Source organism: Haemorhous mexicanus, chromosome 1, assembly GCF_027477595.1.
Source record: "Haemorhous mexicanus isolate bHaeMex1 chromosome 1, bHaeMex1.pri, whole genome shotgun sequence".
Classification (NCBI taxonomy): Eukaryota; Metazoa; Chordata; class Aves; order Passeriformes; family Fringillidae; genus Haemorhous; species Haemorhous mexicanus.
Window position 1 is genome coordinate 61,101,261 of NC_082341.1, and position 144,179 is coordinate 61,245,439.

Consider the following 144,179-nt stretch of genomic DNA (forward strand, 5'->3'; position numbering starts at 1 on the left):
GGTCTCTGGTAGTATGGGCTAAGAAACCATGTTACAGATGTAAACTTCAGAAATTTGGCAAGGCCAAAGGCTTTCTAGGAAACTAAAGATCAGTAAAAATTGTTCAGGATTTTCAGATTTCCTGCTCTAGCCAGGAACACCAAGAGAGGAACAGGTGCTCTCTGTACAAGCATGCAGGTCTTTGAAAGCCTTGGGACCATTTCTGATAGAGTGAAGTCTGGGATATTGTAAGCAGGGAGTGCCACAGGAGGAGATAAACTAAAGCAATATGAGTAACTGCTTGCCCACCAGTTTGTTGCTTATACAAAGTTTAATGGAGAAACAGAGATAATTTGCTCATCTTGAAACAGAAAAATGACCATTTTTTTCAATTCTGGGACAGTATGCTTACAGTGCATTCCAAATTTTTTTTATTCTTGTACATAAGATTTATAAAAAAATAGAGGGATTCAATAGTTTTTCAAGAAGTCATTGGAAGAACTGAATCATGTTTCAAAGAACAAGACCCTGATTTATGCTGTAAAACCCAGGATTATACCTTTCATGGAGGCGACTTCCATAGCAGATGGAACAGAATTTTGATGAACTTCCCTGCTGTCCTCGTTCTGGCCAGGACAGGTTTGATTTCTGCAGTGGCCAGGAGAGGGCTTGGCTAGGACCTGGTTATTCTATACCACCTCACCTCATTTTCTGTATGGGGGAAGCATGGAGCAGTTGGGTCAGATTTGTGGTGAGCATTTTGCATTTGAATCACTCTGTGTCCCACTTGTACACTTTTGTTATTAATATTGTTGCTGTTAACTGTTCGTTTGCTTCTCTCATTGCTGTTTCCAGTAAATTGTTCTCAAGTCAAGCCAAGATCTTTGCATTTTGGGTCTCCAGTTCTCCACTCCAGTCAGCACAGGGGGAATTGTAGGGGGAATGGGAAGTGAGAGATGGGCACAAGTAGAGCATGGTTGCACTGAGAGCACTAAATTCCTAAACCACAACAACTGTAAACACAGATAGTCATGGAAGGCCTTTGTGGAACTTCTGAAGCTAGAAAAAAGAATTTTAATTTCCAGTATTTTGGTGTAATTTTCTCACAGAAGGAAGACCATCTATTTTTCATTTGAAAGGCAATGTCCTTTCAAAGCCATGAAATTTAACTTAAAAATAAACCTGTCAGTAATGCAAAGCACAGAATTGCCATGCTTTTCTGAATACCCCTTTTTGTCAAGGTTAATAGGTAGAAGCAACATTACAAAACAAACAGCTCTGGGAAAACAACGTGTAATACAGATTATTCAGACAAAAGAGACTGCAATGGTCATCTCATATGACCTCCTCCTACTGTTATATTTGGAGTTATTTGGAGAATATTTTTATGAGAATGCCCACCGAATCCTCATAACAACATAATTTCCTAGGGTTAAGAAATGATCTCATGTGTTTTCTGAATAAATTTAAATATTAGAAACAAATGGTGAAAGTAGCAACTTATAAATTGGCAGGGACACTAGCAGAGACATTTGTAAGTAACTTGCATCTGTTCTTTTATGCATTTACTAATTATCTAGAGTGGAGAATAAAGACTATATCAATTGAAGTCACTTATATATTAAATTGAGGGAAATTACTAATACAAAGAAGACATGAAAAGAATAGGATCGAACTCACCCAGACAAAAAATACAGGGAGAAAGTGAGAAAATGAGATACTATTTGTGGATTAAAACACAATCAAAATGAAAAGTTATTCTAAATCACATGGGGATAGAAAAATCTAAGATGTGCTATCAAAAAACCTGCAAAGAAATAACATGGAAAGAATCTTAGGGGGCTGTACTTTCAATGCAGGATAACAAGGTAAAATAGCCAGAGAAATATAAAATGAGACTGGAATATATAGATGAAATCTTTTCACAGGCACACCTGGAATAGCCTGTTCACTTCTTTATGAGATGAAGAAGATCTGATGAAAGAGAGAAAATTCCGATCAGCACAGCAAATGGATTCATCAAGGTCCAAAATTTGATTTATGAGAAAAAATGAAAAGACTTCAAAACATTTTAGATGATTAGTTAGATTAAGAGAAAAGTACAGCCTAGGAACAAAGCAGCAGTCTTGAAATGCATAAAACCTATAAATAATGTTGATAAAGAGACTTCACCAGCTAATCCAAGGCAAACATAAATGAATAGGTGAAACGAGGTAAAGAGGAGGCGAACAGCCCCTTTCCTAACAGCACACCATTAACTTGCACAGTAATCTTGCAGGAGACATAATGAAGGAAACTCCACTCAGCCCATTGAAAACCTGAGAAAAAATGTGCAAGAGAGGACAGCTAGGAGTGGGCAGCTTCAGCTGCCCAGCTGGAAGTGGCTGGTGTCCCCCTGGCCTTCCTCTGCCCTTCATTTCTCACCAGAGGGACGTCACAAGGCAGTAGGGAGCCAGTTGTATGTGTAGACCCTGGTTGGTGGCATCCCTATGCCCCTGTCCTGTCCATGGCTGGATAATTGTTTCTCACTCCCTGTGAGGTTCTTTTGGGCATGAATTAGTTCCCATACCATTGGAAGTCAGTCTTTCCCTTCCTTTGTTCAAGTCTTTCCTGGACATGCAATGAATCTGCATCAGAAGAATGGTGCTGCTTGTTTCACAACTCCAGCTTTGCCAGTTCCAGGCTGTCCAGGAGATGCCCATGGGAATTCTCTTGCCTGGCAAGTACAAGAGCATCAGTGGGAAAGGGTGTCAGCTGGGAGTGGGAAGCCCTAATGGGGCAGCTGCAAAGCTGGAACCTCTCCTTGGGAAGAAGTGCAGTTTTGTGTCATGTTTCACAGAGCAGAAGAGAGCAGCAGGTAAGATTTGAATGGGCAGATTTGGGGCGCAAGGAGTAACACCTGGCAGCCTGGCAGTGCAGAAAAAGTCTTGTTAAATTCCTTGGCATTAATGTCCTGCTGAGATGTTAAGCCATACAGCATCAAAGAGCTAGTTGTTGGGAGATAATGCCTGCTCTGTCCACCTCTCTAATCCAGGGGATATTTCCCTCAAACTGTTTTTTCTCCAGGTCAACATTTCCACACCAGCCCTGATTAGCATGGACATCCCTATGTCATGTACAACACTCCCCAGCACACAGTCCCTGTTTCCCCAGACCAACTCTTCTGTGGCTGCTGGTAAGGATATCATGTTATTCATTAAACCTTTTATTAGCATGCTGCTGTCTAACATTTCATTGTCTAACAGCACCCACTGCGTTAATGGTCACAGAGTGTAATGTTGAATGAGCACGGTGGGAAATAACACACATAACACAGGCAGGAGGGCAATTGATTGGACAGTTTAATCTCCTGGTTTATTCCCCTGCTGCCACTGGGAAGTCAATAACATTGAGTGAATATGCCAAAGCAGTATCTTGTGAGAAAAACCTGTCTTTGGTGGGATTTAAAGAAGTGATAAGAAGTAAAGAGAACATTAAAAGTAAAACAATACTTATATAAAACTCTGTCAGACCTGAATTAGTCCCACCAGGTTTGCAAGTAGGTCTTGGTTTCAGGCAGCACATTCCTACAGTGGCACCAAGCACCTTCAAGCTTCGTTTGCTGGATGAATTAAAACGCAGTGACCTTTCAATGTTTTCTCTAGATAAGCCTGAATCAGGATCCCAAACCCAAACACCCCCAAACACTTGGGACATTTGAATCTTACAGACAGACTATCAAGGTAGTTGGGGATAAGTTTAGATGTTTGTGGAGGAGGGAAATTTTCCAGTGCATTACAGCCTGCACGATTTTAACATCTGCATGGAATAAGTGTGCGTGTAAGGAGGGGAGCATGACTAACTGAGACAGAAGAGGAGAAATTATAGATGAATATGAGCAAGGGATAAAGTTTTCCAGGCACTGGGAAGAGGAGTTTTTGTGGGGCAATGCGTGTGCCCAACAGCATCACTTCTGCAGTCCCGTTTTCTCTTTTGGCTTTGTGCTACCAGGGAGAACATGGAAAGCTGGAAGCAAAATCCAAAAGGCTCATGATTAAAGGTGCATCTGCTACAAAAGCCTGAGAGATAAGAGCACAAAAGATTGAAGTGTTTGTGACAATCTTGGCATCTGAGGAGTACAGGCAGCAAGGTTAGTGAAAGCTGGCAAAGCTGACCCCTAAGGACTGTTGCTCAGGTATTGGAAAGAAAAGCTTCCTGGGTATCTGTTTGCTGGATATTACTCCAGCAAAACATTACTCTAAGGAAAAGGCTAATGTTGCTAGTGTGGATATAACTAAACATCAAGAACTTCATTACAAGACAATTCCAAGCGGGAGAAGTGGGAAAATCCATTGTGTGCCTTATAGCAACTATGTTTGTATGAACATTCCTACAATGATCATGGCCTTTATGTGCTAAAGGACATGAATTCTACCTGCAAGTGCACATCTGCAGTTTTGTATGGAAAAGCAGGAGGACAGGTGGGTTTTTTGCCTTGTGGCACTTGCAGACAGCAGTGTAGGCAGGGGGCATGCAGCCCAAGGCAGATGCTGACAGCTGAGGAGCAGCTGATATTCCAAGGGAGTGTCCTGCATCACTGGGCGATGGGAGTTGACTTGTCTCCATTCCTTCTACCTCTATTTATTTGGAAATAGGATACCAGGTCGCGGCAGGCACAAAATCTGGTGGCTTTCAGAGGACTGAATCGTATGTTGGGCAGCACCACTCCCTGTCACCAAAACAATAGGAAGGACAAGGACCAACACTCCTTTTAGTTCTGTTGTTTCTTGGCACTGAAGTGGGAAGAAGTAACACAGTTTTATCCCTTTTCCTTTTCTACTCTGAGAGGGCATGATGGGATGTGCTGCCACACATGAATATGAGAGCCAGGTGCTCTCCAAAGGTGCGGCAAGGACATCCTGGGTCTGCTGAAATTAGTGGGATGGCAGCCTTGGCCTTGTTGGGAATGCAAAAGTTCCATGCACTATGTGTAAGTTGTGACAGGTAGTACAAGCCTGCGTGGCTCGTGCTAGGATCCTATCCAGTGCTGGGCAGCTCCATCTTTGAGGTAACCACTGCCCAAATATCCTAGAGAAACCCCTTCCCACAGCAGGAAGGGCACACACTGAGCACCTCTGCCAACCCCTGCAGTCAGCTGAGAGGAGCTGAAATGGCACAGGGAGCTCAGAGCTGCTCAGGAGGATGGTCTGCAGCCATGATACTCAGTTGAGATTTTCATAATTATTCTAATTTATAATTGAAAACCTTTTCATTTTCTAACAAGCAGTGAAGATGTGTGGTGAAAACCAAGAGAAGATGTTTTGCAAAGAAAAAGAAAGGTCTGCAGTGAACCATGAAGCATGTTTTGGGGATCCCTGGTGAGTGTATGCTGCTTCAGGGACCTGACCAGACACCCACAGGCTCTACTGCAGCATCCACAGGGCACTCCCCATTCCACACCCACATCTGTGAGACACAGAATCAAAACCCAGTCAGAATCCATGGCAGGACACAAGGTTTGCTATGCTGGGTACAGCAGCAGCACAGCTAAATGCCTGGAAAGGCCCTTGTGGTGTTAGAATCAAGTGTGCCGCAGAGCATTCCTGAAGGAGGGTCCATGTGGGGACAGCTGGGCAGGCGGGTCCCCACGTGTCACAGCAGTGACAGATGCTATGCCAGACAACAAAACCTTTCCTACTGCACGAAGTGACCCCTGCAGTGATGATGGAGAAGTGAGTCTGTTCATGGCTCCTCTGGCACCTGAAGCCCTTGCAAAGAGGGGCAAAAGGAAGGGGCATGAAGCCCAGCAGGAATGCAGGAACGCCTCCCCAGTGGAGGGATGCATGGAGCGTGGGTGAAGGTACCCACTGAGCAAGGAGGGGCTCCCACTCATGAAGGCTTTTCCTGTAGGAGACTCAAGTCCATGCCTGGGCTCACAGGTGTTGTGATTCTTAGTGAAGAAAGTGGCTAGAGAAAATGGAATAAAATTCAAATCAATTATGCTGTTCAAAGTCAGTCTCTAAATTAATCCAATTATGCAGCAGCAATCTTTGTTTAATGCCCAGAAGCTAGAAATGATGGTTAGAGCAGTCGTTGGGGAAATCAGTTGATAATGACAATAACCAACAATGGAAGATGCTATTCTGAAAGTAAAGTGGTGTGTGGGGGAGGGAGAGGGCAGAGAAAATACTCTATTATTCAACCTCCACTCAAAGTATATTGCTTAGCTATTACAGGATAATGCACCAGAGCTAACCAAGCACAGTGCTGCCTCCAGGTCTCAGCAAGGAAGAAGCTGAAACCTGCTTATCGTTCTTTGCTAAGGAAAGCTCCCAGCACTGTTATTATGGAAGTACAGCTCATAATAACCATTGCACAGCCGTGTTCTGGAACAGTTTGCCCACACAATGTCTCTGCCTCTGTCAGGCAGGCTGCTAAAAGCCTATTTTTATATTTTCAAAATTTTTTCTTCAAATCAACTTGGTGCAGAAGCTCAGCTTCAGGGCCTTGATGTTTTTCATAGAATGATAGAATAGTCTGAGTTGGAAGGGACCTTGAAAGCCCATCCAGTCTAATACTGCATTAAGCAGGGATGTCTTCAGCTAGACCAGGTTGCTCAGAGCCCTGCTCAACCTGGCCTTGAATGTCTCCCAGGATGCAACATCCACAGCTTCTCTGGGCAACCTGTTCCAGTGTTTCACCTCTCTCTCCATACAAAATTTTTTCCTTATATCTAGTCTGAATTTACGCCTTCTAGTTTACAACCTCTACCCTTTGTTCTATCCCAGCAGGCCCTGCTAAAAATCTGTTCTCACCTCTTTTATAAGCCCCCTTTAAGTACTGAAAGGCTACTATGAGGTCTCCCTGAAGCCGTCCCTTCTCCTGGCTGAACAATCCCAGCTCTCTGAGTCTGTCTTCACAGGAGAGATGCTCCATATTTGTGGTGCTCCTCTGGACTTGCTCCAACAGCTGCTGAGGACCCCAGAGGTGCATGCATCACTCCAGGTAGGCTCTCAGCAGAGCAGAGCAGAAGGGCCGAATCCCCTTCCTTGCGCTGCTGTCCATGCTGCTTCTGATGCAGCCCAGGACAGGATTTGTTTTCTAGATGGCAAATGCACATTGCTGCTCTCCATCTCCGTCCCCCAGCCTGCGTTGGTACAGGGGTTTGCCCTCAGGCAGGCACAGCACCTCACACAAGTTTTAACGTGGGTTAAAAACATGGCCACTTTCGGCTTCTAGCTTAAAGCATGAAAAGACAAAGGAGGAGCAGATGCAAACAAGAAGGTAGTCTTGTTCTAATCAGTCAGTCTGTGTGCATGCAGGCAGCCAGCTGAACCTGGGCCTCTTGAAAGCACCAATGAAGAGCTTTGTGTTGATAGTTTCAAGATGGGACATTCGAAATATTTTAAAACATTTGGACCAAAATGCCAAGATAATTGGAAGGAAATAGCAAGTGGAAACTCTACTGATTGCCCTAGATGGTTTTCACTCAGTGCCTGCATCTCAGGTAGTCTTTATGGGGGCAAAAAATGTCTGAAACAAAGGTTACTCATGAGTTTTGTGAGGGACTCGTATTCATGCCACTGCATTGAAGTCACTGGTGTGTGGCTTGATTTGCATCCCTCTCACCCCAAATATTCTGAATCTTGGTCTAGCTTTCTTGTTTTGTAAGATACTTCATGACAAGATTTCATCTTTGAGCTGTAGCTCCTGTCTTCAAACTGCATCATTCAGAACCTCTCTGCTGGAAAACAGATGCACCCTCCCGTGTCCAATCTCACACATCAGAACATAAAGAATATATTTATAAGATATTCAACTCTGAAAATGCTTGCATGTAATTTCTGAGGCAGTATCCTTGTTAACATTGGAAGAATCTGTTCCCAATATTGCAGCCCACATGCTCCTCAGAAAACATTTCTTTGAGCTGTGTCAAAATTTCACAAAAGATTTAAAGGAGTCTCATTTCAGCTCAGTGGGAAAATCTTGTATTGTTTACCTCATTACACCTTGTTGCCTCAAGTCTACTATTATTATTCATAGCCCCTCACCTCACATTTAAAATTGCAAGTAAACCCCCATGAAGCTGTGAGCTTAGCTTAAAAATCACCAGGTATACTGGTGGCTGAGCTGCTGAGCTTTTTCACAGGGCAGCCAGGACAGGATTTCAAAGTTTGCTTCACAACCTGAAGGAGTAGAGAAGAATATTCACATTTTTCTAAAGTGCAAATTGAAATTTCTGTAGTTCACAGACTCCACCGTTTTAAGTGGAAAGAGAGTTGGTAGCAGCCAGTCGCAGAAGTGTGGCACAAAAGTGCTGCAGCAATATCCACAGATACAAAGGTATTAAATGATAATGATTAGCTAAACATCTCCCAAGAAAGCCAAGTGAAAATCATAGCATGAGAGCTACAAGCAGTGAGCCTTCAGTGCCGTGTTAGGAAACCCTGCACAATGAAGGCAGTTTTTCCTTTGTGCTTTCTCAGTTTCCAAATACTTCCACTATGACCCAGAAGAAGATCCTGAATTAGTGTTAAAGTCTTACTTCTGGCCTGAAAAGTGGTCCATCATAGCTTCCAGAGATGCCAGCACCTCCTCAGCACTTGTGAGCTTCTTGGAGGGCTCCAGGATTTCCATCAAGGGAGACACAGCAGTCTCCACCAGGTAGGAGCTGCCTGTCTTGGCCCTCCATGGTGTCCCACAGCCCTTTGCAGCACAAAGACACCAAGCAATGGGGGGAATCTAAGAAAAGCAACACATTCTGTGCCCCTAATACCATGACCTGGATTCCAGATGAGGCTGCCGGGGGGAATGGAGCTCATGCTGACTGTGAGGACCTGCTTCACCCAAACCCAGGCAGAGACCTGCCCACAGGGGCTGTCTCAAGGAATTATAGAATAGTTTAGGTTGGAAGAGACCTCTTAGCTCATGGAACCTGCTAACCCAGCACTGCCAAGCCCACCACTGAACAATGTTTCCTGGTGCCTTTTGAACACTTCTCTCTGGACAACTGGTTCCAATGCCTGACCATCCTTTTTGTAAAGAATTTTTTTGTAAGATCCAAGTAAACCTCCTCTGGCAAAACTTGGAGTACATTCCTCTTGTCGAATCCCTCGCCGCTTGGGAAAAGAAACCATCCCCCACCCTATCTACACCCTCCTTTCAGGCAGCTGTAGGGAGTGATAAGGTCTCCCCTGACCCTCCTTTTCTCCAGACTAAATAATCCCAGCTCCCTCAGCCACTCCTCACTGGATTTGTCCTCTGGACCCTTGCCCAGATTCACTGCCCTTCTCTGGGCACACTCCAGCACCTCACTGGCTGTGCTGTAGTGAGGGGCCCGAAATGTCCTGCTCCGGGCTGCTCCAGGGCAGCGGAGTTACAATCTGTCCCTCTCCAGCACGGACAGCGTTTCTGTTATTCGCTCTCTGAAAGCAGCAGCTGTTTCTGTGCTGCCACTCGTGCCCCAGCCTGTGCTGCACCACAGCGAAGCACCGAGCCAGGGCTGCTCTGTGCAGGCCGTGCACTTCGGGGCAGCAGCGGCTGCAGCCCCGCCGCAGGGCGCTCGGGCTCCCCTCACGCCAACTCGGCGGGCCGGGGGAGGCCGCGCTGGGTCTGCCTGGAGAGCTCGGCTGCGACAGGGACAAGCGAAATCCATTAACCCTGGGGAGGCAGGGAGCAGCTGAAGGCTGCAGGCAGTCCCGTAATGAGGTAAACGATACAAGCTGGGGATCAAACGGGAATTACTCACGGAGTTGTTCCTCAGCACTTCCACTGCGGCTCTTAGTGCCTCTGCCTCACAGATGTCAAATGCTGGCAATTTAAAGTTACGTAAAGCCACAGCTGAAATTAACTCCTGCTGTGCCCCCGTCTGCACCTACGGGCACCCTCCTGTAAAGGAGCAGACCAGGGGCTCTGCTCGGGGCCTGTGCGCGGGCTGCGGGTCAAGGAGAGCAGTGTTGGGCTGATACAGGCCTGGGCACATTCTGTAGAGGAGAATTTCTAACCTAATGAACCTCTGTTTTCCCCACTTCTTTCCCCTTATAGACTGAGGAGCCTCTCATGTAGGGAAGCAGCGTCCAGCCTTTGTTCACCTTTCCTTGCCTGATGGGTATGTTCAGAGGGATGCACACCGAGCATAGCCTCTGTAGTGAGAGATGAATTCTTCCGGTAATGCACTACTTTCAGACTCTTGAGCTTCTTTCTTTCCCATCCCACAGCCCACCAGGGGCCTGCTTTTACCTCCTTAGCTGTCTTAGGAATGTTAAAAAAGAAGAGAGATTTAAAGTGCCAAAACCCAAATCACTGAAAACTGTCTTGGGTTGCTGACAGGAGGAGCCAGCTGCAGGGCAAGATGTGCTCTGTGCCAGCAAGCTGAAAGCCTTTTCCACCAGCAAGGAAAAAGTGATGGTCAGTGAAGTAGATGGGTGCTGGAGGATGCACAGTTGCCATTCTGAGGCAGGCTCAGAGGTGACACGGCTTCCACAGGCAGCCCCTGGAGGGAGCAGACCCAAGGAGGATGCAGCTGATGGCTGTGTCCTGTGGGCTCGGCACAGGGCTGCTGTGCATATGGGTCCTGGGGTGGGGCTCCCCCCTTGCTCTGACAGGATTGCTGAGAGCTTGGATCCAAGGACAGAAAGCAAAAAGCAAAGGAATCAGGTGGAGGGTTCTTAATTTGGTATTCAGTATCAAGGAAAAGAAAGCTTTTCTGTGGGTTGCAGCTATAAGATTATGAGAGACTAAGCTGAATTATTAAAACATTATTCACCCAAGGACATGTTGAGCTCTCTGAGGACCATGCTCATCCACTTAATTAAAACAGAGAATCTCCCAAGCTCCATTTGTATTGGAACTAAGTGACTTATTTATTACTCATGTCCTGAAAGGGGCATACATATCCATAGTGGTAGATGTGAAAAGATAAGAAGCTTTTCTGACTTCTTGCTGTGCTTCCTGCCAGAAAAGCACCAGCATCTGGTCTGAAGGCAGCATGAGGGGGAGGAGGAAGAGGAAGAGGCTGTTGCCTATGGGCTTTGACCCTTACAATTGATCAATAGCAATGGTAGTTTGTGCTTCAAAAAGAACAGCTTGACTGTTGTGAAGGAGCAACAACATCCAAAATCTGACAGAAAAACAGTCTTGGAGACTTAGAGATGCTGGTCTCCTGAAGGGAAGGGAAAGGAAGGAGGACCCAGCTCTTCTGACAGTCCTTGGTCAAGGTTTCCCCCTCAGGATTACTGTCAGTAGGGGCCTGCCACTGAGACTCACTTTTTCAAGGCTTCCCCTGGCAGGTGTAGAAGGGACAGAGAACTGCACCGCTCCAAGAGCAGACTTGGAGAAGGATGAGTGTTTTGTCATTGCCTATTAAACCCATATGGCTCTGCAATAGAGTTACTATCTGCCAGCTCTGGTGAGAGTTTGGCTCAGGAGGATGGCAGTGGTGCCTCAGGAGGAAGGTCTGTCCCTATTCTGCCTCCCAGTCTCCTGGCACAGTGCGCTGACTCATGGAGGACTGCTCAGTGGAAGAGGACAGCACATGGAAGTAACCCATGGACACAGCTGTCCATCCCACAGACAGGGCAACAAAATGTACTTTTACCTCTGTTGTTTCAGGTTAGCATCTGCTCTACCTTTAAAGTGCTTCTAAACCCACCTAATGACTAAGTCAGTCCAGCTTAATCTTGGGATGGAGATCTTTAGAAGTGGCATACACTTACATCTACCAGATATGGCTCCTTGTCTTTTCAGGGAGTAGAGTTAGGATGGAGTGTGGAAAGAAAAGAGAATTAATCATCCTCTGCCAAGGGAGCTCTGACTCATGGGGTGGCAGCACAGGCTCTGTGGGCATGAGACCTGCAGGGATGAGAACTCCAGGAGGTTTAAAAGGGCCCCTGGAAGTCAGCAATGTCAAGTACTGAAAACACATCAAACCTACCCTCTGCTCAGTGCACACGACAGAGTCTGAGTCAAAATCAGCCCCCATCTCACCAAGTAAATGATCTGAGTGCTCTGGGGTTGGGGTCTATGCCAACCCCACCCTTCCCTGGGATCAGGTCACGGGGCATTTCTGCTACTCTCCAGCAAAAAGAGAAAGTCACGAAGAATGAGAGGAGTGAAAGGAATAATTTGCTGTACCAGAAATAGAGTTTGCGCAAAGAGGGCTTGGCTTATAGTTCATGTCTGTTTCTCCACAGTTCTAGCAATTCTCTGTTCCAGGTGCCTGACATTCTCCTCAAATCTTATTCCCAAATAAACTCTCAAGTGGCTCAAAAACCCATCACATTTTTATTAAAATACTCACACTCTCATTAACACGTGGTAGGGGATTCTCCATTACAGTGTCTGGTTCTGGACTTGAAAGAAAACAAGCTTCTGGCAATCATGCATCCTGATGTTTCAGCTCCTTGAGAAACTCAGGGGTGAGGGCCACACCTCCTTTATGCCTCCTCTGTCTTAGCCAGCAATCATGCTCCTTGTGCTCACTTTTTCCCTTTCCACTTCCCCCCCACAAAAAAAAGTAAAAAAAAAAAGAAGTATCTTTTTACTGTGAGGCGACTGAGCAAAGGCTGTGGACTTTCCATCCTTGTATACATCCAGACACTGATATGGACATGGACATGAAAAGGTGACCCTCCCTGCTTGAGTAGGGAAGATTAGATCAGATGACCTCCAGAGGTCCACTCCCACCTCAGCCATTCTGTCATGCATATATTGGTCACAACAGACTTACTCTTTCCTTGGAGGAGAAAGATAACAAGATTCATGTGGGCCCTGAGGAGATCCAGGAAAGCAGCTGGCCTAGTTCTTGGGGACTATGACTTAACAGCTGCTGGGAATGGCTGAGATGATCTTCATGGGAGGCCAAACCAGAAGCAAATTTCCATTTATGGTTATGAACTGCATGACACCGAGGAATAAATTCCTAGAAGAAAGATGTTCTTTTTTCCACACAGAAGCACTCACACCCAGCCTAGAAAAAGGCAGTATTTTCACTTCTCTGTACTATTTGTTACTGCTGTTACTACAGGTCATCTCTCTTTCTCTCTCTCTCTCTCAAAGCCAGCTCAGCAGAAGGAGCACAGGATATGCAGCTGCAGCCTATCAGTACAAGCATGCACGCCTGCTGTAGGTGATGCTGCCTGGGGGATTGGGTACTGCTGCTCCCATTCCTGGGGGAGGGAAGGGGGAGGAGGCTGGGCCAGGTGCTGGGCTCCAAACACTTTTGAAATGGCAGCAGAAGGTGGGATTGGATAGGAGAAACAAATGTATAAAAGCTTGCCTGCGGGTAGTGAGAATTGGGAGTCTTCTCATGCTGAATTTTCAGCTACATGATGAGATCCTCTTCCTTAACAAGACCACTATGTATTTATTCTTCAACTTGTCACCTACTGCAATGTTCACTGTAGTAAAATTAGGCAGAGCTGAGAAACCTTTAGGTACAGCTCCAGGTTTGTGTATGCCTATTTTCACACTTGTAAGACAGTCACCTATTCCGCAAGCAGTAGCGCCAAGAAGGAAAATTGAGACTTCCCACCCCTCACAGAGGATGTTACTATCCAACGCTGAGAAAACTTGAGGCCTACTTCACATACCCACAAAACCCAACAGGAAAAGTATCTGCACGCTTGGAGCTTTCCATATCTCAGTGCTAAGCAATGGCTCCTTCTTCTTCCCCTGTCCCTAGCACAGGCACAAGGAGAACAGCTTGGCCACTATGCAATGCTTTTTGCCTTTATCACTGGTCCCACTACACCCCCATCCCTGGAAACATTTGAGGCCAGGTTGGACCAAGCTCTGAGCAACCTGGTCTAGTTAAAGATGTCCCTGCTCATTCTAGGGAGAATAGACAACGTGACCTTTAAAGGTCCCTTCCAAACCAAAGTATTCGATGATCCTCATCAGAGCTGTGATGTCTTCTCATTAAGAACTGGTGAGGGAAAGTCAAGGAGAAAGAAAAACTATTGGTCTTTAAATCAAAATAATGGCTCTTCCCAGTTCTTAAATAACCATGAGCCCTTAGGAGCCATCTTTCCTAGCCAGCAGTGATAGTACACGCTTAGAAAGCTTGACAAAGCGGGGTTCCCTTTCTGTGCTCGTTTCCACACCCAGTACCCTTTCAGAAACCAGTTCTGCCCTGTGAGTTCAACAGCCTCATTGGGAATCCGGCCTCCTCTTCAGCTGTCAGAGTGCCCTCACTGGCAGCAGGTCCTTGCTAGCTACCAAATGTACAGAAGTAGGGCAAAAAGGCAGGATAAAACACCCAGTCAAAATATCTAGGTCACTTAATGAAGTTAAACTCCTTTCACAAAGCACATTTGTTGCTTTTCCTAGGATGCTCCTGCACCTTCAAAAAAGTGTAAGCTAGTGGGAGTGAGTGACAACTTCATACATTCAGACTTCTTGCTGCCAGGTTAGAATGGGCATTTAACTTATCATCTATTAAATCTTCAGTTTCCACTTCTCTCTCCCACCTGGTGACCAGTGCCCTCAGCACAGCCACCTAGCTGAGCAGGAGGCTACTTTTCAGCAGAAAGCAGGCTTGGTGCCTTCTGTGCTGCTCTGGCAGTGAGCAAGGAATTGCTCAACCTTCCCAGTGTAGGTCCCCCTACAACAAGGACTGGAAGGCAGGGATTGTTAAGAGATACTGGAGTGCTGATGGCTTTTAGAACTCCTGCCAAGACCGCCCCCTCCCACCTGTTAAACAATCATCCATAAAATAACACTGGGAGACAGATACAGCCTTTCTCACCAGACAGCTTGTCCGCAGAGGATTCCCCCAGGAGCACTGTGAGTGCCAGGGACGCAGCACCCAGCAAAGCCTGGCTTTGCCCGCTGCCTGTGTTTACATTCAGAGCTTAAATGCTGCCCCAGAGTTGCATGACTAGCAAAGACCATCAGCCAGAACAAGTCTCTGCTGAAACTTGTGCTGTCAAGTCATCTGCAGCATCACAGTGACCCAGAAAGCTGATGTTATTTCACATTATTTCAAGTGGGGTTTTAAGAAAACACAAAACATGCCCCACAACCCCTGGCATTTTAGTATTTAATTAAGGAGTCATCCTCTGGTAGCTGGGGATGCTGTATTCAGGTTGCTGGAAAAAAAGAAAATATTTTGACTTCCCATTTTACAAGCATTAGTCTTTTTCTTATGTTATACAATGAAAAGTCACTTGGAGACATCCTGCTTGTATTCATGGAGAGCTACAGCAGGCAGGGCACTGTAGCATTCAGCTGTGTGGTACCTGTGTAAATGTCCAGGAAACTGAGCAGTCTCCCACAAAATCCACTATTTTTGCCTGTGGATGCTGACTTTGCATTTTTAAGTGGAAAAACAGTATTAATCTGAAATGGCTCTTGTGTTTTCTCAGTCTTTCTTTTATTGTCATTATGATGCTTTAAAATTAGAGTGCTATTTGTAAAGCAGCTGAGATTCTACTGAAATGTTCTGTTTTACTGCTAAGTGGAAAAATGAAGTATTTCTGCACCAGTATTCCTTTTAACCATGACATACAAACTAACAAGTCTTCTTTTCCAAACATATTGTTAAAAGGATTCGATCTCCAGTTGCTAACAACTGAGAATAAACCATGGTCCTAGCCACAGAAATTCAATACCAGAGCAACAACTCTTATGGTAATTTCAGAGGCCATGAATCTTCTGAGTCAATGTTCCTCTTCTGTCCTTCAGCTACCCGCCTGAATCTACAAATTTGCACCCATTTTCAATATTTTTCATTATTTTCACGCAGAATAAAGGAAAAGATAATACAGAAAAGCGCCTTATGTTTGATGGAAGGAAATGAACAGGAAAGAGAAACAAAGCATACAAAATGAACCTTTATTAAATGAAAGAAAATCTGTTTTGTGGGTCAAATATGAAATAGAATATACAAAAACTTTACATCAGATCTCTTGTCAAAGAAATTAAATTCTATCTAGACTGAAGTAGCACTTTTTCTTTCCAAGACAACACGAATGTGTGAATATGCATTTTGTGGCAGTACAGGACCACACAGACTGCTGTGCTAAATTTCTGGTTACAAAGAAGAAAAGTTAAAAATCTAAATGGTGTCTCTAAAGAACTCAACTATTCAACAAAGTAACCTAAAAATGTTGAATGTTGACCACTATGTATTCTCTTACAAGCAAATGACAGGTGGGTCAAGTGCAGAGTTCACAAAGCTTGCATATCACGTTGTCTGTTTCTATACAAATATAAATAGTTCTTTTTTATTTCAAAAATCCTTTTATATTTGATAGCTTTATTTGTGGAAAAGGATGACCAGCTCATCAGGTTCCTGCTATACTACCCAGACAATTCCACCTCCTTTATCTCCTTTTTTTTTGAAGATTGTAACCCATAAACCACAGCCTGCAATATTTTTAGAAACTTGGTGTATGTTTAATCACAAGTCTTTGTACCACTGTCCCATACATGAACGCTCTGCAGAGCTCCTAACATGTCTTTGGCATAGCACACCATGTCCCACTTAATACTTTTTTTTTTTTGCTTAAAAAAGTATATTTTGTTTAGTAAAACAACTTAAAAACATCTATTTCTGATTTTGTAAAATAACGTATCACCTCTTGAGATGCTTTGCAAAATATACACACACATTTTGGAAAAACATTGAGTACTGACATGAGGGACTCATCTGAAGTCCGATCTGTTTATGAGAAGTAAATATAATTACAAATTCTGTCTTCTGCATGAATCTCACATGAAGTCGTTCAGTTCAGCTTCAAGTGCTGCGGCCATTTCATCCGCTTCAGAACTGCTTCCTTCCTCATCTTCATTGCTGGATTCTTTACTGGATTCACTGGCAGCATCATCTTCATCCAGTTTGCGCTTGTGACCCCTGGAAGGACAGACAGAGACAAGGCCCGTGAATGGAGGTGTCTCAGCACTTACTGAGAGACTCATATTCCCCATGAGAAAAAGTGAGGCTAAAGGACTCATCTTTTTCAGGCCTAGACAAAAAGTACGGCCTTTGCTTTTACATGAACTAATAGTAGCCAGTTCACACAAGTCATTTTTTAATTGCTGTTATGTACTGTCAGCGGTAGGTGCAAAGAACAAAGTAGTGTTAATTTGTTTCTTCCATTCTTCTGAAGAAAGTATGAGACTGTCTGAAAATAATGAGTAGATTTATATTCCTCTTGCATCCCAAAAGAAAGAAGAAAGCCATTGTGTGAAAGAGATATTACCAAAATACAAATGTTGTTGTATGATTTTGAAATATTCAAGTTTCTGCTTTTTTTATCAAAATAAAACCATAACTGACAAACATAATCTCACTGCACCAGCATGTACACTTTCATGCTTCCAAACTTTGGGGTCTCATCCTTCCCTTTTGTGTCTCTTTGGATTAGTCCTGCCAGGCTGAACAACACATTTCTTCACATCTCTGGAGAATGAACCAGTTTAAACAGGAAACTGATGTGCACCATACCCTGCTGAAAGAATCATGTTCCTGGTTCTGAAAGATCTCCAAGGAAAATCTTAACGCTTCAACTGGGACATAGCCATAAGCAAAAGAATTTGGATTTGTGGAATCATAAAATATCTTTTCCTTGCCAAAGGGAATTCTATATCAGACGTGTACTTCTAAGACAAAAATAAAGTTGAGATTTTTGCATTGCACAGAATTCATAATGAGATGTAGAAGCACCTTCAAAATCCTTCTGGATAATTTGTTCAAATTTCAAGCAGAAAAATACATGCAGAGGGGCAGGCACCTCTCAAATAACTTTCCCTGCTGGGTGGGGCTTCATTAAGAAGAGAATGCATCCACTTGCAGTCATGAAAAACTCATAAAATGATCTATCTATTTTAGCTAATAGCAGTGATTTAACAATAATCCTGTTACTTCTGAGAGCACAGAGAAATAGCATAAAGCAAGAAAGAAAGACATTTGATAAATACTGACATGAATTATACATATCCAAAAAAATGAAGGCAAAGATCAAGAGTCAAACTTGTGAGTTTGTAAGCAATGCTGAAATACAAAGCAATTTTTATTTACACAGACACTTTGCTGTTTTCCAAGAAAGAGGAAAGCTCATTAGCCCAAACTCCTTGGTTTGTGGGCTGGTTGACTGACACTTGACCTGCCCTTTCACTTTTCAGGGACATGGACAAGGCATGGTGAGAAGTCAGAAGGGAAGTCCAAATCAAAATGGGAAGTGAGGAGTACTATGCTCTATCTTCCCTTTCTGCTGCAGCTGTGGGACAAAAAGAGACACCGCTGGCTGCTTTACAGAGCACTTCCTCCCACTGATGTCAGGTGGGTTTTCCTGTTGAGCACAGAGTGGTAGAAGTAATATTCCTGGGAGGCAAGGCTGAAACTCTGGGATACACTCTGGGCTCTAAATCCCTAACAAGGAAAAATGGGATGAAGTAAACCTGAATGGGATGAAGTTACCTGAATACTTTGCTACTGAAACTCAAATGTGGTGTGCTGAAGCAATTCCAGGGTACTAAATGCAGCCCAATTCACAATAAAAGCAGTTTCTCAGGCATAACAGTGATTATTTCCACACAGCCTCTATCAGCATGCAGTTTGGAAAAGGAAGCTCTCATGCTTAAAATGCCCGATTGGAAGAAATCTCAGCACATTTTCATTAAAAGCTATACAAATGTGTGGAGCCTTAGCAACACTTGCTTAGTGATGATTTCAGCCTTCAGAACTACAGTGCTATTTCAGGCATTAATGATACTATTAGCAAAGAAAAGCTAATTGGGAATTAAAGAGACCTGAAAGAGTCTTACTCAGCAAAAGAAGAAATGAGTCGTGCATCTTTAACAAGTAGAGGATAAGAAGTACACAAGCAGTGCTGAGAAATAAATATAGAGTCATGAAGGGAATCTATACCACAATGCTCACAGCTGAAAACATTTGTATTCATCTGTTTGTAAGACTGCATCCATGGAATCTGATGGTATTTGTCCACTGAAAAATGAAATTAGCAATCTGACAGCTGTCATTTACACATATGAAACACACACACAACTGCAGATACTGTATTAAAGGATGTGTCAGGACAAGCAGGCTTTTAGAGACCAAATACTGTAATTTACTGGGACATGAATCAATAGCACAGATCTCATAGAAAAGAAACAAAAGGGTCTGTGAAGAAATACAAGAAATAACAGCTCACTGAAATAATACCTCACTGCCAGTTCATTATTTCTTGAAAGTGCAGAACAGTTAATTTACTAAATAATAACAGCAAAGACTACCAAAATTATTACTTCATGCAAGAAAATAACTTAAAATTTCTATGTACTTCACAGCAACTAGATTTCGGTGAGGACAATCAACTAAATACAGAGATCTGAAATACTCAGTGTGACTAATTAATTAAAGAATGGAGCTCCAGCCCACAAAAAGACTTTCCAGAAACCTTAATGGATGCCTCTCCCATATTTCATCCCTCATTCAGTTGTATTAAACAGTATCTTTGGAAATCCAAAAGCCTAACCATTATCTGTTTTGTCAGTTCTTGTTATATCAGCAAGGCTAGAATGACAGCTCTGTTCAATCTCAATATGTAATTATGTCACTTATGGGGAGGAAAAAGCCATGAAAAAAAAAAAAACAAAAAAGAAAACACAGGTAAGTATGAGTTCTCCAAAGAAAAAACAAACAAACAAATCTCCTGAATGTTAGCATTTTTTTATTATTATATACATATTCTTTCCGTATTTGTGTATTGTACACTGCAGCTTCAGAGGCATTCAAAAAACATTTAAATTAGTATTATGATATCAAATAAAAAGCTAACCCTCAGAGAAATATAGAGAAAGGACATCAGGAAGACAGAGCTGCATTTTTTCTCTGCAAATTCAGAAAAGAGAGATAACACTCTGTTCATAATTTCTATCTTCAGAGAAAAAGCAGTATATCCCCACTGTGGGGTATCTATTAACATAACAAATGATTTAAAATTTTCCTCACCATTTTGTACCCATTCTTTATCATTTCCAGTTTCAGAGCCATAGTGCGTAGCACTTTTGAGTGGAAAAGTTAAGCTCACATAGAATTCCTTCTTACTATTTAGAGAAAATGATTCAGCAGCGTTGCAGACTTTCATTAGCCCGATTTGCATTTTTGTAACGAATTTTGCTTGACTGTTATTAAAAGCCAAACACATCGATAATAGCTGAGTATCTTTAACCTCACATATGAACAAATGCCAAAACACTGAATGCAGAACTTTAAGTATCTGACAACTCTGTGAAAAAACTTCTACAATCCAGATTTCCTTTTCCTTTGCATTAAGTATTTTTCCTTTGTAATACCCTGTACTAGGAGGCCCAGTTCACATGCTGGAAAAATCCTTTCAAAAGAGAACTACATTTCATAAAATCTCATGTATTTAAATGAATTGTCAAGAGATTTAAATAAACTACAAGTGTAATTCACAATGACATTAAAAATAAAAAGAGAAAACTATTTGTAATTATATACATATAAATGTAGTTTTTAGGAAAATTTCATCCACAGAATGCTAATAAGAAATAGTGATATTCCAAATGAAGAGACAGGTTTACAGACTTGCAATAGCTCAAGGTGTATACCTATAAAAATAGCACAGAAAAATTTACTGAAAATGAAAATTTATTTAGCTCTTGATCCGTTAAAAGGAGCACTAAAATCTGATTACAATGTACAGGTCAAATAAAAACTCCATTCTCATTCAATTCACTTTAAATTTAGTTCACTAAGAGAGCCATAGGGAACAAAGTGAAAGAAGTCCAATATTTCTTGCTTCTATTATCTTAAGGTTTTAATTTATAATTGTCTGAAAATAATGTTGGAAAAAACATTCTTCTTAACTGAAAAGCAGATTGTCTCTGGGTTTTTTGCATCCCAATGGTACCCCTTTAAGAAATACAGTGCTACATTAAAATAGAAACATCTAATTAGCAAAGGAACTCAAAGGGCAACATAACCCTTGCTTTAAACAAAGCAAACTTAAATCTTAAATTCCAAACCTTATTTTAGACTTGTAAATGAAAACTACAGAAAGTATTTAAATACATGTTCACATATCCTTTAAACTCCAAGTATCCACAATCCCCATCACTATTCTGATAATGAGTAAACCCTTTATTTTTTGCAAGTTGACCTGACTTTTTTCAATACCTCCTAAAATCACTACAATAACAAAGCACAGTCTGCAGACTAAATGTGTTTAGTCTTTTACAAGCAATCAGCTTACAGCACTGACATTATAAATTAGGACTTCAATTTGCTACCAAATACAGCCAAGTTTCTCTCTAATGAGAACACTCACACAGCAGCCATAAGGAGTTTGGAAAGGGTATTTGGAACTGCCTGCTGCCTTCTAACATCATCACAGCCCTGCAACGCAACCTACACGGCCCCTGGCATGCCTCCAAAGCTCCATGTGGAAGGTCTGTCCTGGATTCCATACCTAGACCACAGCTTTCTGTAAACTTCTTCCACAATGGAAAGAAGGTGATGTGACATTTGGTAATGCAACTAGAATGTGACTTCCTTCCACAGGAATTTGACTGTGGGAACAATGTATTCAGACAAACTAGTTCTCTGGCAATATTCTTCAGTTATGAAGAATTAGGGCTGGTTATCCAGTAAAACTCTTCTTCAACCCATTCTGAAGATGCCAGTCCAGTATTTGGATAACAAGTTTCAATGCCTTGAGCTCTGAGAAAACACAAACTGAAAATCAATGTTGTGAGCATTAATATGTTACATGGGACAGACAGACAAGATGGTTAAATTTTCAGAGAGATGTTCCAAGTCTGGAGGTTATGTTTTTTTAACATGGGATACAGGGCAATATCTTTAAGGTCCCTCCCAAGCCAAACCACTCTGATTCTATGCCCTTTCAGGTACACTTGATACAAGAGTGAGCAATTGTCCACAGCCTGCCTGTAACTCAGGTGTCTACCCTCTGGCAATTTCCCTGGAACATCTGTGCAGGGACACTGGATTTCCTGTCCCCATGCTCCTCTGGCACTAGCACAGTGCAGTGCCAGGCACACAGCCGTGGCAGCACGAACAGCAGCACCCCAGCACTACTGGCAAGAGCTGCAGTGTGTGCTTTCACTTTCTGCTCCGGCTGGGACAAACAGGATACCATGCAGCGCCACAGGAACCAACGCCAGACACCTCATACATTTCCTCAAGAACTCATGCAACGCTGTCTGCAGGATTACAGGGTGACCCAGAAATCTAATATGTAGAAAAATTATGCACTTATTAATGTTCCTTGCAGAGAGAGCCCCTGCAGTTGGAGGAACAGTGTGCTTTCAACGCTCCTCACAAAAACCTCTTCCAGGCACCCACCAATTCCAACTGACATCTCCAAAGAGTATTTTAACTAACACAACAGTAAAGTGATAGCTAATTAAATTCTGTACAGCTTCAGTGCCTTTCTGCCTTCACATTTAGCATACCTGTGCACAATTCCAATGGTGAGAAACTATTCTGGAAACTGAAAACATTCTACAACAGCTTTATAGGTAGTTCTCTGAACTAAACATTCAATGTACATCTAAATTTAGAGTATTTTAAGTCAGGAAGTCACAGAAAATTTAAAATAACACACTGTAGTAATTTCTGGTTTTAACAAGGATAGTTGGTACATTTTGCTAAAATTGTCCCATTCATGAGCCTGTCTCTTCTTAATATTCAGATCAAGGGGAAAGTTGAATAACAAGAAAATCAGTACAACAGTGGTTTCTTAAAAATATTAATGTTTTCCTGAAGAAAGTGGTGATTTCTTAATAGTTAAACATTGGGATAGTCCAAAACCAAACAGTGTAGCAATAAAACTTTAAAATTAAACGCTGTGTAATTTTCTCTGCAGTTAACTAATTAAGATACAGATAACAATTAAATCAGATAATGGAAAACTGAGAAGTTGAACCTACAATTTTGCTTCTGTAATTAAATCCCAGAAATAGAAACTGTGTCCCTAAAATATTACTTGTTATTAACTTCAAGTTGTTTAAAAATAATCCGTGTACTTATAAGACATATACAACATGCAATATAATTATTTCTTCAAAAGGTGAAGGTGACGGTGGCAGTTTTGTATCAGACAACAAATAATCTTGTCATTGACATACAGAAGACAGCAGTAAATTAAATATACTTTTCACAATGTGGAATGCCAGACTGTTACCTGACACTTTCATAAGGGAAAATGCACAGAAGCACTCTAGCATATCACTTCTTAATCCCACTTGAAAGCTAAACCAGGCCTTGGTTGTTTGCATCAATTCTCTTTCCAGCTTCTTCTAGTTTACAAATATTACCTATTCTGACAATAAAAGTTAGACAGTAGTTCTGTAGCTCTGTAGAGATTCTGAGTAACCTTGGGAGGCTGTAATACCAAGGCTCAGAAGCGAGTTGCTGTACAATGCCCTCCCAGCACCTGGGTGGGCATTGTACAGCAACTCTACCAGGATTTGGTTTGAAAAAAGTCTTTTGAAAATGGACTAATTCCTCAAACTAATTTCTGTATAGGATGGCAACAGTCTCAGATAGTGATGAAGAATAATGCCCTCCTTAGGGCTCTAAATATGAGTCATTTTTTTAAAGAATGGTTGTATGTAATAAAAAATTAAGATGAAAAGTAGGAAAAAAAACTAGGATGTATGGGCAATTTAGAAAATTCAACACCATACACCAAAACAAGATGTTGGAAAAGAAACATCATCTGATTTATCTGAGAAAAGTAAAACTGCCTTAATTTTTCTCCCAGAAGCACAATGTGTATGTGGAGGTACCCCCATGCCAATATAAGGGAGAACCGGCTCCAGTTTGAAGACCCCCAACACTGCAAAGTAACACTTGAAATCCTGATTGGATTTGCCAGCATCACTTACAAGCACTGAGAATACTCTTCAAAATGCATTATTTGGCTTCTTATATTGTCAAGATGGAATTTAGCTGACAAAACACTGTGCTAATCAAGGAGGTTGGAAGTAGGATTTGGTATAGGGTGGCTTTTAAAATAAGATAGCCATAGATTATCTTAATCTGTAGGTTATGGACTACACCAAGTTATAGAGAAAGAAGATTTTTCATTTTTAGTCAAAGCCTTCAACTCTGATTTTTATTAACTCATCTCTTACTTTGTCCTTGTTTTCAATAAATAATTGAGATTAAATTCCAAATAACTAAACCAAAGAACCTTCTAGGATGTTCAGTCACTGCTTTGCTCACAAGAATATTAACTAAGAACATCTCTGCTTCATCACAAAATATTGAAAATAAGACAAAACACATCACTGACTCTATATGGATACTGCTAGTACTGTCATTGCCACTGAGGCACAAAAAACAGACTTCAAATTCCTTTAAAATGTTGTGTTCTATGGACCAAAATACATACTCTCTTTCCACACAGGTATATCCTTTCTTGAAATTCACTAGGTCACTCCTGCCAAAAACGGTCAGAGCTTCATCCTCCTCACACTGCCATGTGATTTAACTGGATAATCCCCCAGTTTATTGACTCTGCTCCCCACCTCACAGTCTGGTAAACCAGTAATCCACCATCTCTGTAGTCAGCTGCCAATGAGTATTTGCTGCAAAACAGTTGGGGAATAGGAGCTGCTGTGAGGCTGTGGGTTACACCATAGTACCGGGGACTGAGATTGGTGCAAGATTTCTTTGTATCATACAGCATCTTCCTGCAATAATACATTTCTCTACTACTTATTTCTTTATCCCAATGGCAAGATATGTCCTCTTGGCCCTCCTCACTTCTTCCTTCCTCAAATTCCTAGCCCTGACAACTTATATTTTTCTTTCTTTATTTATTGAAACTGTACACAATAAATATTTTTTCATGCATTAAAACAGGTTTTGGAAGACTGTTTTGGAGACATAACTGCATTATAATACAAAGCTACAAAGAACCTAGAAAATAATTTATCAGCATTTAAAGGACAACACTTGTTTTCAGACAGTCCATTTTGCTACAGGATGTTTTAGAAAAGCTAGTAAGTTACAAAATGAAAAGACATCAAGGCAGGAAGTCACTTCTTAGGAAAATAAATTGTTAAAAATTTGTTAGACATTTGCTAGGCTTCCATTAGAAACAGAGCAAAGTAGTGTCAAGGCTTGGTTTATAAACAAAAAAAATCTGAATTGAGGTTGTAAAAATATCTGCCAAACCACTTGACTTTTACATCAGTTTTATAAGGTTAGCATAAATGATATATACAGCATAAAAATACATGCAATACATTTGAAACAGAATGCCATCCATCTTTTTTTATTGTGCAATTCCAACAAACTCCCTAAAAAGTGGGTCTGCATTCATTAAATTTGGATCTCTACAATACTGGGTCAGTGAGCATCATCAATTCAATCTGGATCAAAAGGCATGTGCCAGCCCCCAGCCTCTGTGCCAAATGGAATGACACCCCTGAGAATTCCCCGTACCTGTTGTTTTCACACCAGCTATGATGTGACAAACGACCCAGCGCAGCAGATCGCAGCTCTCCTGGCTCACAGTCTTGGGCCCCTCTACAGTCTGCGCTACAATTTTTTCTGTCGATATTTCCGGAATAAATCTGAACTAGCAAAGGCAGTTTATACTTGATCTGTACTTTCTGGTGCAAAGCTGCAATTTTTTATGATGGTGCTGTCCAAAACCTAGATTCAAGGTATTATTCAGCTGTAGTCTCCCCCATACCACTAATGAAGAAGGCATCTGAAGGAGAACCAACTCATTATCTTTTATCAGTCCAGAGTAAAAGGCAGCTACTGAGCCTGTGTCATGGAGAGGTAATTTTCTTTCCACGAGCCAGAACAGTGTGATGTTTTGAATTCAGTGTGAGACTGATGTTGATAGCACACCAATGGCTCAGCTGTTCAGCAGGGCTTAGCCTGAGCCAGGGGCTTTTCAGGTTCCTGTGCTCTGCCAGTGAGGAGCTGCACAAGGACCTGGGAGGGAGCGTGGCCAGAACAGCTGACCCAAACTGACCAAATGGATATTCCAGAGCACAGAATGTCATGCCCTGCACACAAACTGGGGGTCATTGGACAGGAGGGGCTGATTGCTGAGGGAGAAGCAGCAAGATGGTGAGCACTTGTATTGCACATCACTTGTTTCCCATAGAGAAATTAAACTAACCTCCTCATTACAATTATTATGATGCTATTCTAATATTTTATTTTGTTTCAGTTATTAAACTGTTCTTATTTCAAGCCATAGGTTTACTTTTTTCCTGGTTCTCCGCCACACAGGGCAGGGGGAAGTGAGCGAGTGGCTGTGTGGTTCTTAGTATCTGGAGTTAAACCGCACAGCCCGGTTCTATCCATGTAATGGTACTGGCCACAGGCTCTGATAAAGTACAGTTATCAATTTACCTGGATATATGGGTGTGCACAAGAGGGAAATGTGAAAAGCTGTTTCTCCAGGTCCCAAATGACAACACAGGCACAGCACTTCACACATGTAACAACAATTGAGATCACAACAAGTTGTTCTCCTTCTAATGGCTGAAAATGAGATAGCTACAGGGATGCAGGGACAGGAGCAAGGTCTGAAATGTCTGGCAGAGGATGAGATGCTTCTCTGTTTGACTTTAGGAATAAAAGCACTGGACAGGCCCTCTCCCAGAGTGCTGGAACACATTCCACAGCTGACCTCACTCAGATATCCCTATCTCCTCCTCAGCCTGCACAGGTGACCCTCAGGGGTGAGGGTAGTGCCTGTGCGCGGCCCTGGCACAGAGGAGAAGCCTGGCCACACACCAGGATCTTGCAGGCAGTTCTGGCCCCACTGCTCAGATGCTGTTTATCCACCCTTGCTAACACCTGGGACACTAAAAACTTGCTGGTAGTACCATTCAGCGGTCTGAAGCAAACAGCAACACCAGCTGAGAAACGCCTTTTTTTGTGTTAATCTGCAAGCTTTACAGGTTCTCTACCTAGCAGGAACATACTTCACAAGAACATTTAACCTGATGTGGTTTGTCTGATGAGTTATTTCACTGCAACTGGCAAAACATATACTGTCATGTATTCAATTGTGTTCTCCAGCACATGTTCACTGGGATAGCTAAAGGCACACTCAAGCCACAGTGGTAGTCTGAGAGACAGCAAAAGGAGGCTCTGAAGAGGAGACTTTTCCCTCAGCAAACAGGGACCTCTTCTATGCAATGCAGTGGCAATATGCTTGGGTCACACAGTATAGGACATGCTTGCTGGTTTGACATCTACAGTGGTGTGGGGAGTCAAAACATCCCTTTTCTGCTTTTCACATGCGTGGCTGACAACAACACAGGGACAGATCTCCACGACTGGCTTGATACAGATACAACAGTCTTCTGAAGCAAGTCCAAAGTTTCTAAAATATCTGACTTTGTTCTTCCCAATGGAAGAACCTATTAGGAGTGATTAATAAACTACTTGGAAATGGGAATATCTATCCATTTTGATTCCTAGATTTCCTCCCCTTCCTTTAAAAAGCAGTACTGCTTCTCTTCTACAAACATTTTTAGCACACACTTCAAGCTGGCATTTTAATTGAAGAAACACACTGCTGTTTAGCAGCCATTAAAGACTTGCAGCGATCAAGATTAATGCACATTAGTTATTATGTGGAATTTAAAGCACTTTTAGAATTCATTAGGGAAACTAGAGCTATTTTTCTTGGTCGGAACAGTGTTACCTTACAGTTGCCTGCTAATGTCCTAGGTCTCAACACAATGAAGGATTGAAAACCTTCACTGCCACATCTTAATGCACTTCTTAGTTTCCTTATTCTCAAGAGATTTTTAGATATCCACATATCTTACTATGGAAAAACATAAATTGTTTAATATCTCATAAATTGCAGAGAAGAGTTTGGCCTGACTAAAGGAAAAAATGCTGCCTAAATTACCTGAGGGGCCACCCCCTGCTATTCTTCAGTTCGCAGTGCAGCTCTTTCACCAACACACAAACTAAAGCAGTACATTACGGACTTGCCTCACCCTGAACTTCTGCTTTACATCTTTCTTATCCCACACCATTAGCCACAGATGCAGAACAACATTAATATCTACAGACTGCTGGAATGGGCTAGTGGTGCTGGGGGAACTGTTATGTGAATGGAAGCAGGATACTGGAACCTGCTGTAATTAATTACTCCTGTGCAGGAACAGAAATACATCCAAAACAATCTGATGCTCCAGTTTCTTACTGGAACTCAGATTTCATAAGAGAAAGGAACTGTCCCTCTGTGTGTCACAAGCGCTCTGAAGTTGAAGACAGAACAAAGTGGTTTTCCTACTCCTCCCTTTGTGAGTGAACACTAGGAGCTCAGATTTTTAAACTCACTCAGGGTACTACTTCTCACCCTCTTGCCCTGGCAATCACATGAACCAAGCTGGGGCTGCTCATTCTTCAAGGTAGAAGACCATTAAGCAGGTCAAGTCAGTAACTTCCAAATTCTTTTCCCATTATCCTAGTTTCTTGCAGCCTTCATTTATTCCAGCATAAATTGTGCTTTTGGCATTTTTTGGATTTAGGAATACCTAAATGAAATGTTTCACACAATAGCATCTCTCCTAGCTGGGCTAGAGGAACCAGCATCAGGTTACTGCCTGTTACCTGGCAGTTAGTAAACATCTGTGAATTGTTCTGAAAACTCTTCACTTCCACAACCTAGAAGCTCAAGGGGTAGCATTATATTATCAAGAGTTCTCCTTGTCTGGAAACTTCTCATATGGGGTCAGACAGCTCCCAGTACCCCTGGTTAGGGTCAGACCAGAATCTCATCAACACAAGCTCTCTTCCTTCTTCACCACAAGCACCTAACTCTGCTGTTGGCTCCCAGGACTTGCTCAGGGCTATTCTGACTCCCAGGTAGTTAATCCACACACTTCTTTCAACTTTGATCTCAGCAATGTGGATTTTACAGATCTCTTAACTGTGATATACTAATTAATGCAACACTCATTCTTGATCCTGAGACGAACTCATTGCTACTGCACAAGCACAAGAAAAACAGAGCTAGATGAAAAGACAAACATGTTGACCTATTTTCTTCTCACTAGTCTTGATCACTGCTTAAGCCTAAGTTTGGGGTCCTGGAAGGGTGCCAGGGTTCTCCCTGCAACATATGGCCTCTTCTCCAAGCTAAAGTGTTGTTTTTCATTGCTTTGTACTTTCTTCTTCAGCAGGCCTCACAGTTAAACAAGAATTCTCTGCTAGAAAGCATGTCTCTTTTTTCTGTTCTTTCTCTCTGATTATGTGAATGCCTCTCATCATTTTTCAGCCCTCACTCTTCCCAAAATGATTGTAACAAATGATTTCTGAAGTCTGCTTCTACAAAAATCCAGCTCTTGTAGACTGGTGCTTCTTGCAGATATATGATAGAAAATTATTTTCCCTCAGGCTCTAGTCACTCCATTGTCCCAGGATGGAAGCTATTAGTTAATGGCTCTGCAGTGATAAAAGGCAATGACTGCAGAAAGACTTCCACTTCAAATACATTGAGGCATTACTGAGAAATCAATCTCATTATTCACTCAGAACTCTTAACTTATAGACAGAGTCACTGAATCATTATAGACAGCAAAAGTTAGAACAAAGAAATGTAAGAATAACAGCAATTCCTGTACATTAGCATTTATTAACACATTTAAGGAGACAAGGAGAACAAGGAAAATACTCTCCTGCTTGATCACCTATATTATGATTCCTAATTTCTGTCCCTCTAGAAAAAATGGTAACTTAGATTCCCCAGTTCATTTTACAGATACCAGCACATGTTTATTGAAAAGCACAAGTGAAACCTATTTAGTCCTAAAGTGAATTGAGAAAAATAAGGATATATTTTAATAGCATTTTCCTAAGTCTTCTCACATACTAGTAACACAGAGACTTTTAATTGCTTGTGTAACCTTCCCCTGAAGTACCAGAACTGTTAGAACTTAGCATCATGTAGACTTGCACAGTTAATCTACATACTATTGAAATAGGAAAACCCAAGTCCAAAAATGGTATTGATGACTTAGTCTACAGAAAGTTTGATAAAAAACATACTAATACAGACTAGCTTTCAAATCCAACACTGAAAGCAGTAAAAGAGAGCTTTAAGCCATTTTTCACTTTTCCAAAGACACTTCTTTTCCTTATCTCAGTTGCATAATTGCTATATTAACTAACAGGTATAACCATAGCATCAGTGTAAGCCAAGTAATAACTGCAGACACAGACACAGATGAACTGAATAATATTGTATTATTGCACCTGAACAACTTATAGGTATTTTCAGTTATACAGTAAAAGAGGCTAAAGGCAGATGCTCACTCTAACCACGCTGTACTTCACAGCATTTTCAAGATTCCCATCTGATATGGTCTAACACAAGCACAAGCGTTATAACCCATCACTTTATGAGAAAAGTAGTCTTGTTCAGTTTGTATGTCTTTTGGCAATTTACATATTGTGGAGGGAAACAAAGATACCACAGAATTATGTTAAAGTATCTTGCACAAGTTCAAAGAACCAGTGTTCAGCTTTTTGGTGAACAATGAAAAAAAATCTTCTTAGAATTATTGTAACAACTTACATTATTCTTAACATAAAACTTAATAAATTTAGGTAACAGTTTAAGCGGTGAACACCTCACTCATACCACGAAATGGTGAAGAAACTTGCCAGAAGAAGCAACATATATCCATACAGAAAGGTTTTGGAAAAAATCTCTTACAAAAAGGAAAGAAAGTTAACAAATTCAACTGCTGTTTATATTTGATAGGCTTGATGTGAAAAAAATCTTATGTTCTGTGGATATAAATGTTACTGAGAAACAATTTATTCAAGTTGTTTAGGAACACTGCACAAGAAAAATAGCTCAGATATTCTTTCCAAAAAAGACTTATCCTAGGAGAAATTAGCAAAAGTCATTCAATCCTACTGAACTTCAGCTATGGTACCTGCTTTGTAAGACTTTTGAAAAAAACCCAGGTATTTGTGCTAATATTGTGATAATTATCAAGGACAAGATCAGCACCACCTGACCAGGCAACAAGTCAGCAGCACACTGGATGTGTTCCATTCTGCTGCTGCAGCTGTGAGCAGAGCCAGCTCTCTTAGGACAGCTGACACAGAGATAATAGGCATACCTACAACACTAGTCATTTTAGGACTGTGGGAAAGACCCAGCTATACCTTAAAGAGACACCTTGGGATCAACCCAGGCTCTCACAGTGATTCTGAGCCAAGATTTGCTTGGTTGAACCTGAGAAATTTTAGACTGTGCAGTTTACTTTCTAAAAGCTTTTAGGAGAATAAGAATCTGCATTTTAAAAAAAGGAAAAAACCCCTGCAATGGAAATTTAGCAGCTTGACACTTCGAGCAAACATGCACAAGCTGTGCATTTGCTCCTTGTAGGAAATATAGAGAAATACAAGACCAAGACTGAAGTCTCATGATCGAAATGTGAACCAGCACTTTGGTTAATTTTAGCTGCAGTTAATAGTCTAGATGTGTGAAAGTTCACACTCTCAGTTCTCTCCTGTGATTTTTTTTTTCCTTATCCAGTTAATGATCTGAGGCTTTCCAAAATGCCTGTTCCTCTTTAACAGATATTACATGAGACCTTCGCAGTAACCCCAAGTATTTCTGAACGTGTCAGAAGCAGCAATGAAGTGAACAATATCCTTCTGTGATTTTTCCTAAAGCAATTTCTTATAGCTTTAATTTCCCTCATAGAATCATAAAATTTCTAAAGAAACCTAAGGCTACAGGCTGTCAACATTGTTGTTTAATTGCATAAATTGTCACCATCAAGAATGAGAATAAAGAAAACTAAAGCAGTGCAAGCTACCCAAGTGGAGCTGCAAGCATAAAGCTTGCTGAATCACACAGCCTACCTTTCTTACATCTCCTGATTTTAATAATATTCATAATATTTTCCTAAGGCATTAGATAAGTGCACAAAAAATATACAACACTATATTCCAGAGAAGCAAATAAAATATTTTTTAATAAGAATACACAGTCATTTTCCTACAAGATTCATTGAGGAGTCTTCAGGGCAAAACTGCCCAGGCTGAACTGCAGAGATCTTTCCATTGCACACAGGCTTATCCCTCAGAACTGATGCCAAGGTTTTGGGGAGAATGGTGCATTTCCATCCCCTTTTTAATTTTTATAAGTAACTGTGTAAGATAAAAAGAAGCTATGAATATTTATCTCATTAAAAGCTGATCTCTTTAGATCAATATATGTAAGTTCCAGTATGAAAACTATTGCTTTTAAAATGCTTTATCTTCAAAACATGTATGAGACAGCAACCACTTAAAATTTCTTCTTATAGAGATTGTAATTTGAATTTTTTTGCTTGTGGAACACAGCATTCTGTCCCTGCTGCCCAAGAAACGATGAGTTTCAGTGTCTGTCTTATGGTATTTTATGATCCCCAGACAGGAAGGACAGTCGATACATACGTAAACATGCACATGTGCCGTAAGAACTTTGATTTTGAAGAGGAAGCCATCTGAAGGGCATAATAGATGTGACAGTCTCCTTTTAAAATCAAGATAGGTTTTTATCAATTGTCCTTTCAGAAATCTTAAGACTATTTAAAAGCTTTTATGTAATGGAAACCGATGACAACTTTCTGAAGCCTAAGGAAAAAAAGAAGACAGATGATGTGGAAGAGAGTGACGAGAGAAGAGAGATGATATTGAATAAGCATTCAAGGGACTATAAAAGCCTCAGCCAGCCCATGGGAATTACAAATTCACATTTTCATTTATAGAAAGACACTATGGCATATTCATTTAGAAGAGTGGCTTCAGATAATGAGAAGTCTAACCAATTACAAAGCTGTAAAACACTACCAGCAGGAGTAACTGACAGAATATCTACAACAGACACTGCTGTACCTAAACTCTTAAGACATTCAAATAGTGTGATTCAGAAAATTCTCTTCCTCCAGACTGGGAGCCACTGAAAGACATACCTGAAAGAAAATGCAATCATTCCATTACCTCTGAAAGGGTTGTACTGTTCACAGAAAGGGTGCACCACAGCAGCAAGAAACTCCAGTGATGACTCTGCCATGCAAGGTATATGGTGCTTTACACCCAAAGCACCTAATTTTGATTTACAAGAGCATATTTTCCTCTCTACTGTCTTTAGGATTTGATTTAGCTGGGTTGTCTTTGCTCTGGTCCCCCAGAATTATCCAGTTCCTTATGTCAAGGTATCATCCCTGACATTTAACACCCTTTCTATTAGTTTTCCTAAAATTTCTACGTTCCTTAATTCAAATTCTCCCTCATACTCACAAGAAAAACCTGCCTTTTTCCTAAGACATCCAGCCATGTAAAAATTGAAAAGTGATGAAATAGAGAAGGGTTATTTAACTCAAAAGAATTGCAAAGTGTTTTGCTGGAAAAAAGACATTCCCTGGATAAGCAATATAAATGTCATAGCTATTACATTCTAATATTCATCTTACACTTGTGTTCTAAGCTCCTGCTATAAAGCATCACCTTAAAGCTCATATATTTTCCTTTATGAACACTGAAAGAGGTTAAATCCATGAAAAGCTGAAAGGAGAACTTCACAAACACAGGCAATAGAAGAATTTGAAGGGTTATTTTAAATGTAAAAAGATTTAGCAATGCTAAAACTCTGCAGGAGATGACACCAATTATCAAAGCTGTTTTAATTGGTACAGTGAAGGAGAACTTTCAAGACTTGTTAGAGTTTATGTCACTATTGTTGAGTTCTTTTGGAAGATGAGCCTTTCCACTGAGAACATGGTATTTCTCCTTCCTTCTTCCATACTTTGATACAATGTGTCAATAGTATCTAGAGAAAGCTATTTTTAGTGAGAACAGCTTTTAATAGCTAGCTTTGTATCAAATATTTTTACAGAAAACTATTCTTAAAAAAATGCTCCTTAGTTTTCACTCCTGTACAAAACAGGGGCAACAAGGCTTTGTGGGGAGGATCATTTCCCTCCCTTTCTTCCCAGCAAGATGTACAAAGATCAGGGCACTATCACATGATAAACTGGGTTATTCCTGACAACAGAAAACTCAGGTTATTTGAGTATTATCAGGTGCAACATGAGCACATTGCAGGAGACTGCAAGCAAAATTTAGACCCACTGATAGAAGCTAGGGCACTGCAAGACCCAGATTTATGTACTGCAACTCCACATAATGTTCCCATATGGGTGCAAAAGCAGTGGAATAATGGAAAATACACTCAAAACAAGCCCTTTAGAAATAGCACACTGGAAGCATCCCATCCTTAGCTCTGGAGGGTTTATAAGCTATTCAAAAGAAGCTGCTGGTCTGGAAGTTGTGCTGCTTGGAGGTGCTGAACCTGAATTTGTACAAGCTCAACTCCAGCATTTCCGTGTCCATGAGTACATATCCAGCTCTTAGTTACATTGCTCAGCTATTTCCACTCCTTCAGTATGTCCTCAGCCTTTCTGTCACAGCCCTGCACAGTGCTGATCCCAAGCAACAGAGAAGCCAGGGAGGACTGTTCTGCTGGATCTCAGGCATAAATGAGGCAGAGGCTTGGGGCTGGGAAGGCTGAAGGCAGCCTTAGCTGCAATGACCCTGAGATGCTGATGTTGTCAAAGACAACAGGAAGGTCTTGTACCATAAGTATGAAATGGAAAAATGTGGAAATGGGAAAATATGAGCCTGCTGCTGAATGGGGCAGGGGAGCCAGTGTCACAGACACGGAAAAGGCTGAGGTAACAGTGTCTCTTTTGCCTCAGTCTTTCTTCACTAGCAAGATAAACCTTCAGGGGCCAGAGAAGATGGCGAAGGACCCCAGCGAGGAAGAGGAACAGCACAGGGAAGGACTCTTAAGCACACCTGTCCACATTGTCAGGTGTGACAAATGGGTCACACCTGACTCCATGGCCCCTGATGGGATGCACCCACGAGTGCCAAGAGAGGTGGATGATGTCATTGTGAGGCCACTCTCAGTCTTTAAGAGATTAGGGTGGTTGAGAAATGTGCCTGATGCCTGGAGGAATGCAAATATCACTCCTACCTTGAACAGGAGCTGGACTGAAGGAAGGTCAGCCTCACCTCAGTCCTTGGGAAGGTGAAAGAGCAGCAGATCCAAGAAGCCATTTCTAGTCACATGCGAGACAAAGTGATCAGCAGTGCTGAACACAGGCTCATCAAGGGGAAACTGACTGACCAACCTGATACACTTCTACAATTAAATGACTGGCTTGATAAATGAGGGAAAAGCAGAGGGTACCTCACTAAGGCCTTTGGTTACGTGTCTCAGGATCCTCAGAGACTCTTGATGTAGGAGTGGAGCGTAGATCTAATGAACATGTACAAAATCCTGACTGGATAATGTAAAGAAAACGGAGCCAGGTTCTTCTCAGTGGTGTCCAGTGACAGGACAAGAGGCAACAGGCACAAACTGAAATATATAAGTTCCCTCTAAACATCAGGGAATAGTTTCTCACTGTGATGGTGATTAAGCACTGGCACAGCTTATCCAGAGAGGTTGTTGAGGCTTCATCCTTGGAGATACGAAAACCTGAAGCACTATTGCCCTGCCTCTCTAGCTCTTTTAAGAACTCCTGTCTTTCTCAAGTAGCATATGCTTCTCCAACACCAGAGAAGTCATCAAACACCGGAAACTCTGTGATCACATGAAGAACCTGATGCAGAACAAATGCTAGATTAGGTTTGCAGTGATATGAAATTATTCATCTTCTCTGTTATGGCAGCTGCTTCCAGTGCTGAACACCTAGGCATCCATCTGAGGGCCAGAAGAACTTGAGGAGACACATCTGGTACTCCATTAATCTTGCCTGTTCTCCCCATCTTTCACCCAAATATATTCCAAAACTTTTAGAAAAAAACCCAGCAGCACGCTGGTCCTGCCTCCACCACAGCACTAGAACACAGAGATGGGCAGACCTGCTATAATGAGATCTACCTTCCCATCGTTTTCATTCTCCATTGCCTCAAACCCAATCCATTGCTTCCCAGGTGTTTTACTCCAGTGTTTTACTTACTGACACATTAGGTCCCACGGAAAAAAGGGCCATATCCAAACAAACCCAGGCTATACATTATAAAGACAAGACATTAAGTGATCTATCTCTGCAAATCTGCTCAAAATTTGAATTCCTTCTCCCTGGCCTACTCATGATACCAGAAAACAGTGGAAAAAACAGAAAATGGGAACAGATTTCTGTGGCTGGAAGTTTCCAGAGTGTCATCTGTCTCATTATGAATTTGGGAAGAGGGTTCCTTGCAAAATTCTGCAAAAGCAATAACTTCTCAGGGGCTACTCAAGGTTTCTGGAAAAAAACTACAGAATTCCAGACGCTTGCTTTCTACAACTTCCTTCAGTTCACCTGAATGTATCTGGTTTTGTGCCTACCTTCCTGTACGTGGATAAAACACAATTTCAAGCAAGAACACACCTCATGACCATCGAAAACATCGAGATTATGGTAATTCATGAGTAAGACTCTACTAAGAACAGAGTGAATACATGAATCACATACAATTTTCCGATTTTCTCAATGCAGCAGCAGCTCATAAATCTAAAGCTGAAGATGGTACCATGTGCCTATTAGGCTCTTCCCTGAGTATGTAAGAAATTGCTTGTACACATTACAGATATTAAGCTGTTGGACTGCTTACTTTCCTAGGTAAGTCTTTCTAAGCAGAAGAAAGGACTTGTCACTTCTTAGTCTTGCAGGCTGCAAATGCAATTTATATATGTAGCCAAGAAAACACTTTCCAGTATAAATTGTAATTTTTCAGTGTAACTGGATGACAGAGTGTTACAGACAACATTACAGGATTAAAGCTAACTGAAAAATTGCAGAGAAGACTTCTCTGGAAAAAAAAAAAAAAACCAGGACGCAAACTTTCCCCCTACATACTGAATATTCAGATTCCTTTTCTCAAGTATTTTTCTTAGTTTTCTTGACAACTGGATGCACTCTGTTTACCAACAAGACTAATCAGCAGCTGGAAACACAAATGTAATTTAGTCTGCAACTTAACTGAAGCTGTAGTAGGTATATTTTCAGTAACAGTTTGAAACTTCAGGCCATTAAAATCATTAACAAGCTTGAAGATATGAATGACTCATCTACTTAAGTGGTTTCATAAAGAAACTGAGCCATGCATTCATTTGCTTATACAGCTGTTTTTACCATTTATCAGTGTCACGCTTATAATTTAAGTAATTTAACCACTTGAAATTTTAAAATAGCGTGTTGCAATGTCCCAACATTTAAATGATCAAGAAATAACTGCAAAATTGTGTTCACTGTCTAGATATATGAATATCAAAAGAGGTAAAAAAAGGAATCCAACTCTGTAAGCATATAAAAGTTTAAACAGAGTAATTCCAGTGACTTTTTAACTTTTGTTCTGTTTACCCTGTATGCACTGAGACAATTCATTTGGCATTCATGCACGTGGGCCTTACAGCTGATTGAGGCACAAACAAGGTTTTACTCTGGACAACCTCTCAGCTCATTCTCTGGACTGAAGGTGCATTAGTGGCTGGCTCACAGCAAGCTCTTGGAGTGAAACCCCAGATTACACTGACCTAAAGGAAATGGTGAACCCTGAGATCCCTTTGGGAGCCACACCAAAGCACTGCTTCAAAGGCACACTCTACCTGGGCTAAAACACTGCAGGAGATACAACCTCCAAGTACCAAAGGCACCCTCACTGCTACCATTTGCTTCTTGGCTGAGTACTGCTTACTTTGTACACAGAAACTCCATGTCACAACGGCTTTCAAACATTTGCTACTAAATATCCTATAGTTTCCTCTCTGATTAACCTCTGAGGAAATCTGAAATAAATAATATATCCATTCATTTTATGCTTTTGCTAATTGTTTCCTGAACAGCCAGAGTAGTTCTAACTATACTATATGATTTATAAGCTTTTAGACTTGTCCATATGAATTTTTCTATATGAGATAATACAGCCTAATTCATTTCAACGAAGAATAAAATAAAAAGCTCCTCTACTACAGCAACAGAAGAAAACTAAACACAAAATCTAAAAGTAAAGGACACACAGACCAGATGTGGAAGTTTTAAGACATAAATGAAAAAAAAATTCTCATCAAAAACCAAACAAATTTATATAGATTTTATCTCAAAACCCCCCATGGGAACAGTCGACTTTATCAGATAGCACAGAATATCAAATGAAGAAGAAAAACATTTTACACCAACTCAGAGGGTTTTTTTACTTGTGTTTGAGAATTCCATTCAATTTTTCGAAAAAGTAGTGCCAACCTCCCTTTCTAACAGCGCTCCCTCTTGTGACAGATCTCCCATATACCCTTTTATTTGTAGAAATCAATTATTTTTTCTTTGTTTTAAAACAGAAATGTAATATTCCCCTAAACTATCCATTTAGTTAAGGGTGTCAGACATTTTTGTCCTCTCTACTATCAAATAAAATAGTGTCTTGAAATTAGCACCACACATTTATCTTCCTTAGAGCACACCTACCTGCCAGTAACTTCCAGCATCTTTCTACCCTACTGTGCATTTACCAGGGTGTAGAACATCGCTCTACATCTTCACCTTCTCCTGACACCAATGCCACAAAACCATGAAATAACTCTCATACATGCATTTTTCAATCCAGTTATTCCCATATGATTTAAAGTTTGTCTTCCAGGCTTAACGTGCCATAGATACACCTTATACTTTTGGAGAAGGAGGAAAAAACACAAGCCCTTATTCTACAGCACATTCATGATAGCAGAATGCATATTTAATTAAACTTAATATTGAGGAAAAAAACTTGAAAAAAATCACATTTTTAGCATAGAAAAATCTACAGAGACCTTTCCATTAGTAAAGACTTCCTAAGAAGCAGAGCAAATTTTGTATAATCTTTTCATGGCAATGGAATTTTGAATCCTTTGTGAAAAGCTATTTAAGAAGCATCCAACAACATGCATCTGAGCAAACTCCTGCAATGCATCCAACAAAGACATATTATCCAGTTCAGACACAGTAAACGAGTAGAATGTTACTGCCATTTTGCAAATGCCATTATTTCAAATGTTGTGTATATAAGAGTTGGATGATTCAATCTTAAATTCAAAAAGATTCCTTGAAAGGTTAAGGAAAGTCAATCAGCAGCTCTGAAACAGAATGGAAAATATTTTAAACCTGAAATGACCTGAAATATAGACCTAAAGAGAGAATCCCTTGTGACTTTGACCAAAGCTGCGTGTTCCTTGTACTCCTTTCTGCTCACAGAAGAAAAAACCTCCAGAACAACAGCAGACTTTAAACAGAAGTGAACAATACTCTATAAATAGCTGAAGGCTGAATACTGTCTGACCAGCTGGAAGGCACCTAAGGAGTTAGGGATCCTTCACGGTGTTAACCCTGTTCAGTGAGTCTGGCAAACCTCACTGGAGAGCAAATGTTAAGATGCAGATAAACTGTTTCATAGCTGTTTTAGAAGGCAGGGATCTCCCCAGTGGAGAAACACTGGCACATTAAGCTGAAAAAGAAAGAATTCTGCATTCCCCCTCCACAGGATGCACTCCTTTCCCCTCAATTGACAAAGTGACTTGCCCACAATTCTGCCCTTGAATATAAAATGGCTGGTAACTTCTCATGTGAGGAGACCCCGAAGACCAGCAAGTGGCCAGCATAGTAACTTGCTTTTTGAGCCACAAGTAACAAACAGGCCTCACAGTTCTTCTGCTTGCTGCAGATATAAAAAGTAGTTTTCCTCTTAAAAAATTATTTCACATGGTGGAAAAAACTTGACTCTTTGCCCTGCCCTTCAGTCTGAGAAAACACACAGACATGCACTGCCTGCAGCTGACAGCTTCCTCAGTGCAGAAGTCATGCTGGATCCCTCATCTTGCTCTAATAAGAAGAAAAAAAGCAAGCAGTTTCTCTTATCAGAGAGCTTTAAAACTATATTCTGTAATAGTTTTAAATTAATTACAGAGTAACTCAGCATTTTATAAGAAAACCCAATGATGCTTAACCTCATTAGTGAGAAGAAAAATCTCTGTCTTCTAGCGACACTGTTACAGGACTTGCTCTATCACAGCCATCTGAATGCTTGTGTTCTCTATTGTAAAAGCCTTCAAATACTCCTTCAAAAGAAAGGCTGTCCTAGCAATCTATGTTACTTCACTTGCAAATTAAGCACTACTCATAATATATAATATTTGTGAGGCCATAGTATAAGAATGATGATTTTTAAAAGTGTGTTTACAGCCAAGTGATATGATTGGCATCTTTAAAAAAAAAAGGGATCTAAAGATAATAACTGGGGCGATAAACAAAAACATGTTGGCACGCAGTTTGAATAGTAACATTTCCAGTTCCCAATTCCTCCTACTGCATTTTTAAATTTTCCACTGGTAATTATAAGATGTAACCAATATGATATTGGAACAGTTGAATTTGTCAGTGACTTCTCTAGATATCTGCAATTACATTCTAATACTGTTGAACTTTTCTGATTTAAAAAACCCTTAATTTTCAGGTTTCAGCTAAAGCTCCACAGATCAATGAGTAAAGACACACTCAGAATAACTCCCCAGTATTTACTGAAGGTTTATGAAAAAGATTGCTATAGGGAAGGAACCATTTAAGAACTTGGACACCACTTCAATCAAATTTACTTTTCATGAAGAAAAGCAACTGAGATGAAACAAAGCATGGTCTGTAACTACGCTTTTCAAGCACAAACATCCTGGGCACAGCTTGCTCTTAAAACCATCTTTTGTGCTTTGTAACAAAGGTAAGAACCAAAGGATGGGATTTAACTTAACAGACGCAGAAAGTTCAAGTCAGCAAAACAACCTATCTCCAAACTACTTCTTCTCCGAGAACAGGAGGGGATAGAATGACTGGATCATAAATACAAATTAGGAAAGGTCAATTTTACCACAAATATGTGAGACAGACAAAATCCACTGAGAATCAACCTAAACAGAACACGGAAAACAAAAGTACCAACTGTCAAAAAACCAATGTCTTAATAACCCAAAGAATGTGGCTTAAAGGGGATGGGAAGCACCTCAGTTGCCTAAAGCAGCCCTAATGAAGCTTTGGAGGTGGCCACTAATCAGATCTTAACCCTATCAGACAAAGATTACAGCTGAAGGACTCCTGGTTTTCAGGACATGTGGACAATTTTCAAGAGGGCCTGAAAAAGGCACACCCTTGATACAACAATCTCAACTGAGATTCAGCACTTGCTTTCATTTATTCAATCCTCCAGAACCTGGACCTACAAGTTTCTAGCTGGCAAACTGAAAGCACGTTGATTTAATGTAGCAGAAGGTAGAGTACTTAGGACTACACACACTTGAAAAAAACCCCCTACCTTTGGAGGAAAAAAAAAAAGTTAATTAAAATAGCTTCAAAAAGCTGTTATTACTTCAGTATTATTTTTCTCATGTGGAAATTTTGGGCAACAAGAGATTTTTCAAATAAAAACAATCCTATATGAAAACTTATTTTTAGTATATAAGTACAGAAGCAAATTATGCTTTGCATGCCCAGAATCCTCTTCCATTTTAGAGTCTTCTTCAAAATCACTTCCAAACAGGAATGACATTAAAATTTTGTAGAACAGCTGGCTCATGTGAAAACAGCAAGATGTGCTGCCAACAGAAGCACTTCTCTTTAGAAGCTGATCCTGGATTACTCCGGAGTGTTTCACCATTGCTTCTTGGAAAAAAAACCTCACTGAAACTGCAGTAATTTTTTAATTGCTTATGTGGACTGCATCAAAGAGTCTGTTTACTTCCAAACTGTTAGAAACATAAGGGAATTCAGTCATTTAAACATACTCTCAGCTTGCAGTAACTATGAGAACAATTGTTATGCCAAGGGAAAAAAGTGTACCAAAAGGAATCAAGAAAAATTTCTACTTTGGAGGTTGAATGCAAACAATAGTTTTGGGAAAAATGAAGTTGGTGAAAGTTTCAGCTCCTAACGCCTCAAAACATCCCTCTGAAAAGCCATTTATTTACAAGAGTACTGTACAGACTTGGAACATGCTGGCCAATCCAGGTGCTGCATTACCCATATAAGTTAAGTTTTAAACCCAAGAAAAAAGTACCTGTAACAACCTTGCAAAAATCAGTCAGAATTTGGTGATGTATAAAAATATTCATCACATTGTCTTATTACCTGACGGATGCTTTCTTCTCCTAGATGTTTAATTTTAGAATGCTGAACTTACAGGAAATTATTTGTGGGAGACAAATTCTGGCTGTTTTCTGTGAAATACTCAAACAAAATTTGAAACTTTCTAAGAATAATAATCTATAAAATTGGAGCCATCACATAATCTATGCTGAATGTGAAAAAGGCCAATCACTTGCTTTTAAAATTTTAAAAGTTTAATAGTAATAAAATAGTTATAAAAATAGTAATACAATTAGAGTAATAATAATTTGGACAATTTGGATTAGGACAATATGAGACAATAGAAACAAAGAGTTATGGACGTCCGGGTACCTTTTTCTGGGCAGCACAAGCCTGAAAAAGGACCTTCGTTACCAAAGGATTAACCCTTAAAACAAAAACCTGTTGCATATTCATACACCTCATACATGATGCATGAATTGCATTCCAACACAGGATTCTGTCTGGTCATAGCTTCTTCTTCTGAATCCTAACAGTGCCTTTGAGGCACAGGAAGAAGTTTGTTTCTTCTGATAAGGGAGCAATAAATTCTCTTTCTCTGAAAGATTTAGGTGTCCTGTGGCTACTATCTCACTGCAAGTTCTTTCTTAGAAAAAGTATCTTACATAGCATAGTTTCTATTTTAACATTTTGTTATAACCTAAAACTATATTTAACACACTACTTAAGAAAATTAATCCAGCATTACTTTCTAACACAACACATATAATATTCGTTTTAATATTTGCAAAAAGCCAATCATAAAATATGCATTTTTCACATTGAACTTCCTTAACTTGCTTCACCTTAAGAGAAGCATTTCCAGGGAAGCACCTTCCAATTGAAAAATGCCACCTATCACTGCAAATTCTTAAAGCAAATCAGTCTTTCCCACAACTGGGAGAGGAGGTGGTTGCCTGTCAAGGATCTCTTTGCAGAGTTTAGGGCTGGCTTTTTTCCCCTACCTAATGATTATACATTCTCTTTAAAGGCTGAGTGGCTTTCCTGCTTTATTAAGGAGACATGGATCTCTCTAAAATCTAGTGAGATGCTCGTTAAAATGCATGGAATACACTCAAGTAGGAAAACTCCATTTATTTACCAAATTACATCAAGGAACAACAATGAGCTGCTGCTCCTATCAAACATACTTTGATTGATTTGGGATTCATTTATCTCATTCCCTAAATCAATAAACGGGCCGTATTTGCTTTCTGTAGTCTTCCAGCAATCTTAATTCTATGCAGAGATCTTAATCCCCCTGAACAAGCTCCAAGATTCAACCTCATTCACCAACACTTAACTGAAGTGCTGCCTCTGCAACACAAAGATAGAAAGAATAAGCTTCGAGGGAACAGTCTTTAAAATGAGACATGTTCCTTCGTAATCCCATGGCCACTGACACGACAGGCCCACAGCCAAAACCACAGTGCAGTTTTAGAACTGAACTGATCCTCTAGTTCTGGCCAATTCCAATAATGAACTCTGGTTCTTACTGAGGGAGTCTGAACAAGAGATTTTTCAGAAGGACCTCACTATTATGCATGGAAAACTCTAATGGCTCCAAAAATGTAAGTAGTTTAGAATACTGACACGCCACAGAATTCAGATTACAAGTGTGAAACCATTATGTGGGAGAAGCTCTACCAGTAAGAGCAAAATGAATGTGAATTTTCTTCAGACAAACAACACTTTCCAATTACCTACAAACATAAGCAATTGTTTACTTTAGGATTTGCTCATTCCAGATTTAAGGTTAAATGTTTTCTTGAACATCCAAGCACTGACCACATACAGAAATTTTGATCCCCTTTCCTTTTGCAGTTAGATATCACTGAGTGTCCCCTTAAATAAAATCTATTCTAAGAGAAAGGAGATAATGAAAGATTTAGTTCTTAAAATTATCTTCACAACATGTATTTTTTTCTAGGGTGACCTTACACAGAAGCTCTTTAACAGATTGTCTGATGATTAAGTGAGCTATGCTAATGCAACAAATGATCCAGGAGGCAGGAAATGATGACTTCAAATCACCAATAAATTCAGACCTTACCGTTTTTCTATACTGTAAAAATCAACAGCACACTCCCATCATGTAGAAAGGAGTTTTGGAAGACTGTTCAGTGTAATAACATTACAACTTTACTAGTGAAACAATGCAATTAACTGCCTGGGTAACAAAACGGAGGAACCATCATTCTTCGGCAAAATGGTTGAATTTCTACAATCATTTTATCAGCCATATTTAAGATGTGCTGCTGGCTATTAAGGGTACTTTCAAGAACACTTTGACCACATACCAGATAGTTCCTTAATATGTTTTGAATGGTTTGCCACTGAAATTGTTTATGAAAAATATCCCAGACTATAACAAATCTGAGTCTGACAGCTTGGGAAGCACTGAGCTGTAAAAAAACTTAGGTCCCAAGATTCTCAAAGCAGAATGTCTCAAGTCTGGGAACTGGAATAAAGTTACAGTGACAATGAATATATTCATTCAACTGGGATAAAAGATGCCACCAAAAAAATTTTGCACAGGAGTTTGCAGCAGTCTTTTCTGTCAGTAAGAAAGAAAGGAAAACTATAATTTCTGTCTTCTAGAAGAGTGGCTGTTGTAAGGAAGTACTATTATATTTGAAAGAAAACACTTAGGAATCAAAATATGAGTGTTCCTTTTAAAATTCTAGTAAATGGGCACAGAAAAGAGAGTTGTGAGATTTCTGAGGCTCTGAGCTCAGTTTTCCTTGATTATGAATTAGCAAGGGATCCAGGAGAAAGGCTGCATTTCCCCTCCAGTAGGAGCTATCAGTTTTCTCAAAGATTATTTTTTTTCCTCCATGCTTGAGAATTTCAGAAGTGGGACCAATCAGAGAATGATCATGGTACTCTGTAAGTTTCAAGACTGAAGACTAACATTAAATGTAAATGCTAGCTTTTTTTAAGTGCTATGGCTCCAGTGTCAGTAACTACTGGAAAAGTGTAGAGGAGCAGCAAAACCTATAGTCTCTGTAGGCCTCATCTTTAATAGGAATGAGCTGAGCCAGATCATAGGAGTACTGGATCATATGGGGACTGTTTCTTGTTCATCTTCTGTTTTTCAGAGACTGTTCTTGCATTTCCCCTCTTATACAGTACCTTTTTAGCACATAAAACACTTACTGAACATGAAAACATCAATATAAAGCTTCAAACTTAAAATGTAATTGGAATGACGGGCTCCTTTCTTATCAAGCAGAATTTCCTGCCTAGTAGACACTGGGTCAGCATCTGAACCAGCACTTTGTGAGTATGTTTTCCAGCATGCCTATCAAGCTCAATACTGAATACAATTTAGCAAACTGACAAGAAAACTCTTAAGAGGTGGAGAGAATAGAAAAGTTACTTAAGAAGCTGCTCAAAGACTTTATCCCAGCAAGAACACTACAATGTCTATATAGTTTCTGAGTGAAGAAGTATTGCCAAGCTTTTTTAAAAACCTCTCTGTATATGGAATGAAACTTAATTACAAATGCACCTGCTCTATCTTTTTACACCATACTTGGGGAAGAGTTATTTAGCAATATTCCTTAATGTGACTCTTTCTTCCTTTTTGGTTTCCAAAAACTGGTACATCTTCCACACAAGGACACATCACAGGATTAGGATGACTTAACAGTGACATGCCTTGCTGCTTCAAACTGTGTTCTAAAACATTCATCATTTGCTTGTCTTTCCTCTTTCAAACTTCATTTGGGAGAAAATTTTTCTTCTATCCATTCAAATTCTCATAATTTGCAGACTTTTTTCTAAAGAAGTTCAATGATTAGAAATACCCATGAAAAACTAAAAGGCCACGCAAGCTTCTCCTGTAGCTCTTTCTACAATAAAGCCAACATACAGCAACATTACTACCCCAATCAAAATCTATCCATCAACATTTATATATACATTTATATACATTCTGTGGCAGTTTTTGCAGTTTCTCTCATACCTTCCTTGTGTGCTACAACAAAGCTAAGAAAAGTTAAAATAATGTAAGTCAGTTGCTTAAGACCTACTACTTCTATTATCCTCATTAAGGAAAAAGTGTTAGAGCTTAAAGTCTTATGGCTAGGAATTGAGTTTGGTTAGAGAGCAGAAAGGAACTACAACAAACATCTGAGTCATGTTTTCACTTTCAGCACCCTATAGTACAAGGCGATAACCCCTGCAATTCTAAATTAAAATCTTATATTGCTTGCTTTTAATTGTTAAGCTTAAAAAAGTATTAACAGGCTGCAAATTGAGAACCATTCATTAACGTATTTAACATAAGCACTTAATTTATTAAGTTCTAGTATACTAGCAACTTGGTTGATAGTCATTATCCAACAGTCACTGCTAGGACACTAATATCAATTTTGAAGAAGAGACTAGCAAGTTTAAATTTCTAAGTAGAAAAGCATCCTAACAACCTCATTGTTATCAATGACCAACATAAAATTATCTCAAAAAGTCAGGACAAAAAAAGCATAGCTTTACAAACCATGCTTTATTTTACTTAAAGTAACACTGCAGAGGACACGGGCCTATATCTGACACAGGACTGAGACAACTTAAAAAGAAGTGCAGTTCAGTTGCCTTCAGTTCTTTCTGAACAGGTGATACCCTGGTTCTCAGTAAGACATTTACTAAGACCACTTCCTTAAATAAATCCCAAAACATTGCAGAGACAAGCATGACAACTTCACAGACTTACAAGAAAAAGTTTACCATCAGATGGCAAATACCGGATTGGAAGAAGCATGCTGAATAGCACAAAACACAATGAAACATCATGAACACTTCTTACATTTGAAAAATTCATACCTGGGCACACTGCCTGTTAAACTTCTTTCACTTGATGATGATGATGATGATCCAGGTCTCTGATCTGCTTTCCTTCCTAGAGTCTCTGTTGCACTAGTCTGAGGTTTTTCACCTTCCTCTTCTGGCTTTTTTTTTTCAGTATCACTTTCATCACTGCCTTCTCCTAAGATGTCATCCACCTGCCAAAGAGTGGAGGAGTCAGTTTATCTTCCAGCAGACTACTCTGTATTAATCTTTTATAATAATTGCATCATTCTTAAGCCATCATTAAGAATATGCTTCAAGTTTCCTTGGCCTTCTCTGTCAAAATTTAAATTAAACCCCAATGTCTTGAACACAGTTTCTGTAACAACTCCAGCAACATTTTATTCCAATAAAGTGTATTTATTCTATGCTTAGCTTAAGGTAGATATACATATACTCACATACATGATAGTCACACAAGAAACTATTATAAAAAGAGTGCTGTCTTCTGAAATTAAAGGGATAGATGATTTATGCTATCGTAGCAAACTGATGCATACTTTCTACTAGATATAGTTCATATTATTATAACATATGGAATCACTTGGGCAAGGCATATTAAAATCTTTAGTAAGAATTCTTATATTTACAGGTATCCCTTGACACATCTATAATGGTAAAGAAGTAAATTTCTAAATAATACAGTATGAATGAAACAGAATGTACAAACCCCATTTTAACCCAACTGCCCGATTGTGCTAATTAATGAGGACAAATCTATCAAAAGGCTTACATATTTTGTTAAATAATTGACTTTTACTTTTGAAAAGTTACCATAGAATCTGATAATCTGCTAAAAACATATGAATTTGCTGTGACAGGTCTGGATCTGCTTAAACCATCACTAAAAGCAAATCATACTCATGAGCCACCCTGAAGAGCTTCAAAAGATTAGAATCCCTTTGAGTTAGCATTCAACCTTCAGAAAGAGATGAAAACATAAAAAAATATAGGTGAGGATTTCCCCAGTCTCTCAATTTTTGTGACTGGCAGAAGACATGGAAATAAGCCATGTGTGAGCATTTCTCTACTGATATTTAAGAATTTTTCCTAGAAGTATCTTATCTCAACATAAATTATGCTTCACTACTACTCTTTGTTCTCACTAATCCACACCAGCTTTATCAAGAAGAAAAATATCTGCATATGAAAATGGACAAAAAATTTTCACGCTGTTTATTTGCTGCTTTTAATCCCAAAAGTTAAAAGAAAGCTGTAAGAAAGTAATTTATATTTGGTCATTCATAAATGGACCTTTAATTTCTTTGTTTAGTTCATTAAAAGCAACTGCAAACCAGTTCAGCACATCTAAATCCAGATGGCAGTTTCAGGTATAACCTGTAGGAATTGCTGGGTCAAATCCAATAGTATTAGTCCAAAACTATTTTTCCTGTGACCAGAAGTTGTCGTATGAATGGCAAATAAGAATCATGGAATGCAATTAAAGGTCATGGAGACTGAAAGCACTGCTAGAGGTAAGGGAATGGTGAACCAAGGAGAAGAATGTGAAGTACATAGAATGGGGATTTTTCTGTATGTACAGAACACAGTGAAAGTCTCAAGTGTTTCCAGTGTTACAGCTTGGCATGGGATGTCAGGAAGAGCCTGCCTGTACAGATTTGGTAGAAGACACTCCACGTAGCTGACATGGCCAGTAATTGACAGCACATATCCACAGCTCTAACAACTCCTTTCCTGCAAGCCTTTAACATTTAAAATTACAGTCCTTCATTCCAAAAGCAATACTTTTCCAGAAAGTCTCATGTTTAAAACTATGTTCTCACTACAAAATATGTTAAGGTTTTCAAAGGATAAAGTTAGGCTAATAGATATTCAGTATTACAGATGCCTCTCTCAAACTGAAGTTTGATAGTATTTTAAAATACACTTTGTGTGAACAGTTTTGACAGACTAGCAGTCTGGTTATTGCCATATCTGTTTTTCTTTCATCCTCTACAATGATAACATTATTTGTTTGAAGTCTGAAATGCCATTTAATATTAGAATTACTAGATTTAGTTGTACACAAATATATGCCATTTCTCTGAAAGGCCACATAAAATGCATGTATAAATCACAGAAATACATCAAATTTAAAAAAATCATTGCATATGAAAATGATGTGGGATAGTCCCTACAAGAATCTAACTAGAAAGGCACCCAAACCATGAATTCCTGCTTAATTATTGGCTAAATTGCAAGTGTGCTGAAAAATATAAGTGCTACATCACTATCTTCCACAATTCTCAAAAGAAATGGAAACCAAACAATATTTTCATTGAGGCAGTGAGATTTCAGGCCATGACACTTGAACAAGATAATACGCAAAAAAACTTCATTAGTATCTAAACACCAACTATCTATCTATACCTGAATATATATATATATATATATATACACACACACACACCTGAATTTTGAATAAATAAGAAAGTTCAAGGAACAGAGGAAACTTTTAATCTGATTCAGAACATGACAGACACAGATGTATGAAGAACCAACTACAGCTTCAGCTTATGTGATTGGATTTTATACGATTAATATAAATGGAACATATAACACTTCAGAAGAAAATGCCAGCTAATTCCAAATCTTACTGGTAAGATACAGTGAAGGGATGGTTACTGCTTTAGTACCCATAGCAGCTACCTTTGAAATAGACTTTTATAACCCAGCAACAATGATTAACATTGAAAAAGAAAAATTATTCATCCCTTGAAAATGATGAAGTTGTTTAATTCAGCAAGAGAATCAAAAGCCTGGCAACTCTTAAACACTCAATTATAAAAGCCAGTAAAAGTCCTCATGGGACAAAGCTATTTTATTTGTCATTTAGGAGGAGCAGAGCATACACTCATGCAAAGTATTAAGACCAAAGAGCAATGAGATTTTTAGTCTCATTCTCCAATTAAGAGCTGAAAAGTACATGAAGCTTTGCTAAAAGGGAAGTCAAAGCCTTCTGTAGTACTAACCAGCCAGATCAGCTGAAAATGTTTTTACTCCAGAAGTTGAGTTTACACATTCAAAATGAATTAAGACTGCAAGAAAAACACCAAAAAAATAAACTGCGATGAGCAACTTCAATTTTTCCTAAAGTTAAGGAAATGTTTTGATACAGCTTTATGGATATGACAGAGAACTATCACAATACATTTTTTGGAAGTAACAACTACATACACAGTAATGCAAGCTACATATTTAAAAACAAAAAGGAGCTGTGAATAAACTTTAATTCTTGTTTTTCAACTAGCAAGTGCTTTGGGATTTAAGTTTTAATAGAACTGAGAAGCCACCTTAGACAGCCAACAGGACAACACTTGCAACTGCTTAAAAGACCTCTTAAAAGAGGTACAATTGTCTGAAACAACTCTTTACTGGTATGAAAAAAAAAATCTACAAAAAGAATAGGTTTGATAAAAAGCAGTAAATTTTGTGCTCCAGTACTGCACAGAGGATACATGCATTTCTATACCTCCCCGCCAGTCTTTCCAAAAAGATTTTTGCTCCAACTGATTGTGTAAGTTAAGGGAGAAATAGAAAAAAAAAAAACCTACCAAGCATTTACAAGAAGTTCTTTAGGTCTATTTCTACTGCCACAAAAACATCTGTTCATTGCAAGCAATGCAAGCAATTAGTATTGACAGTAAGTACAGCTAAAACCCAACTCCATTTCAGCATAAAACCCGTGTGTCCTGAGCATTTATTTGAGATTGTGTTGAATGTATTTTATTTTAGGACTGGCAAAAAATAATATAGTCTGCCATTTGAATGTGTGAAAAGGTTTCAGTATGTACCTTCTATTCCCCCCGTGGTATATAAAGTCAAAAAATAACTCTAAAATGATCCTATAATCTTTATCCCTGGCTCCCTTCCAACATTCCCTTCTGCTTTGTCCCGAACTATTGCTTTTTAGTACAGAAACCAGCTGAATATTTTAGAAACTTTAAAAGAGCAGCAAAATGAGAAGACAGAGGGAGGAAAGGGACACTGAAAATTATGAACCAAGCAGCACTTCTGAGCATGTGAAATTAACAGTGAATGGCGGTATTAGATTGTAAATCAAACTAGAGAGAGTGGTGGCTCCATGTTTCTGGAGCTGTGCTCTGAACTTGCAAACCTTCCAGCACAGAGTTGTGAAAACAAAACTGCTCTGTCTGCAGCAAAACAAATGTAAATAATACTGCAGAAGTTTATTACCTCCACACTGTAAAGTAATTTGCAAGAATGAATACAGCACTGATAACCCTAAAGCAGGTGCAGTTATATTCTCATAACCCAGCTTGCAAGAGGTCACCCAACAGATCTCTCTAGACAGCGCACATGATCATTTGACAAATCATTCTTGTGGCACAATCGCAAATGCTTGTCCTCTCTTTCCTCAAGCTCCTCAGAGCGTACACCAGGCATTTGGTAAAGCAAGGAAAGGTTTATCTAGAGAGGGACAGAAGAACTGATATTTGTGCAATTGACTTGGAAAGTTTAGCTGCTTGACACAAAAGAAGCACAATAGGGCAATGAGGAGTGAAAGGCCAGGACAGGACTGGCAGAGCCCCTGCACGAGCAGGAGGCAGAACGTGAAGTGCTGGTTCACTTAACTTTCACAGGCAGTCTCATAATTTCAAATCCCACTGGGTTCTGTGCTAAACAGCATAATACAGATGTTAGCCACATGTGGAACTTAAGCAAGATCAGGTGCTAATTATGCAACTTTACAGGTCAGAGTAAAGTTTCTGTGAGAGCTGCCTATTTGAACATGGCATTAATCTAGTTTTTATGTATATGTGTTCCATTGTACCCTTGATAAAAATGGCTGAGTTCAGCAATGTATCTATAAAATATTCCTTATTTCTAGTGAAGCCAAACAGCAAAAAAGCAAAACCAAAGTGTAAAGAATTATAGTAGTACTTAGAGTTAAACTGAAATTCCAAAACAGAACAAACTTTTCCTAGAATAAGAAAAAATATCTGAAGTCAAATGAATTTGTATTAATGATCACAGATCAGCAGTTATTTACTCTGTGAATAAATTGAACTAAGAATCTGGTTTTAATGGTGTAAAATGGTTTTATGATAAGTTTTCAGAATATCCAAATAGTTTCAAAATAAGGGATTTTTCAAAATAAGTGTTTTTCTTTGTAATTTTTATCACTTACTGTAATTATTTCAATAATTATTTTTTGTAGCTACCTTTCAACAAAAAGACATCCCCAATGATATTTACCAGCAGCTTCATTTGCAATTAAAGAAATACTACAACATTTTACTGTCTTTTTGTAACAGAAAAGTATAATTAAAGACATTACTGCTTTGTTCCTCAGCAGCTGGAGCTCCAGAATAAGAGATCTTCATGCTCAAAAAGTATCATTTAAAATACATTTTGCTTTTCTAAATACTTTATGGTATATTTTTGAGTGGGAGGTGATTGCCTTTTTTCTCTATGAAAGGGAACTAACCATGGGTAGCTTTTTTTAGTTTAGGCAGTAAACAGATTTCTCATTTATATTCAAAGTCAGGCCTTTAGAATGAGAGCAAAACCAAACCTGTAACTTGTGCTTCCTGGCACTTGTGGTCTGGAATTATTTTCACCTACTGTTATCAAACTGCACATAGACATATTAGCAGCTCCTGGTAATAACCTTCCAGTTTCAGGATGAAAAGCAATTATGTGAGAAGAAAAAGCCTTGGCTCAATGCTGAGTAGAGTTGCTATGCTCAAACTTGAAAACCAGCAATTTAAAAACACCATGTGGAATTTACTTACAAGAAGCCCCACTGCAATCCCTGGAGGCTGCACAGGGACCCTGATGGGAAATGAAGTGGCAGTTTAGCCCCAACAGCTGGAGTTCCCAATGCTGCTGACAGCACTGGCTACAAAGCCATCACAAGTTTTAATTGCAGCCCTGGGCAACAGACTGTGCTCCTAAAAGGCAGATTTGAAGGGAGAAAACCAAAACCCACTGCCTCTGATGTGACCACTTAACCTCTGCAAATGAAAAGGCAAGGTAACTGCAACTACAGCTGCACAATTCACTATATTTGGGCTTTACTACTGCAATTAATACTTTAGAATGAAATAAAATGTCACTTAGAGATTGCATACCAATATTGTTATTAAAAAGCACTAATAACAATCCTGTATCCTTGCTTATGATTGAATGGGATCAATTATTCAAATAATGCCATTTAAAACTTTGAATTTCCCACCTGGAGAGCAATGCTAGATTTGAGTGGAAACATTCTTAGATGCCTGGAAGAAATATGTGAAACTGCTAAAAGAAGCATAAGGTGCAATCCTTCCTTGATAATTAGGGTGCCTCAAGTGCTGACTTAAAGATTCCAAAGTCTTTCTAAAACATAAATTTTGTTATAGAACAAGGGGAATGGTTTTCAGCTGAAAGAGGACAGATTCAGATTAAATATCAGGAGGAATTCTTTCCTGTGAGGATGGTGAATCACTGGAACAGCCCAGAGAAGCTGTGGATGCCATACCCCAGGAAGTGTTCAAGGGCAGGCTGGATGGGGCTCAGCACAACCTGATCTAGTGGAAGGTGCTCCTGGCCATGGCAGGGAAGCTGGAACAAGATGATCTAAATCCCTTCCAATCCAAATCATTATATGATTCTCTGATTATTAGTATAACGAAAATTGCTTTCTTTCATTAAATTGGTAACACTTCACTGGTGCTGGAAAGAGGAAAAAGCCCATTCCTAACTATTAATTTGTGAAATTTAAATTAAATTCACATGCACTAGAAGTTACTGATTTTATATTAACAATTTTTTAATTCAAAGACTCTAAAGAGAAAATGTTTCAAGGGAGATAATACAATCATTTATGGAAAGCCTTTCTGAGTCAGGGACATCACTGGAGCCTGGAAGCTATGGCTTTTTCTGATTATATAGCCATCCATAACTCTAATCTTCCTTTCCTTTATTCTGTTTTCAAAAGAAATCTTTTGCCAAAAGACTGTTAAATAGCAATAGGCCTGTAAATCTTCACAGTAATTTTTTTCAAAGGGTGAAGTATAAGATTAAAAAAAAATTAATAATACCTGTGTGGTCAGAATACAGTTATTCACCTATGTAGGAGGACAGACTCAATGGGAACCACTTGAAAACAAGAACAGCATTTCAACTCCACCTTCCCTGCCCATCAGCTCATGGCTGGGATGGAGAGGAGACAGCCTGAGCCCACTGGAGGCAGCAAGTGTGGAGCCCTCTGTTCCTTTGGTTGCAGCATTTCTAAAACAATGACACCCCAGCATACATAAGAGCTCTGTGGCTGCTAAATGCAATGATTCTTCAATTTAGACTGCTGAAAATATCCATGCCAAAATTCCAGAAAGGCTCCAACAACGTAAGTTAAGGGCCAGTGAGTAAGAGCATGATCTACAGCTACCCTTCAGAGAAAGAATGTGTTTTTAGTCTGTTACTGACCATTATTTATGAAAAGTTCTGGCCTTAGGTAAGGCAAAAAGCAAGTAGTTGGAAGAGGTTTGTCCCAGGGTTCTTTGCAGGGAAGCAATCCTCTGCTGACATGGGGAACAGAACACTGCCTCCTCAGCAGCAAATGACCTTTCAGGTCACTCTCATAGCTATAAGCAACTGCGGCTTGCACCAAGACTTTACTGCACATAAAAGAATCCACTTAGCTTGACATCACAAATTTTTTTCCAAATTTGGAAAAGCCTAATAATTTTTAACTTAGTTTTGATCTTAATACTTTCTTCTGTATATGAAAACTTTTAATTTCACTTTTTTCCTCAGTAAACTGAAAAGCTTCTTTTTATTTTTATTCCTACCAGCCAAATGTTTAGGTACAGTTAACTGAGGAGCAAGATATTACCATCCACGTCTTCAAAAAAGCTAGCAAGTATTTCAGCATGCTTTTGAGAGGTGATATTAGGGCATAATACATGTGAACAATTAAAGTTTCCTACAATAGACACAGTCTGGATTAAGAGATTTGGACTGAATTTAAATTGCTTTGAAACAAAAAATTTTCTTATTACAAAGATGTCACTGGAAGGACAAGCTGTCTGAATTAGGTTAAGTTGTCCCTCAGTACATAAAATTTAAGGGAGAATGTGTGATGTAACTCAGGGTCATTCCTTCTGAGTAACCTCAGAAGAACTTGTCTTTCACATTCTGTTTCATCTGCTTTTTTTCTTTAGCATCAGAGCACTTTTTTCTCCTTTCAAATTTCTGACTCAACTTTTACAGTCACACAACGCATTTATGCAAGTGTCCAATACTCCTTTGTCTCAAACACTTCCAAGGCAGATTTCACTGTTCTCTACCACAATTACCACTGGCTCATCAGAGCAGGTAACGAATCAGAAATATCAGAAGTGACTAGTCTTGTTCATGATTAAACAGAAGAAGCACTCTCCCTCTATTTAAATCTCCATACACTGAGAACTACCTTTGTCCTATCTTGATTTTGATAAAGGCACACTTCAGGTTAGAATATCAAAGCTGGCAGTGTTATTATATCCACTTTGGTAGACTGAGAAACAATTGCTCTAAACAGTTTAAGGAATATTACCAAACCTTAGAAAAGAGCTTTTGTGAGATTTCTTTCCCATATAATTCATTTAGACATTGACTTTTATGTCCTGGATGACTACATGCAAATTAAAATGCATCTTGCTGAAACCAAAACTGGTCAGAAAAAGCTGTACCTTTATCTCCTTGCTTGTTGTGTGACATCTCAGAGACAGCAGCAGCTTAGTGACCTTCAACTGCTTTCTTAAGCTGGGTTACAGCTTAGCTGCATCACTTCCCTGTCCCTCTTCATTTCATGTCTACACTAACACACAAGCAGTAACAGTACATCACAGCAAGAAAAAGCAGCTGCTTTTCTTAATAGAGATCCTTCTCCAAAGCCTCAAGAAAAGAGGCTTTGGAGAAAGATCTCTATTAAATGTGTAGCCACAACCTGAGTAGCAGAAGACTGCAACAGACCAATGGTCTGGAGAAGTTAGGTTAAAGTATTACCATATGCTCTTTTGTGACCAATATAGAATTTCATAATCTGATGAACTGAACCATCCACTACTACTGCAGCTTATAGGTACTATCAGCAAATTCTCTCCAGAAGAGTAATATTTGTGTCACTGGGCCATCTTTCAAGTTTACCTCTACCTGCAAGTCTTAAAAAACAAAATAAAAGAAACCTGCAACAGAACAGAAACTCAAGCTGCATGCTCAAGTTCAAGGGCCACATATTACTAAGTGTCCTGATTTCACTTTAGGCAAACCTTCACCTTAAATAAATGAGGCAGCGAGCGAGTCCCCAGGTGATAGTCTGCTGCACTCAAATTCTGTTTGAGCCTTTTTGTAGAAATAAGCACTATGTAAATATCCAGAGACTGGAATAGCCAGGGATTCTGTTGATACTACACAAACAGAATACTAATGTACAGAAACTCCTAGAGGGAAGAGAAAGGAACAAAGAGAAAATTCTTATAAAAACACATCTTTGGTATACTTTAATTCACAGAAAACATCAAGTCTGCAATATGAACAAAGACTAACATCACTGTAGTATTTTCGCAACCAACAAAAAAAGGCCTGCTAAAGATTAGAAGTATCTATACCTGTTCCCTTTTTGTTTAACACAGGTGGACATTTCAGGGATTTCAGCTCGCTCTATATCCCTATAGCTCTTATCTTGCAAAACTTTATAGCAACAGGTTAAAAAGCTGTAACAGCCTACAGCTGTACTGATCACCTGTTTTAAAACAAGACAGTATGACACTTTTTGTTCTCAAAGCTACCCTTTCTTTAAAGTAGAAAATATGCTTTGCTGATACACAGCAAAGAACAGCTTTGTCTTATAATTTTGCAAGACTCTAAGAACTGTCAGTCTGGCTATTAACTGAAGAACAGTTTTGCTAGAAGTTATCATAACTTTCCTCTTTTTCCTACAGACTTAGCAAGAGACATGCAAAATCTAGATTTCTTTAAAAATAAATTAATCTAATTTGCTAATGAAAGAACACTTGCACAAGTTGTTTAAATACAGTCACAAAATACCACTGGCATACTAGGTTAGAAATAATAACATTCTATTAAAAATGACACATGGCAATTTAAGAGGGCACAGAGCCTAGACTCTGAGTGATCTTTTCTGACACTTCACTGCCAAGGGGAAACGTCAGTAGGAAGCTGCTAATGAAATGCTGAGAGCAACATGATAGCAGTATGTTACTATCATGGAATTATACAATTTCTGAGCTCCTAACCTGGTTTTCAATTATTTAGGTTATATAAAAACATAGAAATTTGAGTAAAAATAATTTAGCACAAAAATACTTAGTACACCAAAATACCATCCCCTTGACCTCTTGACAGTATCTGCTCTCACATAGTTTCACTTAAAAACACAAGAGAAGCTATGGATGCTAAACACATCTAGTGCAGTGATCCCCTCCATGAGCATTTTGCAGAGGACAGCACACTGAGGGCCCGAACCTAGTAAGCAATGGGATTCCTAGGCACCTAGCCAGGATGAAGAGTCATCTACTGCTAAAACTCATTGCACTGTGGCCCAGCTGGTAAGTTTCTTTCTGATGTAGAGAGGCAGCTCTGAACAGGTATGGACAGGTTTCCTCCATCAATGCAACTTGATGACTGCCCAAATGGTTTTTGAAAGAGAATGGGACAGTTCTCAACATACACTCACTATTTTATCTGGAAATACCTGCTGAACTGGTGGATGGAGTTTAAAATGGTACTTTTTTTCCTAATATGAAATGTGATCCAGGTTTTTGCAGCCTGCTTTTCTAAACAGAAAATCTCAGCTTTTATGAAAGAAGCACTAGGACACTAATCTACATATTCTCTTTCAAGTCATCCTCAAAGGCATTAGTTAATAGCATAGCCAACCTGCAAATACACTTAGCTTATTATCCTGGAAAACTGCTGAGAAGCATTTAGGGCTTAACCCATTTGTTTATACCATTACAATGAGAAAACAAAGAGTGGGAGGAAACTTGATTTGAACTAATTTCCAAACACTTCATCCTGAATTACAGATTATTTAAACTACCTTTGAGGCACTAACTTGCTTCAGCTCAGAGGCAAATGCTAAACTTCTGAAATGCTGCAACAAGAAATGCACTCTTATTGCACAGTCATGATCAGAAAATGTTGAAGAACAACAGCCATAAATATGGACTTTACTTCAGAAGATACAAGAACCCAAGCAATCCTCACCCTAAAAAGAAGATAGATAAAAGCATAAAAAAAGTTGCTGATACAATATGCACACCACCCTACTATTTTTTGCATCTCAACTTTTAAAGCTTTCCTTCCATGAATCCTTGTTATCACATGTTTTAACAATATTCTCTCTTAGCACAGTGCTGGATTTCACCATCCCAAGGTTAACTGAAAGCATACCTTTTGCTTAGAGAGACTGAATATTCAGCACTACATACATATTTCAGAGAAAAATAAGGTTTTTTTTTTTCATTTTTAGAGGTTGAACTCATTTACTTCTTTTTCAGCAGGACATAAAGCTGTTCAGAAGTCACAGTCTAAGTGAAATTGAAAACATGGTGAGAACAAAAGACAGACAAAACACTGCTTTCATTTACCTACATGCACAAGCTTTCTGCAGTTATCACAGCTACAAAGGAACTCAAACTATTGATTTGTAGAGCAACTGGGATACAGTAGGGCTTACTAGCTCAAAACCACTGCTATAAAACACTGATATGCTGTATTCAGTATAGATTTATTCACACATACTATGAACAAACCCACCCCTAAGATGGGAAAGTCAGCTTGGATCTGCCTTGACTTGCTAATTTTAACTTAGCACTGGCAGACATCAGCTGGGTTCATGAAGCATTATTTGTCAGTGAACTTCCCTCTTCAATAAGCCTGGTTAGCTTGGTTTTATTGTTACAAGAACCAAGAGATAGTTATCAATGTGCTCAAGATAAGAAAACCACCTCAAATAATAAGCACTGGAGAAAACCATTTCTGGTTTTATGAGAAGTTTAAGGATGACAGCGAAGACAGAGAAGTTTTGAAACAGTTTCTACTGAACTGGGCAATTGGACTGCTTGACTCTGTACAGACAAGCATGTAGCTTTTAAGTGAAGTAGTGCTGAAATATGAGCATTGTGTATGTGGAAGCATCCTGCATAGCAAGCCTACTCAATAGCAAGAATAAGGCTTGGAGTAAGTTAAGGAAAAAGAGAAGAAGCAATCCATAATACAGTGAAAGGTAAGCCCAGCAGCTGAAGAGTGGTCTGTTTCTACAATAAGCTCAATATTAAGGTGATTGACTACCATGCAGGTTCTGATATGATCTCTGTATCATGGTATGACAGCTATATCCAGTCCTCAATACCTCTGGGATGAAGAAAGTTTGTTGTTGGAGCATTGAAATATGTGGGATAGGCAGCTGTCTGTGTTCATCTCTGAGAAAGCAGTACCATCACTAAAAGGAGTGACAGGCAATATTGTCCAGAGCTGACTGTGACACATGGCAATTAGAAAGTGCAAGCTCATATACAACCCCTATAACAACACAGAGTAACAACGGTGTTCTCTCAAGATCTCAAATTAATGCCACTGCTGTAGACATGACACAGTTACTGCAGCACAGCCATTCGGTTATTTGTTTCACAACTCATCGCTGCAGAGAGTTTTGTACATCAGTAGGGGGCTCTGGTTTGGCAGCTTTTCCTAACCTCTGTTAAAGCTGTACATGTCATGGAAATAGTGGTGCTGACACAGGAGCTAGAGCACTTGGAGCTGAAGGACTATCACCCAGAGTAACTGTATTCAGGTGCCTGAAGCTGTCACCTAGGAAGGAAAAAAAGGAAAAAAACCTACCGAAGCAGACATGTTTTCCCTTGAAAATGTCTCTGAAGCAAGCAAATGCAATTATGCATAAGTTAAATTTAACAGTAAGTCACCTTATGGTAACTGATCAAGATCAGCTGATCAAAAACTAATGGTACAAACTGAACTGTCCTTCAATGCTGAATGTGGAAATAACCCTGCCTTCAAGCTACCAAAATGGACTTGCATTTCTATGACCCCAGAATTTCAACCACAAATTAAGTTTGCTAGCAGACTAGCATTATGCAAATGTTTGCAAAGATTCTTCACAGCATTTAACAGGCATTATGCTATAGTGCATATCTATATTTATTTTTATATTGACATAAAAGTATCAGAAGATCTTGATAAAACAAAAAAAAAAGTTATAAAAAACCTAGTTCAGACTTAGACTGGGACTTGAGCAGATACCTTTAAATATCCCTCATGGAGAGTAACAGCTCAAATTTAAATGTAAAAACATGTTAGACTCGTGATGAGGCTCAATCAGGCCCTCTATGCAGCTGCTCAGAATTATGTGAGGGATCAGCTTGCAAATTGTTTAACATGGCTCATGCAACTCATTTTTAACTGTGGCCAATTAGTGTTGACAGCCTAGCTGCATTTCATTTAGCATATGGAGGTAGATGTATATGTTAAAATAAGGTTATTGAACTCTATTTAAAGAGGTTTTGCCCCATTTTGTTTAGTAAACAAACAGCTGAAAAAGGCTTTCAGCTTCTCCTTGCTAAGGCCAGGCAGAGACATTATGTACTAGCAGAGTTGGTTGAAAAACCTTCACAGAATGAATGGAAAAGCCTTCTCTATAGAATAAACCAATACCTTGTTATATACTTTCTAGAGGTGGAAGATTTATAGAACTACTTTCCATTTCATATGGAGTAACATTAGAATAACACATCTGCTATAAAATCAGGCATAGTTTAAAAGCCAGAAGTTGTTCATATCTACAGTATCACAGAGCTCAAGATTTATCCTTATTTGCATAATATTTTTTATTTTATGCTTATCAGAATGATAGCAACATGGAAAAAGCAGCAACTCTTCTAAAAAACTAAGCTTACAGTGAAACAATGTTGTAAACACCTTTGGGAGAATGGCAGAGGATCTGAATCAACTGTTGATTGAATCAGGAAAGTATGAAGACTATGTTAAGATGGCAGAAGCATCTTTGCTGGCAAGTAAATCAGACCAATCTTGGGCTAAGTTTTGCCTGGATTTCCCTGTTTTTCTATTGCCAATCCATCAATCTGATTACCTTGAATTTTATCAGATTCCTCAGAAAGAACGTAGTGCTGAAGCAAGCATGGCTACTTTAGCTGATATCCACTTGGTGTAGCCCATTACTAATATCTATAAATAGATATTGTAGCACAAATATTTGTACTTAGCTTATGAATAAAGTAGGCATAATAGAAGTGAAGTCTCAATAAAAAAGGGAATGGCCTAAAGTCCTGTCAGGGGAGGTTTGGGGTGGATATCAGAAGAGGGTTCTTCACCCCAAAGGGTGGTTGGGCACGGGAACAGTCTCTACAGGGAAGTAGTCACAGCACCACAACACTCTTGAGTACATGGTGTGACTCTTGGGGATGGTGCTGTGCAGGACCAGCAGCTGGACTTGATGATCCTTGTGGGTCCTTTCCTACTCAGCTTAATCTGAGTTTTCTTTTATTTTCCCCTTAACAGCCTGACCAGCCAAGAACTTGACTGATCATGTTCATTTTGCTCAAAAGTCTTATATTTTAATTAACAACTTGTCATGACTGCCATTGAACTTATTCTTAAGTAGTCTCCATTTTTATCTACAAAATGCAGATATTTATACTGTGTGTCATCTGAACGCCAAAAAGTTACAGAATGTTTCCCATATCTCCTCATGACACACAAACTCAAAAAAATAACTCTATAATGAAAATAAGACATCCAAGTACATAAAAAATCTGTGTTTAAATAGTATTTTCTAAGCAACCTGTGCAGAAAAACAGAAGTGATCCACAACTGATTGCCTACTTGAGATAATATCAACTTCGATAAAAATCCTTTTCCTATTTTGGTAATGAGCTGTCTCCTTGTAAAACACAGTATTACATAAAAAAGCCTCTTTCCAAACACTTCTAAAAAGTGCTAAACAAGCTTGAACCATGATGCCCTCTTAAAACTAGCAGCCAATCAGCTCTATGCAATTAGTGCATAAACTAATGGTCTGTAGAGAAATATCAGACCAAAAAAATAGGGAAATGCATGTTTCACATTTTGATAATGCATTTGAATCTCACTAGCCTTATCTACACTACATATATTTTAGTGTTCTTTCTGTTAGGTGAATAACAATCAGCGTATCAATGCTTCTGGTCAGGATGATTTACAATTTAAGCATGAGCAATACCAATTTTCTAAAAAAAAAAAAAAATGTTTATGTCTTCTTAAACTAGAAAACAAAAGCAGAAAGCATAGCTGCTTTTCAGAGCAGTTTCCATTTTCCGGTAGAAAATGAATTCTTCAAAGCAAAACAAAGGCAGAAAAACTACTGATGGCCAGCTTCTTTTAAGAGCTCATTTTCTTTCTCTCCAATGCACTGTACACCAGTATCTTAACCCTATCCTGCTGATTCTCACTGTCAAACTATTAAAAATAGTATTGGAAAACTTTAATCAGTTTTCTCTACTAATCAGATGAGATATGGGTGAAATAATTGTTTTAACATTAATGCTCAATTACTTCTGTATTATTTAACCATATCAGAGAACAGTGAACGTCAAAACTGTAAAACAGGGGAGCAGCAGTAAATATACTTTCCTTCTTATACAACTGCTTTAAGCTATGTTCTTTAAAAAACCACATCACATTTCTTGGTGCATCAGCCAGCCATCACCTGCTCATGAAGACAAACCAGCAACCTGATTCCTAGCATTGCACCCTCACCATTTCCCTGCAGAAAATTCATCTCCCAGTAAAAGAAGCAAGCAGCACATGTAGTCTTGCTGGGTTAAACCATTTGGTAATAAGCACTCCACAGAGAAAACAAAAATCTGTTGAGAGCATGGCGGTTAGCGGGGATGTGAGAGCCAGCACGTGAAGGAAGGTGACAATAGGGCTCTCAGTAAGGAAACAACATGAGGAAGCACCAATGGACTGAGACCAGCCAATCTGAGTCTCCTCAAGTCTGCTTATATCAGAAGATGCTTTAGCAAATCCTTTTCACAACAGTCTCTTTTACCGTCTCGATGAAGAGCAGCACATTTACTTTCACTAACAGTTTTTAATTGTTTTTACAAGTCCAGTTAGAGTGAAAGCTGTGTGACAACTGCAAAGCAAGACCTCATCACTTTCAAGTTAGTGATTGTCCATTTGGAATGATAATCACTAACAACATAAAGCATACACACAGGCTTATTCTTTTTCCTTCAAAAAAAGGTACAATTTATAAGAAGCTAACCAAATTTAGCATCTGTACAATTTATGACACAGCACATGCTAAGGTGTCAAACAAGAAAATCTGTATGAGAAACGTAGTTGTGGAAATTCAAAGAACCATTAATGTGGAAGTAATTGTCCAAGGGAGCCTAGGCAGCTATTATTTGTTCTAGAGACCACATCCTCCACACCAAATGAGTACTTTTTAACTAACCAAGAGGCTAACCACTTACTGAGATAATGGTTTTCAACAATCTGAAGGAGAAAAACACTCCCTCCTAATTCACTGCATGGTACAGTCACTAACGTGAAATAAAAAACAGAAATTAAGGGATACATTTGCTTAGATAAAAGCAAAATGCAGAGTGACAAAATATAAGAGCATAAGTGGCCTTATGTAAGAGCAGAATGTTGCAATTTCAGTCTTTGTATACGACATATAAATTACAGCTCAGTTAAAGGAAAAGAATGTGCAGAATATGTCCCAAACCAACAGAACCATATTAATGCAAAAGTAGCTCATTAGGCAATTCCCACTCAAGAAAAATCTTAATACTTAAATGCACTTGTGCACAGAACATACCTTTGCAATGTGGTCACTTGGCAGCTGCTGACCACATGTCCCAACCAGATGGTAGGAATCTCTGCAGCTCCACTAACTGAACTGAGAGATGGGAAAGCTAGAGGTCGGACTGGTATCAGATTCACTCTCTCTCTTCCCCTGTCCCAAGTCCCAAACTGAGAGGAATTTAAACCAGCAAAATATTTTACCTTAGATGGCAGAGATGATGACACTTGACAAGACACAGATGCTACTCTCAAACACCATGACCAAACCACAGCAACAAACACAAAAGCCTAAGCAGCGTACAGCTAGTAAACTATGTGCGCACAGCTCTTCCAGGACATTAGTAATCCTGGGCCATCCCGGATGGGAAGGTACTGCAAAACAAAGAGAAATCTTTCTGCCTTACTGAACTTGTTTAATCTTACTAGCTGACTGGAAATCCCTTTTCAACTTCCTTCCCACTGGTGAAACCCCTACTGGCACCTGTCGAGGACTGGTCCTGAAAGTACTGACACATATGAGGAGCTATGGCTGTCCGCCTTCTACTGTTACCATGGCTGTGGCAGCAGCTGAGATGTGAGCAATTGAGAGCAGGATCTTGAGCTCAGCTCAGGGTAATTTCCTTTTTCTTTATCACTGACATTTTATAAATGGAGCATCTTAGATTCTTGCTACGCATTTCTACTACTTACATGGACTGGTGAATTAGAAAGGACCTGAAAAATAACATAAGGGAACTGTACTGACATTCATTGCTCTAGAAGGAATAGATGAGAACAATTTGTAGGCAAAAGGAAGAGAGGAATGAAAACTCTTGACCTTGTTTACATATTTCATGGTCAAGTCATTTATCATAGACAAGAACATCAACGTAATTATGAAAGGGACATTTATTAAAAAAGGGAAAATCTTTAAGACTATATAAAGCTGACTCAATTTTTAAAAGAAGCTAGCATGATGCACGAGGCTAAAAATCAACTTTTGTGTCTGTAACAAATACTCATGAAGAAAGAATGCATTTTTACGGACAAGCGAAGTCAACATCCATCAGGAAGCAACAGTACGTAAAAACCAACAGCTTATTTTTAACACACAGGACACAACACTGTTAGGATTAGATCAGCTTCCCTAAGTAACTGTGCACGGTGCTATCCCAGTTGTAAGGTTCTCTCCAAACATAATTTAGGAATACAAATTTAGAAGAAAATGATCCCTAATAAAATGGAACTAGCACTCAGTTCTGAGGAAACAGGCTCACAAGATGATCCATGAATAACCTCTGGGAACGAGAGCTACGTGGCATCCTGTATGGACACAATCAGTTATGAAAGGGAAGACGTGTGTACGTCTTCACGTGGTTTGCATGTCATTCCCTTCTTTTGCACAACTTGCTTTACCTAATGGATCTTATTTCTGGAAAAAAATAAGAGTCATTTGAAGCCTGGATTCCACTTTTTGTTTTTTTCTCAGTAAACTACAGCAGATCCACACAACATTGTAGTGACTGGTAGGTCAGGAGCTTCCACCTATCCCTGGCAAAGGATGACAATGCCACACAGTCCCACGCCAAACAAGCAACAAAGGCTCCTACAGGTGAGCAAGTCCATTCCTGCTGAAATAGGGAAAAAGAAGAGCTGCAGACAGCCCAGTTTCTTCTTCCTACAGGTTTCTGCTACAGAACACTGAAAGCAAAGGTAGATAACTTCCCTGTCAAGTGAGAGAATTGATCCTGAGAAAACAAAAGTCATCCTGGAACAACCATTAGGGACAAGAGGCTTCTAGTTAAGTTATTGACTGCATTTCATTGATTGGAAACCATTTCTTTAACGATTTTTCTTTGGTGAAGATTACAGCATACTAGATACAATTCTACATAAATAACATTTTTATGGAATGACCTTTTGCAGGTTATGTAGGAGATCGCCAGTTATTTAGAAGTAAAAAATTATCCAGTCTTGTAAAAGTAACTATAAACAAGCTAATTTGACTGGCAGCATTTCATTCTGCTGCCTTTACCATCCCATAACGGAGACAAACAGCAGCAATCAATTGGAAAGCACCTCTGTCAGCCTACTACAGAAAAGGGGAAAACATTCTTTCGACTGTGAGGCAGCAGCAACAGGAGGCTGCACATTTCCCAAGTAGGGATAGATTCCTTATGCACTTACTCTGATTTGGCAGTCGCCCTTTGAACAGCAATTCTATTACACTTAAGACTTTTGTGCTTCCATTTTTCTAAAATTCTAACAGTCCTTCATGTCAGAGGGAAGGGAAGCTACCATTGGATCTGATCTCCCAGATCTTTGGCACTGAAAAAGATACAAAAGGCTAAGTGACCTTAAACTGCAACCCAATAGCTGAAATGCTATTCATTTCCTTTGATTTACTTGGTATGCATTAAACAACTGCCACTGAAAAAAATAGAAGAAGATAAAAAATCTACGTAAGATCAAATTTTAAGAGATGCTTATCCAGAGTGGTTCTTCCCAACAGAACAGCAGAAGAGCTACAGCTTTTTTACTACTTTTTTACAAACACACTTTCAAATAGGTTAGGGAAGGAAAGGGATTTAATTTGGGAATATATCATAATTAAATTCTCTTTATCAGCTTCCATTTTTATACTTCCAACAAAACTCTCCCACATATAAACTACGTGAGGCTCTGTGGCCTTTCACAGATTTTTGCAGAGAAAAGGCAAGATTTTCTTTAGATGTTAACTGCAAAGGAGTTATTTATTGCTAGTTATACCCATAGAAACAGTATATATGAATGCCTGCATTTCCTATTTAATTTTAAAAAATCCCAGTCCCTAAAGCTAAAAGACTCCTTTTGATCTTATCTGAATTTGTGAGGGAATTCAGTAAAAATACTGAGGATGCAGTTTTAAAGCTTTAAATGCAGTTCTGCCTTCACTCTTATTCCCAGATCTTCCCATCTTCTGCCTGCTCCTGGCACTAGCACTCAAGCAGCAGCAACTGCGGGTTATTTCTGGAAGCTGGAAATGATGAAGATTAATCTGGAAATGGTCTTTTTTGTCCCAACCAGCTCCCTGAGCTGGCTTGCCATAGGGTCCCAAGATTACTAACAGTGGCTAAGGGCAGAGACACAGCAGTTGAGCCTGCAGTGGCTTACACTGCAGCAAAGTCCCACTGGAACTTGCTTTCCCCGTCCTTGGACCACATACTCCTAACCCAAAGAGCCTCAGCATGAGCACCCGAGAAGTGGAGCAAGAAATCCCTGCTGTGACTGGAACAGACTCCCTTGCTCTGCCCAGGTAGCCTGCAGTCAGCTGCAGTTCTTGTGGCTGCCACTTGAATGCACACAAATGAAGCAAAAGCATTTCTGTGGCAAAAGCAGAAATTTCACATCTCTTAGTGACAATCTGAAAAAGGTTCTTACCTTTTAACATGTTTTGATAAAGGATGAAGTAAGGGCAAACACCCTTCTCTGGAAGTTAAAGCAGTCACAGGGTGACCAAAGAGAACTGGGTCCCCTCTAGCAAAGCTTATTGACCTTATTTTCACTTTATTTCATTATGTTCCTGACAGCAGACTCCATTGTGTACACTCCACTAAACTTTTATATTTTATAGACTACGCTACCACATGTCATCTGTTTCCTAAGTGTACTCCTACACAATGCCATAAAATCCTGCTTAACTGCTTGTGTTACATTTCTTCCATGTGAACACAACACCTTTACTAAGGTGATGCTAGGAGTCCCAAGTTTTCCTTGCCTTTTATAGTCACCTTCCAGGAGACAATGATCTGCTGGCACTACCATGCACAGTTCAACCTCCCTGATACATGTTCTGTGTGCACCCTTCCTCAGTGCTAATATCTGATCCTTGACAAAATCATATTGGGAAGCTTAAATACCAGAAAAATCCCATCCTGCTTCTGCACCAAACCAACCCCAAACATACCCCCCTAGTGGTTCAGCTGCCCAAGGAACAGAAACTTGTAGCAAGGGAAAACTTTTGGCAGCAACTTTTACCTCAAATCATACTCCTAGAACCAAAGCTAATCCAACTATGAAAAAAAGAGTCACTGGCATTTAGGCTTAATTTTTTATTAAGTTCATGTAGTCTAGTTTCCAAGCATAATATGCTGCTTAAGCAAAAGCATAATTTAAGAACAAATCATTGTAATTTAAGATGTTTATAGTTGTAGGAGAAGTAGAAAAACTTTCATTTCTTTAGTCATAAATGTAGCAGCAGAGAGCAATCAATCACAAAACCTACAGTGCCAAAAGATTCAGACTTTTTATAAAGTTCCTAAATAGTATCTTTAAAAACAGAACAATAAATACTTTATGCAGTGAGTCTGAAAAACATACACACTTCCTTTTGACTCAGTGCACACACTGCATCAGTAATTCATTAATACTTTTCAAAAGCCACACGATTAGAAAAAAATGTAAGTACATAAAATCATGAAGGTGACCCATAATATCAATTGTCTTTAAGTATTACTGACAATACAGATGGAAGGCACAGATGGATTCAGGGACTGGTATCATGACAAGGAGAAATATTGTTTCTGGGAAAGTCTGAGATAAAATTGGCAAAATACTTCAGAACAAAAAACAACAGAAATCAAAAGTTGTTAACTCCAAGGTAAAGTTTACCAGGTAAAGTTAAAAGCCTGAAGTCACCTAAAATTCAAAGGAGATCATCACAGCAGTTGAAAGTTATGGGGCATTTCCCCAGAATACCAGCTTAAAGTTCTTCCAAAAGTCCATCTCGAATTTACCCTGTACTGTATATATAAAGTCTCTTTCTTTTATTGGTGGAATATGCAGTTCCCTTCTCATATTTTTATTAAATTTTCTGAAGATAGCTCAAAGCCTTTTATAGCTAGAACCTTGGAATGAACTTACTGCCAAGAACATGGCAAGTTATATGCTCCTGTCCCCACCCCAAAGAACTATCTAAGCCTGAAGATGAATTCAAGCTCCAGGGTCACTAGATTTTATACTAAAGTCACATAGAGGATAAATTAATGAAAACATGGTGCAAGTGATAAATGATACACAGAAGAAAAACTACCTAATATTATGTAAGACGGTGGCTCATTTGAAAAAAGTGCATAGAATGTTAAGTGAAAAGTGAGCAACTAGAGGTTCACAGTGAATTTCAAACAATGTGCTTTTGTATGAAATACATGCAGCTCACTCAGCAACAGAAAGCTCCCTTCACCTGCAAAACAATTATAGCTATGACTTAACAACACTGCAATTACATGTCAGTAGATAATGAGGCCCCATGACACGGCAAAGCTATCCACAGAGCAAATTTGATAACATGTTTAATGTGAAGAAACTATTCTTAAAAGAAGTTCTACTTTAAAGGTCTACTTATTCACCACAGTATTCTGTTCTGCTTTGCAGAACATAACTGCATTTTAGCCTGAGCCGTACATTTGTCTGCTGTGGCTTTTACTTTAAGTTACTGTAGTGGCATACAAGGTCAGTTCACATAGATGCATAATTTAATGAAAGTTAGAACTTATGTCATGTTAAAAATTTGTCAGAATTAGTTAAGCTCACCTCTTTATCCATACTCTCTAAATCCTCTTTACACAGCGTGTACAGAGGCATTGTTTCAGACATACTCGGCTGGCGTTTCCTCTTAGATGGACCAGGCTGCTCTTCGTTTTCACTCGCCGGTAGGTCGTCTTCTTCAAACATCTGCTGTTGATGTGGCTGAACAACTCTGAAAAAATTCAGGGGTATCACATAGATTTACTTGGTTCAGAGCTACAAATAAAATCTATAAACAATTTATGACTGCCACGTATCTACAACTTCACTTAATAAAAGCTCTGCATTCATCAACAGGTCAGTCAAGTCTCCTGATTAATTTCAGTCTGACAGCTAAAGCTTTCATTTTACCTTTGACAAGGTACTCACTCTCCTGCCTTTGCATTGTTCTTTTACATAACCACCAAACCTTTCTTGTTGCCAAGAGTTCCAGCAGTTGCAGATGCGTTGCCCCTAAAATACATTAGTATTTCTGCACAAGTGGAGTTTCTCCATCACTTGACAAATATATTATTACAAAAGCAATGCTGACATTCTAATGCATTTTTCCTGATCTATGCTAGGCTTTTAATTTTGAGTCTCTAAGTATACCCTTCTATTTCTCAACCTTATAGACAAGAGTTCTGCATGTAAAAAGCACTTCTGCAGTGTCAGTCTTCAGACCTTTCCCACACGGTAAGCCTGGATAAGATGCAAAACAGCCAATATTTCTTTTCGGTTAGTGTATTGAAATACAGTAGCTTTTTCTTTTAGTCTGTATTCTATTACATTGTTAATTACTGTACATAATTCAAACAAAAAGGAATATTGAAATCTTCATTAAAATGGGTGAAATAATCACAGCTTCATGAGAACTGCTTTATGATAGCAATAAAAAGATAGACTACATGTACAACAACAGCAGGAGACTTCTACCTTCCTTGGATAAATTCTTCTGTGACTATTACTTAAAGTACTAAAGACTTCTAGAAGCTAAAATTACTATGCCATACAGATTAACTACCAGTACTGGTCGGTCATATTAATCTCCTGGAACAAATGACAGCAGCTCAGCACCACTCAGAAAACAATTCATAGGTCATAAAGCTCATGGGTCACAAAATATTTATGTTAGCCATAAGACTGTGTATTTGGAGAATGACTACCAAAAGCAGGTATAAAAGTGACTGTATTTGAAATCACAGTTTCAAGATGCAACCAGGTGAGACCATCAAACTGTTTTTGAGAATGACTGTGACTGAAAAAATGTACAGTATAGTCTTTGCAGACAAGAGTTTTTATGCAGAATGACTAATTCTCATCAAGCCAGGATTTGCAAGAATCAGCTTTAGACCAACAGTCCCCCACTAAAAAAAGCCATTACTAACTTACACAAATCCAGTCAGCCATAGGTAAGGTCCTACAAAATTATTTCTCCTTTGGTGAACTTGACAACCACTTGAGAAGGTTATCTAAATATCAAGGGTTTTTTTACCTCAGTACTTAAATTCCAGAATGTATGAAATCTGAAAGCCATACAAAGCTGTCAATTTTGCTCATTTTGACAGCTCATATTTAGGAAACTCACATCTCTCTTCTCAGATCCCATGGACAGGTGCAGGAAATTTGAAATCTTGCTTTGAATGGGAGGTTGTAAGGGAAAAGAGTTGAGCCAGTGCCATGCTACCCAGACCTGCACTATGTGCTGCAGAAGACCCCCAGCAGCACAGCACAATTCAGCAGCACAGGAGACACATGCCCCTTTGTAGCCTCTTATTCCTGTACTGTGGAATTTCTTGTGAAGCTTAAACAATTTGGATGCTGCCAAAATGAACTAAGCAAACTGGTTTTTTTGCTAGTTTCTCACTACTGCTACCAGTTTTTGGGTTGGGTGTTTTTTTCTCCCCTCTGCTATGTTTTCTATTTAAAAGGTCACTGTTTTCTCTTGCTTTTAAATTGCTCTCAGAAAGTAATTTTCATAGGTAGATGACAAAAATAATACTGCATTCCACTATATTTTCCAAAAGTTTCTTTTAAAGTATGATTTCTCCTTGCCTTCTTAATATATAACCTAGGCAGAAAAGGTGGAGATGCCATTAATATTCTTAGCAAAACAGAGAATGGCAAAACAAAAGCTATAGGCATCTTACACAACTCTAATAAAAATATGACAAGCTTGACAATTCCTAGAATTGCAGAGAAGTTATATGTAGCATGACAGCCAAGCAGATTTTCTTAGACTAGAAATAAATCTAAATAAATCCAGCATATTTTTAAGAGCACATTGTCATATGGTTGATGAGAACTTCTCCTTTTGTAGAATAGAGTGCAAGATCAAACTTGACTAAATTACACACAAATATTAGCTGTAAAATAATTGTATTAATAGCTTCTAAAGGCTCCTGTCAGATGTTTTTTTCCAGTATTTTCCCACTGCTACTAGATAAGAAACACTGGGACTTCTCATGAAAGCATTCCAAAAGCAATGTGAAACAAAGTCTTCGTAAAGGTTTTTAAGACATTTTTATTTTGTCAAAACATTTTTTAGGCTTTTACATTTTCAGCTGCCTTTAAGTTGAATAAGAATTAATGACATGAAAATGCAGGAATTTACATTTATTTCTAATTAAATGTGACTCATAAATACTTTTTAAAAAAATAATACCATCTTCAACTCTGCAGAGGTTCATTGGTACTTGACAGTCTCACATGCACAAGCACATATATGCAGAGTGGGGCCAACATTTGTGGAAGCAACAAGCACCTTCTTTGATACATCAGGGTAAAAGCTAAAATAACATTATCATCACAGAAGTGTTAAAAGTATTTAAATTCCAGTCACATGTTCAATTTGGCACTTCATATTTTTGCTGTCATAATAACATTGATAACATTAAGTAGGAAAAATAGTAATTATGAACACATAAATTCAGACAAAAATGTTTTAAGTGAAATTAATTTATACAAATCTTCAAGTATGGCTTAAGCCACCAACATCTGCTTGACACACCTCTTCAAACCAAGCATTCAGTGCATCTTAGCATTATTTTAAACCAGGGTGCCACTTTTAACTTATCACATGTAAATGACACCCATATTTTAAGCCTTGCCTCATCTGTTAGCATATTACTAGTGTTCACTAAAATGTAACTTGCAATATAACTTTTTCTTTATTCTAGTCCAAGCTGCCATTAGCTTTTACATTACTTTGAACAACACTACATTACACGTCTCATGATCTGTTACAACTTTAGTGTTTACTGCAGCGTTTGCAGAATACTGTTTCTGTAAGAAAATGCAAATCGTTGAGATACAAAAGGCATGTCAAAGTTCTGACATGCAGGTTATTTTTAGAGAGGAATCCTTCCTGTTCTCAGACAAAGAAGAGCTAGTGGCTACCAGCAGCCCCTGAGCAGCATTGCATTCCCTTTCCTTCTACTACAGCTGCGAACTTTTTTCACTCTTCCGCACGGGCTGCCACAGCCATGATAAAAAAGCAGGTGCTCAAGTCTCAGAGCTGAGCACAATGGCAAGACCTGTTGCTTGAAATGTTAAGCACATTAACTGAACCATCTGTAACTCACTGGTGACAGTTTCCCTGCAAATTGCATGTGTAAATTTCAACTAATTATATCCAATTTTAAATTATGTTTCAAGTTGAATCCCAGAAAGAAACTAAAAATGTTGAAACCCAAGACAGTGAGAACTGAAAATGTTCTTATGAAATAGTATTCAGATAACTTGAAGCCCTTTGCAATAATCTGCCCTGCAAGGAAGAGGCTCTCTCCTAAGCACAAGGAGGTCTCAGACTAAGACACCAAGAACCATTGCTATGCCATGTGCAGGTACCAAGTCCCCAAAGGCTTCCACTCACAGCAGGGCAATTCTGTTTCTCACTATCTGAAATTCATAATCAGATGAAGATTTGAGAAACTATCAAAGAAAATTATTGGAGGCTTCGACTACACCCACCCACAACAGGAGCAGTTGTGAGTGCCAACTTTAACTCTTTTTAAAATCAATGGTTTAGTTACAAATATTCCCCTCTTTCTGTAGAATGTGAACGAGAGAGCACATTAAGCTTGTCAGGACAAAAAAAATATAGTCCTCTACCAATTAATTGCTGCACTTACGTAGTTTTTTCTTTAGACAATATTATATGAAATTTTAAAGCAGATGTGAAGCTTTTCTAAAAAGCTATCATTGACATATGCATTAAGATAAAGCTCACACTACTGCCTCAGCTCTTCCAGAATCAAGACTGTGCTGCTTCTATTCAGCTTTTTGTTACTTCTTCACAGCCTTCCTGCTCTGTCTGAACTGTAGTATTTAAATGGCCTTGCTTTTCTCCTACACTTTCCAAAACACTCCTCAGGATCTCAAGAAGGTGGAACTGCCCTGAGAAACAGAGATGTGTCCCAATTAAGAGATTAGCGTTTACAGGTCACCAGCTTCACCACTAGAACAAAATCAACAGGAAACGTGACTGAAAATAATTTTTCTCAGCATAGACCTTATGCTCATCTCTTTTCTTCCATCTGCTTAGTTGTGGGGTAAAGGTGCAGCACGGAGTAATTGGATTCACAGTCAGATTAAAACATCTCAATTCTGAGCACTGACAGTCACAAAAAACCCCCACTGAATTGTAATAAAAGACGGGAGTAGAAAGGACACACAGCCTCACTCCACCCTCAAAATCTGTCAGAAACTCTATGAAACTCAACTAAAAGGACACCTAAAGTATATTTCTTCCTTTTCAATATGATACTCAAGTGAAGAAGCATCTCAGCATTATGGAAAAACAGGTTTAGGTATGGACAAACTCTTCATCAAGTTGCTGACAAAGGTAGGGAAACCATTAAAATCTATTCTTTTGAAAGCATTCAACAATGTATTAATATCAACATAACCCATCATACCGAAGCACCTTACAAGTGTCATGACAATTACACACAGATAAAAACCTTCCCAGCTTCATTTCTAGAAAAATTCCTTTTCACAATAACTAACCAAAAAACCCAAAAATTTTTCAGCTCCTCTCTGGATACATGCTGTGTTGATTATTTAAAGATTTTAATGCTCATTTACCATGTCACAATTAACTAAAACAGACTTTGAAAGACACAGTTAAAAAGGAACTGAAAACAGGACATCTTCACAAACAAGAGAGACTCAAAAAAACTGTGTTGACAAGAAGAGGAAAGCTGAAGTAAGAAAAAGGCTACAAACAGATAACACCTTACAAAGAAAAGCTTTGCCTTTAACTGGACACCAGTGGAATGAACAAGGCTTCCTGAGCTTGTTAGAATTCCACAAGTCAGATCTTTCATTTAGATAACTGGGGATCAGTTCTAGATATTTCACACATCCTTAAGAGACAAGGGGTGGTTTTGCAGCTTAATACAAATTTTGACAAAATTCAGATACATACTAGCCTTTGTAGTTCAAAAAGCAGACTGCCCCTTCCTCCTTCACAATTAGCGCCTTGACTTAATGGTCTAAGGATTAGTAACGAGCACTCAGCCATATGGCCTTATTTCACAATGCTCAGGCAGCTACACACCTCTTCCATCACTTCTGATATTCCTCAAAAACAAAGTCATTGACCCATTTGAAGGAATTAGGTGAAAAGAAAAATTTTATAAACAAGAACTAAATGCTATCAGGTATATTTTATTAACAAAAAACAGTCCAGTATTCCAAGACCCAGTAAGAAACATCAAGCTGCCTCACTTCAGCTATCAGTTACCATAATATTCTTTAGACTACACAAACTACACACTGAATATTTGGTTTGAGGTTTCCAGTTCCACTTCAGTGAGGCACAAAAAGCCTCTGGAATTGTAGCATCCTGACTTCACTTCAGCTGATTATTTCCTTGTGCTTATTTTCTTGGCTTTTTAGAAAGCAAACAAAGTAAAGCAAAAATACCAATTTAATGCAAGGATTACGAGAGTAAAACTTACTACAGAATCTAAAAATGTAGACAGTGTGACTCTTAGCTATGCTTTAGGTACCTGAAGGAGGAGTGTTCACCGTGGACTGGCAAGGTGATGGGAGGAGCTGGAGACTGGATGTACATTGACTGCCCAGATGTCTGTGTGCCTTTCCTGATCAGCTTTCCAGTGTTAGGATCATAAATTCGAACTTCAGGACCAGGCTGAGACTTCGGATGGATGGGTGTTGGGTGAAACAGAGCAGTCTGAAATGTGCTGGGTGTATCAGGAAACGTGGCAGGGCTATTTTCTCTGTTAGATGGAGTTCAGAAAAAAAAATTGCATTAGAAATTTAAATGGGCTACCCAGCCAGAACATAAAAAATGAGCATTTCCCTCTTCTGCTTTAGAAGAAAAGGGAATGGTTTGGAAAATCTCTGCAGAAACATTTCTTTCTCTCCACCTCATTAAAGTCCCACTGAATTTAAAACAGAAAACTGCAAATACAAGATAATGTCATGTTTAAATTGCTGAAATATTAGTAAAAGGGTGCCTTAGAAATTGTCTAAACACAGAGTTACTGAAATTATTTTCAGGTAGTAACAACAGCACAATTAGCAAAGCATGATAATCTGCATATATGCAACAAAGTGAAAAGCAGGCTATTATATCAATCTTTCTGTTTGCTCTCCAAATTTGCTCTGAAAGAAAATAAACACATAGTATTAACTTGCAAGTCATCCTAACTGATTTTTTAAAATACTAAACTGCCTATGATCACCCTGCTGCATTTTAAAAACATAACTTTAGAAGTGTCAGCAGAAGCATTCAGAGATCAGTTTGCAGGAATCACCATTATGGCATACTATCCAATTGTGATGAAGTATCACAAAAAAAAAAAAAAAGGGCAAGCAGAATGAATAATTTTTAAAAAATCATCAACTAAAACAGCATGTTATGCTCCATGAAAGCAATGCTATGTTAAAAAAAGATTCAATTAATTTGTAACAAATAGTAGAAGTGACACAAAACGGGAGTTTTTACCAGATGCATTTAGGGATGTTTCTCAAGTAGTCTTGTAGCAATAGCACAGTAAACCAATTCCAAGTTTACCTATTATTTTCTTGCTATCTTAAGTTCATTTTACATGCAAATGTTTTCTCAGGCCTCTCCTCTCCCCTATTTTGTATGTGCTTTGGACCTGTAATTGCTATTTCAAGCAGCTTCATTCAAGTGAAAATCTTTTCCAAAGTAGCTGCACATATTGGGTTAAAGCAAAGGTATTTGCATTAAGATGGATATCTTACTGACTGAAGCTTGTGTGAGGGGGAAGTGTGAAGTTAAGAGCTATTGTATTTGAAAACACAGAAGTAGGAAAAATTATCATGTTTCAGTAAAATGGAAAAGTGAATTAATAGAGGGAGGAAGACTAACATTCATCTAGACATCAAAAAAAATGTTGACAAGCTACTGTCCAAGTTACTACTGCAAACTTAGCAGTATCAAATTAAGCATCCTGTGCAAATATTCCAAAGTTTGATTTAAAACCATCAGACAGTACTTTTTAAATACTAATTATCCTAGTCAAGCCATAAGCAGGCTACATGTTTTTTCCCAGCTTATAGGGATCCTGTGTCTCAACCAAGTGTTGCATTTGATAAATGCCCTCACTGCCACATGCTTCTTCTTTTGGTGTCTTCAAAGCCTAACATACCCATGTTCTGCCCTCAAAGGGCATCCTGTAAGTAGAAAGTAAATCTCTAGCACAGCCAATCACACCAGTATCAGTGTAATACAGAAATCCCATTATGCTGTGCTCCTTCCTGTCTAAACATGGAAGGGAAGCTCCTTCATTATGCTTTCAAGATGTGGGTCAATCCAAACAGGTGAGTCAAGAAGCAGAAGCTGGCTTGACAGTACCTTGTCATGAATTACTTTAGCTATGCTACTATCCTTCAGGGGACTGTTATTGTCTGACTTCCTCTTTACTAATAATGTTTTTGGCTGCCTCTTCTATTTACTGTCACCCTATAGTGCACAAATTAATTTTTACCTTTTCTCTTTCAGCACTTTCTTATCATCCTAAAACTGCCTCTCACTAGTTCCTTTCTTCCAGTTTTTGCTCCTGTCTTCATGCCTTCCAATTCTTCTTAGAATTTTCTATGGTATTTTCCTGTTCCTCTCTTTCCCATCACTACCAAATTTCACCAAAAAATGCCATACTTTACTAGTTCCTCATGTAGTCAAAGTATGTACATTTTTTGGCAGGATGAATGATCCCGTGCTTTGGTGGCATTCCCTCCATTTGGTGGCTTATGGATGAACTGAAAAGGGCAACTTCTCCAAATTAAAAGAGCTAACAACAGTAACTGCAAAGAAAGTAAAGTTACTATGAGTTTTCTCGTGACTCTGCTAGTTACTGAACTGCCTCCTGATCCCTTGACAGTCGTCAGTTTAAGCAAAGAGAAATGGACAAAACCAGGAGTTCTTCCATAGAATCCATAAGCACCTGAACTTATCAGAAACCAATTGATCAACAAATCAGAATAACCTGCTTTCATGGCCCCTATTCCCACAAGGAACAGCACTTACCTGTGTGTTTTGATGTAGTCATCCTTTAAGGGAAAGAGCTGTTCCTCAACCTTGTCCCAGCGCTCCAGGCAGCTCCACAGCCAATCAGGGTTTACAACATGGAGATCCTTGCAGTCCTGAGCTTGCCGTACTTTCTCTGTGCCTGTTACAGAGTCAAACACAACATAACAGTGTTCCCAGAAACACAGAAGATAAACCAGTGTATAGTTAAAACTAAGAACATTTCGTCATCAATTGTACAGCAAAAAAAAAGCACCACTCCTCCCCAGTCCAACAAAATAATCACAACTAATAAAAGTGAGAATCTGACTAAGATGCAGTACCTCAGACTCAAGCTGGATGAGGGTAACTTTCTGAAGAACTGGCACCATGGAAGTAGCCCAGTAAGATTTACACAAAAAATCTCCGAATCTTCTCAGCATGTTAGCCCAACAAACAACACAAGTGCACTTTTGTATAACATCTCCTTCACTTGTATTTGTTAGTAGTCCAAGAAAAAGCAGCTTTTCAATGCTGTTGAAGCCTGACTAACTTATCATACTAACTTTTTTACACACGGCCCTCTGTTCATACAGTGTGCTACCTTTTAACAGGCTGTCACCCACCCAGCCTCCATCCACCAGAGATGGAGGCAAAGCTGATAGAATTCCTTTGTGCTGAAACAGGAACAAAGAATGTGAAGCTAAACATGGCAGTCCAGGTGAAACCATCATGCAGTCCAGGTGAGACCATCAACAGTGCAGTTGCAAGAAACAGGTGATCTCAAATTCTACTCTCTGGGGATGCCAGAACAAGAGAGAAACTCAGTGTAGGTGCTATAAATCTGCCAAAAAGCACCAAAATCGGCACTGTGGTTTAATCCCAGCCACTTGTTTACTCCTCCAACCACGCCAGTGGGATGGGGAGGAGAATCAGGGAAAAAAACAACACTAGTCACCTAACAACAGCTAATGAAACAAAGTAAAATATAATAATACTAATAATATGAGCCCTTGTCTGTTTTCACACACGAGAAAAATGAAGTAATGAAGCCTCCAGGAAAAAAAAAAAAAAAAAAAAAAAGTCAAGTTTCAGAACAATTCTGACAAGCAAGCAGGAACAGTAAATTAATTTGATGTTTTCATCACAGTTCCCTGGAGTTTCATCTTCATGATTGTCATTTAACAATACAATTTTACTTATTTCAATTTAGATGAAAATCTTGAAGTATCCATGCTTCTTCACATAATTTGAAGATGAGACAAAGCAGCTAATCTCAAATATTTAATACCCTTTGTACAACCCGAACTACAATCCACTGAGATGGACAGATGAAATGAAATGCACTTGAGGATTGATCTAACTAGTTGGTTAGATAGCTTAGCTTAAGACATCTGTAAAATTAAATGACTAAACAGAAAGGGCAAGAGATAATTGTCCTTTATGAAACTCCTGAAAGCCTCTGTTTCCCTACCTTTCATACCCCAAACCCAATGGAATACAGCAGCAGGGCTACATTTTGCTCTAGATACACATACTTTTTTCCTTGGATTTAAGATTAGCAGAAAACAATGTTGTGTGCACAAATAAATTTCTTATTTCTTCAGGTGTAAATGCAACCAGTTGGACAGTTCAGGATGTAAGAGCTGTACATATAAAGCTTTCTCCACACCAGTATCATTGAAAAAAAAAAGTTAACTTAAGAACCCAAGACAAACACAAAAAAAAGTACTTCAAGACACAGTCCTGTCCAAACCTCTAATGACTTGGACAGCATATTTTAATTTTTGCCACGTAATAAAAATAAAATCACTGTCCAACAAAGATTCAGTGAAAACAATTTTAGAACTGCAACTGTGTTAAACCCCAGCACACCTCCGCAGTTCAAGAGGTTTTAACTGGCTAAAACATAAAACCCTAATAAGGGAGGTCAATGTACTCCCTGAAATCGTACATGCCCTGATTTAAGAAATCTGTTCTCCAATTAATTATCAGTTACAAAAGCAATTGAGAGGAATTTCATGCAATGGTTGCTGGAAATGAGCCAGTTTACAGTGCCAGAAGGAGATTTGACTGGAGATATTAATATTTAATTAACCTCAAAAGGAATTGTAGAAATACCTGCAGTTAGAAATAGTTATGTATAATCCTGTATTTAATTTATACAAAGGGTACATTTCATAAGAAATAAAGCAAAGGTTCTGAAAGAGAATCAGTTTAGGAGATCTGGGAGAAAAAGGATTGAAGAAGTTTAAGGCTTAGCTTGGACATTGCTTTCTTTTGAGAATAAAGGAGAAAAGGAACGAAAACATCAGAAAAACAAATCAGCAAGAAGACAGCTGTTATAAACAGGATGCTAAAATCAGGTTCATAAGCATAAGAGTTTCAGAGCAAAAAAAGCAACAAGAGCAAGAAGTCTGGTAGAAGTTTAGTTATCTGTGCCTGTTATTAAATACTGCATCAAATATCAGACAAAGCTGACAATACTGTCCTGCACATAACAGCTCTGGAGCTGACTGAATACAACATGCAGTAGCAGTGGTTTCACTAGTAAGCACACACAACAGTTAACCAGAGCTGGTGATGCTGTTGGATAGACAGGACTATGCTGCTCCTTCTGGACTTCATCGGGGTAAACATGGACAAAACTGTAAAATTGCACCTTTATCTCATGTTAAATCTGTGAAGTTACATGAGGAGATGGCTTTCTCCAACTGTTTTTCAAACTCATGTTTCTGCACTGGTGTCAGGTGTTTCATCTTGCTGTTAACTTCCTCCCCAGCCCCACATTCTGCATTCACACACATCTGATTGTTTCATACTGGATGTATGCTGAGGAGCCATGCAAATTCTTCTAGTCGACAAGATTGTGACAGAAAACTTAAACATGAAAGCCAAAACAGCACAATTTTGTATGAAGTTGCTACTGGAACTAGGTGGTTTTTAAGGTCCCTAACTACCTAAATGTCCTAGGATTCTGAGAAAGCTGGTGACACAGACTTGTTGTAACCAAACCCAGCTCCCAAGAGTCAAAAGTCTTACCTTTCTCACCTCCACAACAGCAAGGCTTTCTGCCTCCTCCCCATTTCTAAAGTGCAGTGGCTATGGCACACTCCAGCATACTGAAAACTGCATGAAGGAACACAAATGTATCCTCTTGGGGAGGGCTTCCTATACATCTAGCTGACATCTTCACAAATCAAGATGTATAATCTACTTTAAGCAACATTTGGTGAAACACCACATTTAACTAGGAGAAGAAATAGCACTGTGATAATATGTTTGCTGTCTCCTCTCCCTTTCCCCAGTGTAACTTCTCCTTTCTGAATTACACTTATTAAGACAAAACAGCAAAAAGATTTTAATACATCCAAGCAGCAGTACTTCTGATGCAGCTAAAAACATCTGCATTACCCAGCTGAGCTGAAAACCACTTAGAGAAAAACTGATCTCCCAGAGTACTTTCTCGCATTATTGTCATCTAATTACCTTCCCTTACTTCAAATTCTAAAATTGTTCCAAAAAGTTAAAAAGGCACCAAAGGTTTTCCACATGAAGCAACTGGGGGCCAAATTTATCACATCTACTCTCTGATGGATACAGTCTGAAGCAGATAGTATCAGAAAATGTTATTTTCAAAGTTCATCAATTCTACTTCTGAACTTGTTGAAAACAGTGCCCAACTGTATCCTCAGAGGATACTTGTTGAAATCAGAGCCAACTGTAGCCTCTGATTCAATCTCACCCATGCAGAACTCAGCGTGAGTGCTCAAGGCTGTGTCAGGACTAACCAAAGCACACAACAGGGAGAGATCACCAGCAGCACTTGCAGAACTTTCTCCTGATTCCAACACACCAAAATCAACATATCCTTATGGCAGTTTGCAACCAGGCTGCCAGACACTGCTCGGAAAATCTCATCACTACAAATTTATTTCTCTTCAGATAATTTTTATATATAGATCTTGATCTATAATCAAACCCTCTTCTGCAAGAACACTGACCTAAAACAAGTGACAGATGTGCTGTTCTGAAGCTATGCCTAAAATTCAGGTTTAACTCCGCACTGTAAAACCAACAGGCTTACCTGGTCAGTGGCCAAGTTTAGAGCAATGCTTAACCCGATTATTTTAAAAAGACACAGCCCCTGAACATATTTTTCAGGAAAAATTGCTGTTGACACATCACAGGAGTAGGAAATGGCACAGACTCAAATATATTTTGAAAAACAAAAGAAAAAATCAGGGCCTAAACTCATTTATTTCCATTCCTACCACACTACAATAATTTTTGAGAGATCTGAACAGCTCTATCTGCTTCACCAGCAAAAACTCAGTACAAGAATCAACTACAGTGTCTTTCATCTGTTTAGGAAAGAACATAACAAGGTTTATGAAATACTGTGATAACTGCTTAGTCAAGTGTGTACACAGCTACAAAAACTCATCCTACAGTGCAGTTTACTGATGCATAAAGCAAACAGCAGATGTTTCAAAAACTGAAGCTGCAGCCCATAGATAAGTGGAAAGGACTATAGGATAGCCTTTTGTCAGTGACTCAGATTTATGAAAGTTGATTAGATGATGCAAAGATCCTGTATTTTAGAGTAATTCAGGCAGTAATTTCTGCCCTATGTAATGAAAGAAGCCATAATTTTTTTCAGGAACAAAGATTTACCTAATTTCAGAATTCAGAGTAACTGCCTATAGGGAAACAAACGGCCTGTCTGCAGAGAAAGAGACAAGTATATATAAAGAATAAAACATTAAATTATTTACCCTAATAGGCTGGGAAAAATACTGTAAAAACATCCCAAAACGTTTTACAATAGCTGTTCATTTCAATGCACCAAGTATGATGAAGTCACTTCACAGGGGAAACCCCATCACTTCAAGACCTAAGGGGTAACTGTTTTTACACTGACTTCTTCCCTTTTACATCCTCTGCCAAATTCTTCCTTTGCCTTCAAAATGAGAAAGCTAATAGTATTTACCTCCAAATACTGCTGCAGATTAAGTATGTGCCTTCCTTACATCTCAGCTAGTAAAAAGTAAACATACACATTCAGCTGCTTGTCAGAGTCCCAAGTCTGCTGCTGTTAGGGATGTCACCCAGAAGACTGAACTAAAAGGTATTTCAGAATCACTTTTCACAAACATGCCAAAATAAGACAAAAAGATAAAAGTATAGATAACAATGTTGCCTGGTCTCACATCACCGACTTCTGAAAAAACTCAAGAAGGGACATGCTTTTGTTTCCCCTTTTCACCAGCAATTAGACATCAAGCAGTGCTTCAGATGTTTGCCACAGGAGCCAAAGATGCAATATTTGTATGGCTTACGGTCAGCAAGAGGCTTGTAATAATTTGCTCTCTAACCATAAAAGAATCACTATGAAAATCACATTGACAGAAGAATTATCACAAATACAGCTGTGACAGGACAAAATTTATACCCTTAAAATCCCTGCTTCAGAAGTTCCCTTCATGAAATTAGAACAATGCAGCCTAACTACTCCTACCTTCCAGAGGAGAGAATAATAGTCTCCAGTTGAAAAAAAAACCCAAACCCCATTACAAAACCAGAACCAGTTAATCCACAAGGATCTTACAAAGGGTTATTGGATAATACTGTTTTATTCACTCTAAACCCCTCTATTTCATTGCCATTGTTACAGAAATAATTATTAAGTGATGATGAAAAATGACAACAGTATTGCCCATTAGGCAGAAATGACTGCCAATTTACCTCAACTAGAATTAGTGCAATTTGCAATATAACCAAAAAACAAAGTTAAAACAGTTTTTCATATTCAGATGTACTTTAGTATGATTCACTAAGAATGTGCAGGTGGCAAATAATTTATTTATAAAAATAGAACACAAGGATGCATAGATGCATCTACATAAACACACAACCCTCAAACAGTACATTAAAAAAAAAAAAACCCAAATAAAAAAGTCAACTGCTTCTTTTTATCACATGATGTGTACCTTGATGGATTTTTCAACACTTCATTCTAGAGAAATGTGTATGTTTGGGAGAATCTCATTTACATTTATCCTATCAATTTCACTCCATCACACAGCAGATTCATCTGATGTCTAACTACATTCAGAAGTCCTCTAGTTTAAGATAAACAAAGCAATTTTTGAAATGAAACATTTTAAGATCTGAAATTGGAAAATCATCTCTTATACTGATGGCTATTATGTCTCCAATGAAGTATGACAAACTTGCGTAATTCCTTGCTGAAATAATTACTCCTATTTATGAAGTTTTAAAACAGCTGTTCAGCAATAGTAGTAAAACAATGGAGTCCCAAACTGATGGATGCATCCATTGATTTCAAAACTTCACATTCACTGTTGCAATTATCACATCTTCACAACCCAGAATCCCAGCTAATCTCAATGCATCTAATTCCATCTCCTGAGTTTGAGGTTGTTTTTACTCCTAAAGTGTCTATCTCCATTTATCATATGTGTTTACTACTTAAATACCTCTTGACATACAGCCTTTTAAAATACAAACCAATGAAACCAAGCTGCTTCTGATGTACTAAAACCCCACATGAATAGCAGTTTAAAAAAAAAAATCCAGTAGGTGGCAGATAATGTATTTCTTTGCTTATGATGTCTAAGTGTGTCCTAAAAGTACCTGTAAATTTTAGATGATTTAAAACATGCAGTTTTACTTTTGGATTTCATGGATTTGACTATAAGATATTTAGGTTCCATGTAATTTCAAAAGGCCAGCAATGATGGAACCAAGCCTCAGGCTGCACCCATAAAAACCAGTGTGCTAGAAGCTAGAGCTGCTGACTGGTAGCTCCTCTATGGCAGATTCCAATGGTACATCGCTATCCATTACAGCTATAAAAAACCAGGCAGCTTTGTCAAAGACAACCTAAAAGTTATGCTAAACTCTTACATTTTCTTTGACAAAATAATAAAGTTAAAGCACAGTGCAGTGACAGGGTATTAACAGTCTCTTAAAATAATTTGTTTGAATTCCAAGTGAAATTGAACCATGAGAGGTGAATTTGAGAAACTGAGAAAGAGAGCACCTTTGTAACATGATGATCATACACATTTCTTTCACACAAATATTAAGGGTTTCTATTCAACAACTTTAAGTCTTTGACTATTAGTATCACCAATTCTTAACAAAAAACTGAGACATGACACGTTGCACCAGAGGGTATTCAGTGGGTCCTACTTTTAACAATTAAAAGTCACATTTGAGCAAAAAGAAGAGAAAGATCCTTTTAAAAAGGCTGCTAAATTGTTTTAGGAAGAATCTTTCATTTTAATTCTAATCTCAGTTACATTAAAGTCTGTAGATTATACAAAAGAGCTCTAGGCATGAACTCTTAACAGACTAAAAGCTGCTCAAATACCTACCTGTCCTTGCTGCAATGAGATGTGTTGCTTTATCAGGATCATCGTCACTAAGTACGAGATTCTTCACAATTTTAGCTCCAAGTGCTGTGGCATGATAGTGTTCCCGTGTCTTTTCAATAGGGAAGTTTGTCGGGTAAAGTCCGCTAAATATTATGGTTACGTCTGCCAAGACTTTACTTTTTAGTTCTGGTACTATTTTTCTGATGTCTGGAATTTCCTCAATCTCTTTTTTCAGGTATTTATCATACTTTGTGTAATAATCAGTGTGAACTCGCACAAGGATCTCCTCAAGGTATATCAAATGGTCGTCGTCATCTGTATCATCTTCCTCCTCTTCCTCCTCCATGCTCTGGTCTAAGGACTCACCCATTGTAATTCCAGACTGTTCACTAATCTGAGATTCTGTTTCAGCTTCTTTCTTGTCTCCAGACCCATTTCCTAAATCACAAAGGCTTTCCTGTTCACTTTCCTCTTGTGCTTCATGATCAATTTTGTCCTGGATATTTTCATTAGGTAAAGACTGCGTGTCCCCAGAATGGTTCACCAGACCATCCTTTTTCTCACTCACATCAGTGCAACCCTCTTGCTCCAAATTTTCATCCTGCAGAGGTTGTTTGGACTTCTTCCAACTTCTCTTTTCCTCATTCTCACTATCTGATACAGAAGTAGATGACTTTTTGGTATCCAATCCGTCATCACTTTCACTGTCACTAGACAGTTCAAAGTCCAAGTCATTTGTTGTCTTCTCTTGGGTTTGCTGCTTCTCCATAACTATTGTATCAACTTGTTCTGAAAAAATCTGAGATTCTTTTGCATTTGCCAAATCATCAGTGACCTCACTGTCCATTTTGTGACCAGTGCTATCATTTAAGGAGTCCTGAGCATTAACTTTATTATGAGAGTTCACATCCCCATCAGATGTTTCACTGCTTACAGAAGTACTCCCATTTGCAGTGCAAGTGTCCTTTGCAGTTTTCTTGAGACCATTACTGTGCTCTTCTACACATATAACATTCTTTATTTCTTCAACATCTTTTGCTGAAATCACTGCTGAATCCAATGCCTCAGGTTTGGCAGAGTGGTTTGCTAAGACATGGTCAAGAAAGATCACAGGTCATAAGTAATTATTTGTTAACTCTGCAAGCATTGAAGGATTTATCTTGTAGTGTAAATTTTACTATTACAACTTAGAGCAATGAAAATAAACAATTGGGGGCAGATGGGTAGAATTTTCTTCATAAAGTCCTAATCCAGAACTACAGTACAAGAACTTTATTTATAAACAGCCATGTCTTTCATATTACCTAATTTTCATAACAAAATAACTGAACTTTAGTCCTTGAGAAGACATACATATTTTAGCAACACAAAGATGCCATTCAAGCTTAATTTAAGACTGATGCAATGCAAGTAAAAGGGTAATAGAGTCAAAAGCAGAATAGTTTTAGGATGTGTCCACAGATGTCTGCAGAAGTAGAGACAAATAAAGAAACTGCAGACTTCCAAATTGTTGGACACAAACGGTCACTGGGAACGCCATGAAATCACGCTACTTTGTCTCCCTTTTGTGGGCATGTTCCTGCCCTGCAAGTAATGACAGGAGTCAAGTGCAGAGGTCTCACATCACAGTGACCTGATTCAGGTTGATGATACTATTTCTATTGTATGGGACACTTCTATCAACAACAAGGGAAAGAGAGCAGTGTCACAAGTATTCAATTAAAAAAAACCCCAAACCCTTGGCTAAACTGGAAAAAGCCTGACAATTCTTTCTTATGACATTGTGTTTCAAATACATTTTGCCCCTAAATAATTATCAATTAATGTGTAATGTATACTTTTTAAATCCATTATGTGTATTACACTGCTGAGCCTGTTGAACATAGGATTCCTGTGTCAAATGCCAGAACACCATGTTCACTAGGTGCTGAAAATTCACACTAGTTTTATTAGCACGATTTAGACTGGGAGGCAAGCAGATTTCAACATTTATTTCCAGCAGTGTGTTGAGGCCAGAGTTTATTACCTATTCCTCCAAGTCCCAAGGGCAAGGAAGGGGACTGAAGAGGTGAAACCTATAGAGAAGAAAAAGTTTGTTTTACATGGGGGTGAGAGGAGAAAGAGTCCCCCTCTACATGTTCTTCAAGAGTTTGGTGTACTTCCACATCAGGTCTCAGCCACAACACTTATTACTGCTTCACTTCTGCTCTGGTTGATGCCAGAAGGAATGCTCTCCGAACAGTCCAGTATTACCAAGCTACTCACATTAGTACTGTCAACTTCAATAGTCTGAGATTGCCCATCTGAGCACAACTGCAGTATTACTAAGACCATCTCAATGACTTACATCTATCATGTTTGTTTTTAAACCATGTTTATAACTTTGTCCACTTTTCAATCTAATTACCTTTCTTCTTCATTTGCATTTCTCTTGATCCAGGAGGTGCATTAATATCTCCTATCCCCTGAAAGTATACATATTTCTTCACAGTTATCAAATTGGGTGCAAACTTCCAAACATCCTCTCTATCATCAATGATGCAAACCATGGAATCTCCACAAGGAAAGAGATCTCTAAGAGACAAAAAAGTTGACAAATTAAGCCAGTTTTAGAAATTTATATAGCAATGGAATAAATTTCTGTGGATGCCCTGGTTTATTATGAGCATGGAACTTACAAAGGAAACTTACAAAAAGCCAGCAATATTAAAATTATGGAGTTCAAAACACAAGTTTTGAACAAATTAAAGTTAGTGGATAAAAGGGAAACAGCTCTTTTAAAATCTGTGTTCCGAAGGCTAAAAGCAGAAAACAAGAAACATCTGTAAGAACAAACCATTGCAACATTTCAGACTAGTTTTCTTTGGTTTTTGTCAACCAACAGTCCAAAGTCAACTTTCACAAGGTCAATACACTACCTATATATGGACAGATAAAAGACTCAAGAAGAGTTTTCAAAGAGTAGATTCATTTAATCCAAGATAAAGGAAACAGAATTACTAATATCACCCATCACCTAGGAGGAAGAAGAGACAGAGTACTTAAAATGCCTATAAAAAACATCAAGAAAAAAAGCCTCTCATTTGCTACAGTCAGGTGTGGAGGGGCAATAACTTTTAGTATTTCATAAAGTTGCATTAAACAGATCTGTTAGAAAAAAATCTTGGCTTTATACTCTGAAAAAAGAAAGAATACTCTGAAAAAGATCAGAATGTGAATTTAGACTAGAATATGAATTCAAGGAACTAGATGACCTAATTTCAAGAAACACTAGGAACAGAAGGTGCTTTTAGCACATTTGAAAGCCAGAATACTAGGTATTCAATTATGAATTAAACTCCAACTGAGAATTCTGGTTTAATTAAAAAACCCACAACATAAAAGTCATTATACAAGATCACAAGACAAAGTGGAAATATGGTTGTTATAACAGGAATAAGAAGTGTAACTGAAAACATGATGCCATGGCATTTCACTTACTGTTCTGCTACCACAGAACCCATTAAGTAGCAGAAATGCTGCAATGCCCGACACCTCAGTTTTACTGAGATGGTACTGATATTTAAGAGACAGACAAAGAAGGATATGAACACATTAAATGCAGAGGGAGTAATTTTAATTTTATTTAGCATATCTTCTCCATTTGTTGTCGTGTTTTGTATAATGCCTAAGATCTACGTACATACCTAAGGTTCCCAGTTTTAGAAAATGGATCAATACATTCATCCCTTGACAATATCCGATGGGAAAAAAGCTTCTTTTCAGGGTCCAAAAATCCTTTTGGAAAAAGAAATTAAAAAGTTAATGTTCAAGATGTTTGTTCCTTGCTTATATTTTATATACTTCTGCTATTTTAATTTGTGCAACAGCAGTTGCTTAACTGACAATTTTAAGGCATGAGATCAGATGGGAGAAAGTACAGTGGATCAAGTATTTGTAGCTAATTCAGTGAGATTAATTTTAAAAATTCCACCTAATTTTCTTTCAAGATGGCAACAAAACTGAATTTGTGACAGCCAAATAAATAAGGCTGAAAGAGATACAGCAGATGATAGACACACCATTTTTGCAACTTACATTTATCTCTCTATAGTTGGTTCTTTAAAGCTAAATGCTCTCCTCAGCTCATTATGCCTAGGGACTGCAGAGAAGTCTCACAAGAGTCGGCAATGTGCTGCAATATTTAGGCACCGTGGGAAGTTAAGAGACAGTTCCAGCCGGAGCTCTTGCATTTGTAGGTTTTAAGTTGTACCTCTAACAACTACTTCAATACATTTACACATAATGAATATATCCCAGGACTTCTAGAAATTTAGGCCCAGTTGTAGTAACTTTTCTGACTGCACTCTTTAAAAAAGCAAATGAACAAACAAAAAAAACCCCAAAACCAAAACAGAAGCTGTGCTAGCTGATCTTCAATAAAGTGCTATTATTTAGGAAAATGATGACTTGGGTGTACAAACACACATGCACATGCTTCTGAACCTAGTCTCCAGTAATGAAGTTCACCTTCATGAGCAGATCACAGCCACATAATTGCTTAGAAAGAAACCGGCATATTACATGCTAACCTGTACTTTTGTTTTACTGAATTCGTACTGAAACTAGTATCAAATTCTCATTATTTTTATGAATAATACAAAGCAGTCAATACTTACTTGGGAACCATCTTTTCAAGTTTTACTGTCTTTTACTTTAATGATGGCCATATAACCAGAAACAGAATTCAAAATGGCTACGTAGTTGCTCTATGGACCAACTTTAATTTTCTTTCAAGGAGCTCAGATTTGCACAGAACATATGTTCAACTCCTTTTAACAGTCTAGCTCCCAAGAATACCTTAAGTTGGGACTTCAAAAACAAAGTTTAAAAAAACCCTAAAAATCAGTCATCACTTCTGAAAATTGATCCTGTATGTAATTAATATTGATGTGTAATTGGAATAACTTAAAACCCATAAAAGCAAGAAAATTCTGAGTTAAGGACAGAGGTTCAACCTTAACTCACCCGACTATGCTTAAGAATTGCTGCAAACTCGTAGAATCATCCCCTGTAGTGAGACCCTTGCAGTACCTAGGCATAATGAATTGAGAGAATTAGCTACAAAGATTTATTGCTGTACACACATATACTTTGACAAACTACAAAAGCTGTCACACAAGTTGCTGTTCTCCCCAACAAAATTCTATTCTGCTAATTGTCTGAATAGACAGGAACTCTCTACACTGAATTAGACAGAAGTGCAATGATTACATGGCAAAACTTCAGCGAGGCACTCATCTGCAATGTTGCCAAGCTAAAACTGTAAGAAAAATGAAGTTGAACTAAAAAAGTCCAAATGCAGAAAGCCTGGCTGCCAGAGATTAGAGATAAGGTAGCATTTCTTAAGCTTCCCAGTAATACTTTACATCTGAACTAAAAATACACTGAGGATAGAGCTCATCAAAGACCCATCTGCAAAGATACAAGCCCACCTCAGGAGAGCCCAAGGTTAAGCTACCTGAGTAACAACACAGAAAACAGCACTGGTCTCTTTTAAAAAAGTTCTTTCCAAGTCAAACTGGTTTCTTTTATATGTTCCCTAGTCAACTACATCAACATGAACAATTTCATGCTTTCACATCTCAGGGAAAGGGCAGGTAACATTTCCCTAATTTCCTAATTTGTTTTCTTCAACACACCTGCACCCACCAAAGCCACTCCCTCACTCTCCTCTGCAGCTGGACAGGGGAGACAAAATATAATGAAAGGTTTGTGGGTTAAGATAGGGACCAAGACAGACTGGGACAAACTGAGCTTCCATTTAGTCTCACAAATTAGACACTGTACTAGGTATGCCCCCAAGTTTCTTGAACAAACTGAAGACACTATAATTATCCTTTGCCACATTAGGAAGGACTATCCAGTAGACTCATGTAGCAGACTATTGCCCCAGTTGTTTGTTTCCCATCTCAGACTGGCTCTTTGCACACAGACTTACCAAATCCTATAGTCTGCTCTCTTAAAAGATAAAATTCGTAAATAAATAAAAACTAAGTTAAAACCATCAGAAGATACAATGTTGAAAACTAACTCATATTGGAGATGAATCAAATCTTAGAGAAAGATTGTGTTAAATAGCAGTTCCCAGGAGAAGTTATATAACAGCTGGAACCAACATGAATTTGAATAAGTCCTTTTATAAAAATAAAACTAAAATTGAATTTCTGAAGAATCAGGTTACTTTCAGTTCTACTTGAGATTCTACTTTACAACCTGGAAAGAGCTGTTGACCCAATCTTTCAAAAGCTGGGACAATTTCAGACACTGGTGATCATACATACACACTGTATACATCCTGTAATATACTTGCTGTAACAAACCATACATATGAATGCTCTCAACTTGGTCCTCCTTCCTAAATTTCATCATAAATCTGGAGCGATTTCACATTGCTTTATTGTTGCTTAATAACTTCTGAACTTAAAATTCTCTGTGGCATTTTACAGCTAGCCTTTAAGCTGACATCTGTTTTAAATATACCAAACTTCTCCTATAGAAAGCAGAAAAAGAAATTAGGTAACAATTGCTCAAAAAAATTATTTAGCAGAGAAATACTCCAGGGAGCTCTAGATAATAAAATCCAAAGCTCATCTTCATAAACATACTACCAGATAGCACTTTGTAAACATGTCAAACTAAAAAAGGGTTTAATATAAATTATTTCAGCAGATATAAATGGTGTTTACAAATATCATCTAATCCCAGTTAACAGCTAGCAGGAATCAGCTGAGATGAGAGAAAAGGACTGACAAGATGTCATCTCTTTTCAAAAGCCCTCTAGGACACGAAAGGAGCAGCTTAGAGTTCAGAATTCACAAAGATATATAGAGTGTCTACAGAGGACTTAAGCAAACAACCTTTTTCTTATGAAAAATATCCCCAACATTTTATTACAAGTTCTTTCTTTATGTAACATAGAGATAACAAAGTATCAAACTGACAGCTCTATGAGAAACCATTTGACCAATACTGCCATCAAGTGTTCTCTATATGTATCATCTATGTATTTCCCTAGTACTGCATCCTGGCTGCACAGATGGACCAAAGGCTGTGCCCAGCGCTTGTCCACAGACTTCAGCTGAAACAATCCCCAGCACTGCACAAATAACTCACTTGCAATTTGACTGCTTTTGATGAGGTTAGACAGCTTCAGGCAGAAATCCAGAAGTCTGTGGGTGACAGGAAGCAGCAATACCCTAATTTGGTGGCTATTCCCTCTATGGAATCAGTGGCGTAGCTTGAGCATGATGACCTCAATAAGTGCCAGCCCATTTTAGTCTCTGAGCCCCAGTGAGGATTACCATGCAGTGTGGCAGCACAGGCACTGCACCGTAATCCATACTGGACCTCAGAGACTAAAACGGGCAGGGGACCAAATCACACATTGAGAGGAGACATGGAAAGCACTTAGACATCCTAGTTAACTACCTCTGCAACTCCTCCCTGGCTCTGAATGTCATTTGCTATACAGCTTCTGACCTTAGGCTAGATCTTGCCACACAGATCCACGTGAGGAAGACTGTCCCCTCACTTGTATTTAAACCTAGTGCTAAGAAAACTATTCCTCTTTTGCCACAGAAAATTAAACACACATTCTAAGAAGGACAGAAAGGCACAGAATTGTCCATGCATTAGCAGTACACAACACTTAATCCAACAGCAAGACTGACAAGCTTTAGGAAGATTCTTCAAACTATGGTCAAAGACTGAGCAACAGAAACATTCACTTGGATTGGCAGGAGAGGACATGCCTTAAACTTTTCAATGAGTATTAGCTGGAGACCACAAATAAACATCACATTTTGATGACAGAAATATTATATATTGTCATGCAGAAGTCTCTTACAATTGTCATTACAAGTGTCTTGTATGGAATTTAACATGCATAAAGAATTGTTTGATTACATTTTTTTTCTAAAGTGCTTTAGAGCTAACTAGGATAGCTAGCTCTCTAACTATTTTGGAATCATCCCTTCTTGCCAAGAAGTGGGATTACTGAGACATCGTTGTTCAAAGCACTCCTGACAATATGACCAAAAAAAAAAAAAAAAAAAAAAGAAAATGTGAAAGACAACTTAAAAAAAACCTAGGAGACATGGAACAGCAGTATGGATAGTTTGACAGAGTTATAACCTAAAATAGTGTTAATTTTATTATCTCAGACCAACAGATTTGATAATGGGAAGTTTGAGGAGAAAATGCTCTTCTGACAGAGGAGACTAAAATTGGCTTTTACCCCATCTTGATAGTCTAAACTCATGGTGTCCCTGCTAACATGATTCAGACCCATACAGTTGCATAACCAGGGCAGGTTTCTTTTATGCTTCTCGAAGAAAACCACATTTCAGCTGGAGCCAGTGACCCACACAATAGACTACTACTGTTATAATTCAAATACAAGTTTTCACTTGGAGAAAATATTTTTAAGTTCTTGAGAAAAGGATGTGAAAATATTGCTAGATTTCTGTTTTTCATGAAGTAAGGGTATCTCAGCTCCAGGACACAAAGAGAACTGCTGTAAACAGATTTATAGCAGCAGAACTTCCTTTGGTGAAAGGAAACCATACAGGGTTCCTCACAGGATGAGATGATGTCACATTGCTGAATTTTACAGAACAGTTACATTAGATTTGTAAGACAAGTGAAGTTGCGGATCATTGTTAGGGTCCATCAACATAATTTCTTACTTAATATGAAGGCACTAGTTAACAATCTGATTCTCTAACCATCAGTGAAACAAAGCAGATCTGATGGGGGGAAAAAAAGGATTATTTCTAAAATTACAGGCCATACAGGCACTGCCTTGTAAACGAGCTAAGAATTCTACCCACAGGACTGTTTAGGAGGTGGCTTTGCACAAAACAAAGAACAAATACTTGAAAACGATTGCATAAAGAAAATTAGTTATATGAGTATGAAGGCGGGGTAGGTAAATATTGTTAAATGTAACATACTACTCACCTGCAATTGTATGTGCATACAGTCTGCTGCCAAAAGTAAAAACATGTAATTCATAGAGCTTGGCAATTTTTTCCAGGAATTCCTTACAATGAGGACGCAAACGTGTGTGCAACATAGGCTCACCTCGACCTAACTGGAAATGAAATATTCCCTAGAAGAAAAACCATGTTGAATATTGTCAAAATAGCAAACAAAAATGTCAGTATTCCAGAGCTACCCTCTTCCCTCACTTCAACTTTATTTGGTCCTACTAGATCAAAGTGGGTTTTTGCCACAAGATTATGTAAATAAATAAAATCCAAAGCACGTTTTTGCTCTGTGCCAGGCAGTCCAACAATAATGCTTTCAAATGCAGGAAATGGTATTGCTGAAAAATTTATGATGCAGGTGGCTTTCATTCAAATCTTTACTTATGGCAAACCAATCTGAGAAACTTCTCAATGTGCTCATTTCACAGAAGTTCAGTATCTCACTACAATCAATACCTCACAGTGAACTTCTGACAGACTCATTTCATTATGCATTGAGCTCAGATAAAATATTCTCTTCATCCAACAAAGTCTGCCTATGGAAACATAGCAACAGAGAGCAAACCAGGAAGGAAGCTTACAGATGAAGATCCCAGTTAAAAACCTCACAATATTAAAAAAAAAAATTTCTCCAAACCATGAATTTATACTGATAGAGGCACAGCCTTTCAGACACACAAGATTTTTTAATCCTTAAGTTGAAGACTCATGGTTCCCTTTCCTCTTAATTGCAATGTACATTTCTAGTTTGCTTTTTCCTGGCAATTGAGAACATATGCTTAGCCTACTGGACACGCAAGAATGGCAAGAGGAAAGAAAAGAACTAAGCAATCAGAGTTTGCATTATATTGATGTTTGAGTTTGTAGCCACTTGCTCCAGACACTGTACACATTTCAACATGTTTCTTGTTTTAGAGCTTCCAAATTGGAAATATTACAAGCCAATACCCTTTGTCAGTTGAATAACAAATGTTTCAAGAAGAAATTAAACACAACCTCTCCCCTCCTCACTCCCGCAATAAAGATTTAAAAAAAATCCCTACACATACTCATGGAATGATAGACAAAGGAACACACAGGATTGCTCAAAAAGGGACTTTGAACAGTAGTTCACTGTATCTGCCTCAGACTTGGTAGTCACATTACTGAGTACTCAGCTTGTGAATTGCAGAGGAAGGAAAGCAGAGATTAAAATTAGCTACCTGAAACATCTCTCACAATGATTATAAAGGAGAAGTGCAGGAAAGCATGAATGGAAGAAAAATGTCCATTTAAATGTAGAGAAAAATGAACATATTACAGAAGACTTGCTTCTCATTTTCTTTTATTCTTCAACTACAATTTTACCTAACCACAGAATGTTCTGTAAAAGAACCATCATTTAAATATTGTTAGAAACACTTCTTTTGTTATACTGGATTGAAAGGTAACCCCAGATACCTTATTGGACATTTGCTGGCAGTGCTGCTCTGTAGTATGGATCAATGTCTGGTCCAAATCTACCATGAGCACCAGTTTTCTATTTCGATGTAGTCGCTGTTGATCTTCTCTTCCCAGCTGTTCAGCTTGCTGTAACAGAAACATTCACTGCTAAGCTCAGCTGCATAGAAATACATTAGCTTGATCACCTTTTGTGTACACCTGAGAAGCCCTTCTGCTACAAACTACAAGAAATGATGCCTCAACATAATCACAGCAATGGCAGCTGTGGAACAATTTTTTTACAGAAAAAAAAAAATGCTCTCAAAGTCTACTCTCAGATCTTTGTGACACTATTAACTGCTAAAATTCAAAAACTCAAGATAAAACTTTCAAATGCAACAAATAAGTAACCACTGATTTAAGGCCCAGTGTCCTGATAGGAAATAGCAGTAGCTTTGAACATAAAGGAAAACTCATCAGTAGGCATGAGAACTTTTCACTGCTGTGTCCAGCAATTTTGCAATATTAAGTACAATATGTCTGAAAACCCCACACTAAGTATAAAGCTGACACTCCTGGTGACCAAAATGATACCTGTGAACTTCAAACTACAGAATGTATGCCTTCAGACATAAAAAGCTAAGATTATGCAGTGCCACACGGGCACTAACATTAAGACCTCATAATCCAGTCACTATTTACTCCTCCTGCACATATTTACAAACTTTGCAAGTACCACGTGAAGCTCTGTGCTCACTTGACTGACTTCTGATAGCAAGTTGCAGTGTTACCCTCAAGACAGCTGAACTTTAAAGTTAGAGCACTACAAAGCAGCAAGGATCAAGTGCAAACTGCCCTTTGAAACACCCCTCTGTGATGGGGACACCTCTAGCTGCCTACATCTGCACAGTTCCCCTCACTGGTGTTCTTTGATGAATTACCAGAAAAAAAAAAATCAAGTAGTAACATAAAAAAACTAAAAAGACACCAGGTTGATAAAGAAGATAAACAGAATGTTCATCTTTCAAACAAACATGCTCCTTCCCCCTACACAAACTGAGGGATAAACAAGCATATTTTGATAACTCAGATGAATGTTTTAACTATTAATGGATTCGGAAACCTTAGGAGTATTCCAAAAATAATGAAATAATTTTACCATCCAGGTAAGTTGCAGCAAACTAACTTCACTATGTCTAACGGGTCAATTTCAAGGTGAAGGTCAAAGCTAGGTTTGAGAGACATTGCAAGGTTTGAACAGATGTCAGCTAATGAAGCTTTTCACTAACTGTTCACTCTTGGTGACAAAAATGTTCAACGATTAAGTTTACAGGCTGCTGTCAAGTTGACATCTTTGCAGTATACAGCTCTAAGAAACAACAGTATAAACCATGAGAAAAATCAATCTACGCTAAGATAAACTCACAAAACCCTGGGGCCACTAATGTTCAACCCCAAATTCCTCTTCAAAGGGACGCCAAACTTCCTGTATCAAGTATATACAACATTTACAAAATTACTGTAATTAAGTTTTTCAACTGTGGAGCTACTGTGAAAGGTGTGAACAAAGAAAGCATGATGGTACTTACCTCAGAGCTAACTTTCAGTTCTGGGACACTGTGAACCATTGATACAGTTGCTGTGGATAATGGCACATTCTGCTTTCCATTTTTGCTTCGTATCCTAATCACATAGGGAAAAGAAACATCACATGAGAGAATACTAGTTTAGTGAAATGTTAAACAGACTAAAAGCTGTAGCCTCAAACTAATCACCACCAAAAAAATGATTAAAAAGAGCTATTTTAACTAACACAATTTTTCAAATTCTTGCTAATGCAAGTGTCCTAGGTTGACTATATGATGCTTTTATCCCCCGTCATCTTGTTCTGTTTATGCTGAATAATAAGTTTTGCACCTTTAAGACTTGTTCCAGAGAGTGAACGAGGGAGAGAAGAAGCGCGCAGTTTGTTCTCAGACACTGCACTCACTCCTCCACATTCCTGCTCCTGGACTGTGCTGTCTGCAGATGCACAGACAGCAGGACAGAGCTCTTTTTTGCTTTTAGTTAGTCTAGCTACCTGAGGCAAAGAAGTTCCCTGGACTGTAGATTTTTTTTTTAATTTCCCTTTTCTTGAACCTGTCTAAATCTGCTCTGGACTGAACACCCAGAGGAGTACCGGGCCAAGCCGAGGCCACGGCATTTCCAGCACCGGAGGGACTGATAAAAGACTGAGTGAGCTGAACTGCAACCTGGGGAGGGGACTTTCTGGGTTTGTCATCTCTTTTGGAGCAGCAAGGGGTTTTATTGTTTAATAAAAAGTGTTTTTCCACTTTTCTCCAAGGAGGCATTTTCTCCCGGACCGGTTGGGGGGAGGGGCCGATTGAATCTGCTTTCCTAGAGGAGCCCCTTTGGGGGGTTCTCTCCCAAATTTGCCCTGAACCAAGACAGCAAGTTACTAGACAAAATGGATTGAGATCAAAGAAGTTCACCAGAAAAAACTGTGCAAAAAGTCACTGTACAAAGTTATACTTCCATACAATTGTTTCCTAACACACGTTTTCACTAAAATGAAACAGAGCTATGTATTGATTTGCATCAAAAAACAAGCTATAAACAAGGGAAAACTACTAAACAACTCAAATTTAAAACTACTCGGTTTCTTTTTTTTTTTTTTTTTTTGCAATCACTCAGCATGCAATCATCTCCTTGTTTTCCAAGACAGAATATGAAAAATATAAGCAAAGGATGGGCAAAGTTACTCTCTGCACACAGACTGACTTACGGGTGACTGCTGCTTCAAAAATACCTTTGGAAAAAAATGATGTGTGCATATACAGATATCAACACAAAATAGGTGCCACCCTTGTGTGCATACATGTATGTGAGACAGAGTGCGTGTGACTGCACACACAAGTACAAAATTGCTTGAAAACTCAGAAAATAACCCTGTATAGGATCCCTTTCACTAGCTTACATCAATCAATTTATTGTGAATTCTGACATCTAATTGCTCCCCAAATTAAAAAAATCTGCCATATAAATTTTGACTTAGGTGACACATGCACATCTTTTAATTCTCCCATGAACCAGTCCCATCAAGGACAAGATTTAATATCAGATCTACAACAAGAGTTAAACCAGATTTCACTTTGTGACAAGCAAACTGCTCAGGATCAACTGTACTGAGCTGAGGCAGACACAACCACAGAGAAGTATCTTTCCCCATACCATAGTGTATGGCAGCATTGATGTCCAGTACAAAAAAATACAAAACTATTTATTTGGTCTTAAGTCTGTACATTTTAGCATCTTACATCCTTTGCTTCAGAGTTCAGAAAAATTTATCTTTAACCCTAAATGGCATTTAAAATGAACCTTTAAGAATTATTGACCATTGTCGGACCATTAGTTGTATGACTACTAAGAACACTGTACTGGCTTTTCTCCAAGCAAGAAAAGCATCAATGCTTTTGAATTGTCTTCTGCTGCAGGCTCAGCAGCCATACCACAGTATTTCAGACAAGCCATAAGCTATTTTGTGTAAAATTAAAACAAAGACATAAGACATAGTAAGAAGTATTAAGTGAATAAAACTTAATTTGCTGGATACCTTGAATTTGTCTGGATTATTATATGAAACGATAACAGTAGAGCAATATTTAGATGTGACTGTATTCAAACCTCAAATCAAGTATTCATTCCGGACAGACAAAGCCCTATTCATGATTATCCTAAACTTTGCTAGGTTTGCCAAATAATACTTGTTTACAAAATATTAATATTTAACTCTAAATAAAAAGTTATATCCAAACCTTAACCAGGCTTTTTCTTCCACTCTCAATATTCAGTTCACTTGCACTGGTTTGTGGGATAATGTTCACAAAATAATTCTTAACAATGAGCATGAATTAAAATGAAACCTAAGTATTTCCAGCCAAATGAAATGAGTATGTAACAGTAATTTATAAAATCCAGGCATCTATACAGCTTGTTTTGGAACAGCCGTTGAATCAGTAATTTGCTACGCAAAAGAAACATACTCTTTTCCAAGCAATGAGACACAGCAAAGGAGAAATACAATCATCTTTTGAATTTGCTTTCTTTTTTTGCCTAAGGCTTAAATTCCTTTAGTTCCACGGCATAATATTTCACAAAAAATTGAAAACAGTTAAGAAGCCTTAAATTGAAAGCACTGGAGACAAGCTAGCTCCCATGCAGACACAGTACAAATGAAGCAAGGTCATATGAATGAGACTGCTATTACCTCTCAGCTATTTGCACCTGCACAGATTAAGCTCTCAGGTTTACTAAGCAAGCCACTCTTGACACACCATACAACTCCCAGTCTCTGGTGAGTACATGGAAAAACAGTGTGCTGAGAATTTACCTCTCTACACATGCTCCTTATATTTTCTACCTAAGTTATCCTACATTACCACAATGGAAAAAGAGCATGCACAGTTCTTAAATCCTAAGTGAGTGGAGACCTCGGAGCAGCCTTCTCTTTACAACCTTTAGCAACCTGAAGGTTGCTGGAGAGGAACTATTTACAAGGATGTGTAGAAACAGGACAAGGGAGAATGGCTTTAAACAAAAAAGGGTATGTTTCATTAGCTGTAAGAATGAAATTGTTCTCTGTGAGGGTGACGAAGCACAGGAGAAGCTGTGGATGGTCCCATCCCTGTTAAAGGCCAGACTAGATGGGACCCTGAGCAACTTTGTTGAGTGGAAGGTATATCCCTCCTCACAGCAAGTGGGTTGGAACTAGATGACCTCCAAGTCCCTTCCAGCCCAGAATATTTTATGACTCTATTAGATGAGAAAAGGAAGACCTTGATATCCTAATCAGAAGCAAGGAGAAGTTGGGAAAAAAAGCTGACAATACTTACTGAGTTAAATCCTGGCCACATTCTGCACACAAGCCTTTCATAACAACAGGATGGTTGCAACCTTCCAGTCTCACCAAGACAGTCCTGAAAAAGACGTAGACATTCCATTTACAGAAGGCAGATTGCAGACATGTAGATTAGTAACCCACAGATTGAATTAATTCAAGGAATAAATTCTGGTTATGACTTGAGTGTCATAGCCTTAAGATATATGCTTCTGCCACAACATGGCAAAAAAGACTATCATCTATACTTTCAAATTATTAATTTTCACAACTTTAGAAGTCACTGAATCATATACTAAGGTCAGTTTCTAACCATGGTTTAGCAAGAAGTTCAATGAGAACAAGTATTGTTTGTCCAGAAAAAATTTACATTCACTTACATACAACTCCCCATTAATACCTTACTGAGCTACACAGTAATGAAAGCCAAATGCAGAAACTTCAACATCACAGAACAACTCAGGTTCTCTTTTAAAATCACTGAATCCAGCCATTAACCTAACACAGCCAAGCCCACCACTAAACCATGTCCCTAAGCACCACATCTGCAGGTCTTAAATTAATCCAGGGATGGTGTCTTGACCCCTTCCCTGGACAGCCCATTCCACTGCTTGACAACCCTTCCTGTGAAGAAATTTCTCTTCATATCCAGTATAAACCACCCCTAGCACAACCTGAGGTAATTTCCTCTCCTCCTATTGCTTGATCCTTGGAAAAAGCAACTCCCATCTGGCTACAGCCTCCTTTCAGGCAGCTGAGACAGTGATAAGGTCCTCCTCTGAACTGACTTTTCTCCAGACTAAACACCCCAAGTTCCCTCAGCTGCTCCTCATCAGACATGTGCTCTAGATTCTTTACCAGCTTCACTGCCCTTCTCTGGACATGCTCCAGGACTTCAATGTCCTTTCTGTACTGAGAAGTCCAAAATTTAACCCAGAATTTGAGATGTAGCCTCACCAGTGCCGAACACAGGGGCAGACAAGTTCTATACCAATTTAATCTTATTATTTTCATGGCAGACATATATCACTTCAATCTTCTCATAAAAATATTTTAATTTCTGATCCTTAAGCCTTGACTCACCACATCTTAAAATAAAGACATAGGAGCTGATATTTTATTCTTTCTTTTAAACAATGGCTAAACCAAACCAGAAATTAGACCTGGAAACAGAGAAGTGTGACATTCACTACTGCAAACTCTTTAGAAGACAAACTCTACTTTTCAGTTGAGTAGTCCAACTAAAGTAGTCCTCAACCAGTTATCAAAATTCCTGGTCTTGAAAATATCATTATTTATTTTCTCTCAAACACTTAAGAGTCACTATAAGAGACTTGTTTCCTTCATTACAGATGGAGAAACTGATCTTTCAGACTTCCTATTTTTAAAAAGTTCTAAGAAGTAGATAGCGGCAGTTCAGCTACTACAAAATTTCACCTACTCTGTGATAACGAGCTACAGCATCTCCCTAATGTTAAAAAAAAAAAATTTAAAGGTCAAGCAGCTAAAAAAAAAAAAAACCCAAACCAAAAAGAAAAAAAACAAACCAAATCTGAGCTCTTTCATAAACTGAATGTAGTGTTTGAAGTGTGGCTTGAAACCTGTACTGCAATAAGCAGACTGCAACATGAAGAAAACTGTTTTGCATGCCCAAATCTCTCATTCATTTATCTGACTACTAAGCATTTGGGAATTTTAAGCAGAAATTCAGTTTCAAAATAATACCTGCAACTGCTCACTTGCAGCATGTCCCTTGTTCTTCAACAACCAGAAGAATGATGACTCTTCCAAAAAAACTGCAGTTCATGCCCACAGTGAGGATTATTTTACTCTCTGAGAGCAAGAACTAGATTCAGGTCAGGTTTATTTCAAAAGAAGTCTTCACAAGCCATCATACTACCAGTATTCCCATTTAGAAAAATGCAGATCTATGCCCTTCTCACTGGCAGTCATTTTCTGCTTGGAAATTACACCTCCTCTTCCTGCGCAGGCATCTTAGATCTCCTTTTTTTTAAACATGGTATGTATTTCACAGAAGACAGATTGCCAGAAAACAAAGAAAAACAGAAAACAAAGCCAATTCACTTGGCTTTTTAAAAGAACTGCACAAGACAAAGTATTTTAGTGGCCCTTCACTAGTGGCAATTCACGGCATGATTATTTCACAGATTTCACAGAATTCTGGTCTCCTCTCATCCCCCTATGTTTGCATTATTTCATTTGACTCTTCCCACTCCCTTCGACACTATCTGTGTCTTTCTGTCTTTCACCTTGATTCACTACTAAGCTCCTTTTTAAGCTACCAATGCACACGAATGGCCATATCAGAATTTTTCATCCTCACCATGTGTTCAGTGTATGAATCAGAAATTACAGACACACCTAAAAGGCCAAAAAACGTGCCCCACGGTACAAGGTACAGAAACACGCTTAAGAGTTTACAGTGTCTGAGTTTATACCCCTAATGAATTGGTTTTCAATAGCTGAGAAGAAAAAAAAGCCTTTCAGTGCCAGCTTAGAAGCCACAATATCTCTAGACATTCTCGACTTCACAGTGAAGGTAACCTCACACTCCAGGTATGCAACAGGAGAAGCTGGCATACTCCTGCACCGAGATGTGACTGAAAATTGGACATGCAAGAGCAATGATTTTTATATGAAAATTAGAGTCCTAAATTACTCATTGATACTGTTCCTAACCAGCACCTCTGTACCTTATCTCATACCAAGCACAACCACTAAATAGCAGTTTTGCTCCTGCAAATCTAAACATAACCAGAACTCCTGGCCACATGTGCTGGAGATAAAACAAAAAGCACATGATACAAAGTCCCCTGTCATATTGTTCTCTGTGATGCTTAATCCAAAGGACACAGGAAGAACTCCAGAGCCCTGATAAACTTCTCAGCAACATACAACCAAAGGGTCAAGTTTCAATTACAACTGTCAGGATCTTAGGCAGACTTCTCCCATGGAAAAAGCTCAACACTACCTAGTGTTGCAGAAGGAAAGCCTGAACTCAGCTAAGGCCTAGGCATATTTAAGTTTAAGCAAGTGTGTTTTAATTACTAAAAAGGAACAAACACTGACCTCAAGTAGAATGACTTTTTTAAATTTCACACCTGGAAGATCTCCTTTTACTGTTGAAGTGAGGGATTTTCAAAATGTAATAGCCAAGATCAAAGCCAATTATCAGACAAAAGTGAGCTGAATAAAAGTGTGCATGTCTGGTTTTAAATAGCTGCATACACCAAACACAGGTTCAGGTTTCTGCATGTTCTCTTCTCCAAGTTGTAAGTGAAACCCACTCAGAAGAACAAAGCCTTTCCCTATTCCATTACTACAAAGATAAAACAGATTTCCCCTCCTACTCCCTCCAAAGAAGAGGAACTATCGCACACTTTACTGCTAGCAACATTAACAGCATCTTCATCTTCTTCAGGATACACACAGTGATAAGCAGAGCTAATTGGCTACTTCAACAATAGCATTCCAAGGAAACCGCCACAAAAGATGCAAAATCTTTTTCTAGTTTTACAAACTGTCCCGACTGTGCAGATGAGCTGGGTGAAGCAACTGGGTAAGAACCACTGCACTGTGACAAGCAAACTCTTTTTTCTGAGCAACCATGGAGGTAGTAGATCATTCCAATACCCAGTCTGATAGCTAAATGACTGCCACAGAACCACGAACTACCCATGTGGTATCCTTAGTACAATGAAACTTGAACTAGTAAATAAGGAAATGCACTCTGGGCCCTCACTCACATCCCTTCCAGATGTACTTGTAAACAACATAGAAATTAGGTGTGCCATTAAGGTAAAATTTTACTTTTTGTGGCCACAATCATGAATGGGAACAGATATTTACCAACAGCCTCAGGAGGCAACTGATCATAAGCTCATCACTGTTCTCCCAGTACTTACACACACCCTATTTCTAAACCAAGTCTTTTAATAATATCTGCTTTAAGTAGGCAGCATGGTAAAGAAAAAAAAAAAAAAACAAACAAGGGGGAAAGCTTTTATGAAACCCAACATGAAGGTTTTGCTTTTATTAACAAAGGAAGTCAATGCTTATGCTACTCCTAAGGCCTGGTCATTACAGTTGACTCCAAACGGAAGAACTTTGTATCAATCATAACCAGGGCACTGGTCCATGGTAACTGATTGACATTGGAAAGCCAAAACAGAGTTCCTCTATTTGTGCTACACCTCAGTTGTAGCAACCAGTTTACAGGATCAAGGGAACCCACTGCAAACAAAAAGCATTACCCTAAACATTTTATTATTGCTTAAATTTTCTTTTGTTGGTTGGCCTTTTTTTTTTTCAGCATGATCTAACACTTCCAGCAGCAAGTGCAGGAGGAGTTAGAGAAGAACAGAAACAAGAACTTGAGATTTTTTTCCATAAGAAGTTTATTATCTGCATCAGGAGGGGCTGGCCAGCTGCAGCACACGAATACAATGGCCACAAGATGTCTTCATAGTTGTCTTCAGTAAAGCTCTGTATCTTAAGGATACTCAGCATAACACAGGAATAGAGAGGCTGGTTCCCTCTGTTACTCAGAACAAGTCTAACCAGACTGTACATTAACCACTGCCTCCTATTACAGCTTGGCTTCACTTCCAGAGGCAACAGCTCCAATGTCATGCTGCTAGAGAAAGGCAATGGCCTACTTTCTTTACTCCCCACCCTCAAGTTTCCTCTGAAAGCCCACCTCCTCCTCTGGCACTACCAAAAAAGACGATTTCAGTACCCTGCAAGGTAGAACTCAGCAGTCCTAACCAAGTTTTCTGCTGGTTTTAGAGTCAAGCAGCTGGTAAAACCAGTCCAGCAAGGGTGACCGATCAAAGCGGCAAATGTTTCACAAACAAGGCCAAGACTGGGGAAAGACAAGACACAGTTTGAACAACTCAGATTTCCTCTCCACAGCAACCAGGCCACTTTGTTAGCATTTACCTTGCCTGTCTGTAAAGACTAGCTTGGACAACTTCAAGTCATGGAAACATAAGTTTTATTTATTATCTTAAAGTCTGCTTCAAGGTACCATGCACTGGCATTGAAAATATAGTGCAAATTTACAAGATGAAGGTACTGCCCTGCACTGACTCGTATCCCATGTGAGCACTGGCAGCCAAGTAATTGCTGGGTTTCTTCAGGTCTGTTTGGTATAAAGAGAGACCTCAAATACCACAAGAAACACACAGACCAAGTTGTGACCGTGATCCCTCAAAGCTGCTGCCCTCAAACTGATGCCATATGCCCTTCCACTTTGCATCAGAAGATGTCCAAGAGTACTAGTGCAGCAAAAGGAGATGCTGGTGTGCAAGTGAACAGAAGTCACTGCTCTGGTTTGCCAGAACGCTCAAAGGGAAAACTGTCAAGGGGTAAAAATACCAAATGAACACATCTTCAGATCAATGATTACTAATACCAACCATTACTGAATCAGCCAACTGATCTAGAACAAATATGAGCACAAAATCCTTCAGTTGTCAGATGAGGTTAGAATCAACCTAAAGCCTGCTTCTACAGTTTCATTAGTCAGATTTCTGAAACACTGACATTTTTGTTTCCTGATACCAGAACAGTATTTTGTTCTGGTATAAGCAAGTGTGTGTGTGTCTGCAGCATTTAGAACCCCTACTAAGGGCCCTTAAGACCAATTTTTTCAGGCATACAACTCTCTCTCAGATAAAGGCACAATTTCCCCTTATCAAACTACAGCCTTTGTTACAGAGGACTCCAGTTTTGTAGCAAGGATATTTCCAAAGCCTGAAACACCTTAGTCTCACCACGTAAGAGTATTTAACAACTGGATTTATATATTTGACTCTCATTGATATCTGTGAGGAAGCAGAGAGAGTCCTTGAATACTTGATTAAAAATACCAAGGATTCACAAAGACACAAGACCCTTGTTGCTCCAGGCAACACATGGCCTACAGCCTCTTCAAGATGCTGGAGGAAATGTCCACTACAGCAGCCACTTGACTTACACTCAAGGACAGCAAACACACAGAGCTGCATTTCAAATATGCATGAACCCCAAATGCCTCACCCAAGCAAGTCAGGCCCCAAAATCCCCCAAAACCTAAACTAAACCCCCACACCCTAGCCCAGATAACTAGGTAACAACTGCTGTGAGCAGTAGCTCACAGAAAGCACAGTTCACACTTGCAGGCATCATCTCAGTTCTCCAAAGCTAATGGGGAAATTAATAGTCTTGAGATGATTTTTCCTCTGTTGAATACAGACTATTCACAACTAGGAGTTAATGTGTTGGTGAATTTTTTCTTCTACTTTTCAGGCAAAATACCTATTCAGGTTGAGACTAAGGTCATAAATGCCAAGAGAAACACAGGCCTGGAGTTTCTGGGGTTTATTTATAATCCAAAAAATATCTTAAGCTTGAAGTAAATCTACTTCCTCAATTTACAAGGCTTTAAGTATTTCCATTTACTTCTGGAGAAGAGTTTGCATCACAACCAAGGAGGTAATCCTCTTTCATCTTCTATGCAGACATCCGTGAACACTTGCACGTTTCAAAAAGCCACTTCTAAGAGTTAACAACATATAATCTATACATAAGACCTAGTAAATCTTTCAAATATTATTTACAATGTGTTTTTTATTTAGAACATTTTAAGTCAGCAGTATTATTACTTGTGAGAATTCAAGACTAATTTTTTTTTAAAGGGAGAAGGTAGGAATACAGTTCTCAATGCTTTTACACAGAATCCCTTCAAAATAATGAAGTTCACACAGAATTAATTCAGAAGTAGAAAGATGCAAGCCTGTAACTCTGTAACTTGTATCTATAGCAATAAGTACTTTGAATAATCACAGAAGAAAACAGGCTGTCATATCTCAGTAATTCATTTAAGCAATAAACAGCTCTGCAGCCCACTCCCCCCATTACTGTTGTCAAACGGTGACATTACCTTTATGAATTTGCTTTTCTATTACCACTTCTCTCTGACTGCAGTATTAGTCATGCAGCAGTTCTCAAATACCTGCTGCAAAACCCCATCTGGGAGTTGAGGAACCATCCATCTGACAGCAGGATCAATCCAAATCTATGCGATGAACCCTGGCAATCTATGTGGCTCTTATTCAAAAATTTGAACTGACTGAGTAGTGACCATATAGCCTTCTAATTGGCAGAACAACAATGAAACTAAACCTGCAGTTTTCTCAAACCACACTTGAACATTCACATCAGTTACTAAAGAATGGTACTTGCAGATGAAATTGCAGAAATCCAGACAACAGTCTTGGACTAATTCCACTGCTGTCTAATTTTAGGGGTTTTTTTTTCAGGCATACAACTCTCTCTCAGATAAAGGCACAATTTCCCCTTATCTCAGACCAACTTACCACTGCATTCCTCCTACGCCCAGACAAGATCACCTGTAATTACCAGAACAAATCTGGTTTGCCTCCTGCACCTGTAGGTTCACATCTAGACAAAGAGCAACAGATGAACACCAACACAGCCTGGACACCAAAGCAGAGAAAGGTGACTGAGAGTTTCAAGCACAAACACACAGAGAGCTGACATCAAAGCTATAAACACAGGCTTCACTTCTTCCTGTGCAAAGAATCTGTGAGGATCCTGTGATCTCTCCCCCTCTGCCTTGGAAAACTGCATCTATTAACAGAATATTACACTGTCTCCAAAGATTTTATCACTTTTCCCACTAAAACCACGCACTTCGGCACTCAAAGTCCCTTTGCCTGTTACTTCCAAACAGCAAATAAAATGGGAAGAGGCTTACTGCAGAATGCATGATCCTCAAGTCTAACAGCTTCCTCCCATCCTTTCCTTTAATAGATCCTGTGGCAAACTGAGCTGGATGCTACATCCTGCATGCTCTCCTCTGGGACTTGCTGCTAAACCAGATCAACACAGTTACATAGGAAAAATTAACAACTTTTAACATCCTTAAGAGCAGCTATGAACCAAACTGTCCTAAGTTACCCCACAGTGTTCAAACAAGGAGCAGCAGCTCCACATTTGACAACAACCATATGACAACAGCATCATGTGAACCCAGAAACCCAAGACCCTCTGAAAGCAGAGGACAACAGCTTAGAAAGCTGCTCAGCTTATAAAAGGTAAGTGTGATAAATAGCTGTAAAGTTGATGAAGTTCTCTTCTTGAGCAATGCCTTCCTTGGTTAAGGCCACTTGCCCCTCCGCGGCCCTTCTGTGAATGAGAATCCACAGCATTCACTCCACTAAGCCTGGACCAAGACCATTTGCCTTTCACAGCTTTTCAAATACTGCAAAGTCTTAGATGCCATTTTCACTAGAAAGCAAACAAATAGGCATTATTCAATTCTACTGTATCTAAAGCACTGCCTTATGCTACACTGTTTCTTAGAACAGTTGTAGAAAAGCCATTTGGGTCGTTTTTTAAAGACATTAGTGCAATAGTGACCTGGCAATATCCCAATTCTTGTCTTCAAAAAGGAAGCATTTCCGTTAATACAGCAACACTGTGTTAAAGAAAACCAGGGGAGCCTTTCCATCTTCCAAAGCCTTTTAAAGACCAGCAGTCTCTCCTGCTGGTGACAGTTCTATCCTTCCCCTACTTCCAATTCCATAGATCTAACTTCAGCATAACCAAACTTAGATAAAATGTATAATCAAGATCCTTAAACTGTAACCTGTAATGCATTACTTGCTCTCTAGAAAGTCATTTCATGCTCCCCTATTTCCTTCAAAAGGCAACTACTGCCAATTCAGCTATCCATATATAACAGAAGACTTAACCTTTGATTTTTTAACCACACAAAATAGATTACCACAAGAATATTTTAGAAGTGACAACTTACAATGAATTGTCTATTATCATTTTCCAAAAGAGGTCCCAAAAATTAACGGCTGGCAGCCCTTTACTGAACCTTGAGGCTAGTATGTCAAGATAAACTTTCAGAACAATTCAAAGCTAAGGTCTTGTTGCTCTCTTCCTTCCTCAAATTTTTCCAACCCTTCCCAGGACAAACATCTATGTATTGAGCAACATAAAAATTAAAGGTCTCATTGCAGTCCCCCCATGAAAATTTTTATCCATACATTTTCTCCTCAGAAGAGAAAAACTACAGAAAATCACGTTGCAGTTGCTGAGAAGAAACAACATGCCTTTGAAAAAGACTGGTTTTCTAAACAACTCTAGTATTAAAGTAAAGCTCAAAAATATCCTAAAGAAACTAGACAGCAATAACTAAGAAAGAATATCCATTACCGTTTGGGTAAAAAATACAATCTATTTCCAGGACAGACATCTACAAACCAACATTTTTTAAAAACTGTATAACCTGCTTGTAGTTCTCCAATGGGATTCATAAAACACTACCATGAGCTGTCTCATTCCGTCTGCTGACCCATACACACACACAGCAAAAAGTCCTTGAGCCCAAGTAAGATGAGCAACTCACAGTACAAATGAAGAGAGCAGAAAATTCCCTCATTTGGGAGAAACCTTTTAAAGATAAGAACCTTACTAAAGACTATCATACAAAATGCTGAACGGAACATACACAACCTCAAAAATGTTATTCCCCTGTGATAACATGCCATTTATTGCCTTGATGACTCTACTGGCATTTACACAATCACTTTGATCTGACCCATCTATGGGCTACTGCTGAAAGGATAAATTACTCCCCCTTTCTCTACTCCACACTCCTGTTGAAGCAACTGAACAAAAAGAGGGAATTGATTACTATGGACCATTTTACAGGAGATTGGGTGGGAAGGATGAGAAACCAAGCCATCTTTAACTACATGTTTTCCAACACCCTACTCAATGCAAGCTGAAGGCGCTCAAGTTTGAGCATCCCTTCCAGCCAACTCTCATATTAGCACAAAGCAACCAGGAAACCATGGTCTGAGAAAGCCACACTGAGAAAAACTGCATACACAAGGCTGCTACAACCACACAACTGGTAAATTCCAAGCCTGATGGCTGTTGCCAACCAAACCTGACAGAGCAGCTTGATCCTCCTGGACAAAGAAACTCCTACAAGTTTTGCGAAACAAGGCCATGTAAAGAAAAGGAATTTCGTCCTCTACTGTTCAGTACAATGAACTATCCTGTGAGCTTCCAACTTGTTAGGTGTCTAGGAATAGGCAAAAGAGAAGGCAATGAAAGACAAAAGCCCTCATTTAGAACTTGCATCTTTTTCACTATCCAGTTCAACCAGAGAGCCTTCTTTTAATATTTCTTGGTATCACAGTACATGGCAGAAAGGAGAAGGGGAAAATAAAAAAAAAAGAGACTGAAGCCAGAAAGATGCATGCTGAAACTTACTATAAAAATAATGGGATGAATTCAGGCATAAAAAGTAATTAGACAAGAGATACAGTAAGTTAGGATTGTTAAGTATTATTCCACAATCCTCAATGTTCGGCACTGAGGGGTTTTTCAGACTCATAGCTTCATTAAATATTTGCCAGGATATTATGAAAACATTTGTGTCTAACAAGCAGCAAGGTGCGTTTTCCTGTAGTTTGTTAAAAGTGTCACCACTTCAAAATAAACTGCAATTCATTAGCATTTTTCCCCCCCGGAAGACTAAGATGCATAATACTGGGGTCTGACCTTAAACTAGCCCCTGAGCCTATGTGGCATTAGATAACCAAAAGAAGATATTCTTCTAAAAATATATAATCAGGTTTCTGGCACAAGAAAAACCCCAACCAAGCAATGACACAAAAATCTAGAGTTTTAGAGAACAAATCTCCACCTCTTTCCTGCTGTCTTCTCCAAAACCAAAATCAACAAGTATTGCTTCACTAGGATCCAGATAGTTGAAACAAGATTTTTATTACAACACAAATGTACTCTGTAGAAGAACGTGAATTTTTGCTAATAAAGGTATGTGGTAGGACACAAAGATACGATACCCAGATTAAATATACAGGTAATAAATATTTCAGAAGACCCTTCTAATGTGAACCAAACAAGACACTTGCAATAGTCTGTCCCATCAGTAGGGCAATCATTTTATATTAGAAATGCTTATGTAATATTTGCATAAAGCATTAATACAGACCCAACCCAGAATCCTGCCATACCTGTAGCACCTTCAGAATGATTAACCCTGATGGCTAACTGGCACTAATAATACACAGAGCAGAGCAGGATTTTTGGCATTTTATTTGTTGCTCCTGCTACCCATCAAAATTATGCTTCATTAACATCAAAGGCCTTTCATTAACTGCTTCCTGTACTCCCTGTTATTTACAGTCCTAAAAGGTTAGACACTTTTCTCTCTCAAGTTCCAGTCTGACATGTGGGGCAAGCCTACCTCTGCCAGAATAAGCAAAAGTTACCTACTACCTGCATGCCTTGGGCTCTTCCCTGGGAAAAGCTTGCACCCCTGTCAATGCTAAAAAGTGGGTAATAGCACTACAAAAAAATTAAATGCTGTAAATGTGCAAAGTTACTTTCATACAGCAAAAGATTCCATCTCATGCTTGATATGAAAGAAAAATAACCAAAAGTTGGAAATGTGTCTTCTTAATTGGGAGAGACTTCTGCTAAATGATGTCTTTATTTCCAGAACTATTATGATCTGACAAAGAAGAAAATTCAGCCACTCATATTGTTTATCCTCAAATAAAAAGGTTTGATCAACTTATGTTCTCAGGTTCTAATGAAAAGGAAAAATATTTTGAATAGAAACATGACTTCTACAGTGTTTTAGAGTCTGACAAATATTTGCAAGTATCTTTGGTTCAAAGAGAATTCAGTGCTAAATCAGCCACGGTCATTTTTCTAAAGGCAGCATGGCACCTACCATTCTGGATAGTTTGGATTACAAAAAGGGGCATCTTCTGCAGATGACGAATAAATTTCAGCTGTTATTTACTTTAATCACACCTGTGTTTTAATAATGCAAAATCTTAACACATATTGAAATGCTGTAAGTGAAATGTTATTATTTCAATGCCACAAAATGGGAAGCCACAGGCAAGAGATTAAATGTTTGCCAAAACAAACTTTTAAGTGACCAAAGAAATGCAGTTATGTCTTCAATTGCTGAACAGTTTTACTACCCTTAGGTCATGCTTATTCTACCTCTTCACTTGAACTTTTCCCTTGCACTCACCCAGTAAATACCACGGCAACAAGCAACAGAGGAACCTGACTGAACAGTCAGAATTCCAGAAGCACAACACTTAGTAATGGTCAATATCAACTACAATCTTTCAGTTGTGTAAGATACAAATATTCCAGAAGCCAAGAACAATGGTAATAAAGAACACCGTTTCTTTTCTAATTGTCTTAAAGCAAGGAATTGCTAATTATAACCAAATGACTCATGACTAGACAAATCCAGTAAGAACAAAGTATAAAAATTGGTGCATTCCAGTCCATGAAATTAACATTGAGCAAAGCTAAAACTAAAATGCTGCTAAATCAGCAGCAGACCCAGACTACTTTAAATCGATTATACTTTTCACTTACAATATTTTTAGTTTGGTTTTTCTTCCAAGTGCTTAGCTAACACAATGGAAAAAAATAGTAATGTTATCTCCTCTTTTATTCAGTGCTAGCAACATGCATTTCATTATGCATATGGCATTTTAAAATCTCAGTCTGTACTTTTAAGATCTTTTTTAGTCTGACCTAGCATTTACAGTACCTTTGTCCTACATCAGGTATTAAAGATTGCATCTGGTGCAGCATGGGCAATAGCAAAATGCTGGTGCAGCACAAAAGGAAAGCCACCATCTTATCCCATAAAGAGATATCTCTATAGCAAGAAACACACAGCTTGCACCTCCTCAGGAGCACATTATATGACTGACTGATATAAAAATGCATCAGACTGTTTTCTTCTTGAACTCTTCAGAACACCCCCACACACAGATGTTTTGCATATACTAGTGAATTTCAATCAACAAAGTTTAGGCCTGGTTGCTCCCTAAAAATCAAGAGAACTGCAAAGTAAATAGCTTGCTGTCATAAAACAGAAGAAGTAGATTGCTTAACTAGTTTCCTGCTGAGAAAGAATAAATCTGCTTAAAGTACAGGGTAGCAGGCTATTCGCCCAACTCAACCTAGAAATCTGAGTGCCCCACTATCAGGCATTTAAGAATTTAAAAGTCAACGAACATTCAGCCTTATCAAGACAAAACCCATTGCTAAACTATAGGAGAAAAAAGTCTTTTTTAGTCCCTTGCTCTTCTGAAAGATAAAATCTTGCGTGTATTTGTGAAGTCTCATACATAAAAACATTGACAGTATTAAAAAGATTTAGACTGCCAATATTACGTGTAAGGTACTTAATAATTTTTAAATGTCTTGCCGCACTGTTGCTTCCATTAAAATTCCTTCTATGGAGCACAAAACGATCTGTTTGCTCCCCGAGTTTTCACCAACCTAACCACTAAACTAAGAAGAGTATATTAGGAGAGGAAGCAGTAGGCAGAGACTGATGCGCAGGAAGTTCCACCTGAACACGGGGAACAACTTCTAGAAGAGGTTCCCCAGACTGTGGAGCCTCCCTCACTGCAGATACCCCAGAACCATCTGGATGCAATCCCGTTCAACACGCCTTAGGGCGACCCTGCATGAGCAGCGAGGTTGGACCAGATGACCCACTGTGGTCCCTTTCAATCTAACTCATTCTGTGATTTTGTGATTTCCAAGTAGTGCTTCCAATAAGCGCAGTGTTTACAGAACCCCGACATAGCGGGAGGGACGCTCTGCTGCCTGAGACAGAGCTCACAGCGAAGAGCTCAGCCCTGAAACATGGGAGTGCAGCGCGAACCCTCGGCACTTCCCCGGCCGCTTCCTCCTCCTCCTCCTCCTCGCACAGCAGCTTCCCTGCGCACAGCCCCGGAGGAAGGGCCTTGGCTTTGTGAGCAGGGCCGGGCCCGGCCCCTCGGAAGAAGCGCGAAAGCCGCGTCCCGCCAAGGCCGCCCGCCCGCCCCCGGCCCGCACTCACCCGGGCGCGATCACCTGGCCGGGCCGCGCGCAGAGCTCGCGCACCACGCCGGGCCGCTCCGCGCGCAGCCTGCGCTCGGGGCCGCCGCGCTGCGGGCGGGCGGAGGCGCCGCTGGCGGCGGGCGGCAGCGGGGCGGCGGCGGGGCCGGCGGGGCGCGGGGAGGGCGGCGGCGGCGGCAGCGGGGCGCAGAGCGCCAGCACCGACCCGATCTGCACCGCCGCCCCCACCGACACCTTCCACTCCAGCAGACGCAGCGGGCGCGGGCCGGGAGCGCGGATCTCCGTCACCGACGCCGGGCCGTCCGCGCCGAGCCCGCCGTCCCGCTCCGACCGCTCCTCCATCGCCCCGGCCGGGGGCGGAGGGTGAGTCGGCGGTGCCCGCAGTGGGGCCGGACCTGGCGCTGCCGCCGCCGGGGGGCTTCGGGACGCCCCGACAGTCACCGGTATCGCCGACGGCGGCGGGGTCACGGCGGCTCCGCGCAGGCGCCGCACCACACGTCCGGCCGCGCTTAAAGGCACAGGCGCGGGCGGCCCGGCCCGCGGGGCGGCGCGGGGAGGAACTACGGCTCCCGGCAGCCCCCGCGCCCCGCCCGCCTGCCCCGAGCGGCGTCACAGAAGCGAAATTGGGGAATATCCAGAGTTCGGAGCCGTGGGTATCGTCGGGTCCGACTCGTGGCCCGGCACAGAACACCCGCAGAATCACATCATGTGCCTGAGAGCGTGGTCCGAGCCTTTCTTGAACTCTGTCAGGCCTTGTGGTGTGACCACGTCCCTGGGGAGCCTGTTGCAGTGCTCAGCCATCCTCTGGGTGAAGACCCTTTTATATTTCTATTATCCGACTGTCCTGGTTTAGCCCCAGCCAGCAGCCACACCCCACGCAGCCACTTTCTCACTGTCCTTCCAGCAGAACTGGGAAAAGACTTGGAAGGGTAAAAGCTGGAAAACTCATGGGTTAAAATGAAGACAGTTTAACAGGAAAACCAAAAGTCATGTGCACAAACAAAGCAAAACCAGGAATTGTTTTACCTGTCATGGGCAGGCATATGTTCAGTCATCCCCAGGAGAGCAGGGCCCCATCACATGTAACAAGTTGGGAATACAAGCACCATCACTCCAGATGTCCCCCCTTCCTCATTCCTCCCTCCACTCTATTTACTGACCGTGAAGTCGTGTGGTCTGGAATATCCCTCTGGTCAGTTGGGGTCACTTTACCTGTCCTGGCTGGGTCTCCTCCCAAGCACCTCCACATTCCTTGCCAGTGTGGCAGTATGGAAAGCAGAAAAGGCCTTGGCTCTGTGCAAATCCTGCTCAGCAATAACAAAAACATCTCTAAATTATCAACCCTGTGCTCAGCACATATCCAAAACACAGTCGTGTTCCAGCCACTGTGAATGAAGTCAACTCTACCCCAGTAAAATCCAGAGCACCAATCTAAACCTGCCCTGACACAGCTTCAGGCCATTCCCTTGGGTTCTGTCACTGGTCACCACAGAGAGGAGATCAAAGCCTGCCCCTCCTTTTCATGTTGAGAGGAAGCTATGGACTGAGTCCCCCCTCTGTCTCCTCTATCCTGAGTAGACCAAGTGATCTCAGCTTCTCCTCATACAGCTTCCCCTCAAGACCCTTTACCATCCTTGTGGACTTCCTTTGGACACTCTATAAGAGCTTTATATGTTTTTTATATTGTGGTGCCCAAAACTGCACACAGCAGCCGAGGTGAGGCTGCACCTTTGCAGAACACGTTTGGACAGCCACATCACTCTGCTCTGTGCTGGTGCTGCCCAAGGCCTGGACTCTGAGGAGCCTGTGGAAGCTCTGCAGCACTTTCTGTATCTCCCCTGGCTCAGAGGGCAGGTGGAAGAGGAGAGCGCCCGTGCCTGGCAGAGCAGCCAGCTCCCCATGGCGCTGGCCCCACACCGCAGAACACTGGCAGGGCAGGGAGCAGGAATAGGGATGTCTGGCAGAGGGGAGCTTGGATGTGGACGTATCCATGGAGAAGTTTGGACGTGGATGTGGCCCAGAAGAGGCACAGCCTAACATGGCCAGCAGGGCTCACTGGAGCTGAGGTCAGAGATGTCCCTAAGGGTGTGTGTTCTCCACCAAAAGATGCCATGGACTTGGTTCCCACCCATGGCAGCCACATGGCGTGGTATTTTTATCTCTTTGGCCACACGCCAAGGATGGAGGCCTCGTGCCATGTGCCAAACCTTGTGCAGCCTGCTATGGAGCAATGAGATTCTCTGAGCTTCTGTGGGAATGCTCGACTACCTCAGCATCTCTAGTTCTTGTTTAGCAAGTGCACCAAATCTTTTCACCTCCTTTGAAGCAGCGAGAAGTCCCAGGGGAATGCTCGTACCTTCCCGTCACCCGGCAAGCCTTCAGCACTGCTTGCAGCTGAGGGGCACTCTCCTGGGCTTGGTTACCCTGGAGGGCGCCTAGGGAGAACTGCTCCACATTATAGTGGACACAGCTCCCTGTAACGGACGGGGCTCGCGCCAGCAATCCAGCAGAATAAGAGAGGGACTCCAGCTGAGGGTTGTAGTAGCCTTTAATGCTAGGGAAATCCCAGAGCTGAAGCCAAAAACCCCTGGCTTGCACCAGGTTATAAAGGACACTGAGAACAGGGGTGGAGACAACATTAGGACCAATAGGGGGAAAGAGGGGAAGCGGTATTTGAGGGAGTGACATTGGGGGAAAACCAATAGGAATACATAAGGGGCGGGGCCCTGGTCCCTGAGCCAATCACCCAACGCTCCAGCTAGAACTTTCTAGAGGGAAGGGAGGGAGCGCCGAGTGACAGGCAGGGCACCAGGGAGGAGTCTAGGGAAGGACACATTGTAAGATGGGAGGAGCGGGGGTGATGGGCAGGGAGTAGGGGGGCGGAGTGAGTCAAGCCTGAACCATATAAACTAAAGGGGGGAAACAGAACCATCCACATACAAACTGAGGGGGAAACAAAACAGCTTAACACAACACAACATCTCCCCCTTTTTTGTTTAAAAAATAAAGAAAAAGGGGAGAACTGAATTTAATCGTTGAACTCGGGGTCTGAGTGTCCCCAAACCAAGAGTGGTGGTCTTCTTCAGTGGATGACTCTTCTGCCTCCAGGCTCACCACCTGGTTAATGTCCAATGGGGGCATCATTTTGTTTATCAGTCTTTTTAACAGACCCCAGAGAATGGAGGAAGCAACCAAAACGATAATAACAACTAAAACAACATAAAATATAGTCTTTAAAACTGATCCGACCCAACCGGAGAGGCCCCATCCTGAAAAAATGTTCCCCAACCAGTCTGACGTCTCTTTCTTGATGACTTGGACCATTTCTTGCATTTTCTTGATGGTGACTCTCGCGTCCTTGGCCTTTGCAGATAGAATGAGGCAGCAGAGGCCCTCAAACTCACATCAATGATTATGTAGGAGGAGGAGGAAATTGATGGCAGCACAATTCTGAAATGTCGCCTTTCTTGTGATTTCCTCGTCGGTCAGGAGGTCCGATAAGGCAGCTGAAGTAAGATTGGCTTGTTTAGCCACCACACTCTAGGTGGGCCAATTCACCTAGAGCCTTAGCTGCTGATACCCAAGGCAAAAATACGGTGATCGCAACTCCTTTTGGTTTCAACCAATGAATAATTTCAGAGTCACAGTCTGAATTAAGATTTTGGAGGTCCCTCTTGGGACGGGCCGAATCAAGTGTGACATTCTTGGTTTTCCAATTAACAATCTGGTTAAAGTTGGGGGTAAACAGCGACAGCCTGCCGATAGTACAAGGCCCTCCAATGAGACGAGAGGGAATGCCTGCCCATGCTCAGTCTCCGCAAATCAAAAAGATACCGTGGGGAAGGGACAAGGGCCGGCCTCCCACAGTGGCAGCCGCGTTGACTTTGGTGATAAAACTACACCACTGCCCGGCAGTGTACTCCTTTTTAAACTGGCGTACCACTAGGTACCGCAGGTTGAAGCAGCAAGGGGTCTCAGAAGAGGGCTCAACCCTCACAGCCGCCCGGCAAGCACCCAGCACGCTGCTTGCAGTAGGGGGCACTCCCTTAGGCTTGGGTTACCCAGAGAGTGCCTAGGGACGACTGCTCCACTCCGTGGTGGAGACAGCTCCCTACGCAGGACGGGAGACTCGCGGCAGCAATCCAGCCAGGAAAGATAGGGACTCCAGCTGAGGGTTGAAGCAGCCTTTATTAACTGGGAAGTCCCAGTGCAGAAGACGAACCCAGAGCTGAAGACAGAGCAAAACCCGGCTTACACCAGCTTTTAAGGGGCACCAGAATTGAGGGTGGATACAGTCCTTGGGCCAATGGGAAGCAGAGAGGGGTTTGGCCTCTGAGGGAGTGACAATGAGGAACAACCAATAAGGGAAAATGGGGGGCGGAAACCTGGCCCCTGAGCCAATCACCCAACGCCCCAGCTAGAACTTTCTAGAGGGAAGGGAGGGGGCACCGAGTGATAGGCAGGGCACCAGGGAGGAGTCCGGGAAGGATACATTGAGGGATGGGAGGAGCGGTGATGATGGGCAGTGAGGAGGAGGGTGGAGTGAGCCAAGGCTGATCCATAGCAGATACGGGGGAGAAAGGAACAGTCCAACTCATAACTGAGGGGCAACAACTTAACACAACACAAGATCTCCCCCTTTTTTTTGTTAAAAAATAATTAAAGCGTGGTGGATGGAGGGTTGTTTTCGGAGTCGGAGTCTGCTTGAATGTCCTCGAACCAAGAGTGTCGGTCTTCTTCGCTGGACGAGTTTTCTCCAGGGCACACTTCTTGGTTCACGTCCAACGGGGGCACAATTTTGTTCAGCAGTCTCTTTAACAAACCCCATAGGACTGAAGCAGCAACTAAAACAATAATAATAACTAAAGCGACATAGAACACAGTCTTTAAGATTGACCCGACCCAGGAGGAGAGTCCCAATCTCGACAAAATGTTCCCCAACCAGTCCGAAGTCTCTTTCTTTATCTCTTGGACCATGTTCTGCACTTTTTGGATGGTGGTTCTCGCGTCCTCGGCCTTAGATGACAAATTGAGGCAGCAGAGGCCCTCAAACTCCTCGCACCGATGATTGTGCAAAAGGAGGAGGAAGTCGATTGCAGCCCGATTTTGGAGAGTCGCCTTTCTTATAATTTCCTCGTCTGTCAGGAGGTCCGATAAGGCAGCTGAAGTAAGGTTTGCTTGTTTCGCCACCCAACACTCTAAGTGGGCCAATTCCCCTAGAGATTTAGCGATGGACACCCAGGGCAAAAATAGGGTGATCGCAACTCCTTTGGGCTTCGACCAATGAATAATTTCGGAGTCACAGTCCGGGTCAAGATTTTGAAGGTCCCTCTTGGGACGGGCCAAATCAGCCGTGACATTCTTATTTTTCCAATTGATAATTTGGGTTAAGTTGGGGGCAAACAGCGACAGCCTGCCCAGGGTGCAAGGACCTCCGATGAGGCGAGAGGGGATGCCTGCCCATGCTCGGTCTCTGCAAATTAAAAACAAACCTCGGGGTAAGGACAGAGGCTGATTTCCCGCAGTGGTGGCGGCGTTGACTTTGGCGATAGTATTGCACCATCGTCGGGCCATGTACTCCTTTTTAGGTTGCCGCACCACTGGGTATTGCCAGCTAGAAGGGTCTGGGGTCCAAGGGGAGTCAATCTGAAAACAAAGAGAGGCGTTGGCGGAGCCGAGCAACTCGAATTCAGGGGGCTCGGAATTCAAAGGTACCAGCCCTTTGGTTCCGGCTCTCCAAAGGATTCTGGGATTAGGCCCAGGGGCAACAACACCTTGTTTGGAGGATAAAGGGGCGAAGGAAGAGTTAAAGGGGGGAGGTAAATCTTTTGAAGAGAGAGGAATCCCCACAAGTCAAGATGACATCGGGTCCTCTGCTGATGCGGTGTTGAGGCAGATGTGATTTTGGCCGAGGACTTGTGCGAGGGTCCGCCAGACATTCGCCTTTGGTTGGGGAACGATCCAAGGGTTCACTGGTGTTAAACAGGACCACAGTACTGCCAGGAGGATGGTGTATGCAGCAAGCGATGGATCCATTAGGTCAGGGTCACTAGAACAAAACAAACATAAGTAAAAAATTAAACTCAAAAGGGGTTCAGCTTGACTCACTCGATGATGTCGAAGTCACCCTCAAAGGGTTTGTGCTTCCTCCTCCAACAAGCCTCTTCGACCTGTGCCACCGTTTCGATTGCATCAGCCTTTTTGGGTAGGAAGGGCTTGACCCACTTTGATGGTATCCACCTTGGGCCTGAGGGAGTGGACACGCAGGTGTATCCCCTACCCCAGGCCACAAGGTCGTAAGGCCCTTCTGTCCTCCAGGTCTCCGGATCCTTAATAAGGACCGGAGGCCTGGCTTTCAGGTGCAGCTGCTCGTGATGTCCAAAGTGCCTAATGATGGGTGGGTTCAAATTGTCAAATGAACAGTTCAAAAATTTCATTGTAAATAAGGCCTTGGACAGTCTGACCTGGGGGGACTCTACCTTCATTGCTGTACGCTGTTGTTCCAAAATTCTTTTTAGGCTCTGGTGGGTCCTCTCCACCACGGCTTGACCTGTCAGGGAATAGGAGATGCTGGTCTTGTGCTCTATCCCCTACTGTTGCAGGAAGCTCTGGAATTCCCTGGACTTATATGCTGGGCTGTTGTCGGTTTTGATGACTTTGGGGATACCCAGCAGAGAGAAAGCCTGCACAAGATGTTTCTTCGTGTCCAAGGCTTTCTACCCTGTATGGGAAGAAGCACAGACTGCACCGGAAAAGGTATACAATGAAACAGGGGCGTAACTCAACCTGCCGAAAGATGGTACATGTGTTACGTCCATCTGCCACACCTCACAACTGGACAACCCCCTAGGGTTGGCGCCAGAACTGATAGAGGGTAACTGAAAGGACTGGCATTGGGGACATGTTGCCACGATCGCCTTAGCCTGTTCGCGAGTAAGTTGGAATTAGCGAACAAGGCCAGGGGCATTCTGGTGGAACTGCTGGTGGCTGATCTTAGCCTGCTGGAACACGTCTGGGAGCGGGGCCATCTGAACGGGCGCGGCGAGGGCATCGGCTCTCCGATTGCCCTCCGCGATGAGCCCTGCCAGGTTGGTATGTGATCTGACACGCATCACGAAAAGGGGTTGCTCTTGGTGGGAGACTAATGTAACTAATTTTGAGAGCAAGTTAAACAATGAAACACTGGACACTTCCTACAGGATGGCATTTTCTGCTCTGGACACTACACCAGCAACATAAGCCGAATCCGTGACCAAATTAAATGGCTCAGAGAACTTCTCAAAAGCTCTGACGACTGCATCCAACTCAGCTACCTGAGAAGATCCCTCTACCTCAGTGATGTCAGCCTCCCACCGCTGAGTCTGAGGATCCTTCCAAGTCATAACTGACTTGTGGGATGCTCTGGATGCATCTGTAAACACGGTCAAAGCTTTTAGAGGTTTTCAACTCTGAACACTCTTTAATGATAAAGAAAATTGGTTGTCCTGATCGAAAATTTTGTGGGCTTGGCCGATCAACAGCAATTTGGCCAGTGTAGCTGTCCAAGGCGAATTGCAACATTTCATTTTCGCCGAGCAGCTTTTCGAAAGTGTCCAACTTAAACTGGCCCGATTTTAACTGAATAGGGATGTGGATGCAGCCAAAATCACAGCCTGCAAGCTCTCTGATCCGCGATCTTGCTTTGCGGATCAGTTCTGCCACCAGCTCTTGTGGCAGCGTCATTGTTTTGGACCGATGGCGGCTGAGGAAGACCCACTCTATAATCAAGAGAGGACCTCTCGAGCCTTGGTCCTTACCCTTTGCAGCCTCATCCCATTGATATATCAACCCATAGAGATGTGTCAATTTTCCTAGAATTATAAACTCAAAGGGCAGACCCGGCTGATATCTGTGGGCCTGCCTGGTGAAAATTGATTTCTGGATCTTCTCCAACGCAGCCTGTGCCTCTGGGGTAAGGGACCTAGGAGAACTAAGCTCCTCTCCCCCTTTCAATAAATTGAAAAGGGGGGCTAGATTATAAGTTGGAATGCCTAGCCAAGGCCTTATCCAGTTCAAGGACTCACACAGTTGGTGGACATCCGCCAAGGTCTGGGTATTAGTCTTGATGGCCAATTTTTGTGGAACAATGGTCCACTTACTAATCTCCAGACCCAGGTATTTCCAGGGTGGCATCCATTGGATTTTGTTCTCCTGGAGCTCGAACCCTGCAGCAACCAATGCACTGACTGTCAGGTCAAGTGCATGGGTAAGTAGGTCGTCTGTTGGAACACAAACCAAAATATCGTGCACGTAATGGTATATAATAGCGTCTTTGGCTGCTTCTCTGACTGGGGACAGCAAGGAAGCTACATACCATTGGCAGATGATGGGACTGTTCTTCATTTCCTGGGGTAGAACACGCCAATGGTAGCGCTTCCTTGGGGCTTCACAGTTGATGGTGGGAACCGTGAAGGCAAAACGCGGGGCATCATCAGGGTGCAGAGAAATTTGGAAGAAACAGTCTTTTATATCAACAACGGCCAGATTCCAATTTTGAGGGAGCATCGTCGGGGACGGCATCCCTGGTTGGAGGGAACCCATATATCTTATGTAACGTTGTTAATTTGGCAGAGGTCATGCAGGAGCCGCCACTTGTCTTTGTTGGGCTTTTTGATGACAAAAACTGGGGAGTTCCACTCAAGACATGGTCTCCACAGATTACCCTTAAGTAACTGCTCCTGGACAAGCTCATTGAGCGCCTTTAATTTTTGTTTTTTCAGCGGCCACTGCTCTACCCACACTGGTTTATTGGTCTTCCAATTCAGCTTGTGGATAGGGCGCTCTTCAGTGACCGCTGCCCGAAAAACCTGAAGAGCTGTGGGAAGGTCAACTTTGGCCCCCATTGGGCAAGGAGGTCCCTCCCCCACAAGGGTTCCATGAAGTCCAATACGAATGGGTGTAATGACGCCAATTGCCCATCCGGCCCCTTAATTTGAACGACACTCTTAGATTGGGGTGCCCATTGGATGCCTCCAACACCCCGAATCTGTTCAGACACGTCCTGCAACTCCCAATGTGACGGCCATTCCTGGGAGGGAATGATCGTTACATCTGCCCGTGTCCAGAAGCCCCCGCATGGTTTTGGAGACCCTCCCCCTGGAGAAGGAACAGGTAAGGCGCGGTTTATCCATGCCAAGGCCCTGGGCCCAGGCAATGGTATAGGTGTTCGTGCTGTTGTTGCGTGACTGCCCGAGGTCCCAGGTCAGCTCTGGCCCAGGTATGGCCTGAGCCAAAACCTGACCCCTGGGTAGGAAATCAGGGGAACGGACACAATACAGCCCAATAGTAAATTTTTACGGATCTAATTTCAAGAGGCCCGGGAAGATATTTATATCCGGCAGTGTAAATTTTGTGTCTCCAACAACAACGTACTTACAGCCAACTTCGTTCCAAGTACCCAGGCACTCTGGACTCACAGAGACTAGGTGGAAGTTGGAGTCCTGAATGTGAAGAGGCTCCATCAGCCGCAACCTGAAAGGGACGGTTTTTGAAGTGGTGGTTAAAATAGGCTTAGGCTGGATACAGTCAAGACAAGACAAGTCCGGTAAAGTGCTGTCAAGTCCGTTTGTGGTCACAGGTGGGCTAGGCTTTTCTCCTCCCCTGCCTTCCCCGCAAGATGTTAAAGGTCCCGCCTTATTTGTATCTTGGTGCAGGGAGGGACTGCACTCGCAAACTAGGTTTTTATTGGGTGTTCTTCTGCCCTCTCTGTGCCTTGCGGAACTCAAAGAACTGTTGTCTGAGAGGGCAGTTGGGCATCCAGTGCCCCAGCTTCCCACAAAGATGGCAAGGGGTGGCTCTCCTCTGGGCAGGTCCTGGGGTGTGGGGGTGCGGCTGATGGTCGGCCAGTGGGGCTGACTCTACAGGCAGGGCATCGGCAGCATCAACAGTGGCAACTCTCCGGGGCTGATGGCGATTCCTCGGGTCATTGTCGAGCGGGGAGATGGTGACCTTTTGAGCGCACACCTCCAACATATGTTGTACGGTGGGAGGAGGATCCAGGGGCAGACTGAAAATCGCGGCTTTGCATGCAGGGTTGGCATTTGCAAATGCTACTTCCTTAAGGATCTCAACCCTGGCCTCCTCATTCTGCATCTGTAAGTCGATGACTTGACGAAGGCACTCGACAAAGGTCACAAACTACTCATCAGACAACTGAAAGATCTTTGAATAGGTTAAATGTGGCGCTGCTGGTTTTAGGGTAAAGAAGGCCCTTTCCGCTGCCCTAGCAGTCTCCCACAACACTTCGGATGGAATGGACCGCACTTGTGTTGGGGCATCAGCCCAATACCCTACCCTGCTTAAATGGTCTGTGGAAATTACCTCCCCGTCTAAATCGTGGCCAAGCCTAGGATTTTCCCAGAGGAATGGTAACAAAGCCAGAATTTTTTTTCTCCATGCTGCCTCCCACATGATAAATTTGGTGGGGTTCAGCAGGCAGGAGAAAAGCCGCCACAGATCTGCAGGGGTCTCAGCAGACTTGGTAAGGGTGGCCCTCAGGATCCCCCGGAAGTATTCACTCTCCCGGGAGAAATCCTTTTGGGCCTTGCACAGTTCCTTGATGGTGTTATGTGGGAACGGAGTCCACTGGGCCTGGGCCTCCCCCCCCCTCCCCGGATGATAGATAACCGGAGCCACTGTAGGGATGGAAATCGGCTCCGGTTTCTGGGCCTCCACCCCCCCCCCCCCAGAACCCAAAGTGTGGGAACTGGAAGGCGGGGTGTGGGAACCGGGAACTGAGGGAGGAGGGGGAGTGGGTTTGAAGAGGCGAGGAGACTTCACTGGCCTGTAACTCCGCCTCAAGGGAGTGGTAAGGAGGTGGAGTTTGGGAAGGTGGAGCTTGGGAGGAGTGAGGAGGAATGGGAGGAGCTAAGGGAAGAGCCGAAGGAGGGGCTAAGGGAGGTGGCAAAGGAGGGGCATCTGAGGGGAGTTGGGAGGAGTCAAGGGACAGGAAAGGGTTTTTCGAGGGGCGAAAACAATTGTGGAGAGAAGAAACAGAAAAGGCGGGAAAAGCCATGTGGCTGCCTTCATCTTGGGCTCCATGGGAGCCATCTTGTGGAGGCAAGCAGAACCTGAGGGTCTCCGAACTGGGGATTTTCTAACTGGGGAAAAAGGAAAAGGGAAAGAGCCCCGAACAGTCTAGCCAGGACTCCTCGGGTGGGGGGAAGGGGAACTTTGAGGGGAGCCAGGGGAATGGCGGACACCCTGTGCTGTGCTGGAGCGGGCTACTCCTCTCAAAATCTCACCTTTAGGGCAAGCAGGGGAGGGAAGCGGGCTAGGACAAGGGGTACAGGAGGAACTGGGGACTAAACTGTGTGAAGATAGCTGTTTTGGGAATTTGGGGCGAGATTGTAAAGTAATTTTAATTTGGGAAGCTAAAAATTTACTTTTGAGGAGTGAAGACTCTCCTGACCTAACTAAATTCTGTAATTTGTAAGTAACAGTTGCCCAGAACCCTGGGTCATAGACTTTGTCAGGCGAGACTTCGGGGCAGTGGGAGAACAGCCATTTCATTCACTTTTTAAAATATTTTTTCTCAAACTGAACACGCCCCCCCACAAAGGACACCCGCAACTTGGATATAGACTCCCTTTTGAGTTGCTAATAGAGAAGCACCCATATTGAAGATAAAAAGCAAGTTTTACCACCAACCCAGCAAAAGGAAAAAAAAGTAAGGAAGCAAAAGCCCCACGTCAGGCCCTGTCAGAGGAAGAGAGCTGCGCAGCAAGAAATGCCTGAAGGCACAAAGGAGAGGGGACTGAACACAAAGTCGGTCAAGGAAAGACTAAAAAGGCAGGGCAAAAAGACAACTTACCAAAATCTGACGAGGGGTGAAAAGAAAACTGGAGCTGGCGGTCCTGCTGGGGGGAACGACTCCACGGGTGCCTGGAGCTACCGTTCCCGGTCCTCTGGGAGCGCCATCCACCAAAAAGGGGTCTGCTCACCAAGAGGTGTTTTGACGGCCAAGGGAACTTTGAGTGGAAATCCAAAGGTGCAGTCCAGAGGCTCCAGGAGTTCCGTCTGCAGGGTCCAGGAGCACGCCCAGGGCCTCATGTTGGGCGCCAAACTGAAGCAGCGAGAAGTCCCTGGGGAAGGCTCGTACCTTCCCGTCACCCGGCAAGCCTTCAGCACTGCTTGCAGCTGAGGGGCACTCTCCTGGGCTTGGTTACCCTGGAGGGCACCTAGGGAGAACTGCTCCACATTATAGTGGACACAGCTCCCTGTAACGGACAGGGCTTGCAACAGCAATCCAGCAGAATAAGAGAGGGACTCCAGCTGAGGGTTGCAGTAGCCTTTACTGCTGGGGAAATCCCAGAGGTGAAGCCAAAAACCCCTGGCTTGCACCAGGTTATAAAGGACACTGAGAACAGGGGTGGAGACAACATTAGGACCAATAGGGAGAAAGAGGGGAGCGGTATTCGAGGGAGCGACATTGGGGGAAAACCAATAGGAATATCTAAGGGGCGGGGCCCTGGTCCCTGAGCCAATCACCCGATGCCCCAGCTGGAACTTTCTAGAGGGAAGGGAGGGAGCGCCGAGTGACAGGCAGGGCACCAGGGAGGAGTCTAGGGAAGGACACATTGTAAGATGGGAGGAGTGGGGGTGACGGGCAGGGAGGAGGGGAGCAGAGTGAGTCAAGCCTGAACCATATAAACTGAAGGGGGGAAACAGAACCATCCACATACAAACTGAGGGGGAAACAAAACAACACAACACAACACTCCTTGGTGTTTCCTGAATTAACGTCTTGACCTAAGAGCTCAGAGCAGCAGATACCAGGGGCTTTCACAGGAAGTCTTTTCCAGAGAGTGACTGGCTTGCTAGTGGATAGGATTTTGGTAGGGATATTGAGGAACACATTTAGTGCCCATAGTTCAGTAAGCAGGTGCAGTGTGAGCTGCAGGTGGAGGACTGGAGGGGCAGGAACCTGAACCTGAGCCCAAGGAGAGGGCCCATGACCTGCCAACCCTTTGCATAACAAAGGGCCTGGGGACCTGTGGTGCACCCAGGGGACCTGGGCAACCCAGAGACACAGGAGGAGCTGGTGACTCCAGACTTTTCCATACTTGAACTTAGAGGGTATAAAAGCCCAGGGTTTCCTTGTTGCTCCTTAGAGGCACCCACCTCAAGCTGTAATTTTGATATTGCACCATGCAATAAAATTATTTTAAGGATCAGGATGCTGAGATTCTGCTAAAGGAAACCTGGGGTTGAGCCCATAAGGAAACCTGGTCTGACTGGGTGTATGGAGCATGTAGCTGCCAAAGGAGCCTTGGTCCCAGATTAGGTCTTGCCAGAGTGGCTGCTGGATGGTCAGACAGGGAAGTTTCCTTAGTATGGAGAAACCTGTCAGCATGCAGTCTACAGGCGGTCTCCAAACAGTAGATACTCCTACGTTTTTCCCTCTTAACATTAGTTAAGAGAGACCTTAAAACAAGACCAGTGTGGACTGGTTGGGAACTGGACCTGCAAGACACTGCTATTAACATCTTTATGACCTTGGGTTGTGAGGCAGCCACCATCACCAACAACCAGAGACTGGGAAATTTTGGAGTGAAAGTTGCTATGCCTCTATTATCAGCTCCTTGTACGCAGACACAATGGCATATTGTATTGTGTATTATTCTTAATGTTCTTTTCATGCTGTCCTAAACATGTGGTAAAGCTACTTCATAAAAGGTGAGTACTTTTTGCATATTATTCCATCTCTCAACTACTTGTGTTGCTTTATTTGCTCTTTCATAATCTGAAATAAATAAAATCTGAAAAGAAATTAAAAATAATCAGCACTGAGGCAATATGCCCATGTTCTCTTGTGCATGAAAACTGAACTTTGAACCCCCAGTGAGCTCTGATGAAGCCACCTTCAAACCCTACCAGGAGGTGCTGACTTGCAGCATTTCTCCTCAACTCTCACTTCAGTGTTTTTAGCTCACACACAGCCTTCTTTCTTTTGTAGAGTGGATTGATACTGTTTTGCTCAGGGACAGCAGGCTGATGACTGCCTCGAGAGTGCAAAGGAAAAAAGCCTCAAGGATCAGGAGAATTCATCAGGAATTCCACTATTAAAACTTTTTAGACTTCCAAATCTAGCAAAATCTGGTTCCATCAAGACTGGTAGTCATAATAGTCAAGGAAAGGATGAAATAATAGCTGAGGTGGGAAGGGACCTTTTGGAGATCATCTAGTCCTAGCTCCCCACCTCAAAGCAGGGGCAACCAGCAGGTTGCTCAGGGTCACATCCAGTTGGGTTTTGACTGTCTCAAGGATGGAGACTCTACAGCCTCTCTGAGCAACCTGTGCCAGTGTACAACCAACCTTACAGTGAAAAAAGCTTTTTCTTGTGTTTAAGTGGAATTTTGTGTGCTTCAATTCATGCCAGTTGCCTCTTGCCTTTTTACAGGGCACCACTGACAAAAGTCTGTATTCTTTATCAACCCTCCCCCATCTCTATCAAATGTTTATACACATTGGTAAGATCCCTCTGGAACCTTTTGTTCTCCAGGCTGAACCATCCCAGTTCTCTCTGCCTCTTCTCACATGACAGATGCTCCAAGCATTTTAGGAGCATTGTGCCCCTTTGCTCCTGTTGTTCCAGTATGTCCATGCCTCTCTTGCACTGGACCCAGCACACCCAGTGTGGGGTCAGTGTAGGGGAAAGATCACCTCCCTGAAACCTATTGTCAGTGCTCTTGCTAGTGCAGCGTGAAACCCTGTTGTCTTTGCTGCAAAGTTTACCTTTCCTGGTTCAAGGGGAGCTGGGTGTCCATCAGGGTCCTCAGTGCCTTCACTGCAGAGCTGCTTTCCAGACACTTGGCCTCCAGCCTGTCCAGCTGCCTGGGGTTGTTCCTCCCCACAGGCAGGACGTGGCATTTCCTTTTCTTGAATTTCATGAGGTTCCTCTCTGCCCATTTCTCCAGGGTGTCAAAGTCCCTCTGGATGGCAGCACAGCCATTTAGCCTGTCGCCCACTCCTCCCAGCTTGGTATGACCTGCAGACTTGCTGAATGTGCACTCTGCACCATGGTCAAGGTCATTAGTGGTGATGTTAAACAGTATTGTTCCCGGTATGGTCCCCTGGGCAAAGCACCAGTGAGTGGGAAGCTAGTGACAGGACACTCCTAGCACAGCATGAAGCACCGGGGACAAGATTCATATTCATATTCATATTCATATTCATATTCATATTCATATTCATCTTTGTTTTTCATTTTTTTCCCCCATTTCTGCCCTAGAGAATAACCTCTTCAGGAAAACCAGGAAAGACTGTCAATTTTATCCAGATTCCCTAAATGTAATCTTGCCATGTGTTTGAAGGTTAGCTCAGGTAAACAAACTTTGTTGGTACTGAATGTCCCACTGTTGTATGTGGAGAAGATAATCTTGGCAGCAGAGCAGAACCATGGCACAAAAATGGTCTGGTTTTGTTTTCCCTGCAGATATCTCAAACTGATGGTTACTCTGTTTTCCTTTTGCCTGCTAATCCCCCTCATTCAAAAACATACATTTAAGGTCATGGAGCTTTAACACCTGTCGTTTTCTTAAAAGCTGGCCTACCACACAACTTCTTTATCTTTCAATGTCCTATCTGTCTTATCAGGCCTCCTTGGAGGGGTAAGGATACGCAATATTTGATCCCTCGCTGGTGGTTTTGATGGAGTGACTGAATTCTGACACTTCAAGTCAGGGATGAAGTGAGAAGAGCTCATCTCCCCTTAGTAATTCTGATACGTTAACTCTTATCTCTGGAACAAACTAAAGGTGAGCTGCAGCTTCTGCAGTACTGCTGACCTCAGGAAGCCTCTGCAGCCCCTCCTTCCACAGTAACTATTTTGTGATTTTCTCTGCACCTGTAATTGTGCAGATGAACAGCTCAGATGGGAGAATAACAGCAGAAATCGACATAATAATTATTATTGTTTCTTGTTATATTGATTGCCCTGAGACAAAAGTTTACAAAATATTTATACCAATCAATCCTAGGTAGGTACAAGGGAAAATCCCTAAGATGGTGCATGATGAGAGCATTAGGGGAAGAATCTGTAATTCTATGGAGCACACTCTGTTAGGATGCTCGACTTCATGTCTGGTTATACCAGATGGCTTCCATCAAGAGGCAGATGTTTTTCCCAGTCTTCCCCTCAAAAAGGACATCAGAATTTAACCACCCCTTTGTATTTGAATACCTAGCATGAATAAAAGCATATGGTGTAGGTATCAGCTTCCCAGAACTGTTGGGTGAAAGCACTGGGGTGGTAGATAGAGCCCTGTGGCAAAGCACTTCTTGAAAATAATAGATTTTAAAAATATGTACATTGTAAAAATACAGCTGACTTCTAAGAAGATAAACAAGATAATCTGCAGTGTAGTTACTTAAGGTTGAAACATGCTTAGCTAAGACTTTTTTTTAAAATAAAAGACACGTTACCCTGCTTTAAGTGCTGTAAATTTAATGAAAATTCAAAATATATTATATAATGTCTCTTAAAGATGACTTGGCTGAGTGTTTTCCTGTTCAGACTGATGACTGATGCTATAAGCCTGTCACAGCATACTTAATCCTCACTAATACCTGTTCCATAGTAATTCTCAGGAGTGTGTAGAGTACAAGGTGGTCAACTTCCCAAAATCTCCAAGTGGCTTAGAGAGATCTGCAAATGGGGGAGAGCCACAAGGCACTCGCTCCATACCTCAGTGCTCCCAGGAGAGCTGTGGGGTGGTTTGCAGACAGGCCATGACAGCAGCTCACCAGCAGCCCATGGACCCTGCTCCAGCCTGGAGCCCAGGCGTCCAGCTGGGGCTCAGGGTGTCTGGGCAAAGTCACTCTCGGCGTCCCCTGTGGCTGGGGATTTGAATGGACCAGCTGCCCTGGTGCTAGACAGCCCCACTGCCAATTACATGATGTAATGTTATTATGGGAACTTTTGCTGAACTGCTCAGAAGTGATGCAGAAGTTGTTCAGGAGTCACAGACTGGCCATTCCCTATGGCAGGGAGTTTATAGCTGTTTATATATAATTCCTCAGTACAAGAAGTCCGCAAGGTGTTATCACATTTAAATATTATGGAAAATATGGAGGCATTCTAAAGGTCTCACAGCTCTTCTGTGCCTTGATACCTTATTGTATCCACTGTGATAACCAGTGACAGATTCCAGTTGGGGAAGCTAAATAACCTCATCCTGTGTTTTGAGCAATTCCAGTAGGAAGGGAAGCTTTACCCTCCTCAAAAGCTGGCAGGGCTTACTCTCAGAAGCTAAGGCAGCTTGTGCTGTATGTGAGCACCCTGTGTGAAAGAGGTTTGGGTAGTTTCCATTGTGGCAATCCTTTCCTGGCTAGAGATTCTTGAATTCTTAGCCAAGGACCTTCTGCCAGAGTTTCACCTGGCTTTTACAGAAGCAACTCAGGGAATGATTTTAACACACAGAATACAATAAAATGCATATGTGCAGCTTGATCCCACTTCCACTGAACTATCAGAAATGTTGTCATTTGCCTTCAAAGGGAGATAATGCAAATTCTTACCATTGCAAGAATCAATTAGCAGGCAGTTTAAATTGCACAGTCACCAGCTTTTCCATAAGCTGTCTCTTAGTGTCTGAAAATGTGATCTTCATACTGTGTTAACAGAGGATCTTTTTTTTTTTTCCAGAAAATATCTTTGGCAAAGCTCTATGCTCTTCAGTGGAAATATAGCAGAGACTAATTTAGCTTTTCAATTTTTGTTTTTCTTGGGCAACCTGAAAGAAAAGATAAAAAATGAACCATTTGTGAATGTTAGTGTTACATTTTCCCTGCAGTTCCATTTCTGTGAGTGGGGTTAGTATTGCTGATGGATCTGCACCAGGTGCATGTTCAGCAGTGCAAATACCAGTGCATGGAATTTGTTCTGTATAGCAGCACCAAGACTGGCTCATGCCAGATCAGCTGCACAGCAGATTACTGCATGCACGTCACCAGGTATGTGGCTGTCTGCCCATACACACACCAGCACAGACACGTCCTTTTGGTCCTGCCCTTGGAAACCTTACAGGTGGCTGTCTTTAGTCATAAAGGGAACCATTATTTACTTAGGTTAGGGCTACTCCCACGATGCCTTCACAGTCACGCTTCACATCTTGAAGCCCACATAATTTTGAAGTGCATGACTCGGAAGCGTGAATGAGCACTTCTCCCTTTCCTTAGCAGGGATGCATACAACTTAAATCCCTTCCTCCTCTGCAGAAGAGAGACATGTCTAAACATTTTCATTTCAGAAGGGAAGCTGATGACAGAGTTTCCTGTGCCGTCACAACAGAAGTTCATTCAAGTGCTAGACTGGGCCATCGACCAGACAGGATGGGGAATTTTTATAACCTAGGCTGTTTGTGACTGCAAAATGTAAGAGCAGTGATTTCCAGCCTGTGCCGTGCAGGCTTTTGGGACTGATGAGTCCATGGATGGTGATTAAGAAAGACACTTTGCTGTCTAGTAGTCTACAGCTAGGAAAATTTCTTTTCCCCTCACGTCCACTGGAAAATGTATAGAGATGAAAACCAGCCAAAAAGCCCTGCCATAATGAAACATCTGCTCTTCTTATCAGACTTGTGTGAAAGGTTTATTGAGTCCAAATTTTTCAACTTTTGCCCTGCCCCTCCCTTTATGGCAGGCCAAAATTGGGAAAAAAAAAAGAAAGAAAAGGGGGGGTGGGGAAGGGAAAGGGGAAGAGGAAGGAAAAGAAAACAGAAAAGTAAAAGAAAAAGAAAAAGAAAAAGAAAAAGAAAAAGAAAAAGAAAAAGAAAAAGAAAAAGAAAAAGAAAAAGAAAAAGAAAAAGAAAAAGAAAAAAGAGGGAAAAAAAAAAGAGTTTTTATCAGATCTCAATTTTTGCACTGTCCCTCACAGGTGGTGGGGCTGAAGTGCTCCCCCAGCCCAGAAGGACTTCCCTTTCTCCACTGTCTTTTTCTAGGAGAGTGCCATAGGGTGATTCTTAAGAAAAAACAAATATTGAAAATACTGAGTAAGATAGTAGTTACTCAAAGAAGAATAAAATGTTTATTTAGAGCAATGGAGAAAAAAGATCTACTAAACTGGGAAAAAAAAATCATATTGTTTCTTCTACACAGGCAAAATGAGGCAGATAAATTCAAACTTCAGAACAGGATTGAAGGTAGTAATTCCTCGCGTATTGTGTATCAGGAAAAGTTCAGAAAACCAAGCAGTTAGGTAGGGGAGGAAGAAAGAAGCTGTCAATTGTGATTTTTAAGCAAAGGAAAAACTCATAGCATTGCAAAGAAGATAAACAGAATCAAAAGAGATCCATCAGGGAGCTGCTGACTGAAGGGACAACAAAAAAGTCATTTGGTCTGGTGGCTTGCTGAGGAAGGACATGCTGGAGACAGAAGTCATTAGCAGGTGAGGAGAGTGAGGTAAGCACCATTTTCTTTTATTCAAAGCAGGGATGAAAAGAAGAACATCTGAAGAAGAAGGGGGAAGAGGGGGAAGACAGGACAATAAATGATCAAAGAAGACATAGCTTCTACTATGTAAGAGACAAGCATGGAAGCTTCATAAGCTGATCTTAAAAAACCATAAATGATGTCAGTAGCATCAGTGAGCCTCTGAACTGGGAAAAGTGGGGTTCCATACACATTACTAATAAACCCATAATCATATATTGAAACATGTAGAAGCCATGTGGGTGTCTGCACAAGCTGAGAGGTAAATCTTCTTCCCCCTTTTACTTTGTCTGAAAACTTGCTGTATGGATGGTACTGAGGGGTTTTTTTTCTCATCCAGGGATATTTTGCAAGAGACATTTTTATAATCTGTTCCCAGTATGGCAAAGTTTGGACTCCCCCTGATCTTTCTGATGGGCACTTTTAAAACAGAGGAGAAACCTTTAGCAATGATTTTCAGTCAGGATCTTCTCTGCTCCAGGTGCCAGCTTTTTATACCTTTTGATGCATCACACAAGTGGAGAGGCCAGCTCTTGTTCTGCAGTCCTAGACTATGAAAATGTTTACAAGGTTAGTCCCCTGATGGAGATATAGTAAGCCATGAAGCCACACTGTACTGATGAACCACTCAATCACAGGTTCTTGGAGAAATATATGCGTTCTATTCTCAGTTTGACAAAAATGCTGCTGTCTTAGAAAAGTAAGCGAACAGGGTATGCATCTGGGGCAACATTCAGTATACTAAATGCACATTTTTATAGGAGCAAAATGATAGTCTAGTAGAAAAACTAGCATCAGGTGCGATAGCATGGGTCAGAACTATCCTCACACAGAATTCAATTGTGGTCAAGATCTGGTAAACATTTTACTTTTCAACTGCATACTTTGCACGCTATTTGTATGACATCTCCTTTTCTCTCTTTTCTCTTTCCCTTGTTGGCTGACTTTGTGCCCTTTTGGCTTGTCCCCCCCTTTTTTTTTTCTTCTTAAGCCTAGTAGTGATTCACTGGAAAAAAATTTGTTTAGCCAGTAAGCAGGAATTTCTGACCTATTTACTAGTGAACCTCGCTATACTTTTCATAGGTCAAAGTCAAGCCCTGTCAAGTTCTCAGTGACTTCTGATGTTTCCCCTCCAGCCCATCTGTGCTTACCTGGCCTGCTGTGTCATAGGAGCTATTCACTGCTAATCTAGCATACTTTCCCTTAAAATAATCTGTGTTCTTGGGGATGGGCTGTGTGTCTTCCGAAAGGTCTCTAGAAGATACTGCATTGCTGGAGGAATAATGAGAAATAATGTCATTGGAGATTCTACTCTGCTTTCCGGAGTAACACGGAGCTAGCTCTTGGGGCTTGAGCTGTTGGTGGCTCTGCTGTGTAGCCTCCGCGTTTCCGAGAGGATCCACCCACGTGTCTATGAGCAGAACAACCTCATGTTTTACTGGCATTTACCACAGGATGGCAGTGCAAGATTTTAATTGTCAGTCTGTTTCAATTGTCTGTGTATGTGCCTTGTGCGTGTGACAGCATAGTTAGACAGAAAATTAAAACCAGTACTGCTTTTTTCCATTTTGAAAACAAAGATATACTGGTTTCCTTTGAAACAGAGTGGATTGTGAAAACACAGATCCAATAAGAAAACAATACTGCTGCTGCACGTGAGGTGCTGCCGTATTTCAGAAATGTACCTCACTTTCTTTGTATGCTGACTCTGCATTTAATTAATTCACACCTCCTCCCACAGTGTAAAACCTGTATTGCAAAAGTTGTTTACATGATTTACTCTAAGTGGCTTTTGAATTTACAGAGCTTTTGTCCTGACATTGCATCTTTGGCCTGTGTGCTAGGGCACACTCCCTGCCAGTGTGGTCCCAGAGCACATCCTGCCAACAGAGCTGCAAATGGTGTTCAGAAGGTCAGTTCAGCCTTCCTTCTCTCTCTCCAGTTTCACCTTCCCATTTTCTTTTTGCAGGTCAAATCAGGAAATTCGTTTCATCTGAAAATATACCTGACAAAACCAAACAGTTGTTAATTAGGTCCCCTATCTGGCTTGCAGCTTGGGTGCCAGCACGGGCAAGAGGAGGCAGCAGGGAGCCTGGGATCATCATTCTGGCTGCACCTCATGCCCAAGATGTTTTAGATGATGGCAGAGTTGAAGAAAGGTCTCAGGCCTGGGCTCTGCTGGTTGTTGATTCAACTGGCTTGCCATCACTGGTGCTATTTTCTGGTTTGCTCTTCACAGTGAGATGCTGATGGTGTTTCTTGCTCCGTGACATTTTTGTCAGGATGCAATACAGTGAAGTCTTATCAGGTCTATATCATTGCTGCATGAAATTCAAGTTTTCAACAGCACATCCTGCTCTGAACTGCTGCTCACACACACACACACACACACTCTCTCACACACTCAACATCTTACTGATACTTATAATTTCCAAGCTAGAGCATTGCACTGACTGCATGGCTAAATCTGTACAAAGAGTGTAGCTCTTGCTGGAGGCAGTTTGATAAACAAAAGCTAAAGGGTTCTTCAAGTACTATCTATCAGTTAGTGATGCCACTTTTTTAAAGCCTATGTACATGTGTTTAGTAGTCCCAGTATTCCCCTGACAGATAAACAAAGAGTTCAGCAGTGCTGCTGGAGGTGTGATAAAGGCTCCAGAGCAGCAGTTCTGTTTTCTCCCCTTCCCAATAAAGGGCAGTTTTATGTTTCAGAAGGTTTCTGGGATGACTAATATGATCTGATACAGAACCAGCCTGCACAGGAAGACTTAATGGAGGAAAAATGCATTTTCTATAGTTAGCATCCAGCACTCTTAGCCATATCTGAGAGAAGTGCTACTCTGACACTGTGTTAGACTTCAGCCTATATCTGTAACATTTCTGAAACCTGGTATTTTTCTTTGCAGTGTAACTTCAGGAAAATATCCATTTGATCTGAAGAGAAGATTATTTTTCTTTTTTAATTCTTACAGAACATATCTCTCTCTGTCAGTTCTACTGACATAGTGATAACTGAAAAGTGGACAGAATCACCTGTTTAGTATGAGATATAGCTACATTGTCTAAATTGAACTGAGAAAAAACATCTACCTCATCACTCAGAACTATACAAAAGTTCTTTCATCTTTTTCAGACATACAATCTAGGTTTTCTTCTTGCACAGATAGAAACAGTAATACATATTAAATGTGTGTGTCCAACGGCAGTAACAAACTGTAGAACAAGAACAAAAACAAGAAAAAACACCTTCACGAACAAACCTTGCAGCTAATATTTAGTTAATATTCTCATCTGTTTCCAGATGTAGTATCCCAAACCTGAGATACTGCAAGTTCACAACTGCACAGACCCTAAGCCTGTCATACACACACATTCCTTAGTTAAGGAATTAAACTTTGCCACACCCCTGTGGCACAGGGATGGTGATGATCTCTAGTTCCATGGCAGGCAGTGGTTGGCAGATCGCAGCCTTGGTATGAGCTGTGGGCTGGTGTGATGTGCTGGGTGGCAGGGGAATTAGGGGCTGAAGGGGAAGGGGACAGCATCCCTGGAATCGCTGCTAGGATGGAGTCCCCGTAGGCTTGGTGTCCTACAAGACCATGTAGGAGCAGTCATTTTTTCTTCAGGAGGGTTTGCAATATGATGAGATCCAACCAGTAGCACAGCTGCAGCACAGTTTTCAGGAGCACAGACCCTGTAGTGGTGTGTTCACCAATATGCATGCACTTCCCTGTGCCACACTCTGAACGCATTCCTGTGGCAGCAGCATTTTTGGGGCTGGAGAGGGGAGGGGAAGAGACAGTCAAAACCAGAACTGAAAATGTGCTATGGGAAGAGGAGTATGGGAAGGAGGAAGAAAAATGGAGGAGGGCAGGAAACATAGAGGGCATTAAGAGACTTAAGGTAGCAGCTGAGAACCTACAATAGTGGGAGAGGTTCTTAAGAACAACAGTAAGAGGAGAGCAACAGATGAAGTGGTATTGTTTGTACACAAACACATGCTCACACATATGTCAGAATTGACAGAAAATTGGTATTAGGAGGAGGGGGACTGTCTCACACAGAAAAAGGCAGAGTTTAGACATCTGTGGCTGTCCTGGTTACAAGAAGTCCCCAAACGCCTCCTGCTCTGCATGCAGTGGAGCTGCTGTGGAAACCCTAAGGCTGTGGAGGTGCCCACAGCTGCTCTCCCAGGACATGTCTCTGAGGGCAGCCCTCAGCCCAGCAGCAGGGCAGGTGTGCAGCCGGCAGCAGGGCTCTCCCTGCGTGCTGGCAAGCAGATGGGTCAAGCCGTGCTTCTGCGGGAGCGGGGCAGAGCTGAGAATAAACCCCAGATTTCCTGCGCCTCGGCTCCATCCATGAGGCTGCCGCTTCCCCACGCACTGATCTGACATTACAGAACGTATGGCGATGCAAAGCCACAAAGAAACTAAATTAGGAGAGCAGTAGGCGTATGACTTGCATGCAATGTTTCCCTTTCACTGCAAATTTCTCGTTTACAGTTATTTTTGCATCGGCCCGTGTGACTGAATTCCCATAAAGTGGGCTCCCACACCTCAGGCAGTTGATAGAGCAGGAGGCAGTCACTGGGCCAATCTGTGCCTGAAAATTAGAGAGACACCGACACAGACACAGACACAGAGCAGGCATATGAGAAAGAGACGCTGGTGCGGGAAGGGATGTATGAACCACTCTGGCACAATTCAGTTGTTAGGCAAATAATTAAAGCTAAAGTGGAGGGAAAATGAACTGCTTCCTTGGTTGTATATATAAGCTGGACATTTGCGGGGAGTGAGCAAGTGGAGTAGTTATCAACAATAAAAGAGTAATAAAAAGATAAGATCTTTGCATTCCAATTAAAAGAAAAATCATTGCAACAGGATCAGATGTTTTCCCTGGCAAAGAGGCAAAGAATTTCTTTCCAGGCAGGAGACAAATATCTACCTCTTTCCTTTTATCAAGTATTAACCCATAGGCCTCTGACAGGAAAAGGCAGAGAACTAGCACAGGGATTTCTATTGGAAATGGGAAAACACTTTTTTTTTTTCTTTTTTTCTCTTTGTTGAATTTTGAAGAAGATTGGACCAATGAATCAATGGGGTGGAGGAAAACCAAGCTATTAGTAGATTAACACCTGGGGAAACCTTTGAGCAAGATGGCTTCTCTGATGGAACTGGATAAGAAATGAAAGAAACAAATATCAGCTTTGCTTTCCCTTCCTGTCGCCTGCACATTAGCCACACGTTTGCAAAACACACCGTGCAGCATTTGCTGATCCAATGGCAAGGCTCACTTTTGCAAGAAAGCTTTTTCTAACTAAGACTTTCAGCTCCAACCAATGAAAAACAAGTATCAGATGAAGTGATCTAATGACAAATTCACAATATTCAGTGCTGAGGTAGCATATGTGCAAATGCTTGAGTCAATGGAACAAGTAGGTTTGCCTTTTCTGTACTGTTTTTTCAGGGTTGTTCCAAAGTGGCTGGAGTGATGCCTAAGGGTTAAGCACATGATTTACTGAAGACATTCAGAGGCCACATTCTGGTTTGTCTTTTCTCTGTCAGTGCCAGGCAGGTAGATAGATAATGAAGGAGAAAGCTGGTTTCACTGATTAACCTTAAGGATCCATTGTGGAGATTGCAGCTTTTTACAAAGTCAAGAAATGTCATTGATTCAACTGCCCAGGAAGCCTGCTGCCTCCTTAAACAAAATTTTAGAAATTATTTCAAAAATTGAAGAGTTTAATTATTTACTATTGAGTATAGTTTTTAAATCTGGTTGTTGCTTGATTTTTTAAAAAAATCTGTTTGCAGTGGAAGACAGAGTTTTTTTTTTTTTTTGTTGTTTTGTGCATGTGCAGTGTAGACCTGAGAAGAGTATTTGTTTATTACTATGGAAAATGCTGACTGTAATGAATGCCAGAAAAAAAATAATGGAAATACACCTGAAAACATAAGGAAATGCAATATTTCAGCTAGAATATTCCAGACAGCATCATTTGAATGTGGCACAGTTGTACCTCTTAGGAAATGTAATGCAATGACTTGGTTTCCCTGTTCTATGAGCAAGTTTCTCATCCTGGCTTTTCCTCCCACAGTGCTGGAGGAGCCATGTTCATGCTGGGCACAGCTGTTCTGTGCCATAAGAGGTGGGGACTGATGGGGAGACTTCCTCAGGCAGATGGGACTTCTGGCCCAAACTGAGATACTGAAGTCACATTTACAGATCACAGTTTTGAAGCTCTTGCTCCTCTGTTGAAAGATGTCAGTTTTCCAGCGCGAAATCTATCCTCCAGATTTTCTGACCAGAACTTATGTTTATCAGTCTCCTACTTCCAAAACCTCTTCTCCAGCACTTCCTTTTCTTTGACAATCCACTAACAGCTTCATTCCCTTCCCTATCATTGGCTCATCTTTCTTCTTATGTGGAAGTGTAGATCAGCTGAAACATGTATATTTCATGTCTCCTTCCAATAGCAATTTGATTCTTTACATTAACCTTAAATTTCAAACACACTGAGGAGAAAGGTAGGAGGTTTCTGTACCTATCATTTCTTTCAGTATTGGGATCTAAACATAACGTCATTACATCCCCCACTTTTGTGCTTTACATACATTATAGAAAATGTTTTAACAGCATTTGGCAGGACACAATTAACCAGCAAGCAGACTGTCCTGATAAATATTCACAGGTTCAAATCTGCATGTTGTAGGCTGAATTAATATCTACACCTACTGCATATGCTAAGTATGATGTCATGGAAGTACTTCAGTGAGTTGCTAATTCTTAGTGGATATATATCTAAATAGATATATATATATATATATCTATATGGATGCATATATCTATCTCAAGCTGTAGTTCCAGATAAAGATTCCTCATGTGGGTACCCAAGCGGTATCTTGCATGCATTCCTTGTGGTCAGTGAGTATGATGGGTACATCCTTAGTGGCAAGATGACAGTTACTTCCTCATGCCAGGGGAATACCCAGAACAGCATAAATAGGTGTCAGTTGCAGGAAAATTGTCTGACCCATTGAACTTTTATTTTTTGCAGAGTAGAGAATTTCTATTTATTTAAACATTTTAAATGTTGCATATATTTAATGTAATATGTGTTTTAAAAAGTGGGTTTCTAGAATTGCACAATTTGTCTAAGTAACATTTTCCTTGTTAAGAAGTGTTTAGGAAAACACCAAGATCCATCTTAATATAAGCCAACAAATGAACTTCTCAAGGGTACCTTCTAACCTAGGTTTTTCTAATTTAGCCCTAACTTAGGACTTATACTTAGTCTCTTGTACTCTAGGTGACTGCCTGAGTGACCAGTCTGCTGGCAAATATGGGAAGAATCTCTTATCCTCTCTTCTGAGGGCTCCACTTAATATCAGGAATTAAATACTAATTTGAGAAGGTCTTTGGACTCTGAACTTTGCTGTGTCTCCTGACTAGTGGGCTAGATAGTCAAGGTGTCTTGTCTCTCCCTGCTATCTTCCCTCTACTTCGATTTCTAGACCAATGGTAGCTAATAATTTATATGAAACGGAGCATTTCCAAAAGTAAAGATTGAAAGAAACCAAACCCTTGGCAGCTATATCATTACCAAGTTATGCCACTAAGGAGAGATTTGGGAGAAAGTGTTTAGATGCAAGAACTACGTTTAGACAGACAAGAGTTTGGATCAAACACAATTTTTTGATTGAGTTGAACTTAATACATTTTGGGTTTAATCTTTATCTGTCAGCACCCTTATCCTGCCCCGACTCTTCCTCATATGCTGAATTTGGGGGAAAATAAAAGAGACCAAGCCATAAGAAAACCTATTAAAATATTTTTAAAAAATGCAATACTGAGATACATACTGCAACTCCCTTGACTTTACAGAGTCTTTGAGAGATATTACTAAATCCACTTTCTTTAGTTAGTTTTAAATGTTATATTCCCCTGGTTATTTCTGTTAGCTATGTTTCCCTAGTTTTGCTTTTAAAATACAGAATTAAATATTAAAAGGTTAAGATTTCTTTTTTATGCATTCCTCCCCCCACCTCTTCTGGTCTAGCCTAAATGCCAGGAGGAGAAAATGCATTCTCAGACTTAACTCAGCTGCTAGCTCTAAATATTCTGTACTAAATTAAGTACAGAAACATGGTACAGATACAGATACATGGTACTCTGGAAATATGGCTTAGAGCAACAGAATTGTGATAGCTCAGGAAACTGCACTGACAATCAGCAAGAGCTCTATCCTGATGAGTAATGGGGGAGATTTGTCATTGTCTTCTCACACCACATATTTACATATGAACTCTACTTTCAGAACCAATTAGGCATCATATACTTTTGCACATGGGCACATTTTCCTGAACAACATGGGAAGAACAAACTTTGAATTAAAAAAAAAAAAAAAAAAGAGAGAAGTTCAGATCAATCACACTTTTATTTTAATCTTGCTTTAAACGTGCTGTTTCCTTTTCTTCCTTAAATAGTTTTTTATGTGGTTGCTGAAACATCTTTGTAAGAAAAGCTGCAATACTCATACAAGGAAAGTCCCTGGTGGTTTTTCAACACCATTTTTATTAAGATTTTTTAATTTTAAAAGGGAAGATCTAATAAGCACACCAGCCATAGAAACCCCTTATCATCATGACTACTGTTTAAGTTTTATGAAGAGTAGCAAAAATGACATCTATGCCATGGGTTTTCTATGGAGGTGTCTAAAGTAGTTTGGGAAGGGACATTCTGAAGGAAACATTTTTATATGCAGAAAAATTAGGTCTGAAAGTGTATTGATTAAGCACGGAGATCAGCCATGCAGATGAGCATTTAGGTGTGTTTGAATTGTTTAATGTGCACTGTTATCACAGGAAATGAAGATACACACGTACAATAATACCAGCAAATTAATTGATTAGCTGCAAGAAACATAGGCCTTTATTTAAAATGTTTTCTCCTTCCTTTCTTCCAAATGTTTTCTCCCTGTATATCAGTTTTCTATAAATAATCTTCTAATGATTAAAGCTGACAGCTCTGAAGACTTAGATTTAGTCCGTGCCCAGTATAGGTAGGTACAACATAGATTACAATATTTGATGATCTTTCTATATCATCTTGTATTATTCTCAAGAATTTTTGTCAGACCCTTGAAAAGAACTTTGGAAGAACCAGAAAAACTATTTTTTCCTACCAAATGCATTCACAGTACTGTACCAAACTCTCCATAATATTGGGAAGGACCTCAAGACGTTGGTTATAGTAGACAAAGGCTCTGACAGAGCAGACACACTCATTAAAGATCACTTTACACATCTTTACAAAATCTCCGGTGTTCATTTTGTAAATTTAAATGCATCTTCCGGTGGGTGGATGAATTCCGTCAAGCCATGTTTCCTCCAGATAAGACAGGAGGTCAGATTATCTAAACTATGACACTTTTTACTGTACAAATCAGGACCAGGTTCACAGGTGGTAACTCTGGATTTCTTTTTCAATCAGGAAGCAGGAGGCATATATGGTGTTGGAGCATGTCCAGGGAAGAACGATGGAGATAGGGAAGGGCCTGGAGCACAAGTCTTATGAGGAGTGGTGGAGGCAGCTGGGGTTATTTATCCTGGAGAAAAGGAGACTCAGGAGGGACCTTATTGCTCTCTACAATTACCTGAAAGGAGGCTGTAGCCAGGTGAGGGTTGGTCTCTTCTCCTGTTAACAAGCCAAAAGGAAATGACCTCAAATTGTGCCAGTGGAGGTTTAGACTGGATATGAGAAAAAATCTCTTCACAGAAAATATTGTCAAGCATTGGAACGGGCTTCCCAGGCAAGTGGTGGAATCACTGTCCCTGGAACTGTTCAAAAAATGTGTGATGCTTAGGGACATGGTTTAGTGGGGTACCTGGCAGTGCTGAGTTAGTATTTGGACTCAGGGGTCTTAAAGGTCTTTTCAAGCCTAAACCATCCCATGATTCAATGAATTCCCATAGGTGTCTGAACAAAAGAGAGTATGTCTTATGGGCTTCTTTGTTACCAGATCAGAGTCTAGCAGAGAGAAACTAATGACTGGAATAACTTTGAGACCCAATATGTGTTACATAGCTTTTGGTGACTATGAGATA

At 40.5% G+C, this 144,179-nt stretch overlaps 2 protein-coding genes and 1 long non-coding RNA gene across 3 annotated transcripts; all 3 read right to left on the minus strand.

Annotated features, from left to right (window-relative positions):
- Window positions 1-15,778: 15,778 nt before the first annotated feature.
- Window positions 15,779-114,715, minus strand: CTDP1 (CTD phosphatase subunit 1). The gene is made up of 13 exons (XM_059851185.1): window positions 114,605-114,715; window positions 100,628-100,711; window positions 97,325-97,418; window positions 95,754-95,882; window positions 94,285-94,435; window positions 88,968-89,058; window positions 87,689-87,855; window positions 85,282-86,367; window positions 77,897-78,038; window positions 75,387-75,617; window positions 69,397-69,562; window positions 46,975-47,153; window positions 15,779-16,813 (listed from the first exon to the last, which is right to left on the minus strand). The coding sequence occupies exons 2-13, from the start codon at window positions 100,666-100,668 to the stop codon at window positions 16,672-16,674; spliced, it is 2,619 nt and encodes an 872-aa protein (XP_059707168.1). The 5' UTR covers window positions 100,669-100,711; window positions 114,605-114,715; the 3' UTR covers window positions 15,779-16,671.
- Window positions 114,716-118,772: 4,057 nt separating this feature from the next.
- LOC132329766 (uncharacterized) lies at window positions 118,773-121,544 on the minus strand. The gene is made up of 2 exons (XM_059851200.1): window positions 121,083-121,544; window positions 118,773-120,652 (listed from the first exon to the last, which is right to left on the minus strand). Exon 2 carries the CDS (start codon window positions 120,175-120,177, stop codon window positions 119,263-119,265), a length of 915 nt encoding a protein of 304 aa, XP_059707183.1. The 5' UTR covers window positions 120,178-120,652; window positions 121,083-121,544; the 3' UTR covers window positions 118,773-119,262.
- A 1,418-nt stretch (window positions 121,545-122,962) lies between these two features.
- Window positions 122,963-126,946, minus strand: LOC132324334 (uncharacterized). Its single transcript, XR_009485600.1, has 3 exons — window positions 126,455-126,946; window positions 124,019-124,113; window positions 122,963-123,164 (listed from the first exon to the last, which is right to left on the minus strand). It is a non-coding gene; the product is annotated as an uncharacterized LOC132324334 (long non-coding RNA).
- Between the last annotated feature and the right edge of the window lie 17,233 nt (window positions 126,947-144,179).

What these genes read in the sequence shown, in the direction of transcription:
- CTDP1 (XM_059851185.1), bottom strand. Translation starts at nt 100,668, where the DNA reads ATGAAAGGCTTGTGTGCAGAATGTGGCCAGGATTTAACTCA. An exon ending in TCTAAAACTGGGAACCTTAG is followed by an intron (nt 87,856 to 88,967) that starts GTATGTACGTAG and finishes TTTGTCTCTTAG; the next exon opens with AGATCTCTTTCCTTGTGGAG. An exon ending in TAGAGAGTATGGATAAAGAG is followed by an intron (nt 47,154 to 69,396) that starts GTGAGCTTAACT and finishes ACTCTTTGGCAG; the next exon opens with GTGGATGACATCTTAGGAGA.
- LOC132329766 (XM_059851200.1), bottom strand. Translation starts at nt 120,177, where the DNA reads ATGGCCCGACGATGGTGCAATACTATCGCCAAAGTCAACGCCGCCACC.